The sequence below is a fragment of the Eubalaena glacialis genome, chromosome 17, assembly GCF_028564815.1.
Source record: "Eubalaena glacialis isolate mEubGla1 chromosome 17, mEubGla1.1.hap2.+ XY, whole genome shotgun sequence".
In the NCBI taxonomy this organism is placed as follows: Eukaryota; Metazoa; Chordata; class Mammalia; order Artiodactyla; family Balaenidae; genus Eubalaena; species Eubalaena glacialis.
The window spans coordinates 60949265-61093443 of record NC_083732.1 but is presented as its reverse complement, the minus strand read 5'-3'; the positions used below and the strand labels follow the sequence as shown (position 1 = coordinate 61093443).

The following is a 144179-nucleotide window of genomic DNA, read 5'->3' as shown; positions in this document are numbered from 1 at the left end:
CCGCATGCAGGCTCATACTGAGGGTGTGTTCTTCTCTCAGCCAACCGGCCTGGATATGCCCAGGCCCCGGTTCTGCCACCGTGGTGGCCAGGTGGGAGCCTGAGCCTTTGCCTATAAACCCCTCATCACTGCTAGAAAAATAAGTGTGAATGAAGGTGAGCCAACACATCATCTTCTTTGTCTGACTTGGAGAATGTATCCTCATTTCCAGAGGAAGAGCGAGCCCTCTTCCTAAGGCAAAGTCTTGGAGCCCAGCAGCCACATGTGTTTGGGTTTTGAGTCCACAGATACCTTCTCCCCCAGACCCAGATGCAAAGAAACTGCATAAGAATAGTCATCTCTCTTTTCTCATATATTATTGAGCAATCTATGCCCTTTTGCACACACACACAAAAATAATCATATTAGTCCAATTGGATTAGTTCAATGCATATCATTTGTAAACCTCCTGGGAAAAGATGGGGAATACTTTCCTTTGTTTTCAGAAAATCTGATTGAAGCAGATGATACATATGTTTACAAAGGATAAAGAGCCAGATTAATTTAAATAGGTGAAGCTACAGGGAGCATTAGTCACAGACATCATTCATTAACAAAAGCCATCTGAAAAAATTAGAATAAAAAATCATCAATGGGTAGTTGAAATTCATTAAAATACACACACTAATCTACAGTTCTTACATAGTAAATCCCAAAGTAAACTTATTTATAAAATCAAATCCTATTGTACTATCCTTTTATACTAAATCCCAGGGTAAATTTAGTTATAAAAATCAAACTCTAGTGTGAGAAAAATTATTAAATATATTAAAAATTAAGTATAAATTTAGAAAATATGGAATGGCATGAGTAACAGAAATGAAATCAAATATTCTGACCATTCTTTTACCTATTTTCTGTTCTTGAAAATAAAAACCAAATTTTTATGAATCCCACATTCAGTATTTGCTGTTAAATTAAGTAATACCTCAAAACAAAAATGTTAGCGTTAGAACCACTGGGTCTATATATAGTCTCTTTTAATGAATTCCAGCAAAACCATAACTATGGAATCTTGAATTTGCTGGGTCATTGGATAGGACTCTGAAATCTTTCAGTACCAGGGATGTTTGTTGTAATGCTCTTAATTATAACTGTACTTAATGTGTTTCAATTCTTCCTGAAAGTTAAGATTATTCTTTATTTAGGAACATACTGAAATTCCATGCTCAATTATACAGTTTTTTTTTCTCAGAATACAGATATAGAATATCTTTAACCCTTTTAAACCAAGAAAATGCAATATTGCTAAATTTCAAGACGGGAAGACAATGGACTTCCACCCATGATGGATGACATTTAAAATCTCTGTGTCCTTTCGGCCTTCCAAATACATGCAGCTCACAACATGAAAGAAAGGAATCAGAAAAGAAATAAAGACTAAGGGAAAGAACTGAGGCAGAATGACAGGCTCATTAAAATGTGCAGAAAGCATCTCAGACTCCCTCGAGAAAGCTGTTATCATGAAATAATCACGCTGACGAACATGGAAAGAGTGGACTCCGGCAGGGGCCTTCTATTGCCCCCAAGAAGTTGGTGATTATATCCTGGAAATGTTGACCCCGGGAAAGCCTGGCTGCTTTGTTGCTTAATAGAGTTCACAGAAAATGCCTGTCTCCAAAATGAGATTTCTCCCCTATTCACTGTGCAGCCTGAGCGTCTTGACAGGATGAGCAGGGGGCCATTTCTCCTAATCAAGGGAGGGGTGGGAACCCCCTGGGGGAGGAAATTACAAGCAATCAAGCTCAACTTTTGCAGGAAGAGCTCTTGCCTTCTGCTCAGTTGTCAAGTGGTCATGAAAGAAGGGATAAGGGAAGCTGCTAGAATTTGGTAGACATAGGATAACAGGTCAGACTGACCCATTTTTCTTGGCAGTTATCCCATTTCTATCTCTGAGGCTACGAGAAATATTCCTTTGCTGCTTAAGCAGCCTATCTATGTAGACAGTTTAGCTTTTTAAATTGAAATCTTTGTTAGTCTTTCCATTTTCTCACTCTGTTGGTTCAAATCTTATCAATACTTTAATCTGAAAACACAAACAAGGCTTTCTGAATTGTTGCACTGAATGAAATGTTTTTCCTCTTGATGCAGCTGGACTGGGAGACAATGGAAAGGACAAGGGGGGGGGGCGTGAAATGAAACAGTACAGTCCACGGGTGAGGGGGCCCTTTGGAAAACTCCAATTCTGAGTTTTAAACAGGGACAACAGTCCCAAATCCTAATGGTTTCTGGTTAAACATAATTTAATTTATATTTTAAAATGAAAAAGGAAGTAGCAAAAAAAAAAAAGGCATATTCTATGATTCCTTTAATATTTGCCAAACTATGTATCTGTATGTGTTCATACATATAAATGTCAATGCATTTAAAAGATCATAAAATGCTGCTCTGCTATTAATAGTGACTACTTTTAGGATGGGGTCAGCTGGAGCGGAATTAGAGGCAGGAGTGAAGAGAGACTAACTCTTTAATCCTGATTATAGTTCCTCCTTGCTTGAAATATTCCCACAGTAGTGTATTCATGTATTACCTGTGAAAACTAATCAGTCCTTTTTAAAAGATGGAAAAAATGTGGTTCATCCATGACAGAATCTGGGCATGGCTGTGATATAGAATATTCTCATAGACTCAAGGATTCCCCTATAACCAAGGGGATTTCTAAAATGAATATTCCCACCAGGGAGCTTCTGTCCCCGTCCAAAGTTTCTCTGATGTTAAGTCAAAGATCCCCACGTGCTTAAAGACCACAGGCCTTGGATATTTGTTTATCAAAATAATCATGTTTTCTCTGGAATCTCCCAAAATGTTCCCAAGGCAATATTACAAGAGATCTTCAAATGGTTCCTAACTCTGTAAATAACATGCCAACCCCACCAAGATATGACAATTTAGGACCAGCCTTGACAAGCTGATTGAGTTACTAACAGACTTGGTGCGATTTCCCTGTTGTGGGTATGCACCCTGTGTATCAGAGACCCAAGAAAAGACTAACTTGAAGTGTCATGTTTCTTTATACCAAAAATTTTACAATCTTCGCTACAGGCCCAATATGTTGAACAGTTCAGGACACATCCTGGGAACTGAGACACAGCCCGCTTTCTAACATAAGACTAAAGAAGATGCCTAATGAATCTCATATAACACTTGGAAATGCAAGTTGAGAAGCCAACTGAAAATATTTGTGATTGTGGGTTTTCGGGCTGAGAATTAAGCTCCAGATTTTAACACACCCTGGAGTCAGTAATGTCCCACCAATGTTTTCGCTTGTTACAGGCCTGCCTTACGCCAGCGACGCAGTGTTGGGTAACAAGTGAGTCTAGAAATGTTCATAACTAAAGCCAGGCGTCCAGGGTTTTCACATTGTACTCTCATCAATTTCAAGGGGCAGGTTCATACCACGCTTCATGCGGCTTCTAGAAAAGAGGGCTAAATTGGCCCAAATGTCTAAAACCCTTTTAGCTGAATCCATTACACTAATATCTGACAATTATAAACTAAGTCTCATTTAACATGCTTGGGTGCTCTCACTTAAAGGCAATAATTACTGAAAAGAATGAGTTGTATAAACCTGTTTCCCAGCACGTTGGTTGACAAGACTCCCCACTGGCTATAATGCAACCATCAGGCAGAGCTTTTTATATTTAATGTTGAAAAATGATCCTTCGTAAATGACAGATTGAGGATTTTCACTGTCAATCTTGCTTTCCACTCAGCTATATTTCCATTTCACAGAACATCTTGGATCTAGCTGAGGGAGGTCCCTAAAAATACAGAGCAAGAATAAATCCAAAAGGAGGATGGAAGTCTGTTAAGACCTTGTCTGCTAGATCAATGACAGGAAAATCTCCTTTTGGTGAAAACTTCAAAGGGTGACTTTCAAAACCCTAAGGTGAAGTATGCCCCTGCATCCAGGTCAAGAATATCAAGAGCAACAGGGTTTGGGAGGATTTCACCTCCAGGGGAAGAATTGTGTTTGCATTATATCAGGGGTCACATTGCAAAAATATATAGAGTTTAAAGCTGCAAGGTACTGTTATAGGTCATCTAATCTGACCCACTGTGGAAATTTCCATCCAAATGGAAATTCAAACTCCATGTGATTACTCTTCATAATGGGTCATTCACAGCCTCCTGAAAGGTGTCTGCATTGTTGGGCAGCTGTCACCTCATATTCTTAATCATGAGCCACAACCTGCAGCCCTTTAATTTCTACCCATTTTCCCCTCCAGACCCACATAACCCAGCTGATTTTGAGCTATAAACCTCCTTGGCTAAAAATACAAAATCACATAATCCCCCTTAAAAACGTCTTAAATCATGGCATTGTTTTATGAGGAATAAGTTAAAAGTAATTTTAAATGACTCTTTCATTTTTATATGAGGTATTACTAAATATTCTATTAGAAAGTTTATTTTATTATCCTCATGAATACAGAGTAAACATGTAAAAATAAATTTTTATTTTTCCTTCTTATCAAGTCCTATAAACTGTGTAATTTACTTTAATCACGTGAGAAAATGCATTCAGATTATATTGTGTATATATATATATATATATATGGTTTGGTGAAAGGCTGAATCTTGAACTAAAGATTAAATGTTAAATATCTGGGGATACAATGATGAACAATGTGCAGGGTCAGTCCCCACCCCCAGGGATTCTGATTCATTTGTTCAGGAATAAGGCCCTAGAGCCGGTATCCCATAAAATCCACTCAGGGGATTCAACTGCACACCAGGCTGACACCACCAGTCGTTGGTAACTGTGGGATGGCTTCACACTGAACGGATTGCAGATTTAAATTATTCACACAGAAGATATTTGCAATACCTGTATCTTACAAGGAACCCATACCCAGAATATACAAAGAACACTTACAGAAATTTTAAAGAGACAAACATTAGAAAATGTGCAAAATCCTCCACAGGCACTTCATAAAAGAGAATATCCAAATGTCCAATAAAAAGGGTCGCCACTTCATTAGTCATCATAGGAATGCAAATTAAAACACACTGTAATAACACTTCATACCCATCAGAATGGCTCAAATGAAGAAGCGAGACCATGCCAAGTCCTGTTCTAGGATGAAGAGCAAATAGAACTTTCGTCTGCTGTTGATGGGAATGTAAGGAGGTGTACTTTCTTTGGAAGACTGTTTGGCAGCAGCGGATAAAGCTGACTGTATCTATACCCCACAGCTATTCTTCTTCTATGAGTACATATCTTCAGCGTAAGACATATGGAAGAATATTATTTTACTATTCCTAATAGCCGAAAACTGGAAACAACTCAAAGTCCCTCAGCAGTAGAAAGGATAAATAAACTGAAGTGTATTCATACGTAGGGATACTATGTAGCAATGAGAATGAACAAACTATTACTACTTCCAAAAACATGAGTGAATCTCACAAACTTAATGGTGAGTCGACATAAGACACGGCTTAGGAGTATATTCTGTTATGATTCAATTTTATGAAATGCAGAAACAGGTAAAACACATCTATAGTGTCAGAAGTCAGATAGTGGTTACCCTTGGGGGAGAGAGTGACTGGCAGGGGGCATAAGAGGGGCTTCTGCAATGTTGGGAACGTTTTGTTTTTTGGTTTTCTTTTTTATTTGGGGGCTGGTTATATGGGTTGGCTCACTTTTTGGAAATTCACTTATGATCTTATATTTTTCTGCAGGTAGTCATACTTCAAAAACATTTTTTTAATTACTCCAAATAGTAAAAACAATAGTAATCCCTTATTATTAGACAGCATTTTATAATTTACAGGCTGTTTGCACATATGTTGTCTCATTCAATTCTCTCTTTAATTCACAGATTCACTCATTTTTTCACCAAAACTTAGTATAACTCCTATGTGTGAGGGACTGTGCTAGGTGATGCAGCAACACAAAGGTTACTAAGGCACGGTCAGTGGCCTCTAGGAGCTTACAGAACTGAAAATTTGAAGACAAATCTGTAGTGAAGCAGCACTAGCAGCGATAATTGATTGTCTCCTACCTGCCAGGCACTGAACATTACCAGCTTCCTCTCACATTTAATACCTTCAGGAAAAGAAAGATTCTCATATCATGTTTATTTTCTTCCTTAAACATTTAGTATTATATGAAGGAAAATATAATGAAATTTTCTAGGGAAAAATAAAAAAGGAAATTTGCTTCCAGAGTTGGTGTCTAGAAGGGCGAATGTAAAGTTGTAAAGAACAAGCATGCAGATCTGCTATGGCCAGTGCTTTCACAAACTAGGTCAGAGGACCAGAGGATGAATTAAATTCATTTACAGGCACAGGAATAGAATATCACTACAAATTCCATTTCCATATTTGTTTGATTTGATTATTTCACACGGCAAGAACTAAGAGGGCCTGTGTACTGGTTTAAATGTATCTACTGAAAAATCGATAGCTAGTGGGAAGCAGCCACATAGCACAGGGAGATCAGCTCGGTGCTTTGTGACCACCTAGAGGGGTGGGATAGGGAGGGTGGGAGGGAGACGCAAGAGAGAGGAGATATGGGGATATATGTATATGTATGGCTGATTCACTTTGTTATAAAGCAGAAGCTAACACACCATTGTAGAGCAATTATACTCCAATGAAGATGCTAAAAAATATAAATAAATAAATAAATGTATCTACTGAAACCCAAGAATTTCAACTTTTTAAATAAAATACCAGTCTGAAATAAATATAAGGAAAGCTTTAAAGCTTGACTGTAAGGATGATAAGATGGCATAAGTATTTCCAAGAAAAGTTTAATGCCTCCATTTAATAGAATGTGAGTTTTACAAAGAATCAATCTCCCATGAGTTAAGGTCTAAGAATATATGTGACCATTCACATCAGTTATACAGCATAATAAATAGCATTTTCAAAAGCATATGAATGTGTTTTACAAGATTAATCCTGTACAACCCATGGAATTTTATAGATTCCTAATTCAGTAGCTTTAGCATGACATTAGAATGTTTCTATTTGTTCCATGGTAATATTTGATTGATTTTTAACCATGTTTAGTCTATTCTCAAAATATATATCTTTTACTATTGGTTTAGTCCAACACCCTGAAACAGAATGGCAGCCAATAAATTTCACATGGAATTGTCTGCTGTAACTAAATCATTCACTCAACCTTTACAGTGTGATGATCCAGTGCTGTGTTCCAGGTACTGTGCTAGTCACAGATAGAGCAGCTAAATAACTATAGGCCACCTCTTCAGGAGCAGGGCAGCTTCAAGCTATCATACATTGAAGGAGCACTCCTAGGTCCTGTGAAGAGTGAACACAATTTTCCAGGCACTGTGTTTAGCACTGGGGTGTTACAAGATTGAACGAGACAAGGTCCCTGTCTCAGAGACGCTCACAGTCCTGGGAAGCAAAAGGTGTAAAAATGCATATGCTGTAGCATAACTATATCGTAAAAGAGGTATGAACTGAATGCTATGTGTAGCGCGGGAGCCACAAGCTCTGTGTTATTAAAATCAGAAAGATTTCAAAGAAGCAATGCTTGAGCTGATGATGAACGCATAGAAGGCTATTCAAGGCTGGGAAAACTGCACATGACAAGTGTTGGTGAGGATGTGGAGAAAAGGGAACCCTCGGGCACGGTTAGTGGGTATATAAATTGGGGCAGTCATTATGGAAAACAGTATGAAGCTTCCTCATAAAATTAAAAATATAACTACCATATAATCCAGCAATTCCACTGCTGGATATGTATTCAAAGAAAATGAAAACACTAATTCAAAAAGATATATGCACTCCTATGTTCATTGCAGCATTATTTACAATAGCCAAGATATGGAAGCAACCTAAGTGTCCATCAATACATAAGTGGATAAAGAAGATGTGGTATGGAATACTTCTCAGTGGTAAAAAAAAAAAGAATGAAATCTTGCTGTTTACTATGGATAGACCTAGAGGGTGTTACGTTACGTGAAATAAGTCAGACAGAGAAAGACAAATACCCAAATACCATATGACTTCACTTATATGTGAAATCTAAAAAAAAAAAAAAAAAAAAAAAGTGCAAATATAACAAAGCAGAAACAGTTATAAATACAGAGAACAAACAGCTGGTTACCAGAAGGGAGGGGGATGAAAAGAAAAAAGTAAAAGGTAACCATGTGAGGTAATGAATGCTAATTAGCTTGACTGTGGTGATCATTTCACAATGTATATTTATATGAAACCAGCATGTTGTACACCTTAAGTATATACAATTTTTGTCAATTATACCTCAACAAAGCTGAGAGTCATCCACTCTCTCTTTCCAAGTTTCTATTTCAGACCATAAACAAGGGCTTCAATCCTCTCAGAGCTCTTGGGGCAATTCCTCTGGCTTCTCACTCATTATACCCTATTGCAACCATGGTTGATGGGATTGATGGGATTGGGGAGCATCTCATTAACATGTGAAGCCTCAGTTCACGTGCTCACTTCCTGTAGTCAGCAAGAGTGCTCCTCCACGATATGATGGCCCCAAGCTTCCCCTGCCCAAGTGGGAGGTCTGTAGTTATCTAGCTTCATCTGTGACCAGGTGGGTAAGCTCAGTTCAGGAGGACATTGGATCCAAGGTGCCTCTTCCAATTCCACTTTACTCATAATAAAGTTGACCCTATTGATCCTTACTTCCTATAACTCTTCCTCAATTGCTTCAGAATCTGGAAAGGAGAACGGATGTGCTCTTCATATGACCCTCGAATTCCAATACAAAGGCATTTCATTGTTTCAGAGTTTGTGTGTTACCAAAAAGGTGGGAAATTCAGCATGACTAATGTATAGAGGAAATGATGGGGAAGGCAGAATTGGAGAAGGAGTTAGAAAATGAATTGTGAGGGATATTTTATATCATAACAAGGAAAATTTACTCTTTCTTGATGGCAGTGAGGAGACTGTAGGAACCCTCCAGCAGGGTAATGAGATAATTGGATTTCCTTTGAACATATTAACTCTAGTAGTAAAGTGATGGATTAAATAATAATTATAATATACTGTTTATAAGGACATATGATCAACGGGCTATAGTATGTCATATAGCACAATGTTTAAGCATAAAGAAGACCTGGATTTAAATTCTTACTCTGCAATTAGCTATGTAACCTTGGTCCAGTAACTTAACCTCTCTCAATTTAAGTTTAGTCATCCTCTACATGGATAGTACCTGGCTCATAGTGTTGACTTGAAGGTTAATTAAATGAGAAACTAGACGCAAACAGTTAGCAATGAATAATGTTGGCATTTGTTAGTCCTCTAACATTGGAGATACTCATTGTCATGTCTAATGTATAACATTTAGGGTAATCATTAGTGCAGCAGTGCTGTTCAACTTCCACCCATGCTGTCCAACAAAATGAATCATGAAATTTCTGGAAATACATATGTCAAGGCTCCACCTCAAGATTCTGATTCAGAGGCTCTGTGGGGGGGCCCTAAGCATCTGCATGTACTTTAGGTTCCACAGATAATTCTGATGCACAATTAAGATACTTAATTAGTATGTGGGAGATTAAACACTACTTTCTGATTCATTAGAGATATGTTTTGTTTATATACCATAAATAACATAGTAGTTGACTTAGACTTTATAAATCTCTTTGCCTCAGGTTCCATAGTCACAATGTGAGGAAATAGGAATAGTATTTTTGTTCAAAAGAAATAATATGTCAGAGGCAGACCTGTAGCTAAAGATAATAATGCATGCTTCTAAAACCGGGAAAGCTAAGGCATATTCGGAGGAAGGAATCTAGGCGAGGTGACGAAAACAGCAGCTATATTGGTTAGTCCATAATTCAAAAGCACAAATGAGTCAGAGGTCAAGATGTTGCAGTCAGTCAGAAACCAAGAAGAAAAGGGGAAATCAATGCTGCATGGAAGGTCAGAGCAAACAGCAGGTGAATGAGAGATAAGAAGGCATAAATGAACTGAAGATTCCCAAAGATGGAAGGCAAGGCAGGTGGTCAAAATCCCAGGCAGGTCAGCAGGAACCAGGTGGCCTACAGGTAAGATGAGCCGAACAGAGACCAGGTACCAGCAAAAAGGAGAGCTTGATTTCAGGGCAATCTTCAGTTCCTGGCAGGAAGCTTCTTATATACTTCCTGCTGCAGCAGGAACCAACGCAGGTCTGAATGTGGAAGCAAGTAAATGCATGAACATGGAGGAGGTAAAGCTTATGGAAGCAGGAATAGCACAAAATCTCTGATGAATAATACTAGACAACTAGAAAGATGCAAAAATACTGAGAAATGTTATTAATATTAAATACTACTAAAACAAGTTTATATTCAAGAAACTATGACACATGACAAAAATATGTCAGAGGAAGGTTATTTAAAAAGAAAAATGGAACACAGAGAGTAATTTCATTCATCCATTCATTCATTCAACCAAATAACAATTATTGAAAGCCCTCAATTGTCAAGCCCTGTGCTAAGCACTAGGTATATCAGGACAAAAACAGAGTCTCCAAGGATCTTATTGTCTAGCAGGAGCAACAAAGATGGAATTATCACAATGTGATATATTCAGTCCTATGATACAGTTAATATTAGGGTGCCAGAGAAGATTTCCCAACGTGAAGCTTTGAAGAACTCACAGGCATTAGTTAGGAAAGAATATAATCCACTGTGAATGAAGAGCACATTCAAGAACAAGATGGCGAGGTGGGTGTGGCATGTTTGAGGATTTGGAAGTAATCCAGTATGGCTGCAGCATATGCTGTGAGGTTAGGAGGAATGGAAGGTTGAGGCTGGAGAGACAGACAGGAGACCTCTAATGAAAGGCCATGTTAAAATGTTTGGATTTTCTCCAAAATATAATTTTCTCTGACTTTGCCATTTTAAGTACTATATCCAAGGATCTGCAGCAGACAAGATGAAATGGAAAACCAAATAAAACATAAGAATTCAGCCATGCAATTATTCATGCATGGTCAATTAATAATTCTGGTTAAAAATAAACTAGTTTAGACCCAGTCCTAAAAATACAGAGGAGCCCCTTTTGGGGGGCCAGATACAGCTCCAAATGTTTACATCAAATTAATTTTGTCCATTCCAGAATTTAGTGTTTAAAAACCATCTTAAGAAAGTCTACAAAGATCACACCCAGGGTTCTAGACAGATCTAACTTTATTCTGTATTAATTTTTTAAAATAAATATAAACCTTTACAATATCTTTGAAAATGAAGGATGGAGAAAATAAACAGTTATTACACCAAACAAGAAGAATGTGTTGATTTAACTACAAAATGGTTAGAGGTCAGTGTTTTTTTGACAACCATACTCTCTCAACTACTTGAGGATATGTCAGTTTAAGAAACAGTCTTAGTTAAGACTATAAGGAAATTATTTAGGAATGTTATCCTCTCTTCTAGCCGTATGTCCACCTAATCAATTTTTTTTCTTATTCTTAGGATGCTGGAAAAAAATCTACAACTGCGTGGTTTCAAGACACTGCAAATTTAAGATCTGCATATTCAGCTGGGCTCCATGTCCTGACCAGCTTTTCTTAGTCAGCTCTTTTTCTCGTTTCTCTCAGCAGCTTCGCCAAAAGCTCACCTCTTTCCCAAGTCTTGTGGCAAATTGCCTTGCTCTTACTCACTGGATGTAGGAACTGAGTATGAGAGATTACATACACAGTTGATTGTAAAGATTGTGGATATCCAAGGAAAACTCCCACATTTAAGGGGTAACTGGATGATGGGGAGCCCTTAGAGAAGACTGAAAAGAGGAAAATTAGGAGGCAATCAGAAATTATAGTATTACAAAACCCAAATAGAATCAAATGCCACTGAGAGATCAAATATGTAAGGGCCAAAGGGTCCACTGAATGTGGCAATATAATGATCATGGTAAGTAGTGACTTTATTTCAAATAATTTCAATGGAGTGATGAGAATAGAAACCAAGTTCTAGGTGACTGAACAGCAAATGAGAGAGAAAGGAAAAAGCAAATGCATGCTCCTCTTTCAAGAAGGTTGTCTTTGAAACAGAAAGATGTCACAACTGATTTAAAGGGACAGAGGACTAAAGGAAGGTTTCACTGTGGATAAAGCAAGGGTGGTGATGCTAAGTAGAGGTGGTCAGGAGGTAGGAGAGGTGATGGTGAAGATGGCTGGGTGAAGGGGCAGGGGATATAGTAGTAGTGGTCTTGGAGGTGATGAAAGGGGTGGTGATGAATATGGTGGAGGTGGCAGAGGTAGCAAAAGCGGTGGTGAAGATAGATGCTGTGGCAGTGGAGGTGGTGGTGTAAGTGATGATGGAGGTGGGGATGGTGGTTTTAGTTAAGATGGTGATGGTGGTGGTAGCAGTGATAGTAGAAATGGAAACAGTAGTTTAAAATGTAGAAAACACTTGAGCATGTTTATCTACTAAGGTGAAAGAACCAGGAAGAGAGAGAATAAAGAAAAAAAGGATGGAGTTGGTCCCAAAGAAAAATAGACAAGGAGGTTAGAGCACAGGTAGAGGAACTAAATTGCAATACCATCTTCCAGAGTTAAAATTCCCATAATGAATTACCTGCATGTCTCTGAATGTGTCATAGACCTCCATGCCTCTCAGCCTTTGCACTGGTGCTATTCCCGTAGCATAGAACACGCTTTCCCTCCCTCATCTTCTTCATATTACTTCTATTTTTTTCTTCAAAATAGAATTCTGAATCTATCTCTTTCAGGAAGCCTTTTCTAATCCCCTCCCCCCAGTTTCATAGGATGCCTATTTTCTGTGCTTCCATAACGTGTAGGAATTTTCATACTCTATTGTAATTGTTTTAATCTCCACTAGAATGTAAGATTCATGAAAGCAAATATAATATTTCATTAGATTTTCATTTTTAATTCAATAAAATTAATATACCACTACTATTACTCATAAAAATCTGTTGAGCACTTACCATATGCCAAGCAATAGTGGGCAAATTTCAACACATCCCCTGTTTTTGTAAATAAAGTTCTATTGGAACACAGTCACACCCATTCATTTTCACACTGTCTCTGGCTGCTTTCACACTCCACTGGCAAGTTGAGTAGTTGAAACAGAAGCTGTATGGTCCACAGATCCTAAAATGTTTTACTATCTGATCCTATATAGAAAAAGTTTGACAGCCCCTGCCTGGTAAAGCAACAGAGATGCAGTACTGAATCAGCCCTGTCCTACAGGAATCTATACTTCAGTTAGAGATACAGGCAATTACAGCACAATGTGATAATAAGTATTTTAATAGTGGGAATTAAGGATACTATGGGAGTACAAAAGAGAAACATTTAATCCAAGCTTGGGAGATCAGGGATTCTGCATATCTAACATCTAACACTGGTTAGCATATTAGTAGTGAACCAATTTTTTTGAAGGGGAGAATTCACTTAGGACATGAAATACTCAAGTAAGATACTAAGGGATATGGTTGAGACACCATTCCAAAAGACTACTGTTATTTCCACCACAAGGGAACTAAATTAAGATCTCATTTAATTATTACATCCAGCTCATTGTAAAGTTCAATTATCCAAATCTTTCAGACTCATACCCTGTTCCAAAGAGGTAAGACTCCCACTGGGGTCTCCCCAGCAATAAAATAGAAACTCTGGTTCAGGTTCCCTGGACTGAAAGGCTAACTATAACACTTGCTGTCAGCTGGAAGACCTACGTAATCTTCATATTGTTCTTTCAATTCCTTTCAGAAGATTTTATTGTGATTTTTCAAAGCCTAGCCTACCCACACACACACATACACACACACACTCCTATGTTATACTCAATATTATCTCACATATCATATATACTATATATATATATACACAATATACAATGTATATATGTCTACATCCTTCTCTTATACAATATAATCTCATATCTTTAAGAAATATGTCCATAACTCAAATTTAATAATACAAACTTTTATATAGATTTATCCTACCTCAGAGATGGCGAATATGTTCTACTGAAGGGCTGCCGTGGCACTGTGTTAAGAAAACTTGTGAGGTGCCTTTGAGCACATAAGAACTAGAGAACAATAATCCTTTAGTGATGTTGGCCTTGGATACCGGAGGTGAAATGGTGAATGTGGGTCAACTTATTTGCCATCCTTGTCCCTTAAGAATTTCATACATTCATAAATTTCTTAAATGCAATCTTGCCCAAAGCTTACCACAGGTAAATGGGCAGTGATTGGCTCTCCTAAGAACTGAGGCAGGTAGAAAAGTTCTTAATGGGGACAACCTTGATGGAGAAGATAAGAACAATAACTTACACTTGCAAAGCACTTTATTGATTCTAAAGTATCTCCATGGATATTATCTCACTGAATCTCACAACTTCCTTTACTTTATAGATTTCAAAGTCGAGCTCAGCAGTGGTTCAACCATGGCCCATTTTGGCAGATACTAAATGCAGAGGGTTTGACTCCCAGTTTTGATACTTCCACGGACAAAAGCAGAGTCCTAGGTTATTGGGGGTAGCCCACTGTTCTGAGGTTAAGAGTGATTATGTGTAACCACACATCATTTTACCCATTCATGTAATCAACATTCATCAGGTTCCTACTGTATGCAAGGCACAATCACAGAGATTATGAGAAGTTGTTTGAAAAGTTGTTACAAGATGTTTTGGAGAAACATGTTACAGTATAAGGCAAGAACTTATTACAAGTATTTTTTAAAATGGTCAATGTAGTAAATATATAAATATCACCTCCCATGGGCCAGGCACTATGCTAGGTGCCAGAGATACATATAAGAAAAAAAGAAATCCCTAATGCTAAGGGAACTCCCAGGCATTTTTTTCTCAATTCCTTAAATTAATTCCCTTAATTCCCAATCATTCTAATACTGATTTGATTTCCTGGGAAGTGTGTTAAACTTGAGAATTTGATTTATTTGGTTTAGAATGGGCTCCAGAAATCAAAATTTTTAAAGCCCCAAAATACCTCTGTTGCAGCCGGTACTGGTCTATGAACTTCACTATGAAAAACGTATTATTAACCTTGTCAAAGAGCCACACAGGTTGTATAAAATGTAGGAACCTGGTTTACTGGTTCCCAGTCTGCTAGTCTCCAAAAAAGTGAATACCTAGGGTGTTCTTCCATCCAGGCCTCCCTGATCAGTGCCAGTTTGAAATAGTCTGTAAACTGAAAACATTAATCCCATAAACCTCAACAATTTGGTGATGATGGTCTATATCTATACCTATATCTGTTCCTGTATCTATATCTACGTGTGTATGTGTGTATAACCATATTGTGCAAAATACATGGGTGTTTTAATATTGTTCAATACCTTTTGAATAATCTTTATAACTATAACTGACCTACAATATAATGCCTTGGTCACACCCTTATGCTCACACATGCATAATCAACAATCTTGGGGGCTGCCCTAATCCTTTCATACCTATATCTTAGAAACTTGCTATTTTCCTACTTATTTTCCCCTTAACAATGACCTTGGTAGCCTTATTTTCTTGATTTATTTTGCATAAAATTGTTAAAGAAACTCATTTTAATTTGATGTGAACCTCCCTCTTTGCATGAAAACATGGCACTGTACATGAGTATCTACATTTTAGCAGACAACTGCATAGTGCAGCCATATGATGTAATGTATGAAGTTCTGTGGAAAAATCAAGTTGTAAAGTTTTAACAAAAAATACATATATTATACATATGTATATGTATAACACATACATTCATTAAAAATGCAGGAAAATTTGGGACTTCCTTAGTGGAGCAGTGGTTAAGAACGCATTATTCCCTGCAATGTGGGAACATGGGTTCGAGCCCTGGTCCGGGAAGATCCCACATGCCGCAGAGCAGCTAAGCCCGTGCGCCACAACTACTGAGCCTGTGCTCTAGAGCCCGCCAGCCACAACTACTGAGCCCGTGCGCCTAGAGCCTGTGCTCGGCAACAAGAGAAACAACCGCAACAAAGAGTAGCCCCCGCTCGCTGCAACTAGAGAAAGCCTGTGCGCAGCAACGAAGACCCAACACAGCCAAAAAATAAATAAATTAATTAATTTTTTAAAAAAAGAATAATTTTTAAAAAATGCAGGAAATTTTGTAATAATGATTACCTCAGAGAATGGGATAGACGTAATTTTATTTTTCTGGGTTTTTTGCACTTACGTATTTTCTAAATTTTCTATAATGTATTTGTGATCAGAAAAAGGTACTATTTTAAAAGATAGTATATTCAGTATTTTTCATTTTATTTTAAAAGTTATATAAGAAGAATATACACATGAATGTTATTAGTATTTATCTTTGAGAGATTATGAATGATCTTTTTTTCTTCTTGGTGCTTTTCCATATTTTTAAATTTTCTATAATATGCTTGTGCATTTTTACTATAAAAAATAAAACAGAACTACAAGGAAAATCCAATGTTGAACTAATAGAAATTATTCTCCAAAGGTAGAACAGTAAGTCATTGTGAAACCTGGGTATTTGGGGGCATTAGAGAGCCTTTTAGGTCACAGACTTCACTCTGAATACCTTAAGTCATTCAGGCCTAACCTCTGGCCTCATTATTTCCTCCTCTAAATTAAAAGAATTTTTATCTAAGAACAAATTCCTTTGGGCAAGATATAGCAACTGCTCCCAGAGTACTAAATAAAGATTATTGTGAAAACAGTGAAAAATAAATCTTTTAAAACACACAAAAATTAAAAGATACACAAAAACAGGCTCTCAAGATAATTTTGATAAGAAAATCTAAATTGAATGATGGCTTTACACAACTTTCTTAAATACAGAATTATGTCACCTAAGTTCAACTCAGAAGTTGGGGGTATAATGCATTAATGAAAACCCATTTCTGCAGAGAGGTCAATAGTCCCTTCTCATCACAACAGTTATTGAATGGATTTGAGGTACACATTTGGGCCTTAATAAAAGGAATAACAGTGTGGTCATGAACAACTTCATTTTAAAATGGCGGACATGACTGAACCTCAAAATGAGAAAAGATTCCCCATCCCCTTTGAGAAGACACTGTTGCTATGGTGATGGTCTGCTAGCCTATAGCTGAACATCTTCAGGTGGCTTTGGTTTGTGGGGACAAGTTAAGACATGTTCGAACTACCCCACTTACACAGCAACCTGACCAAAGAAAACCCTTTCTTAACCCTTTGTTAAGAACAAATTACCCACTTTTTAAAAAACTCCGTGGCTTGGAAGCTGTCTATGTGATGAAAACTCTCAAATGTTTATCTCCAACCTTTGAGCTTCAGACTTCCATAGCTTCCATAGCTCCATTTGGATGCCTGATTATTATTTGACATTTCACATGACCAAAACAGAACTAATCATTTCTCCCATTCTCATCCCAACCATCACAATCACATCTTGCCCCATCAAAGTAAATCGCACCCCCATTCACTCAGTTGACCAAAAACCTTGGCCTCATAACCACATTGTCCATTTTAACTTCTCTAAAACACTTATCAATGCCTGAAACGATTTGTTTGTTCATATATCTTTTATCTGACTCCATTAGAATATCAGACTTTGCACAGCAGAAATGAAAACTGTTTTGTTCACCACTACATTTGCAGCATCTAAAACAGTGCCTGATATATAGTAGGTACTCAAAAAATAGTTATTGACTGATTCTGCCTCGTCCGATGGTATCACTTTCTTATTTTAGAATTTTCAACAATATTCTTAAGAATGTGATGTGACTGTAGACTATTTATTTCCACTGAGCATTTGTTTCTTCATTTACAAGATGGAAGATATTAAATAACCTACACATAAACCTACATTTATGCTAAAACTTCATAACTGTGATCAAAGCTTACGTGAATTATAAAATATTCCTTTTCCACTCAGCTCACTATGTGATTTCCATTTAGCTCCTTTCTTGTTGTCATATACAAGAATGTATATGTAGTCATAGTTCTCAAAGCATTTTTGTTTCCATTATTTCCTTTGGCACCTCAAACTCCTGAAGCATTATACTTCCTACTTCCATTTAACAGATGAAGAACTATAGGCACAGAGAGGGTATACAGTTTGTTTAAACTCACCATGCATCTCCTTTCACTAACACAATCTGTTATGAATAAAAGTTGTTGGCTTGGCTAATACTTTAAATATTTTATAGTCACAGTGTAGATCTAGGAATTATAATACATAATTTTTCTTCCAAATATTTTAAATAAATATTCATCATCATATGTGTGGTTTAAGGGAGTCTAACACAGTTTTCCAATCTTCCGAAGGATTTTGATTAGACTTTCTAAAAGAAAAGACAAAGCTACTTGTCTTTTGTTTGAGTTGAGTGACATAAGTTGACCAAATCCACTCCCTGTCCATCCTTCAGTAGCATCTAATATTTCTCCCATTTGACTATTCCTTTGAATAAAGGCATTGCCTCCAGAAAGCCCCAGCAGTGAACAGGAATACAGAATAATCAGAAAGATTTGGGTTCAAATCCTCACTCCAACATTTACTAGCTTTATTATTGTAAACAAGTCATCGACCTCCTTTTCTTCATCAGTAAAGTGTGACAACTTCTTAAGGAAAATGTAATAATTAAATTAGATGATATGAATTGGTGCCTGGTACATAGTACATACTCAGCAAATATGAGTTTTTCCCCATTCTGGTAACTTAGAGGAGTAACATATCAATCTAATAAAACTTAAATAAGCTTTATGGACATGTAAAGAGGATGAGGAAAAACAAAATAGGTCTGGAATACGGTACTGAGTAAATATTGCTGAATGAATAAATAAATTATAGACAGGTACTAGATCTATATATTTTGATAAAAGCTATGAAGAACTAAACTTCAAATATTCTTAGCACAAGACAATTACAGTTCAGCCCCAGAAAAGAAAAGTTGGTATTTCTTTGCAATCACTTTAACTGAATGTGTTTTCCTTTAACTCTGGGTTTCTGAAAGGACCATGTGGCTTCTGTGCATCATTTGAACCTTCCCAACTTGTGAGCTGGTTATTTAACATTATTCTCAAGTCTAGAGAAACCAAACAAGAATCTTCTCTAGTCTAATTCAAATCTAGTATCTAGGAAGAAACAAGTAGGTAAGAGAGAAAGACTTTTTTAACCCAAGAACTGAGGAAGCATGATTGACACAACATGTCAAAGGCTGGACTAGTTAACCTTTTAAAGTCCCTTCTATCGCCAAGATTCTATAAACCCCCTGGTTTAACCCTTTCTTCTAAAATGAATTCTACAACAGTTTCTATAATTACACTGTATTTTTGTAATATGTCCAGGTAAGTTTGAATTCAGTGGCTTATGCTTTGATATTCATCTAGAGATATTTATTGTAACCTTAATTGCAGAAGGTCATCTTACAGAAGATGCATTGTGGAGGATTTATATTGACCATGAGTAAGAAAGTAAGCTCCTTGGGACAACTCCCCCACCCCATTTGTTCCACAGCAGTCAGCACTGCAGCCACTCTGATGAAAACCATTCCTATCAGGACGTTCCCCTCTACTCTTCCCATCTTCTGGTCCACGTGACACTTCGCACTCAGAAAATCAACATCAGTGCCATACCACCCTTCCCTCTCCCCCGCTTTACCACCCCATACCCACCCGATCCCACCCCACCTCGAATGCACACACACTCCCAGTGTTCTGAAGGCTTCAGAATAAAAATATGATGACATTTCCTTCCAAAAAGGTGGGAATCCCTCCTTTAAAGGAACCTGTAAACTTGCAAGGGCATGAGACTCGTTATCATTATCTTACATTTCCATGGCACTCTAATATTAACTTTCCTTTTTTAGCTTCACAACAATCTTCTAAGAAACTAGGAGGGATTCAAAGGAAATAACCCAGGAATATGTGATGCAGAAGGCCTGGAATCCTGGATTATGGAGAGAAGAAAGAGAGAAAACCAAATTCCCAGGACATAGTCCCAAGAGACCATGAGCTTGTGAAGAAAATGCTGATGCAGACAGCAGTTCTGACGAGGAGCCAAAGGGATGGATTGATCTCTGCTACAAAAAAGTCAAGGAAGGCTTCAACTCACTGGTGACCTTGAATGCAGGTGAAGAGAGAGGCGCAGTACAAGGTATATACTAAGATCTAGTAATGTCAAGATTTGTCAAAAGAAGAATTTTTGTTGTGAGGGAGTTCCATTATATTATGAATCTGCATTTTTCATGGAGGAAGGGGTTTCCAAGACTTAGAAAACACCAGAGAGAAGAAATCTTAGAGTCTAAGCCTTTACGATCAGAGAGAAGTAGAAGGGATCACCAGAGGAAAAGGAGCTGAAACGACAGAATAAAATGTTTCATACATTTAACATGTGCCAAATTAAGTAATGTGAGACTGATGGGTTTCAATTGTATAAACTCTGCACTGCCAAGTTCTCACACACAGAAATAGAAGTCTGTTGTAAGTTGCCTGTGTGGGCTAAGCTCTCCTGAATATGGTGAGAAGGGGAGCCAGGGAAAGGGGGGGGGTGGGAGTCAGGGTAAGGACGCGGATGCTATTTTCCAGAAGCAGTCTTCTGTACAGAAAGCTCCCCTTAGGGGTAAAAACTAAGATTAATCTAAGAGTAAACAACTTACATAACAAGAAACTTACCTGGAAGAGCCTTTAGCCTGAAGGTGGTGACTGCCCTTTGACCCTTAGTTATGGCTGGCCAGAAGGACGCAACCAGTTCCATCGTGAAGCTCTTTAGTAAAGCTGAATGTTCTTGATGGGGCGACCGAGGGCTCTTGGCAAGTCTGAGAGAAGAGAGTACCTTCCCACCAATCTCTTCAAAAACCTACCTTCCCAGGAAAGCAGGCAGTGGGGCTAGTTTTGCATTTGGACTCACAAATTCGAACCCTTTTCTTCCCAGTGCCGAGGTTCCCCTCAGCCTTGCCTAAAATGAATGCAAATTATATCTATATTAAAGAAGTCCAGGGTATTTTACTTTGTTTTTTAAGCGCAATTGCTATTTATGTCCTGAGAGTTAGATAGTGAATGGTCACGTTTATCCCCAGGACCAGAAAATTCGGACAGAGACACTTTGTTTAGACGAGGCGCCCAAGGTCATTGGAGAAGTCGGAAAGAGCTTGTGGCTAAGTGTTCGCCCTGAGTTTTGGGCAGTGTTTCCTTCGCTGCCTCACACAGGCTGCGGTCCCCAGAGGAATTTTCCCGGGGAGAAAAAACACCTCAGGTCCACGCTGCGGTTTTCAGTGGTTTGCACCTCCTGCGCGGGGACAGGGCATTGGTTAACTGGGGTGAGTGAAGACCGCGAGGCGCACTCCAGCCGCAGAGACCCGGGGGATCCGGGCGGGCGTGAGAGGGAGGTCACGCAACGCACACCTTCCCGCCCTTAGCCCGGCATCCTTCCGCTGGCTGGAGCCCGGAGCCTCTGCAGTGCGCCGCCCGCACCCGAGAGGCTTCGGGAAACCGAGCCTGCAGCGCAGGCGGCCGGGGCCCTGGCGACTGAGACTGAGCCTGCGGGTCGGGAATCTCCCGGAGCAGGAGCGCGTCGCCGCGCCGCCGCGCCGCCCTGACCGGTGCCGGCCCTTTGGTCCCCGCCCTTCTCCCCCCTCGGTTCGCAGCCCCGGCCGCGGCCCAGCGGCTGCAGAGGCCGAGGGGCCGCCACCCGGATCCCAGCGCTCGGGCGGCGAAGGCACCACGTGTCCGGCCCGGGCTGGCGCGGGCGGAGCGGGCCGTGCCCGGCTCCCCGAGCCCGAGCGCACACCCGCGGAGGCGCCGGGTCCCATCCATACCCGACGCCGGCCCAGCCGGGCCCCGGCCTCCCTGGCGCGCGTGGACGACTCTTCCTGGACGGCGCGATGGGGCCCTTCTGGGAGAGAAAGGGTAAGAGCAGGCGTCTGTGCGGGCTCTGCGGACAGTGCCCACGGGCGCGGGAGGGCCACTGATCCTCTGTGGTCCAATGAGGGCCGAGATGGATGCTCCGGACCCCGGGACCGCTGCTTCCAGTGGTGGTGGCGGGGCGGGGGCGGTATCCAGGGTGCTGGGGACACACAGAAGAAGGTTGTGGAAAACGGGGACTCTCAGCAGAGGGAGGCCGAGGGGACAGTGTTCCTGTCTGGTTATTGAGATGGTCGAGCGGGACTCCTCGTTGCAGCAGGCACGGTGGACCAGGCCGTCGGTTGGTGGGGGGATGTCTCCCTTTAGTAATTGTCCGCGGGAGTGAGAGTGGGGCTTGGAAATGGTGCCTTTTGATAATGAAGGTTCGGTAAAGAATTGATGGTATCCAGAAAGAAAGCTTTGGTAGATCTCTCCAACGACGTGGCTGGTCCAGAGTCCCCAGAGGACACTTTTCAAGTTTCTGCTTCCTTGGGAATTTTTCACCAGATTATTTGAGGTGAGGAGGGAGGACCCATTTTTCATCAATATGTTAGAAGGGCTCAGCTGATGAGCTCAAAACATTCTCATGCTGGGTGAATTTAAAATAGGAGTGAATTGTAGAGAGGAAGCGATCTGTAAGGTTAAATTGTTGCGTGGGAAGAGATCCTTAAAGCTTTAAATGGAAGGCGCCACTTGGAGTAAACTGCTTTCCTGTTGTTTTTCTCTTGTTCTCCGGTGTTGAGCAAGTAGTGACATCAAGGAAGGCAGGAAACTCCACTGCTAGGTTCCTGGCAGGTCCTCTGGTCCTGACCCCCGACCCTGGGCGGCAGAAGCAAAGAGCAGCTTCAGCGTCTGAATCTCCCTTCTCAGAAAAGGGCCAAATTAGAACCCCACAGTTCAAAATCTTCAACTTAAAGTTTCTACTGCAGCACTGCCAGCTCAGGCACTTGGCTGGGCACATATTAGAGATGTTTGCTTTTTCTTCCTCCAAAGGTGTTTTTGGGGCAAAGGAAGTCAGGTAATCACAGTGCCAAGTTTTCTCCACCTGTACATTTGGGAGAACAGCAGCACTTGTCCCCTTGAGAGATGGTTGAAATGATGTTTTTTACTTGCTTCAGATTTTAGAGCAGCAATATATTATCATAATGCAGCTCTTGGTTTCTTGAGTTATGTGATAATGACACTATTTTAATGCAGAATACATTTACAGCACACTGCTCAATCCTGGTTGATCTCCACATATTTAAATCAAATTTTATTAACTTGGTTTGCATGCAGTAGTCTTTAAACTGGTATCATAATTGAGACCAAATAATCATATGAGCTCTTAAATGCTGGTGCCCTAAAAAAAAAAGTGCAAATCTTCATTTTTATAGACGGGCTACTGAGGCTGGCAGAGAGTAAGTAGCCCAAGAACATGAATTAGCCAGTGGCAAACTTAGAACTAGTCATCGCCTAACACCCAGTCCTGTGGTTTTCTCACATTTTAGTAAAAGTGTGTAGGAGATAAGCATAAAAGAGTAATCTTACAATTGCCCTGATTGTCAGGGCTTAGAGATGGGGTTGAAAGGGTCTGTGACTATAAAAATATAGCATGAGGGAGATCTTTGTCATGATGGAAAGGCTGTGTATCTTGATTATGATGATGGTTATATGAATCTACATATGGGGTAAAGTGTCATAGAGCTATACACACACATTGCACTAATGTCAGTCTCCTACTTTTGACATTGTACTGTAGCTATGTAAGATATAATCATTGGGGGGACGTCTCTGTACTCTCTTTACAACTTCCTGTGAATCTATCATTATTTCAAAATAAAAACTTTTTTCAAAATTCATTTTGTAAGTACATCAAATTCCAAAGCATTTTTCTCCGTGGGAGAAGGCACTATTTCCAGAACTTCAGGTACTCTAGTATCCTTGTCAATGTTTATCATTTCTAAATACAAATTATAATACTCTTTACTTAATACTCTCATTTAAATTGGCACACATTTTTTTTTACTTAGCCTTCATCTAAGGAATAATATCCATGAAATACCAGGTTTAGAGGTTAGTTACATCTCCAAATATGTAAAAATAAAGATGTAACTTTGAAAGAGACTTATTCACCTACAATTATCCCAACACTGGGTGTGCTGTATAATGGCAAGGCTTTGGGAGGTGCTCCAGGAAGTGGTGAGGAAGGCAAGCCCAGCTCTGCAGAACAGCTTGTGACCAGTGGTACAACGGGAGAGAGAACTAGGTCACCGCACATCCCAGTTGCCATCTGAGAAATGACCTATCATTCCTTCTAGAAAAAGACAATTTTCATTAAGCTTTTTAAATTATAAAATATTCCTAAAATTACTTCAAGTCTTTATCAGAGTGGAGCATCTCAGCAGTATATTTATCTCTGTAGAAGCTAGAAGCTATATTTGGCTTTTTATTCTATAATTTATGATAATGATTATTCAAGTTGTCTCCCAGGCTTAATCACCAAGTCATCCACATGTGGGCTTTTTCTGTCTCTCTTTTCAGAGCACATTAACTAATTTTGCTTAAACTATATGGCCTTTGGTTTGCTGTAGAGATCCCTTTGGGAAAAAAAGGGATGAGAAAACCTTGGCATTCTCAAAGTGAATTTTTAAAAACTGTATGAAAAAAAGATAGGTAGAGAAGTATAGAAGGACCATAACAACATTATTAAAATGCATTCCTAAAAAAATGCTTTTAAGAAACTTTAACTCATTGTGCCTCTGCTAGTTCTAAAATGAACTTTGATGACCAACAAACTTCAGTGAGAATGTTCACTCATCAGAAAGGGAAAAAAAAAAAAAGAAAACATTTTCCTATAACAATATATGGCTTACAAAGGCATTCTTCAGGGCCATGAGTTTTTTTCTTTAATCTATTTTCAAGCATAAAAATTATCTATTGCCTTGTTTTTAACTTTGCTTCTCAAGAAACGTAGGCATGTCTCTTGGACAACTGGGAAACATCTTCCTAAACCTTCCAGCCAGCAAGATCCAGATTTGAGGGAAAAGAATATTGATTCTTTGACTGTGACTGAATCAATACAAGGAGAAATAAACTCAGTCACAACCTAACTCCCCCAGTTATTTCTGACCCTTCGGTATTTTTTTAATTTAAATTATCTACAAAATCAGATGGGATTATTTTGAATACATGGTAATTTTTTTAAATCATTTTTCTTATCCCTTCACCAATATGGATAGAAAAGCCCGAAATTGTACTAGAATAGATTCTTTCATGGGTCTGTACTAGACTTCAGCATGTTTGACACCTCGTTTTGGAATTAGTTTGCCACAGCATGATGGGATTTAAAAACAAAGGCAAGGTATTTTTCCTTCTATACTGATGTTGGAACAACCACTGCCAGTGTCAGATGATTTCATCCTCTTTTCTAATTTGTTTAGTTTGTGGAAAGCTGATCAAAGATAAGGTAGGGCATTTGGGCTGCTGAGTTACCAAAGTATTCAAAATGTTGGTGCCTGTGGAGTGTGACCACGTATCCCAGCCTATACTAGTTGACTCTATCCCATCTAGTTTAGTATGTTGCCCTAGCAGAATGGCAGGTGCATAATAAACATTTTAGAAAGAAAATTTAAATGAATAAATAAAAGTACTAGCTAACAACACCCATTTATCACAGTGTCATGTGCTTTTCACCCAGAGTAACTTCATATCTTATGCTCAATACAGAGCAAAACTCCAGAATGAAGTTAGCACACAAAAATACACATTTGTTAAGTGCTCATATAACTTAATGTCCAAACAGGGCAAACATAGTATGTAAACTCCATAAGAGCAAAGATTTTTGTTCCTATGGCACTCTCAGCACCTAGAACAGTGCTTGGCAATAGTAGGTTTTTAATAAATGTTTTCAAATAAATGAGTGAATGAAAGAAGGCATGTGTATACACAATAGTGTATTCACATTTATGAGAAAATATTAACATTAATTTCAAAATTCAGTTCCAGGTTATTTTCCCATATGGTCTTTTGAATTGCCAAATGGTGGTTAAGGTGAGTACTTCTAGCGTCATGCCCATGCCATCACTGGGAAGATCCAGTTTTCCTTATATTGAGATTAAATTTGAACTCATCTAATTGTAATGTCTGTACTGCCCCCTAGCCAGAAATTCTCAGTAATGATATGTGAAACCTTGTCACATGCCTCACCAAGGTCCATATGCTTTGCCACGTGTCCCAAGCTGGCAGCCTATGGGCCAGGTTCATTCTACAGATGTATTTTGTTTTGTTTTAAAATCAGGAGCATATTCATTAATAGAAAGTTGCAGTTAAATTTTTAAAAATCACAATGATTCACATAAAAATCCCAGATTTCTGGCTTCCCTGGGAAAATAACATCATTTAGGCCACTCAGCTCCTTTGTGTTAATTGTCTCGTCTAAGTAAACTTGTGCTTTTGTGACTTCTGTCCTGACCATTTCTCAGATTTACTAGTCTTTACCCTATCTGTAAAAAAAAAAAAAAAAAATGCTATGCTTGCTAAGTTATTCTTTGAAGACCAAGCTGATTTCTGAATATCATTTGTTTCTTTTTCAAGTACTCAGAAGCCATCTTTTTATTAATCTGTTTCAGAATATTGCCTAATATTTTATGTTGGTCTCACCAAACACTGTTTTAGAGACTCTTCCTTCTAATTTGTGAAAATCAAAACTATATACTTCATTTCTAGATTTCTGTCCCCTTAGCATCTCTCCTTATCTCCAGGTTCTTCAATGACATTAACAATCTTATAATCCTATTTGTAAAAGGTGAGATTATAAAGCCCAGGACATAAATTGTCAAATGAACTAAATGCCTTAAGAGAAGACAGTAGCATTAATTAGCCTGAGCTTTAGTATTCTCTACAAAGTTTTATTCTATGCTCTTTGGTTTGGAGATCATTTTACTTGATAGAGAAGCAAAAGAGTAGCTACAAACTTCTATCTTCTCTTAGCCATCCATCCATCAATATTAAATGAACCGCAACAAGTAGTGAGTGTATACTTTTCTTTCTCCTCTCCCTTCAAGCAAAATTAAAGTGAATGGTTTTCTCATCCTTAATATTTTTGCAAGTCATAGTTCAAAACTGGATTCCAGTTTTCCTGACACTATGAACCAAAGTTTTGCTGTATCAAGTGTTCTTGGGAGCAGAATGTTGGGTTTTTCAATTTTTCACATAGTAATAATAGTATGTATTATCATAATATTTAGCTCAGATTTTAAATTGATTAAACACCATTATTTTGTCTGATACCTGGTGATGATGTGAGGGAGAGATTACAAAATAATATCCTGAGTGACCCTCTGAATTGAATCTGTAAGATGAATACAGGAAGGAAAGGAAGTGACAAGTTATCTAATTCTCTGAAACTGTGGAATAAAATATGAACTTACTCTCAGAAGTGCACATATTTTCTTATTCCCTGAAGGAAACTGCAAACCTTTGGTGACCCAACCACAGACAGTTACCTGAATTTAAAACCACAAAAATCAATTTAAGTTCAACTTACTAACACTGAGCATTTCCTTCCCAAGGGCAGAACTGACATCTTTTGTAGGACAAATGAAGAATGGGGTGGAGGGTAATATTAACCTGTCCTCTCCCTTCTTCCTTGGTTTAACCTGTGCCCAGGGAAACTCAGTTCATAATTTCATCAATTTCACACCATTAGTACCCATTAAATTAACTTTAAAAGGTACGGTATAATAGTCTGAGTGAGTAGGAGCCATTAAACCTAATGACACTTAAATGCATTTATCACAGTGATGCATGTCTTTAAAAGGGCCATTATGTTTTTCCGTAAGATAGAAGGGGTTTGAAAGTGTCAACTTTATATTATCCATCCACTGAACATTCTTTAGTATTTATTTTGCCCTTAAAACATATTAAAATGGAAGATGGTTACCATAAAGTTATTTCTTACATTTCAACCTAAGGGGAATGTTTCCTGTATCTCTCATAAGGCTGAGCGCGCTCAATGCTTTGTCCATGGTGCTGAAACTGGCTCTACCTCAGTGACCCCACCACATGAACAGACAGAAAGGAAAAAAAAAAAAGGATTGATATTTCTTCCAGTTAACAACTTACAAGAATACAAATATTGACTTAGAAATGAATGCATTGTTCAACTTTATAATCAGCATAGCAAGAAAATTTGCACATATTATAAGTTTGTGTATTTGAGTAGTGTGCAAAATGGAGGCTAAATTGGCAAATATTTGTTTTTAACCTATTTGAAGTACAGCTTGGGAATTTTTATCATTTTGCTCCTACACTTCTTTTATTCGTTAAAGTACACCAATAGCAATGATATTTAACTTTTGTCAATTTCTGTTTGTTTTTCAAAAACTCTTCATTTTGGATTTTCTTAAGCCCATAATAATGCTTTCTCTCTGATTTTTATTAGAATAAACACTTTGGGCATTCTTCATACAATTTCAAACCACAGGAAAAAGCTATATATCTTCGAATAATGGACCAATATTTGAATTACCTGTTATAAGTATAAAGAACATTTATTACCAGTTACAATTTAAGTCAATGAATAATTAATACATATAACTATACGGATTACAGAGACTTTTGATATATGGCTCTTACCCCTGAAAAGCCTAAAACTGAATAATTATTACATGTACATGTAAAATAACACAAGCAGTATATATCATTAAAATTTAAGCTAATTGAGGGACTGGATCTGCTTGCCATTTTCACTGCTTTGTCTCTAGTACGTAACACAGTTCCTAACACATAGTTGGCACTCAATAAATATTTGTTAAATGAATTAGAATATGAATGAATAAGTACAAAAGGAGCTAGAATTGGTGGCACCAATCAGATGTCACTGATTTACAGTTACTTTCTTTAGAGGAGGCATGCATGCTCCAGTTATCAAGTTATAGAAACTGATATACATTCATCTATTTTTCTCAATGCATTAAATTACCAAGAGCAAAAGTAATGGCTAACATCATTTTAGTATGCATTAAATGTGAGGCATTTTTAAAGTGCTTATCTATGTCACTCCACTACAACTATTATAATTCCCTTTTTATAAATGAGGAGAGTTAAATGACTTTCTTAAGTAACCTAGTCAATAGTAATGCAGAACCAAAACTCAGAACTAAGTCTGAGCTCTTAGCCATTACTTTACCAAAATCCCAACCTATTTTTGAGCATTCAAGGGCCTTTGTAAATTCCATATCATCATATAAATTCTAGATCTTTGGAAATCTTTCTCTTGACCTGTTTATGAAAGGTTTCTTACCTTCACAACCTTCCTTTTCCAGCTTGTAGTGAAGAAGTCACTTTTCTCCCTCTTTATAGTGGCAAAAAGGAAAGGTTATTCACAGGGTAAAGCACAAAAGCCAAGATGCAGAGGAATCCTTTGGGTTTATGTGGAAGTAGAGAAAGAAAGGATGCAGTTGAAAAAGAATAGTTAGGCCTCTCTACCCTCTGCTTCCAGTTGAGACTGCTTTTTTGGGGGGAGGGGGGAGCTACAGAACAGTGATAATTTTCTGGCTGTTGGTCTGTTCTCTTTTACTTCTTTTTGTAGTGAAGTAGCTGTGGCATGCGGTTCAGCCAAAGTCTTGAGGAAAAATGTTCCAGGCAAAGAGACTTATTTTTTTTTCCCAGAAAGACCAATATCAAACAAATTGGGGGTGTAGACCAATTCTTTTTTATACAATTATATTAAACTTATTTACTGGTTTCATTAAGAAATCTATTAGGTCATTTTCTCACACTACTTCCCAATCTGATATTTATGTTGCATTTTTGAGATCAAAACTTTTCAATCCAGCATTTATTGTTTAGCTGTCACCACTTATCATCACTGAAGTTTGTCCAGAAAATTCATCAACCATCTTGAACTCAACTCAAAAGTCATAGTATTGGTCACATGCCATAAAAGAGTACTAGGAAAATAGATGTAGTAGAGTAGTTGTATTAAATACATACAATTCTTACCATTCATAAATTTGCATTCTGATATACAGCTAAGAAACTTAAAAATGAAAAGTAAATGAAACCCAGTAGTGCTAAAAACATTCCATGTCCTGGCAATACCTAAACATTCATTTTCCTCCTTGGAAAAGGCAAAAACAATCTGATTTTCCTTGCTGAAGTAATGATAAAGTTACGCAACAGATGAAGTGACTGATATATTATTGATGTGCTCATCGGTAAATATCTACAGAGACTTGAAAATTAAATATATGATGGCTTGATCACTTGCTCTAAAGAGTTTGGCCCCAGTTATTGAACTATGTAACCTGTTATCTAATTTTCACATATAAAGGGAGGAAAACAAACGTCATCAACTGTGTAGACAGTGACGAGATAACACAAGACATTTTAAAATTATTTTAAAAAAATTAAGATTAAATAGTAATCATCTGCTTTATATTCCTCCTGTATAATGAAAAACAGCATTAAAAATGATTTGATATTAAACTCCTCCTATACTTTAAAACATATGTTAACACATGAATAAATTACACTGTTAGGTTTTTTTTTTCTCTTCATGGCCTTAACTTTTTCATTGCATTTTTCTTCCCATTATGCTATGCCTTGATCTATATTTCACTGCCCTAAGGAATTTCTTTTTCTTTTTACCTCCTGCTTTTATCTGCCAATGAAAATTTTGCACACTAGGGAGAAGAAAGAGGTGGGAAAAAAATTCAAAGACACATTCTTGACTTCCTTAATGGGCATTCACAAGAAGTGGAAATTTTCTTTTCTCAGTGTCTCTAATATATCTTTCAAAGAAGATGAGATAGCATTAATGTGACCACAAATTTCCAACTGTTCAGATTGACACAGTCACTGTGTGGCTTGTTTTACTGGTACACAAGGGAGGTCCCATCTCTGGAACTTATTTTTTTCCCCATAAGGTATTTAAGCTGGAAGCTTTGTCAGACTGCATCCGTGTTTCCAGAGCTAGCAGGAATGCAAACTGTGCTTTTAGCATTAGCATTCTACTTAGAACAAAGGGAGGCGCCCAGAAGCACTACACACCAATGCAGATTCCTCTGGTTTCCCCATGGAGGGTAGCCACAGCCATCTGACTCTTGAGTTCATTTAAACGCATCTCCAAACCTTGGCTCGAGAACTGAAGCCTCAGATAGCTCTTTATATTTGCCTGAGCCAGTGCTTTTTGATTACTTCTCCTTCCCAATAGGTAAGTTTGCTTGTGGTGATGAGGGAGGAATATTTGTTTTGCTAGGGAGTTCTATTTTGGGTCAAGGATTTGTCATAAAAATATTAAGGAAGGTGTGGTTAGCTAAACCACATTTTATAAAATGTTGCTTATTTTTCCAGAGAAGCCTAGTTGTTTTAGAGTTGTAAGAAATCTGTAGAAAATTTGTTTCCAAGTGAGAATTTAACCAATGAAGAATTTACACTGCTTGATTAATGATTCTTGCAAAGAAATTGCAAATCATGTCTTATGAAAATTAACCCTTATTCGTCACTTCGGTGACAGGCAGCTTTCTTTTTATCAAGTCATATAAAATTACTTCCTGTGTTCTTCACCGTGAGTATCTCTGATCTGGTTGACAAGGAGAGAACTGCTAACGAGAGTGGCATATAGCCATTCCTACAATTGCCAACTAGATAGCAGTTGAGTGAGTCATTGAGTTTCAATGAATTTCTATCCAGAGTTTATTACAGACTTGATAATTTCATACTGCAGGCTTTGCTTTAGAACGTAACTGAGAAATAATGCTCTTGATCTAGAAGCATTTTTTTTTTTTTTTTGAATTTTTGGCTGTGTTGGGTCTTCGTTGCTGCGTGCAGGCTTTCTCTAGTTGTGGTGAGCGGAAGCTACTCTTCAGTGCGGTGCGCGGGCTTCTCATTGTGGTGGCTTCTCTTGTTGCGGAGCACAGGCTCTAGGCGCGCAGGCTTCTGTAGTTGTGGCGCGTGGGCTCAGTAGTTGTGGCTTGCGGACTCTAGAGTGCAGGCTCAGTAGTTGTGGCGCACGGGCTTAGTTGCTCCATGGCATGTGGGATCTTCCCGGACCAGGGCTCGAACCCGTGTCCCCTGCATTGGCAGGCAGAGTCTTAACCACTGCGCCACCAGGGATGCCCTAGAAGCATTTTAATTAAGTTAATTTGAGTGTGATATGTTAGTTGTTTTGAGATTGTACAAATTGAATGCTTCTGTAGCATATGAGAGTTTATACATGCTGTCCTGGTTGGGAGCTGTCAGATATTAGGGTTAAAGTGTCTTTCTGCTGTTAAGTAGAAGTGCTGTATTATTTGTTGCTAAACTATGTAGTATGCAAATTTTCAAAAATAACTACCATGAATTTAGTAATCTGATTTACAAGTTGATGGAGACTCTTGCAAGCGAAACTGGATTTAAATATAGCTGTTTTCCTACAGGCTCCAATACCAGTTGCCATTAAGTGGATGTCAACTGAGCTCCCACCCCTGCAAGGGGGGAAGGGTTATTTCCGGCTGCCCTAAGGCAGCTTTCTCTCCAATAAGGCTTATACTGTTTTTGCAGAAGTTCAGAAATCTATCCCAAAGGGATGGTGATTATTGTTACTATTCAAGTTATCTCATTGCTTGTAACATAAAGAGCTGTCACACTTGTGCTGTCCCTAATTCTTCACACCCACTTGGTACCCCAAACCTCATCTTATTTGAAGTCACGTGGGTGCAATCGCAAAGCAACTGCAAAAGAATAGTGCCCGTGTTGTGGATGGAAACTAAGAGCCATGTTTTCCAACCTTAGCTGCATATTAGAATCACATGGTGGCCCCTGGGCATTAATTTTTTTTAAGTTTCCCAGGTAATTCTAAGATTTAGTCAAGGTTGAGAACCACTGCTTTATTACCTGCATAATTTTTTAAAGTCCTTTGAAAATGGTCTCCCATCTACCCCAGACAGCAATATCGGATACTAAAGTGATTTATCTATTTTTGAGGAGTTGCGGAGGGGGTTATCAAGTTTAACCCAACAATCTTCAGTTACAAGGCATGACAAATAAAATTCATAAGGCTGAAAATGTGTTTAGCTTTGAGAATGCAAAGTAAGATGTTTTATCTAAATGCTGGTGTTTCCAGAGTCAGATATGGAAAAGTAAAATAAAAAAGTGTTCAATTTTACTTTTCCGTGTCTCATATCTATAACTAAATATACAAAGTAGTGTTTTCAGTTATTCAGCAATGCTTATCACACTTCTATCCCCGAGACCCATTTCAGTCTGTAGTTTGGGAAACACCCAAACCACTTTCCTCATGTAGAACTAGTACTTTACTTAGAGGGCTACTGAAATAATTAAAGAGGTAATAAGTATTAAAATGTCTAGTATGGTGCCTGACACACAGCAGATGATTAATCTAAATTAGTTTTCCCCTTCCTTTTTCTGATTATTTATTTTAACATTAAAATATACCAGATTAACCTTCAGGCAATAGGTATGGAAAAACTATTATGTCCCATATAGTATGTTAATTCCTCTTTTTTTTTTTTTTTAAGTGGATTAATTCAGAGCTTTGCCTGGAATATGGTGTGTATTTCTTTTAATTCATTTCAGAATAATTAAAGGAATTCAGAGTAACTAAGAAATCATGCAGAAAATGCAAGGTTTATTAATTTGCCTAAATGTTATTAAAAGCAGGAAAAGGAAATGACTAAAATGCATCCTTCTTTTGGTAATAATGGCAAATATACTGCAGAAAGCATGTACAATTATGTGAGTGCTCTCATATTTTTTTTATTGAAAAGTTTCCAGGGATTAATGTGTATATTTTGTTTTTAAAGTGTCTTCAGTTTTCTTAGTTTTGTGAACAACCCTTATTATTTATTGAGACAAGTTCTTTAAAAGGCTTCCAACTCAAATCTTAACTCATAGGTACACCACTTGCCTCTGTCCAACCGAGTACATATTTCTAGCACCATTTTCCTTTATCTTCCTTAATAAAGAGGGGGAAAGAGAGAGAGGGAGAGAGAGAGAGAGGGATTTTTCTACAACGCGTATTCTGAGATCTTGGCCAGTGTAAATGTTGGTAACAACTGGCTGCTCCCAAAGCAATCCACTAAATGCCACACTGACACGCTCTTAATTGTACAGAAAATCTCATTCCCTCTTGGGTACCATGTACACAGCTCAATTTATTAAGAAACTATTTAAGTCATTTTTAATCATACAACTTCTGAACATCAGGCTATAAATCTTAATACAGAAATTACCTTACCTTTTCTATTTCAGTTGAATTCTCGAATTCATGTATCAAAAACCTGACCCTGTATTGTGAAATTGGAGTTAGACCACTGCTACCGATACTGAGACCCCAGAATCTAAGTTGCTCAACTGCAGTTTATTAAATGCACAGCAACCTTGAACTGACAGACGTGCTCGACATCCTTTCTCATTATAATAACCAACTACATGAGAACTTAATTTATTATGTCAGTAATTGTTATCCTGAGATAACAGCTAACTGAATCTATCTCAGATATAGACAGAAGTGCATACGAGAAGAGGTTACTTCTAAAATGTATTTTTGTTTCTTTGTTTTATTTTTCATATTTCATTCATGACTGATATTAAATAGATGGTTCAGGAGAAAAATACACTCTGATATTAAGGAAAAAAGTTTTCATTCCTATTCTTAAATTACATAGTACATTTTTAGCACTCAATTTATAAGTTTATTTTGACTTCATCAATGAGTTTGTCAAAAAGGTTGACACTAATAGGGGAGGAACACACTATTCTCATTTTAAAAATTAAATATTAATAAAGTACTCACAGCATCTTCAATGCATATTAACTCATAAGCCTAAATCAGCTTCTTTATGCAAGAAACATAAATCCAGTTTATATAAGTAAATAAATAAGTGACATGAACCCTCCCTAAATTGAATTAGAGAAGCTTTTATTTTCGTATTTCAGAAAATAATATTTCTGAAACACATAAACAAAACTAGTTTGAAACTTTTCAAATGCTGTAATTACTGTTCAGTTGTTCTAGGGTGAAGTGCTATTGGAATAGTGGTAAAGTAAACCACTTTTTACCAAGGTAAAGTGGAACTTGGTACCCTCTGGAGCATTACTATAAGAATATGTCTGAGGAAGGCCATCTGCCATCTTCATCGAGCTTCCCTCCAGCCCCCAGTGAAAGAGATTCTTTGAGGTTTAGGCTGAGTGTACTTCTCAGAGGACACATCTGAGAGAATGCTCTGTGTGTATGTATTCCTTCTATCTCTAATGGTATGAATAATAAATAAGAAGCTTATGAAATATGCACTCACATAGCTTTCCTCTCTTTTTAAGAAAACACTATGCCACCCAAAAGGAATTATTATGAGGAGAAAAACCAGCATTATATTTGAAGTCAGGATTTTCATACTTAATTACTATGCTATAAGTTGCAAAGAGCCAGTAGCATCATCTAGGAAATTTATAATTTGGGAGGTGTTATCTCAATCAGTTCTTTTAAAAGAACCTGTAGATTCTGTTATCCCTTACAGCACAAATAGGAGAAATTCTATATTACGATTCCTTTTGATAGCTACATAAAGTAAATTCTCTCTCGCTCGCTCTCTCTTTTTAGAGAAAAATAGAAAATAATTGCTTTATACCCAAAATTATATTATATATGGAAGAAAAGGAGGGAGGGAGGCAAAGGTAGAAAAGAAAGGAAGGAATCAGGGTTGTTTGCTATAAACTGATATCCTGGCAGAGATAAAGCAAATGTTCTTTAACTTAAAATTTTATTTAAAGATAGTCTATTTAAACACCAATGATAGAAGTGAACCACCATTTACATCTTCATTCAATAGTAGTCACAAAACCAAAAAATAATTATATAATAGGCTCATTAAAAATAGTATTATAGGAACTTCCCTGGCAGTCCAGTGGTTAAGACTCTGTGCTTCCACTGCAGGGGGCGCGGGTTCGATCCCTGGTCAGGGAACTAAGATCCCACAAGCCATATACGGTGTGGCCAACAAATAAAAATAAATAAATAAGTAAATAAAATTAAATTAAAATGGACATGTAAAAAATTTTTTTAAAATAGTTTTATAGGAAAAACGTTATAGTAAGTGTTGAGGCATTTAGAAATTAAATGAGCTAGTATACGTGAAAATGATTTGTAAAACTAAAATATATAAGGTAATATTATTAAAGTTGTATTTTTCTGGAATTTTCGTTTTGTAAATATGAAAAGTCTGATTTTTAAAATTTCTTTAAAGTAGAATTTTACCTTTTTAATGTTCAGTTTTGATATTTTTATTGGTATATTGATGCATACATATAGATGTTGGTAATAGCCAATAAGAGAAGTTAATTTCTACATCATGGAAATTTATTTATTTATTAGAGTTCTGTTCATAATTCTGTTACTATTACTAAGTTTTCTTTCATTTGGCCTAAACTCACTAATCCCCTACATTATACTGAAAATAAATGTACCTATGATGAGCATTCATCAGCTATTAAGTGATTAATTAAAGTGCTTTGACTGCATAAGCATGTATGGATTTCCCATGTTTTACATATGTAGCTAGGATCCAGGCTCACTCAACAGAACTTACACAAAGACAGTTGTAATCAAGGCATAAGCAACTTATTTAAGCTAACAAATAAATGTTCTTCATATAGAAACTGTAAGATCAACGGATGTGCTCTTCTCTCATCAGTAATAGCCTCTGGCTGCCTTGCATTTTCTAGGACAGGTTGGGGAAGAGAACTGGGAAAAGGAAAGAATCAACCCAAAGAAGCTTTTCATTGGAAGAATCTCTAACTTGCACTCCAGAAATTAAAATATATGGTGTTTGAATAAAACCTCAAATAGTATTAAATCAGAAATGACAATGTTTTCACTTAGAATTCAACACATTGATGTTTTATATAATAATACTGCATAAATGTAATCTACTCAATCAGATTTTATGCCAGGGCCAATAAATATCTTCAATCTCATAGAACAGTTGCTTCATAGAGTAATTAAACAAGTCAAGGAAATAAGCCTGCATTTCCACTAACTGATAAAAATTTTGCTCCTTTCATAGGCAGTCAAATATTTGTCATGTGGATGAATTTCAGTCCATTTGTACCTAAAATCTAATGTAATTAAATTAAATACACATACTGACTATTTTTCACAAAATACACATAATAAAAATTAAGGGGAATTTCAAGTTATAAATTACTGAGCTTGAGTTATCAGCACAGTCTTCTTCACTGTGACTTTTTTGAAGGACTATCCAATTTGAAAATAAAACATTTACCATTCAGTGTTGCCCTAGCTCAGTCTGGGCTGGGCAATGAATTGCGTACATCTTGAGACTCTCTAAAATATATTCATTTTTGCCAGCAATGGTCCTAAAGAGCAGGATGCCCTTGCTATTTTAAATGATTCATGAAGTCTGTGTTTTTTGGCTTCACTTTTCTTGTTGGAAAATTGTGGAGTGACATCCCCCTCAAAACCATGCCTTACCCCCTATTCTCCTAGCACATATACACAGGTACAAAGGTAGTAGAATCACACTATATGCTGGGTTGAGGTTTTGAAGAAAGCATGCAAAGTAAATAACAACAACAACAACAATAATAATAAAGTTCAAATTATCTTGGAAAATTCTTTAAAATGGCCGTAAGTTCACCATTTAGCCAGTCTCCTAACATCACAACAGGTAATTTTTTGTTAGTTAAATAACAGATGGACTTATTGGTTTATAATTAGAACCCTTGTATAAAAATATTTGTGTCTTTAAATACTAGAAACACACATGATTCAGTGAGATGTGAGAACTAAAGAAATAGCAAATTCACATCTCCCATTTCACTTCAACTCCCAGGCCTAAGCTGGAAAATGCCTACCCTATTAAAAATCTCTCTCTCTCTTTCTCTCTCTCTGTCTCAAATTGAATAGTTGACTTTGATTGATTTAAATGAGAATATGAAAAGACTCCGGAGTTTTGCGAAAAAGTCCATTAGCCTCCTCGAATAACAGGACTCCTGGTGTCAGGCCAGCTCTCTTTTTTTTTTTTTTTTGAATTTTTGAATTTTATTTTGTTTATTTTTTTATACAGCAGGTTCTTATTAGTCATCAATTTTATACACATCAGTGTATACATGTCAATCCCAATCGTCCAATTCATCACACCACCACCCCCACCCCCCCAGCCGCTTTCCCCCCTTGGTGTCCATATGTTTGTCCTCTACATCTGTGTCTCAATTTCTGCCCTGCAAACCGGTTCATCTGTACCATTTTTCTAGGTTCCACATATATGCGTTAATATATGATATTTGTTTTTCTCTTTCTGACTTACTTCACTGTGTATGACAGTCTCTAGATCCATCCACGTCTCAACAAATGACCCAATTTCGTTCCTTTTTATGGCTGAGTAATATTCCATTGTATATATGTACCACATCTTCTTTGTCCATCAGTCTATCAATGGGCATTTAGGTTGCTTCCATGACCTGGCTATTGTAAATAGTGCTGCAATAAACATTGGGGTGCATGTGTCTTTTTGAATTATGATTTTCTCTGGGTATATGCCCAGTAGTGGGATTGCTAGATCATATGGTAATTCTATTTTTAGTTTTTTAAGAAACCTCCATACTGTTCTCCATAGTGCCTGTATCAATTTATATTCCCACCAACAGTGCAAGAGGGTTCCCTTTTCTCCACACCCCCTCCAGCATTTGTTGTTTGTAGATTTTCTGATGATGCCCATTCTAACTGGGGTGAGGTGCTACCTCATTGTAGTTTTGATTTGCATTTCTCTAATAATTAGTGATGTTGAGCAGCTTTTCATGTGCTTCTTGGCCATCTATATGTCTTCTTTGGAGAAATGTCTATTTAGGTCTTCTGCCCATTTTTGGATTGGGTTGTGTGTTTTTTAATATTGAGCTGCATGAGCTGTTTATATATTTTGGAGATTAATCCTTTGTCCGTTGATTCGTTTGCAAATATTTTCTCCCAGTCTGAGGGTTGTCTTTTCGTCTTGTTTATGGTTTCCTTTACTGGCCAAGAGCTTTGAAGTTTCATTAAGTCCCATTTGTTTATTTTTGTTTCTATTTCCATTACTCTAGAAGGTGGATCAAAAAAGACCTTGCTGTGATTTATGTCAAAGAGTGTTCTTCCTATGTTTTCCTCTAAGAGTTTCATAGTGTCTGGTCTTACATTTAGGTCTCTAGTCCATTTTGAGTTTATTTTTGTGTATGGTGTTAGGGAGTGTTCTAATTTCATTCTTTTACATGTAGCTGTCCAATTTTCCCAGCACCACTTATTGAAGAGACTGTCTTGTCTCCATTGTATATCCTTGCCTCCTTTGTCATAGATTAGTTGACCATAGGTGCGTGGGTTTATCTCTGGGCTTTCTACCTTGTTCCATTGATCTATGTTTCTGTTTTTGTGCCAGTACCATATTGTCTTGATTACTATAGCTTTGTAGTATAGTCTGAAGTCAGGGAGTCTGATTCCTCCAGCTCCATTTTTTTCCGTCAAGACTGCTTTGGCTATTCGGTGTCTTTTGTGTCTCCATACAAATTTTAAGATTTTTTGTTCTAGTTCTGTAAAAAATGCCATTGGTAATTTGATAGGGATTGCATTGAATCTGTGGATTGCTTTGGGTAGTATAGTCATTTTCACAATATTGATTCTTCCAATCCAAGAACATGGTATATCTCTCCATCTGTCGGTATCATCTTTAATTTCTTTCATCAGTGCCTTATAGCTTTCTGCATACAGGTCTTTTGTCTCCCTAGGTAGGTTTATTCCTAGGTATTTTATTCTTTTTGTTGCAATGGTAAATGGGAGTGTTTCCTTAATTTCTCTTTCAGATTTTTCATCATTAGTGTATAGGAATGCAAGAGATTTCTGTGCCTTAATTTTGTATCCTGCAACTTTACCAAATTCATTGATTAGCTCTAGCCATTTTCTGGTGGCATCTTTAGGATTCTCTATGTATAGTATCATGTCATCTGCAAAGAGTGACAGTTTTACTTCTTCTTTTCCAATTTGGATTCCTTTTATTTCTTTCTCTTCTCTGATTGCTGCGGCTAGGACTTCCAAAACTAAGTTGAATAATAGTGGTGAGAGTGGACATCCTTGTCTTGTTCCTGATCTTAGAGGAAACGCTTTCAGTTTTTCACCATTGAGAATGATGTTTGCTGTGGATTAGTCGTATATGGCCTTTATTATGTTGAGGTAGGTTCTTCTATGCCCACTTTCTGGAGAGTTTTTATCATAAATGGGTGTTGAATTTTGTCAAAAGCTTTTTCTGCATCTATTGAGACGATCATATGGTTTTTATTCTTCAATTTGTTAATATGGTGTATCACATTGATTGATTTGCGTATATTGAAGAATCCTTGCATTCCTGGGATAAATCCCACTTGATCATGGTGTATGATCCTTTTAATGTGTTGTTGGATTCTGTTTGCTAGTATTTTGTTGAGGATTGTTGCATCTATATTCATCAGTGATACTGATCTGTAATTTTCTTTTTTTGTAGTATCTTTGTCTGCTTTTGGTATCAGGGTGATGGTGGCCTCATAGAATGAGTTTGGGAGTGTTCCTTCCTCCGCAATTTTTTGGAAGGCTTTGAGAAGGATGAGTGTTAGCTCTTCTCTAAATGTTTGATAGAATTCACCTGTGAAGCCATCTGGTCCTGGACTTTTGTTTGTTGGAAGATTTTTAATCACAGTTAGCATTTCATTACTTGTGATTGGTCTGTTCATATTTTCTATTTCTTCCTGGTTCAGTCTTGGAAGGTTATACCTTTCTAAGAATTTGTCCATTTCTTCCAGGTTGTCCATTTTATTGGCATAGAGTTGCTTTTAGTAGTCTCTTAGGATGCTTTGTATTTCTGTGGTGTCTGTTGTAACTTCTCCTTTTTCATTTCTAATTTTACTGATTTGAGTCCTCTCCCTCTTTTTCTTGATGAGTCTGGCTAATGGTTTATCAATTTTGTTTATCGTCTCAAAGAACCAGCTTTTAGTTTTATTGGTCTTTACTAGTTTCTATTTCATTTATTTATGCTCTGATCTTTATGATTCCTTTCCTTCTGCTAACTTTGGATTTTGTTTCTTCTTCTTTCTGTAGTTCCTTTAGGTGTAAGGTTAGATTGTTTATTTGAGATTTTTCTTGTTTCTTTTTTTTTTTTTTCACACACACACACACACACACTGTATTTTATTTTTACAAGAGATAAATAGACTGACACCAAGCATTGTAAATGGATGACCACAACAAAAGCAACAATGATTGCAATTACCAAACACGAAACACACTCATACTATGTCATAATATTGACATTCAGTCCAGTAATCCTCCACTGTAACAGCTCCTTTACTTTGCAGTGAAAATTGACTTGTATATTCTTTGCCTCTGAGTCCTTGTGGGATTTTTTTTTTTTTAATTCAAACAGAAAGTCACAAAAATTATAATCATCCTCATCAGTTCACTCAGTCCCATGTAATTAATTTTTTTTCATCTTGATCTTTTGTTAGCACTTTTATGAGTTCATCAGTTTTTCATTAGAGTTCTGAAAATGCTTATTCATTCAGTTCAGCAGTACAGTTACCAGAAACCTGTACTTGTCAGAGTCTTTTCTCTGAATTCCTTGAAGATGAAACCCTTTTATAGGAACATATTTGCAAAAGCATCAGAGTACACCCAGAACTGTCTGTAAATGACAAAAGAGTTAAAAATGACCATGGTTAAAGATTTGATGAAAGTTCATAATAGTGCAATTGACAAGGAAATTTAGTTTTTTCTGAGATATACATTTTAAAGTAATAACTAGAATTATGACTTATAACATTATACCAGAACATATAAGATTTTTAGAAATTTCACATAATGTCTGAAACATTTATATTAACATATTTCCATACAGATAACCCAATGAGAGTTTAGTATTAGTTGTTTTGTTTGTTTGATTTTTTTATACTGCAGATTCTTATTAGTCATCAATTTTATACACATCAGTGTATACATGTCAATCCCAATCGCCCAATTCAGCACACCACCATCCCCACCCCACCACAGTTTTCCCCCCTTGGTGTCCGTATGTCTGTTCTCTACATCTATGTCTCAACTTCTGCCCTGCAAACCGGCTCATCTGTACCATTTTTCTAGGTTCCACATACATGCATTAATACACGATATTTGTTTTTCTCTTTCTGACTTACTTCACTCTGTATTTTTCTTGTTTCTTGAGGTAGGCTTGTATAGCTGTAAACTTCCCTCTTAGAAGTGCTTTTGCTGCATCCCATAGGTTTTGGATCGTCGTGTTTTCATTGTCATTTGTCTCTAGGTATTTTTTGATTTCCTCTTTGATTTCTTCAGTGATCTCTTGGTTATTTAGTGACGTATTGTTTAGCTTCCATGTGTTTGTGTTCTTTACATTTTTTTCCCTGTAATTCATTTCTAATCTCATAGCATTGTGGTCAGAAAACATGCTTGATATGATTTCAATTTTCTTAAATTTACTGAGGCTTGATTTGTGACTCAAGATGTGATCTATCCTGGAGAATGTTCCGTGCACACTTGAAAAGAAAGTGTAATCTGCTGTTTTTGGATGGAATGTCCTATAAATATCAATTAAGTCTGTCTGGTGTATTGTGTCATTTAAAGCTTGTGCTTCCTTATTAAATTTCTGTTTGGATGATCTGTCGATTGGTGTACATGCAGTGTTAAAGTCCCCCACTATTATTGTGTTACTGTCGATTTCCTCTTTTATAGCTGTTAGCAGTTGCCTTATGTATTGAGGTGCTTCTGTGTTGGGTGCATATATATTTATAATTGTTATATCTTCTTCTTGGATTGATCCCTTGATCATTATGTAGTGTCCTTCCTTGTCTCTTGTAACATTCTTTATTTTAAAGTCTATTTTACCTGAAATGAGTATTGCTACTCCAGCTTTCTTTTGAGTTCCATTTGCATGGAATATCTTTTTCCATCCCCTCCCTTTCAGTCTGTATGTGTCCCTAGGTCTGAAGTGGGTCTCTTGTAGACAGCATATATATGGGTCTTGTTTTTGTATCCATTCAGCAAGCCTGTGTCTTTTGGTTGGAGCATTTAATCCATTCACGTTTAAGGTAATTATCGATATGTATGTTCCTCTGACCATTTTCTTAATTGTTTTGGGTTTGTTTTTGTAGGTCCTTTTCTTCTCTTGTGTTTCCCACTTAGAGAAGTTCCTTTAGCATTTGTTGTAGAGCTGGTTTGGTGGTACTGAATTCTCTTAGCTTTTGCTTGTCTGTAAAGCTTTTGATTTCTCCATCGAATCTGAATGAGATCCTTGCCGCGTAGAATAATCTTGGTTGTAGTTCTTACCTTTCATCACTTTAAGTATATCATGCCACTCCCTTCTGGCTTGTAGAGTTTCTGCTGAGAAATCAGCTGTTAACCTTATGGGAGTTCCCTGTAGGTTATTTGTCATTTTTCCCTTGCTGCTTTCAATAATTTTTCTTTGTCTTTACTTTTTGCCAATTTGATTACTACGTGTCTTGGTGTGTTTCTCCTTGGGTTTATCCTGTATGGGACTCTCTGCGCTTCGTGGACTTGGGTGGCTATTTCCTTTCCCATGTTAGGGAAGTTTTTGACTATAATCTCTTCAAATATTTTCTCTGGTCCTTTCTCTCTCTCTTCTCCTTCTGGGACCCCTATAATGTGAATGTTGTTTCATTTAATGTTGTCCCAGAGGTCTCTTAGGCTGTCTTCATTTCTTTTCATCCTTTTTTCTTTATTCTGTTCCGAAGCAGTGAATTCCACCATTCTGTCTTCCAGGTCACTTATCCGTTCTTCTGCCTCAGTTACTCTGCTCTTGATTCCTTCTAGTGTAATTTTCATTTCAGTTATTGTATTGTTCATCTCTGTTTGTTTGTTCTTTAATTCTTCGAATTCTTTGTTAAACATTTCTTGCATCGTCTCGATCTTTGCCTCCATTCTTTTTCCAAGGTCCTGGATCATCTTCACTATCATTATTCTGAATTCTTTTTCTGGAAGGTTGCCTATCTCCACTTCATTTAGTTGTTTTTCTGGGGTTTTATCTTGTTCCTTCATCTGGTACATAGCCCTCTGCCTTTCCATCTTGTCTGTCTTTCTGTGAATGTGGTTTTTGTTCCACAGGCTGCAGGATTGTAGTTCTTCTTGCTTCTGCTGTCTGCCTTTGAGGCCAGCTCTCTTTAAGAGTTGCTCAGGAAGCGGTAACACATGCAATGAACTTGAGCCTTGGCATAAAAAAGATATGAATTTGAGTGCCATTTCTACCAGATAAATCAATTTGGACAAAATCCGTCAACACTTTGAGCTTCAGTTTTCTTAATTTTCAGGTATGAGTTATAATACCCACCTCAAGCAACTGTTTAGGGTTAAATGAGAGAATTTTCATTAAGTGTACTATAGTGTTTACCAACAAATATTAGGTATTGATATTACCAGTGATAAGAATAATGGTTCTTTAAGGCTTTTTTTCTTTTTTAAACTGTTACTTTTTTTTTTAAACAAACCACCAGAGGGTAGTAGAGAACAAATAGTTTGTATACATTGTTCCAGGTGCTGCCTCTGTGACATTACCATGTTCTTGTCCTCATAATACATCTATCTACCTCTTTTGTCATTTCAGAATAAACATATAAGCTTAAAAACATGGAATAAGCTTTCACTGTTCTTAAATATCCAAATTTTACATATGGCAGGGAATAGGCTCTACTAAGTATAAAATGCTTTATTACTGAACTGTCTTAAAGGAGAAAAAGAAATATAAATCTTGCTTTGAAGCATTTTATTCATACACAGTGTTTTATGTGGTTGAAAATGTTTCAGGTTCTATTTAAAACATGAATTACTGAGTCTTCTTTGTGGTTCTACCAAAAGATACCAAGTTGATGGTAGTGAAGTTTTAGTCCCTTTCCTGTTTATTTAGTGAGTGCAGGTCATTACAAAAACAATTCAATAAATACCCTGAAATATATCTAAGGGGTTTCAAGCTGCTACATCTTTCCACTCTCTATTGCATATAATGGTTGTGTATGAAAGTCTACATTATTGTTATGATATATCAGTTCCCGGTAAAAATGATTTGGGATATTTAACTTTAAATTAGAGAGCAAGCTAAAACAAGATCATTGAGATTGAAGAGGTGGGACACGAGAGATTATTATGTAATTTCTAATCTATTTTCCAAAGGTTACACGCTCTTAGGAAAAGCAGAGATAGATAATAATATTAATGGATTTGTACTCTGAAACTAGAGCTCATACTAATACTTGTAAATATATAATTTTCAGACTTTGAATAGAGTAGTAGTTCTCAATCAGGGGCAATTTTGTGCCCCAGGGGACATTTGGCAATGTCTGGAGATGTTTTTGATTTTTCAAGACCTGTTTGAGGACAGATGGGGGGGTGATGCTACTGGAATCTAGTGAATAGAAGCTGGAGATGCTGCTCAATGTCGTACAATGACAGAACATCCCTCCCACCGACAACAAAGAATTATCAGGCCAAGTATATTAATAGCACTGCTGCTCAGAAACCCTGGAATAAAGCCGTGAACTTTCAAAGACTATGTTGTGTCGTTGGATATTTTCCTGTTTCTATTCCTAGCCCACATTGGTGGTTTAGAGAAGAGCTGTCTACTAAGAAGCACAGCAGTTGCCTTGGCGTTCATCTTCCATTTTTAAAACAGCAGATTTTCCAGGGCTTCCATTTAAAGAATGTGCCATATTCAGTCAGTTTCTGATGGGTATGAAATGTGCTTTGGAAACTTACAAGCTCTCAGTAAAGACAATTTGTAGAAAACAAAAACAGGAGAGCAGGTGTCTAGCTTTTCCTCCCCCCCCCCCCCACAAATGGCTTTAATGCAATCAAAAATGGGAAGTGTGAATAAAACTGCTTTGTGTTTTAAGTAGGAACATTTGGAAGTATTGGTATAATGCCTTCGGGACATGAAATCTTCAGTTACACGATCACTTATTTAGAAATGTGATGAAGTGTGAAGAAACTGCACCAGCAGGAGGAATCATTTAAAATTTTTAAAAATCTGAAAAATAGTTTCATAGAGCATGTATGTGGCTACAAATCAACTGGCATATGTAGCAGAGCCTTCGTGTTTAACTTTCACAAACCTACTGACTTCTCTTAACTTATTAGTAGCTAAAAGAGAGCCATAAGAGAGCTAGAAGGTAATTTATTTCCATTAATAAGCTGATTTGGAGGGAAAATGGAAATTTTCGTTTTTAATCTATAATTACACCTAATTTGCCTATTTCAAATCCAGCCAAAAAATAAAAACATAAATTTCAAAAACTGGTAAAGCAAATATGTCTTACCGATTTAATCTTCAAGAGTTTAAAACTTTCAATCATAATTAAAGTTACTGAAAAGCTATCCAAATTAACTGCTTTATCCAGCTAATTTATGCTAGTGTATAAACCTGTCCTGTCCAATATGGTAGTACTAGCCATGTGGTTATGATGGAGCCCTTGAAATGTCGCTAGGCTGAATTGAAATCTGTTACAATTGTAAAATACAAACTGGATTTTGAGGACTTGGCCAAAAGAGAAAAATTCCATTAACAATTTTTATATTGATGACATGTTTTTTGGTTTTTATTGGCTGGGCCACATGGCTTGCTGGATCTTGGTTCCCCCACCAGGGGTTGAACCCAGGCCCCCTCTGCAGTGAAAGCACAGAGTCTTAACCACTGGACCGCCAGGGAATTCCGACATGTTGATGTGATAACATTTTGGATATGTTGAGTTGAATAAAATATATTTTAAAATTAAGTTAATCTGTTTCTTTTTATTATTTAAATGTTGCTGCTAGAAGGTTTAAAAGTACATTTGTAGCTGATTATTTTTATTGGATAGTGCTGGCCTAGACCATTCACGTTTTCATTAAGTAATCACTTTCATGATCAAATGAGCATGTAAGAAATTATGATAATATGAGGGGAAAATGCATAAGAATACATAGTTTGCTAACCATTCTACTATGTAGTATCATTTTCCTAGTGTTAATGCCCATTTCTACCCTATAGGAACCTTCTGCTTCCCCCAGACAAGTTCTTCCAAACCTTCCTTACTACGCCTAGTGCTCTTTCCTCTGTATTTTTCTGCTCACAGTGTTCCCTTTGCCTGATATGCCTCCCCTGCCTCATCTTCACCACAGTCTTCAAGATCTAACTCAGAAACATTCCTTCTTCATAGTGGTTTTCCCCAACTGCAAGTGGCCTCTTCCACTTCTGAACTCTTTAGCACCTAATCTGTACCGGCCTTTCTCGAAGTGTGCTTCTTCGACACTGGGACTGCCAGAGTTACGTTTTCTAAGAAGAAAAGTTCCATGGTTAAATGAATTAGGGAAATACTGACTTAAACGAAGTCAAATTGGTCTGTTTATTGCAGGACTTCTCAGGGCCCTTAATAGCTTAATCTGTATTGGGAATTTTTAAAGAGCCACTTGGTATATAGCATTTCCCAGTCCTTTTTGACAATGGAGTATATTTATTTTTCACCAAGCATTTTATAGGACTGAGTTACTGAGTAACACACTTTGAAAAATAATGCATATAACACTAATCAGCACATATTCTATTGGGGCTTTTTTTTCCTCTTGATTCCAGCCATTATATAAATCATATGCCTTTACTTAAATTTTCAAAATTTAGTTGTTGTTTTCTAACATATACTGTATGTGATTCATCGAAGCCAGAAATAATCTTAGTTAGTGCTTTGTAAAATTACTAAATTACCTGTTGATTTAGTTTAATGTATCAAGTGATCATACCTCATTTGTATTAATTAGTCCTGTTAATGGTAAGAGCGATACTAATTGGACATTCCGGTGAACTAAACCTTATAGTTCTTACTTGGCACAATACTTTCAAATTTAAACTCTAATTAGTGGTAGAAGTGCAGGACATTCTAACCTGCTCAGTGTGGAAAAGCATTGGCAACACTAAACAAAGCCAATAAATACCTCTGGTATTTCTTTGAGGTCAAAAGGGGTAAAATTTCTGGAGAATATGAGCTGGGAGTCAAATCGAAGACTAGAAAATGAGAGTAAAAAAGAGAACTGTAAGTAAAAAATGAACTAGGGAGAAGGAAAGCCAAAGATGAATAATAAAGTACCACCAGAAATATTTTAATTGTGATGTAAAAAGCACCTCCATCAGACACCAGTTTGCCATGTGTTAACAATAACTCATTTTTTTTTCAAAAATATGCACTCAGTGGCCAAATTCAAAAGCCTAATTGATTCGTTACTATTATACACACATGCATTGACTAATCAAAATTAGAATATTTAAGCCAGTCATAAGGGTTAAACAGGATACTTAAGAAATGTCACGTTAGGTGTGATCCAGAGACTATTCTATCCCATTCTATCTTTTATTGTCCCTATCTCTGCCCTTTATGTCCTTGTTTTATTCATATATATTTATGAACTTGATCTCCCCACCCCCAGGTAGAATATGAATGAAGGAGACTGAGAAAAGACTCTGTTTTCTGCCTGTTTATATTTCTAGTGCCTGGCATAATTCATTTATATTTGTGGACTCCCAGACAGTGGTGTTAAATATCATATTGAAGAAGAGAGTAGCTGTTTTCTTGATTTCCACCTAAAAAATCAAGAGTGTATCTCAGTATCCAAGTTTTCATTAATAACCCATGATAAATGTCATCCATGACTTTTCTATACTGCATATGTTGTTTTTTTAAATTTATTTATTTATTTTTGGCTGCGTTGCTGCGCATGGGCTTTCTCTATTTGCAGCGAGCGGGGGCTACTCTTTGTTGCAGTGCGCAGGCTTCTCATTGCGGTGGCTTCTCTTGTTGGAGCACGGGCTCTAGGTGCACGGGCTTCAGTAGTTGTGGCCTGTGGGCTCAGTAGTTGTGGCATGTGGGCTCAGTAGTTGTGGCTCGCGGGCTCTAGAGTGCAGGCTCAGTAGTTGTGGCGCATGGGCTTAAGTTGCTCCGTGGCATGTGGGATCTTCCCGGACCAGGGCTCAAACCCGTGTCCCCTGCATTGGCAGGCGGAATCTTAACCACTGCCGCCACCAGGGAAGTCCCGATATTGCATATGTTTTAATCAACTGATCAATAAGTGTGTATTTACAATCTGTTTACTATGTTTGGGACCAGGTACTTTGGGAGGGTAAAAAGAAAGTAAAATACATACTTCTTTTGCCTTCAGGATTGAGAAGGAAAGACAAACAGATAATCAGAAAACAAATGGAGAATTGGTGCTAAATTCTGTGAAACACATACTTCAGAAAATGGGAAATGAAAGCAGGCTGGGATACAAAGGAAGTTTGCAAAGTAAAGCCAACTTTGAAGGCTATTAAAGCCAAGGGCATGGTTTACACAATGTCTGGTAGAGACCAGAGGGCCCAAGAAGATTTTTGAGGAGAGGATCTACAAGATGAATCCTATGCTAATGTGCTAATGAATCCTGTTCTAGAGTTGTATATAGATTAGATTCATATATAGATAGAGTTGGGGAGAGGCTGCGTAAGGAATACCACACCAGAGACTGTTGGTTTTAACCTAAATTGGAAGGGTGAGTGTCTCTCTAAGGCAGTGGCCATGGGATTAGACCAGGAACAGCTTTTAAGAGGAGGACAGACAGGACTTGGTGACTGATGGGAAACAGGAGATTAAAAAATGTGGGTGGGATGGTCCAAAATGACCCTAGGGTTTTGAGCACAGATTAAAAAATAATAATGGCTAATGTTTTTGAACATTTGCTCTGTGCCAGACAGTGTTTTGTGTGGATTTTCCAGAGTTTCATGATGTGGGTATTGATGTAAGTACTAATGCTTCTCCCATTTTATAAATGAGGAAACAAAAATTCATTGAAAGAATGTAATTTGTCGAAAGTCACAGCTGAGCGGAAATTTTAATCCAGGCAGCCTAGATCCAAACACCATGCTCTTAACTTCTATGCTCTTTTCTATCTCACACCCTAAAGAAATGAGGGTGACAATGGTAAACTTGGGATGAGAAGCTAATTTGGGTTTGGGACAACAGTATTTCCAAGTAGACATCTCCAGGTGAGATTTGGAGATGAAAGACCTCAGCTTGGACAAACTGGAGATCTAAATTTTACAGTAAGGATTACAGAGAAATCAAAAGTTCTCAGGAGAAGAGCATACAGCCGAGGTACCAAAGATTGCAATTATTCCGTAGGTATTACTTCTTGGAGGTAATGACTTTTTAAGCAAGCATATTGGTATTTCATGTTATATGACCCTAGACCAGTGGTCTGTCACACACCTCTATTATAACAAAACTTCTGAGCATATACCCTTGGTATGTGTAACTTATTCAGCATTGTTTTCGCTTAGTAAGGTAGCTGATGAAGAGTTCATACTGGAGGAAGAGGCAACTGTATGATTTTCTGGTTTGCTTCTCCTTGCACTACCAGCATGAACTTCAGGCTGCAGTTCTTTGGCAGAGGACTTTTAAAAGCCATTTCTCCATTCTGTTGAGTTAAAACTATTCTATATTATCCGGGCTCATGTAAAACACACTCTGTTACAATGCACTGTGCATGAAAGAAGGGCACCACGGTCTAAACCCACATTATGGATCTCTCATTCTCACTGCATTTACATCGGTGGTACCAGACATCTGATTTAGGAGCTAAATTATGACACTGGTTTCATTCCATATATTAAATATATTTTTATTTGCAAATAATAAATATTTGTAAATAATTTTTATTTACAAATAAATATTTGTAAATATTTTTTTTTCAGAGGCTTGGCTTTATTTTTTTAAATTTATATTTATTTTTATTTATTTATTTATGGCTGTGTTGGGTCTTCGTTGCTGTGCGAGGGCTTTCTCTAGTTGCGGCAAGCGGAGGCCACTCTTCATCGCGGTGCGCGGGCCTCTCACTATCGCGGCCTCTCTTGTTGCGGAGCACAGGCTCCAGACGCGCAGGCTCAGTAGTTGTGGCTCACGGGCCTAGTTGCTCCGCGGCCTGTGGGATCTTCCTAGACCAGGGCTCGAACCCTTGTCCCCTGCATTAGCAGGCAGACTCTCAACCACTGCGCCACCAGGAAAGCCCTTGTAAATATTTTTTAATGTACAAATTGTCACTTAACCATTTCCTTTCCACACTCAGTAGTTTAACTGTTCTCTACCCCAACCAGGGAACTTCTCGGCCCTTCAAAGACAACTGACTTTGTCTTGACTTTCTCAGGACTCAGGAGGTGCTTCCTCAATACTCATATTCCAGTATGTGCTGAGTGGACAAGTCTGAGATCACTGTGTCTGTACACTAGATGGTGTACACACTTCTGTCCAAAACCCACTCAGCCATTCCCTCTCTGGATTTGAATCCTTGTAGATTTAGTTTCCTCATGCAATGTCTTCACCCCTGTTGTACCATTTTAGGTTTCCTTTTTTTTTTTTTTACTTTAGCTTCAACCTTCTCCTGTTTTTCTTATGGTTCTTGGGTTATGATATGGAGAATTTCATAGCATTTACAGAGTAAGCTACTTTCGATTTGTACGTGGACAGGTCTGTGTTCTCTGTATGTTTCCAGAATTTCCTTTCTGTATATTTCTTAACAAAGGAGTTCATATCTTTCCAACCTCCACCCACTATGGAATGAGGACCTCCCTTTTATATGTCAAAAGTAAAAGTAGTATCTGAGTCAGAATATATACCCAATAAATATTTGCTTAGTGAGAAATAATTTGGAGATTAGAGTCAAATGGTAATGTCAAAAATATTTATGAATCCTTGTCAAGTGAGTAGAAAATAGTGGTAATTAATGTGTGTTATTTATATTTATTTAGGTTATTAATTAATTAATAACCTATATTAATTCCTATATTTTCCTGTTATTAATTCCTATATTTTCATGTTAAATCACTTTATTGTTTTCTTTAACCTTGAATTAGAGGTTTTCTTCTGTTTGAACAGATAATACTCTTACAAACAAACAAACTGGCCACACTAGACTTGGAAATATATTCTCATTTGAGCCATAGAAAATAAACCTTAACACTGAAAAATGGTGAGTGTGAATATTAAAATATCAGACAACAGCTGGGAGCCCCAATTGGATTTTTTGAGATAAGACACGATACTAACAGAGTCAAGTACACAGTCCAGAAAGTTGGTGATACACTCATCTTTCCAACAGATATAAATAATGAGGTAGATGTTAAAATAACTTGTAACTTCTCACTATCATGCTGATGGAACCGATTCATTATAAATGTAAATGGGGGAAAAATATGAAAGAATTTACAGATAACTGTGGACCAACTTCCTTCCTAGCCTAACAAGAAAAAGGGCTTTTACGTTTGGATTTGGAAACAAAAAATATGGTTCTGGTTTTATTTTAAACTTCAAATCAATGTGGAAAAATGTCTTTCTCTATATTTCTTATTAAATAAATGAAGCCAAATGGATACTGCCAGAAGATGGTCCAGAATTCGGTATATTTTAGAGTCATTTCATGAGAACTGTTTGGCTAATTGACTAATTAGCTGCTTGATTCATAAACATTCAGGCTGATATAGAAGCAAAATTATTTTTTTGTCCTTTTTACCATGTAGCACTTATATTTTCACATGAAAAATGTACTTAGATCTTACCAATATAATTTTTAAAAAACTGACTTTGAGAAACAGCTTTGCTAAAACACCCACCTCTGTTTCTAAAGCTAATTAATAGTAAGTATATATGTTCCCTTTCTCATACTGACAGGTCACGAGTAGGACCCACAGAAGATCTATAAGAGTTAGAAGAGAGGGTAACTACTAAGTGAAAAACAGGAGTAGAAGGAAGAGCAGAATGGCTCTTAGTGTGGGGAGGTTAAAAAATGGCAGGCAGAGGTGAAGAGCTCTTTGCATCTGGCAATGGGGTTGTGGTTGGTAAAACTTATTGTTATCTGTGTACAAAGGAACAAATTCAAAATAGGCCACTGTGAGACACACTGCTGCCTTTGTTGACATTGTGGGCTCCTCATTGAAAAAGGACAATGTAAATAAACACGTAGGCAGTGAAATGCATCAAAGAGCTATCAGTTTTTAAAGTCTCTACCCCGTTACACTGGAGAACCTCAAACTGGCAATCATGACTAGAAGTCATGTCAGTGTCGGGACAAACAAAAGGCAGCAGATTGTCAAGTTGTTTGTTATTGCCTACACAACGGCCAAACTGGAAATTCCCTTGGCTAATTTTCTCTCATTGCCCAAATGGAAGTCCATCATGGAGTAGACTTGGGCAAGACTACTTTGCTGAAAGTACACATAAGGCTCACCCACATCATTGAGAAAGTTGTCAGGCATGATCTAATGTTCACTGTTTGGCAAACCCAGTACTTTTCCATCCTTATTAACAGGTCTGAAAACACAAGTGCTTGGTGACCATGAAATGATGTATACATTCTATGTGGGTAAGACTCCTTTGCCAAATGTTAAGTTATTGAGTTTAAAAGAGACCAAGCAGGTGAATACAGGGTTTGAAGAAAATATAATTCTTAACACAGGCTCAGAGCTTGGAGTGGAGATGTAAATAACAAGCATATTGGTTTAATGGGTATTAACTCTACTCTCCAAATGGAGAAGTCCCTGACCTGCTGAAGCAGGAAATGCCCTTCTGAGTTTCAATACCTTCGTCTTAGTCACCATTTAGAGAGCTAGCAGCTTTGAACACCTGTAAAACACTGGCTTTGCTGACCTTTTTGCCACACTTACCTCTCTTTATAACTTATATCAAACAGCCCCCATTTGTCTTCGTGAATTAAAAACTTTAGCAGAGTGCTCGCTTCAGCAGCACATATACTAAAATCGGAACGATACAGAGAAGATTAGCATGGCCCCTGCACAAGGATGACACGCAAATTCGGGAAGCGTTCCATATTTTTGAGGCGATATGGGGATATATGCATATGTATAGCTGATTCACTTTGTTATAAAGCAGAAACTAATACACCATTGTAAAGCAATTATACCCCAATAAAGATGTTAAAAAAAAAAAAACTTTAGCAGATTTTGTGGAAGACTGCTTAACAACACTGAAGAAAGCAGATGGAATGCACTGGTTAGAGCATAAAAACAGGGCAGACACAGCCCTCCTTCATAGATTCCCTGTGTGAGAGCCTCTGTTTAAAAGCTTGGTCACTGAGAAAATCATAAGTTCAGGCCTACAAGTGAGAATCCAGTGCTACCTGAAGATGTTAACTAGCAAAATTTGTCCTACACCTCTACTCATCATTGAGATGTTAGACCTACTCTCCAAATGGCATTGTCTTCCACTCAGTGATTTACTGGTGAATGCAGAAAGAAACCCCAAGCTAGTATCCTTCAGTAGGATCAGACAAAATGGGGGATAGTGTTGTGATGAAAAATTTTAGGGAAAGAGTCCTCATTTATAACAATGTTATTTAAAACTGTGTGTGTCACATTTTGGGGATATTCATAAAGAAGATGCATCCCAGTGTTTAAAATTATTGGATATAAATATAGGCCCAACCATGAGCATGCCTTAAAAGCATATGCAGTCAAAGAACTTGAAATGTTTATTAATCCTTTCACAGGGCTGCTGCAATAAAATCATGTGGCTGCTTCCCAGTTGGCCAGAGAATGGGACTGCTCACAGGTTTCAGGTTGAAAAGCCTCCCACAGCTCCCTAGGCAAGAAGTTTGGCAGTGGTGCTGAAAAACTACAAAGACATATTCTCCAATATTTATCATGTGATTTGTATTCCGCAGTCATTTCCAGTTTCAATGGCAACAGTGGAAGGGAACGGATGAAGTCAGGTTACAGGAATAGAATGCTTGAGACAGGGCTTGAATATCTAATGCACATTTCTATGGAAGGCCCAATGCCAGGAGCATATAACTGCAGACGTGCTGTCTAACTTTTCTTATTAAAACTCACCAGAACAAACAAATTACCCTTTGGCAAAAGACCATCAGAAAACCTCAGTTTTGAAGGAGAACCATCTTCCTTCTGATAAAAAAGAAACAGCATTTTGTGCTCAAACCCCCTCTGTAAATCACCATTATCTCTGCCTATGTTTATAAAGTATGGACAAGTGACTAGTCTGCAGTAAAGTGTAATAATAGAGCAAAATAAAATGAAGTGAGTATATTTCCTACCATTAAGCGTTGTTGTGTGTCCATTTAGTTTGTAATGTTTATAGAAATAGCAGCACTCTGTAGAAAAGGAATTCAAGGGATTCAACCAAGGGGAAAAAAAAGACTTGCTTGATTTTCACTTGAACATATTTCTTAATTATAAAGAAAAAAATACAGCATATGTCATATATTAATAAGTAGCATTCTTTTGTCATGTTTATTTTTCTGTGTTTTCATTCTTGCTTTCTTAAAATATAGCTTAAAGATAGAAATTGAAGTATTAATATTAAACAGATCATGTCATTATCCTGTAAGTGTTAAAATGATAATATTTTATTTTGTTATTTAAAAGTTGCCCAAAAGGATGCAGCATGGCTTAAATATTTGGGTGGAGTTCTTCATTCTACCTTTATTCTCCATGGCCATATAACAGTCTAAACCTTACTTAGGACCCCGTGCAAGGGCACAGAATGAAATTAAAAATCACACCTATTACTGCTACCAAGGCAAACTATTTAAATTTCTCCTAGTATTTACTGGAGTTCTTGGTACATAGCGAAGAAAGGCTCAGTGAATATTTGTTGAATAAATAAAATCACTTATTTATAAAACGTGTGGAATTCACAGGATAAGATTTACAGCCGTTATTGCATAATTAAAGGCCAAAAATGAAAACTAGAAGGTTCTTAGGTCTATGTTTATTCTCCATTTGCAATATTTCAATATAGTCCTTTTCTATGGAAATACTTCTGAATTTAGAACTCTGTGGAGAGAAATACTGACATCAGCAAAGGCAGGAAAAAAATAGTAATTTATTTATTTATTTTTTTTTTTTAAAGGGACGTGGTTATTTTAATTAATTAATTTATTTATTTTTGGCTGTGTTGGGTCTTCGTATCTGTGCGAGGGCTTTCTCTAGTTGCGGCAAGCGGAGGCCACTCTTCATCACGGTGTGCGGGCCTCTCACTATCGTGGCCTCTCTTGTTGCGGAGCACAGGCTCCAGACACGCACGCTCAGTAGTTGTGGCTCACGGGCCTAGTTGCTCCGTGGCATGTGGGATCTTCCCAAACCAGGGCTCGAAACTGTGTCCCCTGCATTAGCAGGCAGATTCTCAACCACTACGCCACCAGGGAAGCCCAAAAATAGTAATTTATATACAAAAAAAAACAGTTGTTTACCATGGGAGACATAAGCACACTGGTTTTAACAAATTCACACTTCTATATTTAATAACTGAAGCATTAGGAAATCAGCTGCTCTCAAGTGTATTTTAAAAGCATTTGTAATGTGGAGTTTTCTAATATTCTCTTCCCAAGTAACTATTATATTAAAAATCTTGCCGAGTTTCAAAATAGATCTGCTAAAATCTTATATTTATTTGAAAAGATTGCATTTTACCGAGTTTATTATAACAATAAAAATATAGCAATGCAACCATATGAATATTTAAAAATATAAACGCCACTGTCTTTTTAAAAAAATAAATCCTAATCTAGAATTGTTTTCTGTTTTAATAATAAAAGTCAAATAAGTGGTAGGGGAAAACAAGAGGTAAAACTATAAGAAAGAATCATGGGAGTACATTTGCAAAGAGAATTCTTTGAATTCTCACTTAAGAGAAGTGAGTTCATTAAAATAATGAAGCTAAGCCTAATATTTTATAATAAATAAGATGAAATGTATTTTCTATGGCAGAAGCTTTTCAAGTTATACCAGTTTGGAAGTCATTATTTCACTTGATCACTAAAAAATTCTTTTGAATTGCTCTTCAATTCATATAACAAACCCAAAAGCTAACACAGCTTCTATGTTTACCATATCTTTAATATGGCTTTATCTTGCCATAATACTATACACCCATATAGTTCCAGCAGAAAGCATTTCAAAACCAGAAATCATTCTCTTCTATTTCACACTCAAGGCTGGAGTAAATTGCATGCCTCTAACAAATCAGATTTTCCAGTGAATACATCTGGAGGGCAATAGAAACAGGATGGTGGTGATGGGAGGTAGAGGTTTGAGATTGGGAAGTGTTGTAAACAGAAGGAAAACCATTGGTGAAAGTCAAAGTTAGAATGCAACGATTAGATCATGCGAGATCTTGTAAGCCATAAGTTAGCGTATGAACTTTCTTGTAAGCCATAGGTTAGCGTATGAACTTTATCTTGAGGGCAATAGTGAGCATAGAAGGGTTTCAACTGGGGCCAGGGTAGGGGATGATCAGATTTGCACTTTAAAGACATCATTCTGGCTATGGTTTAAAAATGTACCAAAGGGACAAGTCTGTGCACAGGGTTAGAAATCCAGGCAGCAAGAAATTGTAGAAAAATGAACACATTTTAAAGATAATTAAGAGGTAGAACAGATGTGAGTTAGGTTCCAATTTGCTGTAAAGGTGACAGAGAGAGAAGAGTTGACAGTGTCCTGAGTCCGCACGAGGATGGCATTTATTAACTTAAGGAACACAAGAAAAAGATCAGCTTTTAGAGGAAGTATGATGAATTCAATTGGAATATAGTGAGTTTTGGACCCTGAGATATCCAGTTGGATTATGGGATACTTATGGAATAAAGATTTATAGAATTTATGGAAGATCTGCATATAAACAGTAATTGAAACAATTGAAAAGATATTACCCAGGGAGGGAAGGTAGGATGAAAACATAAGAAGGTCAGGGCTAGGCTGAGGAACACCAACATTTAAGAAATGGCCTAAAAGGATACTGGGTCAGTGGGAAAACACAGGAGGGCTGTGTTACAGAAGGAAATTTGGTTTCAAAAATGTGGGAGTGTTTATCATGCCAAAGACTGATGAGAGATCAAGCTTAAGATAAAAACTAGCCATTAGATTTAACCACATGGAAGTAATTTTTACTTTGGGAAAGAGCTGTTTGGTAGAATGGTGGGTACAGGTGCATGAGTGGAGTGGGTTGGGTGAAGGAGCAGGGAATGTGAGACCCAGGAATACAGACTGTTTTTTAGAAGTTCTATGAGGAATGGGGAGAAGCAACTGGGTAGTACTAGAAAGACAGAAGAGTTCAGAGAGTAACTTATTTCCTTGGGAAAGGTTTCAGCATGTTTAAATGCTGATGTGAAGTGTCTGATAGAAAAGTAGGTTAAAGTTATCTGAAAAAAGTATAATAGCTAATAATAACAGCTAACACTCACTGAATGCTCAATATATACTAGGCACTCTTCCAAGTTCTTCATGCTTAGTAACTCCTTTGATGCTCACAGGTAGGTACTGTGATTATTCCATTTTTCAGATAAGGAAATAGAAACCTGGGGAGTTCGAAGGACTAACTGATGGGATAACTTTGCTTAAGAGGTGGAAAAAAGTGGGATCCAAAGCCCAGATAAAGGAATTACCCTTGTACAGAAGAGGGACAACTTCCATTCTACAGGACCGGACATGGAAAGGATGGGATGGAGGTAGGTGAATTTATAGGTTTGGAGGCAGGAGACTGAGAGAATTCTCTTAATAGCTTCCATTTTGTCAGTCAGTCAGGAGAGAAGGGCATCTGCACAGCCTGAGATGAGGTGGTAGGCTGGTAGGTTTGAAATACAAAGAAAGTGTCAAATAGACCCTATAAAGAATAAGAGAGAATTTATGTTAACTAGGGAGCATAAAATGATTGCAGGCAGCCCTGAGACCCCACTGCAGTTAGAGGGCCAGTGCTAGCCATGTCATTCATTTTCAGGGTTGTGTGGTTTCCCCATGCTCAGTTTCAGGCCAGAGGAGAGGTAGTGCTGTTAAGACTATCCAAGAAGGATCCAGAAGTCTTGGTGTTTAGTCAACCATGGAGATCTAGAAGACCTCGGAGGTAAACCAAATGGGTCAGGGGTATGGGTAGGGCAGGGGAAGAGTAAGGCATATGGATCCGTTTGATAGGCACTTACTTGAACCTTCTTTAGAAGTAGAGTATAATCATACTTAATTAATCAGGTAGACAGGGAATGGATGGTGCCCAAAGATAAAAAGTAAAAAAAGTAGATCTTGGTGAAGGGGTATATGGGAACTCTGTACCCTCTGCTTAGTTTTTCTGTAAAGCTAAAACTGCTCAAAAAAATAATAATAAAGTCTATTAATTTCAAAAAATACACCTTGGAATATATAAGGTAGGGACTATCTGAATATGACTTTATCATATGACTGCATATGACTTATCTTGCTTGTCTACAGTGGCTTGGCAGGTAAAAAGAAGAAAGGAGCTTTGGACTATTGTCTTTCGGACCACAAAGCACATGCACATTATCCTATACCCACTGAATATTGATGCTATTCATTGGTATTCAGTTCTGTGTAACCTTAAACTATGAAAGTTTTCTGAAAGTGCTGAAAGTTTCAATAAAGGCACTACTAAGGTTTGTTATGAAAACTTTGTTGCAAACCAAAGAAACTACCTGTCAGAAGAGAAATTTACTAATGAGCCAACAGGTGGCAGTATAACATGGTGTTCTTGAATTTTTTAATAATAGAGCTAATTAACAATTAGGGCAGCAGAAGTCTCTCAAAGTGGAAAGAAGGTGGAGGGGGAAGGAGGACAAGGTGAGGCAGGGGAAGGGAGCAGAAAGGAGAAGAGAGGAGAGATCAAGAGAAAGGGATTCTGAAGGAGCCAAAATTATAATAGTATCTATTCATCCCTCAACATTTATCTCAAAACTCATCCCTGGAAATCTCAGACTCCAGTCTGATTCGGATGCTGGCAAGTCATGGTGTTAACACAATGAATAGTGTAACAGCTGATGGCCATACCCATATCTCTATTAGACTGTGAGATTCTTGAGGACAGGAAACAGTGTTCATCTTTGAATGCTCTCAAACCAGTGTCTAAGCCAGTGTCTGACTCAGAATAGGAACAAAACAAACATCGATGGATGAACGAATGTATGAATGAATGAATGATAGGTATCTGGCCATTTTTCATGCCATCTACTGTAACCTTTTCCATCTACCTTTGGGAAGAAAAGTCCTGTCAACTTCTTTTCTAATGAGAAATCATTTCTCACATTATATCATAAGTCATCTGGGGAAAATTTATTGTTTCCCTTTAATGACAGTTAAAATAAAAATCTTGGGACTTCCCTGGTGGCGCAGTGGTTGAGAATCTGCCTGCTAATGCAGGGGACACGGGTTCGAGCCCTGGTCTGGAAAGATCCCACATGCCGCGGAGCAACTAGGCCTGTGAGCCACAACTACTGAGCCTGCGCGTCTGGAGCCTGTGCTCCGCAACAAGAGAGGCCGTGGTAGTGAGAGGCCCGCGCACTGCGATGAAGAGTGGCCCCCGCCCGCCGCAACTGGAGAAAGCCCTCGCACAGAAACGAAGACCCAACACAGCCAGAAATAAATTAATTAATTAAAAATAAATAAATAAATAAAAAATAAAAATCTTTAGGATGAGGAGAATGCAAAACAAGCAAGCAGGTAGCAACAGTAGTGGTTGGAATGGTTTGGTCCTGAGGGAGAGAGGATATCTATTAAGCTCCAACCATGTGCCAGACATAAATGATAGACTTTGCATGTATTCTGTCTGATCTTAACAACAGTAGTATGAACTGATTACTGTTATTGGGCCCATTTTATGTGTGAGAAAATGAGGATCAGAGAAGTTAATTTGCCCAGAGACATTAACTGGTGCAACCTGACCTTTCTTCGTTCCTTCCTTCCTCCCTTCCTTCTTTTTTTTAACTAACATGTACTTATCACCTGCTGAGTCCTAGAGGGGCTAAACAACTTTTCTTCTAAGGTCACGCAGTCAGAAAGAGGCAAAGAAGGAGACAAATCTGGGCCTTCAGGACTTGAGAATCCATGTCCTTTATTAAACTACATTTTTCCATCACAGATCTCTTTGCAAACTTTGGGAACTTCATCTCACTTTCCTGCTCTCCCTTGAATTAACATCACATTATGGCGAGCCGGAAGCTGGGATTTTGAATAGAAAGGGACACAGTTGTTTTTCTATCAACTTCTGAATTGAGGTCATTTCTCCAGTCTGGAATTTGCTAATTCTCCCCCACCGGCAGCTCTTCCTGAAACTTTTGGCCAGTGCAGTTGACACCAGAGACCTGGGAAGCCATCCTTGTGCTCTGAGCTTCCAGCAGCAGCCCGAGCTGTTTGTCAACGAGCTGAGAGCCTCGTATCTCAGATTAGTGCCCAATCAGAAGACAAACAGAAGGTGAGTAACTTCATGGGAGAACAGTGGCTATGTATGCTAGCCATCCAGAAACAGCCAGATGAGATGGCATCAAAGGCCTAAAATGCCATATGTCACTTAGAATTGTATTCTCATTTTAATAGTGCTATTTTGATGCACAGTAGATAAGCCTGAAAGTAAATACACGAAAATGCTAACAGAAGGAATATGGATAATTGATGTTAGGGCAATGAGATGATGAGTAATATTTTTCTTCTAATTGCCAAAATTTTGACGATGTGGTTTTAGTACCTTTAAAAAGAAAATATTAAAGTTATCTTTTTTTAAAGCATTTTTTCTCTTTGATGAAACAGCGTTCTAGAAATAACTAGAAAGGACACATGGGCAGATGAAACAACATAAGCCAGATTCCCAAATTCTGGATTTATCTTCCTACAGATTTTTCTGCTCTGGATTTGAGAGGAGCTACAACTACATAGCAAGGGCTAAGCTTAATCAGTAGGTCACAAGATTTCTGGTAATAAAGGAAAATGGTTCATAGGAATGGCCTAGGAGGTGTAAATAAAGCAGAAATCAATAGTCTCCTCAGCTCCACAACTGCAGAGGTAATACCTCCACCCGCCACCAGCAGTGCAGCTGTCTAGTGCTTCCAGGTTTCCCCTGGGCTTCTGTAGCTGCCATCATAGTAGTTGGCCCCTAGGGGCGCTCTGCCCCATTTTTCAATAGTGCTCTTGTCCTTCCAGTAGACAATCTCAAAATCCTCCTTTCCCCCCAATCTAAAAGCAAAAATAAAGGCAGAATTATTGTTAAAAATTTGAAAGCATGTTTACTAGAAAATTGAATGGAAAATAAATGCAAATTCTTGGAAATAAATCATATAATGGAGAACAGATTCTTTTATCTTTATGTAACTCAAATCTTGCCGCAGATCTGCCTCCTGAGAACCCAGATTATAAATTTTGATCTGAGCCTAGACTGTGGGATGCTGAATGAATCCCTCAGAGCCTCTAACCTGAGGTACCAGTTCTACCCCTGCCAAGTCTGAGGAGAATCTCAGCCTTCACTCCTCATCCCTCTAGGAGGCTAGCTACCCCACTGGGTTCAGGTAGCTTTCAGAGGCCCTGTCCTTCTCATACCTTATGGTCTCTTGGTCTCCTGGGAAAGGAAGGTGCTTTTCTCTCAGGTCCAGAATTCAGCCTCTGGATTTAGGCCTTCCTATGTTGACCTTACAGATAACTAACTTCCTTTGCCTTTTCTGTAAGTCTGTAGATCCACACATCTCCCTGTCTTGTCCCATCATTTGAATCATCTCATTAGATAAATGTCAAGGCTTGGTTTCTCCTATCTGGATGGCAACCTTTACACTCATACTTTTCAGAGCATCTTGATTTAATCATTCCAATCTACTGTCCCAAGAAGTAAACACTGACTTGTCCATCCATGTTTCCCCAGTTTGCTCAATACAATCACCATACCTGTGTCTTTGGCTAATATCTTCCCCTATTCTCACAAATGGACAAAAGGCCACAAACAGCAGACGGCTTTGGGGAAGATTACCTCATGTCTCCTCCCCATTAGGCAAGCAGAAGACTGTATCCTTACCATCCTTCAGAGACCCCAACCCCCAACCTCTATCTCCTCACCTGGTCTCTCCCTTCATTCCTGTTCTTCGTCTGAGAGATATCTCTGACTGAAAACTCATTGGCAGAGCAGAGATAATTGACATACTCTGAACCCAACAAAGGTTCAAGCTAGCCTTGCCTCAGTTACCCACTCTCCTGTCTGCCTCAGGTACTCTCTGGACCTCCTCCTGAGGGAGTGATCCTGCAGAATTCTACCCATTACAGTTTTACAACGTCAAAATCCCTTAACCATATAGTAACAACAACACATACAATGAGAGGAGAGTGGATCACTCACACTTGCTCTTACGGGAAAACGGGCAGCTCTCTCCCTGGTAAGAAAAATATGGGTCTCCACCCCACCACAAAAAAAAAAAAAAAAAATCCCAGGATGCCCCAGAATGCAGCTTCTTTTCTTCATGACGTGTTGTAAAGCACGTCAGCTGCTGCTTGTTGCTGTGAGGATCACCCAACATCGGGTCACTGAGACAGACGGCAGCCCTGGCTCGCACGGCTGATAGGATTAGGAGCTGGGGCTTTGTCAGCCCTGACTGAGTCTGGGAGAGACCCCAGCATACACAGGTGAGCTGAGAGGAAGAGCGGATATGGGGGATGGGGAGGTATCTTGGTTAAATGGTGCAGACCTTTTCTCTTCGGCAGTGCGTGTGTATTGTCTTTTCTGTGAAGTTTGCAGTCTGGGGGGTTCCTATCAAGAAAAACGTGTCCTTTATGACTTATCTGGTTTCAGGGATTGACAGCATACGCCTCACAAGATTTTTGTGAGGCTCAAATAAGATTATACATGTGAAAGGGCTCTGAAAATATAAAGTTGTGTGCAAACGAAAGGTATGAATCACTTAATTACAAATTTCACATAGGCAAAGAATCAAATAATTTATCCCAAATTCGGGGCCATAATTACATAAAAACATCCCTTTTCTCCCAGCCTACAATACCCTATCTCCCCTGTTCTTCCCAGGTCTGGGCAGGGATATTATTTATAATCTTGAAGGGTTCCAGCCTTCTGAATTAGTTATTTTCTAAAAAAAGAAGCATTACATTCATTTCTAGAGGAAAAGCCACAAAATTACAAGACCAGAGAATATTTTAAAGCAGATAAAAGATGACTATAATATACTGTATTAGATTATATCTCTTTGATGGTATAATGCAAACGTAATAAGACACTTAATGACGTGAGAAACACTTGAATGAAATTAAAGGCAAGATAGATATTAGCATTTGTAAAACTTGCCTTTTAGAACAGCATAAAAACAGGCTTGGGTTCCAAAAGTACAGAGCTAAAAGGCATTTGAACACTAAATCATCAGCCTTTCCCTCAGCAGGTTGCTATGGTGACAACAGGGCTACATACAGCACGGCCTCTCACTGCCTGCACTTCTGCAGTAAAGGCTTTCACTTAACACATGTTGGATTTTTTTAAGGCACACACCCCATCATCAAATACAAAGAAATACTGGAGGCAGCTTTATCTGAGTCATTTTCTAAACAGAAGTTGTGTCTGTGTTCTTTATCCTGTACTGATGGGCCCTTTAGGGTGTTAGAAAATTCACTCATTCATGCATTCATTCATTTGACTGTCATATATTGAGTGTCTACTGTGTCAGGACCTGTACTAGGCACTCCCTACATCCCTGGTGAAGATAGACAAATAAGTAGGGGATTCTGATACAAGATCATAACAGCTCTCCTGGGGTGAATTAAATACAGGTGTCCTGGAAGTATGTAAGGACTGATCTTCTTGGGGGATCAGGGGACATTTCCTGGAGGAAGCTGTTTCTAAAATGAAACTTAATGTATCTTTAGGAGTTGAGGAGGATGCGTGGGTGGGGTGCAAGAAACGCTCTAGACAAAGGGACCAGAGTGTGCAACAGTCTAGAGGAAAAAGAGAACACGGTACTTCCTGAGAACTGCAATTGCTAGAGTTCAAGGGGTATCCATTTGTATGTGGAGGGAGAGTGGCGGGGGCGATGGATTGGGGGTGGGTAGGGGTGGTGAGGGAGGGAGGATCAGAGAAGGGCAGTGTCAAGAAATGAGATGGGAGAGATACACAAAGCCAGATCATGAAAGGCATTTGTGCCACATTAAGGAGTTTGAATATTACTTGGAGGACAACCGAGAAATCATTAATGAGTTTTAATGAAGAAGCATGGCTAGATTTGGCCTCGTGGAAAAATTGCAAAACTGGCGAGAAAGGAATAAGAGGCAAGATTGGAAGCAAGACAACTTTAGTTAGACCGCTCTTGCAATAATCCAGGATGTTTGTGGTTTAGGCTCTAAGTGAAGATAATGCAGTCAAACAGAGGCCAGAAGTAATCCGATTCAAGACATTATTTCTAGGGTAGGGTGGAGATCATTCACGCTTTCTGCTATGCGGGGCCACATGAGGGAGAAGAAGTCAAGAATGACTCTGAGGTTCTGACTTGGACAGCGCCGTGGAGGGTGTTTCTGCTGTTAGGTCCCCAGATTTAATTCTCAGGAGGGACCTCAGAAGCACCTTAACAGTTTGACGTTAACAGTTCGAGCCTATCTCACAGTCTATGTCCTCAGGCTCATAATTTTGGAAATATTAGACTGTAGGAATCATCCTGGAACATCACTTTCCTGAAGTCCGTATCTGAGACAGCTGTAGGTGTACAAGTATGAATTAATCAGCTCTTCCCACAAAATAAAGGATCCTAAGATTATCAACTTCACTTAACAAATCTAAGTAGATTGAAAAGACATGAAGATGTGTGGAATAAAACTTCTTTACGGGTATACAGGAGGCAAATTGCTTTCACTAATCCTCTGATTTCAGGCGCTTTCTAGACTCACACTGTACATTCCTAGATTTGAAAGTTGAGGACTCAGAAAAATGCTTTTCGGAGGGCAGACAAATGAGATGGTGGAGGTTCAGATATCATTTTCAAGGTTCATAGTCCTTCCCTGTGGAACACTGGGTGTAACGATCAGGCCGTTCCCCCTCCACATTGCTACTTAGAATGTTCTCCAATTCTGAAATAAAGGGCATCTAAATTATTATACATGTAGAGTTGCATTATCAGATGAAACTTCAGTAATAAGTGTAATAAATCAAGGCCCATGACCCAAATGATGGATGATCCCTATTCCACGTCCTCAGCTGAACAGGTTTTTGAGCTATTTTGAACAAATCTGTCTGCCTCAAATGCTTTTTCTGTCTGTCACGTAAGAGGATTCAGCAAATATTGAACGGAAGAGCTGGACGTGACTTGACTGCCCTTTGGAAAGTTCTCTTCAATCAGCTGGGTATAGCTGTTTTTTTGTTTTCCTCATCTAATCCTCCTAGCTATCCTTGACGTAGGTATTATTATTATTATCTCTCAAATTTAACGAGGATAAACTTGAAGTTCAGAGAGGTCAAGAACTTTAGGCACATAGGCACTTCGCTAGAAGGGAGTGGAGTGCTTGCCTTGAACGGGTTTTCTGAGTTCAAGTGCGGTGTCCCCAAAGCAGCGTGCCTCGTACTCATTCCCGGGCGTCTGTGGGCCAGAGCTGGAGAAAAAGGCTTTCTCGCCCTAAGCAGCCTGGCTTCCCAAGCCCGCGGGAACTGGCCTCTTCGTTCTGTCCCTGCGGTGCTGCGCTGCCATCGCCAGGCCCTTCGGATGCAAATCCCCCAAGGAGAATCGCAGCCTTTGAGATTCCGGAGCCCAGACGCTGTGTCAGTCGTGCAGCTTTCGCTTGGCTGGGGTCCGGGTGGAGGGGGACCGCCCCGTCTCTCTCCTGCGAGGTAATTGTGTGGGGAGCTGTAAGTTGACTTAAAACCGAGAAGGCAGGGAGCAGCCGCGAGGCAAAAACTTTCCCTTTCTACAGTTTGGCTCTCAGTGATGTCACAGCTTTTCTGGGTTCTCCTCTGCGACGTGCACCCCCTTCGAACCCGATACCAGGTGCCAAAAAGGGGGTGTTGGGCGTCACCCTGCTGGAGATGCTCCAAGCCTCCGCAAGCCCTCCCCGGGTCGGGCTCGGCAGACAAGGAGGGTCGCGCGGAACTGGTGGGCAGGGCCCGCGGCAAAGTCGGGCGGGCGGGGCGCGCCGAGGCGCCTCCCAGGGGGCAGGCAGGTGAGGGAGGTCGGGGGAGGGGGCGGGAGCCGCGGTGGCACCACGTGTCCGGCTGGGGCGGGGCGGCCGGGCGTGCCCTCGGGGCCCTGCGCGAACTGCCGCAGCGGTGGCGGCGCGTCGGCCCCGCAGCAGCCGCGGGCCGCAGAGCGCGCCGGCTCAGCGCAGTCTCCTCGCCCTGGAGCCCGCAGGTGCCTCCTCCTGGACGGCGGCAGAGGCGGCGCGAGGAGCCGGCGGGCGGCAGCGCGATGGGACCCCTTCGGGAGACCAAGGTAAGGAGGGCACGTCTTGCGGGCGCGGATGGCAGTGTCCGCGAGCGCCGGAGGGACAGGAGTGGTGGCCACTGCGGGGAAGGAAGTCAGGTGAGAGCTGGAAGGGTGACGTTTAGAGTTGTGGTAAACGGGGGCAAGGAGGTGGTGGGCACGATGAGCAGGCAGGAGACAGTTGCTCAGGTGATGAGACCTGGGAGATGGGGAGGTGACACTGTGTTTGGAGGGTTGACCCGAGGATTAAAAAGATTGACTCTGAATGGTTAATCCCATCCCCTGAAATTGGAGATTTGGGATCTAGCTCTCAGTCGATGTCCTCTGTGCGTGATGCGGATAAAAAAGGATTTGATGTATTGGGGACTGAGAAATAAGGACGCCAGCATTGGTTCAGGGTCTGCCTTGTGCCGAGCGGAGTGGCTGACGGGTGATACCTGCTGGGTGACTGATGTGCAGAACAAACCCCGAGGCTGGGTGCGGCTTTCTCCCCTGGATAGGGTGGATGCCTGAGCGACCGCGGGACTTACCCGCGGCTGGGGCTTTCCCTTCAATTCCTGCACTGTGAGGGCCTCCCAGAGGTGTTTGCTTTGGCAGCGACCCTTCCTGGTAAGCCGCGTGGAAATAAGCAGGAGGTCGTGTTTCCAAATAGTGTCTGTTACCTAATCCAAAGCCCTTTTTCAATTGCAGAGGTTGGAGTGAGCAGTGGGCTTTTTTGCAAAGAGCTCCTCCTAGGAGTCCGTTTTAATAAGGAAGGGTGGTGGTGACCCCGAAAAGCACTGGACTGACTGCAGGCCCGTTCTGCTTCTAGATGATGTGCAGCAGTTTGGCTAAGCGTCTTTGCCTCTTTTAGTCTCAGTTTCCTCATCTGTAAATAGGGACACAAATTAGTGTCCTCCCTATGGCCTCGGTTGTAAAGATTAAACAAGATAATGGTTGGGAAAGCACTTTAAAAATTGAAAAATATTGCTAAAATACTGCTTTTTAGGCATTTTTAACGCCAAGGAAGGCACGGCCCTCTGCATTTAATTCTGTGTTTTGAAGGAGAGAGAGAGAAAAATCACTTCATATGGGTGACCTGTAAGGAAAACAAAAGCTAAACATGATGTAAAAGGTGGAGCCATCTTACCGGGTATTGGATTTTTGTTTGCTTTTCTGTTGGCAACAAGCCTTGTGTACCAGGATATTAATGAATAATTAAAATCCTGGCCGGAAGAGAGGGGATTTGAAAGATCAGGCTGCATGATCTATCAGGAAAGAATTGTTTCAGGTATAGGGGTCTACTTTGTGAGGAGACAGGAAAACAGAAGTGAAAGTATCACAGCTAATTCAGGGAAAGCAAGATGGAAGTCTGGAGGAAATCAAGTAATAAGCCAGAGTGTGCTGTGAGTTATAAAGAGCCTTTGAGAGAGCAGAAAGCTTAAATGTGATAGGAAAAGCCAGAATGGGAAGGTGAGTTAGGAACTGCATGAGAGAATGGAATAGCCTTTCTACTAGCAGCTGGAAGTGTGCCCGTGTGTGTGTGTGTGTGTGTATGTACATCCGTGCTGGAGTGTGTGCACTTAAGTAAATTAGAAGGCTTAGCTGAGTAGAAGAGTTCTGGAGCTCATTTTAGCTACTGAAACAAGGACTACTCTGTGAAGATTCAATATTCAGAAATGTGGCTTCTTAGAAACTGAGCCCAGAAGCAGACTGGAGTTCAGAGGGGGCAACAAATGTTCTTTTGTTTTATTTCTGATGTCCAATTTGGAGAAGGAGCAGAGAGTGCAGCATCATGAGAAGGAGATTTCCCGAAGCCGGATCCCCCGTTTGATTCTTCGGCCCCATCTGCCTCGGCAACAGCACCAAGTGTCCCCAGCCTCTGAGTCTCCCTTCTCGGAGGAAGAGAGCAGAGAGTTCAACCCCAGCGGCTCTGGGCGCTCAGCGAGGACCATTAGCAGCAACAGCTTCTGCTCAGGTACAGTACCCGCGGGAATGAAGGCAGGAAGTGTGTACATTGCCCGGCATTGTAAATGCGTCTGGAGCGGGCCCCTTAGAGTCTAGGACGGGACGTTAGTTATTAGGATGAATGATACGAGGTTGCATCTTTTTGGCTGTTTTGACCTACGAACACAGCAGTTTCAAGTGGTTCAACCTAATGAAATGTCATACCTGTTTTTATATGTTATTCTAGTTGATAATTTACTATGTGAAATCTAACTCCTTGCTTCTATGACTGTTTGTAAAATGTATTCCTTCGTTACATCTGGAAAAAGTAGCTTACATTTTATACTAGCAATCTTTGTAAGCCTGTGTACTTCTGCTAATGGAATCCTCAAAGATAAAGCAAGTCCTAATGAATGAGGTCAGGATCAAGGTGGTTTATTTCCCAGGACCAGCCTGACCTTGTATATTAGAGGGAAAGAGCACAGGCTTTGTAACCTTACAGGCCTGGGCTGGAATCCCTGGCCTTTCTACCCCTTACAAGCTGTGTGACCTTGGGCAAGTCGCTTAATCTCCTTAAGCCTCAGTAGTTACATCCATAAAATGGGATGATAATACCTACCTTGTAGAGTAGCCGAGAGGTTGAGAGAGACCACGTACCTAAGTATATTCCTAGTGCAGGTCCTGGCCTGTAGAGGTGCTTAATAAATGATGTTTCTTAATACAAAGAACATATGTCAGTTTCGATACATGTTTGAGGAAGTTTCCTTAGAGTTGTGAGTATATTTGGTAAAGGCATAAATCTCTTCCTGGAGGTGCCACCGTTACCTCTTGACAAAGCCTATTATACAAATTGAAGCACATGACTTAGAAGGACTTGTATTCTTTGAGAAGTATTAGGAATTTGGGTAAAATTTAAAGGAGTGACTGTCTTATGATTCATGAAGAATGTTTCACAGAGGATAATTTTTAGAATTTATCTAGGGAAAATGTAATTTGAAGGTTAACACATGCATGAAAAGGAACATGAATCAAGGTGCTATGATTAATGCCCTAATTTAGCAGGATACAATATTCCATTGTATTTAGTATTGGTGATTACATTTTCAGGGATTTTAAAAGTGTAGCTTTAGATTTATTATATATTTTCACAAAATAATTCCACCCAATGCATAAGTTGTATATTAGAAATACTGTGCTGCTTATTTTTATATTTTTTTCTCTACAATGCTTCAGATTCTCTACTTGGTTTTAAAAAAATTCTATCGAAGTATTATATTTTAAAACATGTTGCTGAATCCAGTGTAAAATGGAAACCCACTGATGGTTTGCTTGACACTCTCCCAGGAAGAAAAAAAAAGGAAAACTGCTGGAGCAGTTAAGATTCCTAGAACCTAGAGTCGTTTTTGCAGAATGTAATGCTGTTTACTTTCACTCCATTTTGGAGTTCAGGAATCACTCTGGTTGAATGTGGATGAACCCAGGGGAATATCATTTCACACTGACACGGCTTTGTTTACATAACTCAATTCCACATTTATTCCTGAAATTCTCTCCACATAATCATTCCCTCTCTGACTGACTTCACGGTGAGCAGTGTTACCAGCAAAAAAGAAAAAGTTGGTCAAAACAAAAGAAAAATCCCCAAATAGATCTTAGAAAATATATTTGGCAAACAAATAAAATTGTTAATTTTGGCCATGAATCATTCTTTCCAAGACCTATTTCCTGGATCAACCCTCCTTCCCAGGAGACCTGTCTCCCACTAAGGCCATAATGCTGTACATGAAAACTGAAAGTAGATATTGATCCTTCTGCCATTAACTAGTTGAGAATGGAGTGGGAGAAGCATCAATGATGGGTGTCTATAAACCTACCTTTCGATCTTTAGCCTTGAATGCTGCCTCCAGATAGGACTCCCTCTGTTCCTGGGTCTCATCTTCCTGCTTGGCTATTCCCCAAGGTTTGGGTTGATGCCTTTTCGTTCTTTGCTTTCCTTTCCTAAGAGCCCTGGTAAAGCCCCGTGACGGCTTTTGCGTGCTGTGCTGACTAAAATTGACAGGAGCAAGGTCTTTTGGGGGCATGTTAATGATGCTTTAGGAGGTCAGTTGGTGGATGGGAAATAAATGGTTTTAGTACTACGGGGAGTATTAAAGCTGCAGGCAGTGAGGTAGAGACTGTAAAACATGTCCAACCAGCAGGGGGAAATAGCTCGTTTTAGTCCAGCCACTTCAACACTGAAGCTGCAATACATGTTGGTTATCATGGCAGTTAGGTCAGAGACCAAGGTACATGCAAATCTTAAAACTACCATCCTCTGCTAGAATGAAACTCAGATAATTTAGAGATGTCTGTTGCTGCTGTAACTTCATAACCTTACTGTGATTGTTGTGCATTATTTTGTTTTCTTTATAAATCATCACATTCACTAATGTGAAAGAGGGCATGAAGAGTTAGAGGGGTTCTTACAGTCTGATAGTGAAATTAGAGGCAAAGATGTTACTCAAACACAGTGCAATTTAATTTGAAAATTACAGTTTTAAAACTGCAAACTGGAGTCTTTCCCTAAATCTGTATCAAAGGCTGCATTAATTGTGAAGAGCATCAAATGTCCTAAGATATTCAGTTTTTAAAAGAAGGATAATTCATTGAGTTTACATAAAGTTAACTTTACTTATCATAAAGGACTATCCTTCATTTTGAGAGACTGGCTTTCCTATCATTTGTATTATAACAAAAAAATCCAAATAGTGGTTGGAGTTGTACTTCAGCAAAATAAATGACAACTCTATGTTGAAATGTCCTCCACCCTCACCCTCATGTTTTTCCTTTAATTTTTACTGGTCTGTGAAATTAAAAGCCCGGATGCTATTTTCAGAGTGACCTGTCCGTTTTTTTACCTCCTTTTCCTTCCCTCCCTCCACTGCCTTCTCCCTTTCCTTCCCCCGGGAGCCTTGAGAGGAACATTTAATGATTTGATATTCTATGTGCTAATTTGTATGTTGTCTCTATCTCATTTCAGAGGGAAGAAGCTGTATGTGACCTTTTGCAATTCGTTGAGGGCGTGTCCCCAGAGCTTTTCTTTTAATAGCTTCTTATTAGCAGAATTTCTCTGAAGAGTTGCATGTGTTTTGTGCATTTCATCAGCATGTGTCATTTTGCACTTGGACGTCATTCTCCTGTTAAAAGAGTCTATTCCTTACAACTTGTACTGCTCTTAGTCACTATGACCTCAGGTGGGCACAGTTAAGCTTATATTGTATTGGAGACCAAGCCCTATTTTGTGTGCATGGCAAGGAGAACATTGTACGTTCTTAATGAATGTTAACTAATGCTTTCTTAGAAAAAGAAAAAGAATACATAAGGAAGTACAGTTAATAGTAAGTTAATAGAAAAAAACAGACAAACCCTGCTTTCATGTCCTCTCTTTCATTTTTAGTCAGTTTTTTTTTTAACCAATATTTTGGCATCAAATCACCCTATCTTCCTTCCCTCTCACTCCCCCTCCCCGTGTTTCCTGTTTTAACATGCCCACGAGAAGTGATAAAACCCCTATTTGTGATTTGTGTTCTGGGTGTGGCCCATTGAATCTAGGCCTCTGTGCATTTTTCTCCCCGTTTTTTGTTGGTAGTGAATTGTGTTTACGTGTTTGTCATTGTGCCACAACTCCAGCCTCTATTAGAAAAGCTAATGACCTGGGCAAGTCAGTCACATACAGCGGTCACCTGAAGTGGTTAGCAGCATGACATACATTTCTCTTTGCTCAGATGAGGCAATAATTACCCCTTAGAACTAAGAGGCAGATGGATCGCTGGGTTTTAGGCTAGTTCTCCTTGGGGTGCCTTGTAAACATGGCAGGTGGGGGAAATGATGCATATAGCGCACTGATGGTTTTATGGGAGACCAGTGATTTCCCTGAGTTATATCCATGTTTCTAATGTGCACGCACATGCACAGTCAAGTTTATGACTTAACCCATTAAGAAACATGTACCAGATCAATCAACTGAACAGACAGAATCCAAGATTCTTCGCAGTCTAATCCTGAGTAGGGTGTTTGCAGAAAGTACTTTGGTGGTTACAGTGGCCGAGGAGGAATCCTTCTTTGAGTGCCAGTGACCTAGAGGTAATCATTGTTGCTGTTTGTGGGAAGAACAATTAATGGCAAATTATAACCTGACTAGTGCCCTGCCGCGGCATGACAATGCCTCCAAAAATTTGCCTGGCCTTGCCAAACAGAAATATTTCTGCTATGCTTTTGTCCAGTTGAGGAAACTTGGCATCTGGATAGAGTAAGCCTTTGAACATAATGATCAGAATTGAGATGAACTGATTGGAGTGAGCTGCAATACTGAATTACACTATAAGGGAATGACTGCCAACATGCTGTGAAGAAAAAAAACAAAAACCCTAAGAATTTAGTATCATTTTAATGAGCATGGGACCTAGGCACTGTTGCATAATATATATTTCAAGTGCTTAGCTGCCTCAGTGTCAGAAATAAGTACCCAATGACACAGGTTACAAATGAAGGGCACACGGACAATGTTTCTTTGAGGATGTGGTAACTGCAATCAGGGGGACAAGAGCAAAATTTTTGACATTTAATGAAAAAATTACTTAGCAATGGGAACAGTAAAAGATAATCATGTTGGCATTGGACCATGCCTCAGAGCAAATCATGGTACTTAACGTGAAAATCTTTTATGTTGTACAATACTCATGTTTATGACATTGTTTCTCAATTTCCGAGAAATTTTGTTTGTCTGCTTTTGAATCCCCAGGAAAACGTGTTTAAAATGCAGATGCCTTGGCACCACCCGAGCCTATTATCTCAGGATGGGAGGGCCCAGGAATCCGTATCTTATAGGCTTTCTGGATGACTCTTATGCCTGCTGAAGTCTGAGCCTCATGCTTTGTGTTCTGTATGTGTTTGGGGATTTTTGTATGAGGGATGGAAGGGGTATGCCCCAGTGGCATCCCAAGATGAACAAGGATCAAAGATGGCAGAAGTGGTGGCCAGCCAAGCTGTTTAAACCCATAGCCTGAGGCAAGGAAAATGCTTCCACATTCCCTGGAAATTATAGCTTCTCACTCTATATTTACAATTCCCATGTCATTAGTCTTAGCAATAATATTATTTATGTCTACATAATGGGTTTAACTTGTGTTCAAGTGGTAGAAAAGCAAAAGGGAGGAGAAAGCATTTCCTTCCTTTATTTTCCTATGGAATCCTCTCTCTGGATTTACTATCTCTAGCCATACTTCTAATTCTTTTTCATTTAGTTACTTTGGTATGAGGATTATCTGGGGTACACTGAAAGCAGGTGTCCTGGGTACAACATGAATGTACCTGAACACCCAGTAGGTATACTGAGAGAGATGGAAAAAAGAGAAACTGAGGCCTGGGAGTAGCAGGACATTCAGCTTCTTGCAAATGTCCACAAAAATGTATTACCCAATAAGCATCTATTCAGTGCCTGCTAAGGATCAGGCTAAGGCTACAAAGATGAATAAAACACAGGGATTGGAAAAATCATTTATTTTACTGCCTTAACCCTGACACCAAAATAAATGGGATGACACATTTTTGGATGTGTTTCCCACACAACTGACTTTATCTCACTGATTTTGTGTCTGGTCCCTTTTACCCACGCCCACTCCACACATACTCCTTCCTTGTCATTTGAGTTTGTTGCTCCGTTTATTATCTGCATTGGCCTCTCACATTTCATAAGCCCAAGGGTTGAAAGAAGTAGCATTCATTAGTGTGGTGTAGTAGATAAACATGAGCCTTGGCATCAGCAGACCTGAGTTAAAAGCATGAAATGAGATCAGAAAGGTGGGCAGGGCCAGGTCAGGAACGGCTTTGTTTGCTGTGTGAAAAACTTGACCCCTGAGATCCAGGGTCTATACAGGAACTGGACCAGTAATGTAAAGAGTGAGGCCACCTGGATAGATGACAATAGAATTGGAGTCTAGAACTGGACAGTGTGTGCCCCTTCTAACAATATTCAGAATTTTTAAAATTCAGCTTTTTTTTTTTCTTACTATCTGGGCCAAATAGCACGCATAAGTAGTTGGATATGGCTCACGGGCTGCCATTTTGCAATTGCTAAACATCTTCCAGAACCAGTGAAGGGTTTTCAGCAGGGAAGCGTTGTCTGGTTTATGACTAGGTTTATAATTTAGAAAAATCTTTCTAATTACATGTTGGAGAGCGGATAGGAGGAAACAGGGAATGACGGGGAGGAGCCTGCCTGGTCTGAAGGCCATTGTGGTGACAGTCTAAGTGAAAAATGATAAAATAATATGTGTGAGGGTTGGCCCCAGAACATACGTGTCTGAATCACCAATTACAAGTGGAATGGTATCTAAATTTCCACTGGATGAACCCAAATGGAGGAGCAGGACTGGGGAGAAGGATGAGTCTGGTGAATGAGCTCAGATTAGGCTTTGTTGCATTTGAGATAAAGGTCTGGAGCTGTGAAGAGAAGTCAGAGATGTTGGTAGCTGAAGTGAAGGGACTTGATGATACAGGTTGCCCCACTATCTTAACGTAGAACATCCTGGGAAACCTTTTGTAAGCAGAAATGGCACAGAGCGAAGAAGCAGTCACCTTAGGACACGTCTTGCTAACGGATGCCCAAAATAAGGTAAAGCAGAGACGCAACAGACACAGTTCAAAGCTCTGGCAGCTTGATGCTGAGATGCAGAGTGTAGTTCCTGGAGGACCAGCTCTGCGGCCATGCTCACTGCTCGGGCTGCACGCTACCTCTACAACAGATCAATACAAAACAGATGCTGAATGCTATTTTCGATATTTGCGTTTTTTCATAAAAGCAAACGTTCTCTTCAGATTTCTTTCGGTTATCGAAAACAATGTGAATGTAGGTCTTTCCTGAAAGTGAAAAGCAAACTTTTTTTGTAAAGCAAACTTTCTAAATATGGGGGATGGCTGTTATTACCAAAGGGGAGAACACGGAGGAAGAAGGTTAGAGGACCCTGGCTAGAACTCTGAGATAAAACGAGAGGACGCAGAAAAAGGACACCGAGGCATCTGAGAACAAGCAATAGAGGGGGAGGAGGTGAGCCAGGAGTGACCGTGTCTCCAATCCCAAAGGACAAGCGCGTTCCCAGAAGAAAGCAGCCAACAGGTTCAGATGTCGGTCGCAGCAAGAGTAAGTAAGGTGTGTATGTAAAAGTGCTCAAGGATGAGACCACTAGGTTATCAGGGATCTTAGGCAGAAACAGTCCCAGAAAACTGTGGGGATGGACTCCAGATTGCACCAGGCTGAGATGTGAATGGGAGGTACAAAATAGGGTGTAGACAACCTTTTTTAAAAGCTTAACAGGGATGGGAAAGAGAAAATAGAATAAAAACAAGTGTTGCATTTAAAGCAAAGATAGGGTGTTTATCAAAGCACAGACATTTTGATAAAGTTTTTAGGCTGAGGGAAAATAGACAAGAAAAAAGAGAGAGAGAGATTGAAAATAGTAGAGAAGTGATAACTTTGTAATAAGACCAAGGTAGACCAAGAAAGACACATATGGGAAGAAAAGAAAGGCCTGAGGTGAATATAGGTAAGTTTCTTCATAGGTCAGGGTAGGTAGCTGAAGGGTACATTTCACAGTCTAGGTTAGGTGCTGCTTCTTTATGCTTCCTCTATCAGACCACATGACCTGGTTTGAAATTTTCATATTTAGTTACCTGACTCTCCAGTAGACTGTAAGCTCCATGAAGGCAGGAACACTATAGTTCCTTGCACTATACCTGACACACAGCGGTTTTTAATGAGTATTTATTGGAATTTGGTAGAAGGTATAATTAGGAGAACAGGACAAGTGAAATATTTTCATTCAGTTAATGCATCGAGAGCAGGATACTTAGTTGCTGGGGAAGTAAAACAACTAGAAAGGTACCCAGTACTCAATGTAATAGGTTTATTCAGTGAAGGAAACATTCCTATCCAGAGGAGTTCAGCGTCTCTAAATGTCAAAAAGAGTCATTTGCGTAACAGGACCACACCTCCAGTGCTGTGGTAGCTAGAAGAGAGCTCTCTTGCTAAGAAAATCAGAAAATGCCCCACTCAAGAGCTGGTACTCGGAAGCCAGGAGAAAAACAGAAGCCCGGTTTATTTTTTATTTGTTTACTTTTTTGTGTGTATATGTAAGTGTGAGATGTGTGTGTGAGGTGCATGTGTGTGTGTGATTGGGGTGTGTGTGTGTGGATATGTCATGAGTGATATACATGTGTATGAGTGTATATGAGTGTGTGAGGTGTGCACACGCTTTGTGTGTCTGTTGGTGGGAGAACTGGAAGGTTTGGGTATCAGCAAAGCTTTCTGGAGGAAGTGATGCCTGAGCTCTGTTTATTCAACTGCAATCAGGCTTTCCTCCTCCTATTCCACTGAAGTGCCCTCCACCAAATCTTACGGTGGATTCTTTGTCTTCACCTCTTCATCCCCCCCGAATTCCCATCTCAGTAAATGGCACCCACTTCATCTAGATAACAGCAGCCCAGTTTAGAGTCAAGAAGGAATTCAGCACAAAGCCACATACCCACGTTTCCCAGGACTCAACTTGACCCTGGCCACCACCCCGCCCCACCGCCCAGTTGGATTTTACTCCGAGAACCCCCAGGGGAGATGCGTGCACTTGGGGTCCACAAGTCTGCTGGGCGTCCCTGTATTGTAAGGTGGCTTTGCTGGTGCCTGCTCACAGTAACCGCCCTAAACCTCCGCTGCTGTCGGGCTTGGACTGTGGCATCTCCTGCTTTGGAGACCCAGTCCAGCCCCTCGTCTGCCAGAGCCGAGATCCTGCCCAGCTGCTCTGCGCATTGCTGGATGGTCGTGGCGCCCGCCCTCCACTCGCTGCCCAGGTTACCCTCCTCTGGCTCCAGGAAGCCAGTCGTGTTGGGCTGACTGCTCCCTCTTTTGAGGGAACACAAACCAAACTTCCCAGTGCCCATCATGGGGGCTTGCCCAGCACTCACCCCCATCCCCTAGAAACCCATCCTTCAACTTTTCCCTGCTCCGTGTGAATTTTCACAGGACGCCTCCTCTTTCCTGGCTGGCTCCGTCTTATTCTCTCCTCTTTAGTGTGGGGGTCCCTGAAGGTAGGATTCATCTTAGACGCCGACCCAATTCTCAGAATTCTTGAGACCCTGTGGACCTTAACCTGCCCTTCTATTTATTCTGAGGTGTTTGTGAGGATTATCTTTTCCTTAATGCTAATTATTATATGTTTTCAACTCAAAACTAATAACCATGTGCAAACACATATGTCAGAGTGGATGTAATCACATTTATAGGATTTATCTTGTTTTGCTTTTTGCCGAAGTGAGATCATGCTGTACTGACCTGTGACCCTTTCTGTTTATTTAAGCAAATATTTACTGAACGCCTGTTGTGGGCAAGGTGCTATCCTAGGAGCTGAACTAGACGGATGAAGAGCCCTGACAGGACTCCTGACCTCCAGGAATGTGCATTCCAGGCAGTCCCTCCACCTGTCACTGCTTGTCAGTACATAGAAGTGCCCCCATTGATTGTAATGACAGCTCGTATTCCACTGTTTGGAGGGCCTTCATTTATTCAGCCATTCTTCTGTGGATGGACCTTTCATCTCTGAGGCTAACTTTCAAAATTCAGAATTTCATTTTGCGAATGTCACTGGAACTAACTTGTTCCTGAGCGTATTTCTTTCTCTCTCTCTTTTCTTTCTTTGTACCTTTTCTTTAAAGTGAAGTAAATACCGTGCTTCATATATATTCCCTAAAACAATTTCTTTTTCTCCAAATAGAAAAAAAATGACATGTAGCAATTACACAAACTGTATAATAAGCATTGTTTTTTCCTTAATGTTCTTTAACATTTTCCATTTTTATGCCTTACTCCATCTTGACAAGCACTATCTTTAAATTCTCAATGTGAGAAAAAATAGAAGGAAGGGGGAAAGGATTTACATTGCTGCAAAAGAGCTCACTGTAATTCAGGTGTCCTAAGAGTGGTTTGCAGTTTCCTTCTTACAAGGTTCTCAAGAGATCAAGAGATAGCTTCTTAGTGTCTGTCTCTGTGTCCCTATTCTTTCCTTCCTACCTTCCAGCTCGCCTCCCTCCCTCTCCCCTTCTCCCTCTCTGCTATCTTCTCCCAACGAGGAACCTTAAAAAAAAACAAATCTTTATAAAGGTATGGCTTAGAAACTGCAAATAAACTCATATTACTAAGAAGAGGGAAGATCAGAAGTATTAGTAACATCCCTGTTTTGGAAAGATTATAACCCTGTGAAAGAAAGAACAGGAGAAATAAAAGCTTGCGAGACAGAAGAATTCCCCACCCCCCTGCTGGGGCTCACCTGTCTCCTGGCAGTGACTGAGCCACCCTGGTTCCCAATTCAGCATCGGCTGCTCCCTCACCAAAACTCCTAGATAATGTGTCATTATACTACATTGACTATTTGGACCAAGATATTTTCCCCTCCAAATTCCTCCTGTGGTTGCTCATACAAATCAGACAACTTGGCGCTTGGTAGAAAACCAAGTAGAGGCCCTTGTTTGAGAGAAAGCACGAGTCCTGTGAAGAAATGGACTTGCCTCACCTCTTCACTTCACGTGCTCCTTTGCTGCTGAGTGCTGCACCAGAATGACTTTTATGGGAGCACTCAAGGCTCCAAAATAGCTCAGAAATCCCGGGAATGTTTATATGGGAAATGATTATTTTGTCTCCAAGAAACCAGGGAAACGTTCATTAAATAATTTCTCAGTTCTCCACTTGGTTTTTATAGACGTAGGTTGTTGCATATCTTCGTGGAGGTGCTTCGTTCCAATTACTTTAACAAGCTCACCTCCATCGGCACACACATACGCTCGCGTTTACACATCCTTCAGAGAAATTAAGTTCCCTTTGGAACCTGCCATCTTATTTCCCCGCTCCTCTTCACAAGCAAAACTTCTCCAAAATCCTATCTCCGTAATTTGCCCTTGTCAAGCACGTGAGTGACCACGTTGGCGAATCTGACATCCTCTTGTCTGTCCTCATTTTCCTTGATTTCCCAGCAGCACTCAACATGGTTGAACAAGCTTCTTTCTTAGGAAAGATTTTCCTCCTTGGCTCCTGAGGTCCCACCCCCTGAGAGTCTTTGTTAGCTCCAGCGCATCCCTTCTCCCCTTACAGGGTCAGGTGCCTCAGTCTTCAGCCCTCCTCTCTTCCTGCCCTCCCCAAGGGCTCAAATCTTTAAATTCCTCACATGTAGGATGGTGATGCTCCCCGACCCGACCTCTCCTCTGAGCTTTAGGCTCACATATCCAACTGCCTACTTGATATCTCCAGCGTCCTGGTTAATTTGTGTCTCAGATTTAACGTATCAAAACCAGAATTCTTAATTTCACCCCCCACAAACTCATAAACCCATTTTTCTCCAAACTCAGAAGTGACCACCATATTCTCCATTGCTTAAGCAAAGAACCTAGAAGGTATTCTTGACCCCTTCCTACTTTTCATTGTCATATCTTAATGCTTCCAATTATGTTTCCAAAATGTATCCCAAATCCATCTCCTTTTCTCAATTTTTACTACTACCACCCCAAACCACTGTCATCTCTCATTTCTACTATGACAGAGGTCTCCACGTGGGTTTATTGCTTCTAAGCCTTCATTCCTAAAGGGGCCACACAGCATAGGGGTTAAGAAGGAGCCTCTGCAGTTAGCCTCTTTGGATTCATATCCACGGCTTACTGTAGCCTCAGGGAGGTGGCTTAAACTCTAGTGCTGGTTTTGTATGCCTATCTTATTAGTGCCTGTCTCAAAGACATTAAGTTAATTAAATGCGTTGTGTTTAGTATTCTAAACATACCTGGTACTTAGTAGGCACTCAATAAATATTAGCAAGACATAACATCACTAATTCAGTCTGTTCTCCACAGACCAATCATGGTCATCTCCTGCTTAATGCACACGATGGCTTCCATTGCACTGGAGATTAATGTAGGTTTCCTGCCTATAATCCTGCACATGCTCGGACTTCCACCTGCCTTCAGCCTCATCATCAATTCTTCTCTGCCCTCAGCTTTCCGGGCCTCTTCTCAGTTTCCTCAGTGCACCAAACTCCTTGTTCCCTCTTCCTGGACTTTTCTCTTCCCTGCCTTTTCCAGGATTGGTTCTTTCTCATTCTTTTGGTCTCAATTCAAATTACCTCTTCAGGACCTTCCATGACAACCTGCCTAATGAAGTACCTTCCGACCTCCCACCCAGCTAGTCTCTATAATATCACCCAGTTTGTTTCATTAACAGTACATCACAATCAAAATTTCTTCTCTCTGTGTTTTTTTACTTCTTCATTAACTGTCTCCACCACTAGAATGTGAACTCCTTGAGGACAAGGATCTTAGAGTCTTGGTCATCATTACATTTCTAATATCTTGAAGACTATCTGGCACACAATAGGAAATCAGTAATCATTTGTGGGAAGAAAGGATGGATGGATGGATGAATGAGATTCTTACACTTCAACATTGGCAATTGTGTAGTGTCACATTGTATAATACTGAAGCAAAATTAGTGTGGAGACTTGTAGACTTGTGAATTCTCACTCCGAAAAGATGCTAAAATTAGGTGAAGGAATAGAAGTTCAAATTTTGCTACTGAAAGCCTAGAATGCAAAATTATCTGAATGGCATGCATTAAATGGTTACTGTGTTGAAGCAAAAACTGGAAACAACTAGAGTTTTTTGCCTCAAATTTTGTGGTCTGTTTATGATGGGATGGCTTCTTTTTAACAGCTTCCTTTGTCTGTTTTTAATTTGAGCATTCCCAGAATTTCTGCTGTTTCCTCTTGGAGCAAACATAGGTAGGAAAATTTAGAAAACAGTTAGCTTGTGGTGGTGGGAAAAACAAGGACTTTACAGTCAGACAAACCTGAATTTGAATCTTTGGGTCCATACCTTAGTAGCTGTGTGGCTGGATTTGTTAACCTCTCTGAGCCTCAGTTTTTCCACCTATAAAAATGAGATATTATTAAAATTATATGATAAAAATTAGTATCCTTGCCACATGATAGCTACTTAATAAATGTTACTTTTCTTACCTACCTACATCCTTTCAGAACATTGAATGGTTTGTAGTAAGAATTTCACAGGGTTCAGATTAACCATGAGTTTAAGCTATGACATTTTATCTGTCTCCATTGGACTATCTTAAAAAATGTCAGTGTCTGGAGCAGTAAGACTAGTAACACCTATAACAGTGTCTGGCACGTAGTAGATACTCAGTAAATATTTGTTGAATGGATGAATAAATAGTCTGTAAACACTTTTGTCATTCATGAGAATCAACTAGATTTCTATATAGTTTAAAGTAATGTTTCCTTAAAATAGAAATGATTCTTCCTCCAAATTATGCAACTGAACATTGAACAGCATCAAACCGTAACTGAATGTTTCAAGACATTATGGCACAAAACCATGTTTTCTTCCGCCTGATGTTATTTTTAAGTATGTCTTTTGGAATTGTTTAGTTCAGCATTTTGGAAAACAAATGAGCTCTGAGATCTAAATTCAGAAGTGAACCAGAAGTTCTAGAGATGTTTCTTGGACTTTGAAGAAATATTTTATATGTACTCTTTAGGTTACAAGGAAGTTGAAGTAGGAACTTGGTCATCATAATTGCCACCAAATGTGTTGGATAGCACTGGTTGTTAGACACTTTAGTTAAATATCAGGAAATTATATGACACACACACACACTTTGGGCAATCCTAATATTTTAAAATGTGGATTAAAAATATATATATATACAAATGTATATGTGTGTGTGTATATATATATTCACTTTGCAAAAAATATTCATTGCTTTCAAAATTTTATCAGAAAAGCATTTCAAAGTAATATGGAAAGGATAAATTTCCTAAAAATTAAGAAAATAATAATAATAGTACAGTTAACATCTAACCTTACACTGCATTTTAAAATGAATTCCAGATGGATTTGATATAATAAAAATTATAAAAATCTAGAAGAAAGTGTAGGTAATAGTTAATTGATCTTGGAGTTAATAAGAAGGACATTCTAAGCATTAAAGCATTGGAAGAAATCACAAAGGAAAATATGGAGAGATTTGACAACTAGAAATTAGAAAAGGTTGGTTGTCAAAAACATTATAAACTGAAAGCAAACAAACTTGGTGAAATATGCCAAAGGGCTATGCCTTTCATATATAAGGATTTCTTACAGATCAATAAGAATTCCTTAACACCTGAATAGAAAAGTTGTCAGAGGACATGAACAATACATAGGATAAGTGTAAAAATAAAAGGCCAGCAAACATATGAAGGACATTAAGCCTCACTGATAATTAAATACATGCAAGCTAAAACATCAGAAATACACTTTGCATTATTAACTTGGCAAAAATGCAAACAAACTAGTATTCATTATTGGCAGGAATTTAATAAGTGGGATACTCTCATACAATATAATAGGAATATAAATTGCCTCAGATTTCTCGGAAGTCTTAGTAATCCATTTTTAGAGATATGTTCTATGAGATAATAAAAATTTTGACAAGAGATTTATCTGTAAAATGTGGTGTTAAAGCAATTTCAATAATAATGAGAAAATTGGAAACATCCTAAAATACCCTACAAGAAGGAATTGATTTTTAGAAACACTGTGTTCCTATTTTAAATAGTTACTTATTTAAAATAATGTTTTTGAGAAATTAAATAAAACATTTTGACACTTTTAAAAACATACCCAAAGAAGAGAGAATACTACAATGAACACCAATAAGCTGTTTGCCCACTTTATCCAGATTAATAGCAAGATGCTGTCATATTTGCTACATCTCTCCCGTTTTCTCTTTTCTCTTTTACTTTGCTGAAGCACTGTAAAGCATATATCCAGACATCATGTTATTTCATGTCTACCTACATACCTCAGCATGCTTTCTTAGAAAAAATGGACATTTTCTTACTTAATCACAGTGCCATTTTCATTACTAACATAACTTAACAAGGAATTTAACATAATTCCTTGGTACGCTAGAGAACACTGAAACTACTAGCCCTAGTTGTCTCAAAAGTGCCTGTTTGCTTCCTCATGGTGTCATTTAACCCAGAGGCCAGCAAACTTTTTCTGAAAAGGACCAGATGGGAAATATTTTCAGCTTTGCTGGCCAGATGATCTCTGTTGTAATTATTCACCTTTGTGCTTGAAAGCCACAGTTGACACTATGTAAAGTATTGGGCTGTATTCCAATAACATTTGATTTACAAAAGCAGGCAGCTGACAGGATTTGGCCTGCAGGCTGCAGTTTGCCAACCCCTGATTTAACCCATTACTGTTCTCCATCTATTTTATAAGGTGGACATTAGCTTTAAAGCTTGGTTAGATTCAGGGACAGTTTTTTTGTGGCAAGAATGTGGAGAATGCTGTGTGCTTCATCTCACATCCCATCAGAAGGTATATAATGTCTGTTACCCCACTGTCAGCGATGCTAAGAATACTCATTTGGTACAAATGGGTAAGGCTTGATCCCTCTACTGCAGACTCTCCATCAGCCTTTTGTCTGATGGTTTCATCCATTACGTTTGTTGCCTAAATCAAGTATTTCATTATAAATAATTGCAAAATACAGTTGACCCTTGAACAACATGCGTTTGAAGTGTGTGGGCCCATTTATACTCAGATTTTTTAAAATCGAGATATACCACAGCCCTACATGATCCACTGTTGAATCCTTGGGTATAGAACCACATATGTGGTGGGCCACTGCCAAGTTACACGTGGGTTTTCGACTGCATGGAGGTTAGCACCCCTAACCCGCATGTTGTTCAAGGGTCAACTGTAGTAATTTTCTGCTATTCCATCTACTTTCATTAACCAGAATGCTTCTGTAAGGGAGAACTTTCCAATATCAATGAGCGATTTAAGTTATCCTGAAATACAGTTTGTCCAGTAACATTTTCTACAATCAGGATATATGTTAATTCTTTCTTTCCTTTTAATTGCCAAATTTCAATATAAAGAATTGGCCCCTGGGTCACTTCCAAAGATTTCCAGTGGGTTGGGATTTTGGGGGAGTTGAAAGGGCCTTTCTTTTTTTAGTTTTATTTTGTATTACTATGAACTAACTCATAGATCTTTAAAGTATATCCAATGATTATCAGTCATTTGCATTTATTATTCTTTTTGATGCTCAAATTATTCCATCTTTGGCCAGTGGGGCCCCTTTGTGTTGGCTACTGTTAGTCTCAATAGCTTCTTTCTTTCTAGCCTGACAAATTCCAGGGAGAAATTTTCGATAACAGAGTGATGAAACTATAATGTATGTTGAAATTTTAACAAAACAAAGAGCAAGCAAGCAAGTAAATCATATGTATAAAAAATCAGTAAGAAGTATGCCAAATAGTTACATATTTTTTCTGGGCAGTACAATTATAGGAAAATATTATCCTCCCCCCCTCCTTTTTTTTTTTTTTTTACTTCTTTGTACTTTTCTGTACTCTACATCTTCTGCATTAAAGATTATTACTTTTATAATTTAAAAATCTGTTAAAATTTTAACAACCCAACAGAAGATTTTCTTTAATTTAGCAAGTTTCTTTAGTCATTTAAAATAAGATACAAATTATTTTAAAAGATACTTATACACACTTTTTTCAGAATTATAAGTAGAGTCATTTTACAATTATGAACTATATCCTATATTCTCAAAAAGCTTGTAATGTAAAGGGAGAGGAAAATAGATTAAAAATCATTTTTTAACAACCTCCAGACTACAAAATTATATTAGATGTCTGCTTCTCTCATATGTCTTTATAGACCTTAAAATTTTTTTCCCTTAAAACCAATTTGGAAACTAGTTAGTAGTATATTTCTTACAGCACTTGAGGTGGGCCACAACTTCTGGAGGTTCCTGGATCTGTAAATATTCTTCACTTATCCTTAATCCTGTGGGTTGATGTATTCAAAGCAAACAAACAGGAACAAATCAGCGAAAGAACTTATTCCTCAGTATAAATAAAACAGGGCATGTAAATTAGTCTCCTTCAGTGCAGATGGTGATCATTTAGATGTGGCTTCGATGTGGGTCACTTTTACCTGAGATCCACCAGGGGCCATCCCAGACCCAAGTAAATGGGGTTTTAAGTTGTTGACCCTGGAAGGAAATCATCTCATATGGATCCATCCCAAATGGATCACACTGTGTAAAACATGGAAAGTGGTCCTATTGCATGTATATTTTTTTTAATGAAGTTATACTTACCATGAATAGTAGAGAAAGAAATGTAAAAACTCAACTATGTAAGAGCTGGTGTGGGTGTGTTTTTAAGTGTGTTTTAAAAGAAAAACTCATTTCTCTCCAGTAGAACTGACAGTCTCCTACACTCTCTTCCTAAAGCCTTGGAGGAAAGCTTCCCTTATGCTAAAACCAGGCTGAAATGTTCTTACTTTTCTCCATTCTGGAAATCTGAAACAACCCACACTTTTCTGGGTAAATCATTCAGGATTTCTGCCATTTCCTGCCCAGAAACAGTTTCTTCATGGTGTCATATTAGAAATTTTTCTCATTGATAATTTCTTTATACTAACATAACTAATAAAAGCTATAATTCTACAAGACAAATTCAACAGTCAAGGTAGCAGCAAGGAACAGAAGGCACACACAAAGTGTTTAACTGAAGCAGGTTTAATAAACAAATCTCTTTAATATGTGCTGGATCCACATGTAGTTTGGCACATGGTAAGATTAGACATGAACAAGCAAAGAACATCAACTTGGCTCCCTATTCTTAGAATCTTGGAGTAAATGTGAACTAAGAATATTTTGCATTGCATTTTGGAAAGGAATATTATCCTCATCTGGACTGGTGGTCTGCTTCCAGCTCTGATCATGAAGTTAAAAAGGAGGAGGAAGAGGAAGAGGAGGGAAGGGGAGGGGGAGGGAGGGAAGGGGCCCTAAACAAGACTTGTAGAAAAAATAACCACTTCTTCAGTGCTGCACAGAGGAAAATACCTCAGGTGCCACAGGTGACCAGATGACTCTCTGGTACTGAAGCTCTGTTGCTTTTGCTCTGGGCTTACTTTGCATAACTTAAAGTGTGGTCTCTGTAGTAGGAAAATTAATGGCCCTGCCCTTTCCAAAACCAGATTCCTTTGTTAGTGTTGGTCGCATTAGACAAAACAGGCAAATGCCCCAAGCTTCTCTGATAACTCAGTTTTTCTTGGGTATGGATTTGCCTTAACAGATTTAGCAGTTTACAGGAACTATGCGCTGGAAGTGATATTTACCAACCCCTTTTACTTACTTATAAGCTCCATCAGTATGGGGGCTGGGTACAGTGCCTGTGGCTGGTTCAGTGCCAGGACTTGATACATATTTGTTTAATGAAAGACGATGTCTCATATCCCTCTCGTTTCCCCCTCAATGTGAAGTGCAATACCAGACAGTTAAGAGGTGATAAATGAACAGTTGTTTACTAGGTAATGATTCAAATGCTGTACGAGGTACCTGAAGTTAAAGATTTATTTAGGTATTCATCTTCTCAATCCTTGCCCCTGGAGTTATTGGCTGTAAATATTGATGACAGGTGAGGCATACATGCCAGGTGAAAAATTGCTACTGCCTTCCCTAAACTGCCACCATCCTGAATAACTTCAGTCCCCAATTTTTAATCAGACCCTAGTACTTAATCCTTGAAATGACTAGTACTGAAAACATGGCATATCCACATTCCTTCTTATTTAACTCTGGCAAAATGATAGTAGAACCAAACAAAACACATTCGTTTTCTGTTTACTTAAATTACAATTTCGACAGTGTTTCTCAATACTGGAAATTGTTTAATTTTGTCGCTTTGAGTCTGAGAGTTCTCAAGAAAAATTACCTTTTAGGGTAGAGAATCTGAAGCATGGATTTTTGTTAATTTGGGCCATCTCTCTTTTAAAAGAAGTAATTTATGGAACTGACTCATAGGGAAATACTTTTTAAAGACAATAGGTAATTTTGGATGATTAGACCTCAATCATTTGAGCTTCTCTGCTTTGGGATAGGAATCAGGAACCAGGCTCTCCCAAGCCCATGTGCAGACCTGTTGAACCTTGTAAAAGTGCTGGAATCTGTCTGAGTAATTAGCAACTTTGCACTCAGATTTCTTTGGATTGAAAGGAGCTCAGATTTCTTTGGATTGAAGCATGGGACATGCAAATGTAGGAGAAAGCCAGGGACAATAGCGAAGCAGTACCAGCCAAGAGGATTCTCATCACAGTGATTCAGGGCCAAAGTTTCTTCAATTCAGGAAGAACATAGCACGTTTAAAAGAGCAACAAAGACAGAAGGTATGAACCGTGCACTAAAAACCATTTACTTCCAGAAACAGACCATTGAGGTCCTATATAGACTAATATGTCCAAAAGTCAAAAAAGATACAAGGGAAATACATCATTTTACTAGTGCCAAGTTCACTTTGTTCTAGGAACTTAGATATTTCATAATAAAAATTGAAGTAAAGGCCAAAAATGAAGCAAAGGCAATTACTTTTTAGATGGATTCTAGTCATCTTAATTCAGGCAACCAGTATATTTTATTCAGAACTACTTCTGTTTCTGTCTTCATTCAAGCTATGAAATTTTAAGATAGCCTTTGATAGATGGCAAATTATTTTAGTTCCTTTAATATTTATAAAAGTGTAATAGCCCTAAAAGTTATTAGTACTAAATGTCCTTATTCATTTTTTGCCCACTTAGTTACTAAAATAACTCTGACATCAAAATATTTCCATATAATAAAAAATTATTTAGCAGTGAAGATTTACCACTAATTGATTAGTTTGAGTAGACATACTGTTAAGTAATGTTGATTGGCTTTAAATTCCCATACAGTTCTCACCACAGTATAAATGAATTAACCAACCATTATAAATATTTAATAGATATGGAAAGCATTTATAGGAGTCAGCAATGCGACTTTCCTGTTTGCTTAATAAGCATCTACACAGGTCACTTCATATCATGCATATTAACTTATAGTAATGACCATGGTAGTAATATATAACTTGAAAGTTAAGGGAATATTTTTAATTTGAATATCATTTTTATTTTACCCATTTACCCCAGGCAGCAAGATATCTGACTGATGTATTTTTGGTTGAGTGCATTTGATAATAAAACAGGATCACTGCCTTCTGCTTCCTTGAACTCCTAAAGCCAGCTCTCGCCTCTATAAAACTCTGTTAACCACTTGATAGGCCCAGTAATCAAAAACTGGGTGTGGTCAATAATATTCAAGTAACTTTTTCCTAACACTGACAACCCCGAAGACTTCATATTAATAATCCTGAATTGCTCTGGCAAACGTTTTATTACCTACCCCATCAAAAATTTATGGACGATTATGACCCAAAAGTATACTACCTCAAGTGTCAAAACAAACTAATTTAGGTTTTGACAATAAGAATGTTACAGAAATATTTGTGATGCAAAATCTTGTCAGGTTTTGCCTTAAAATATGTTTTATAATAGCTGTTATTTCCTTTGTTAACATGATTGGCCAGAATATGGAAAATAAAAGGCAAGTCACCCACAGGAGTCAACCCGGGCCTCTTGAGCAGAGTACGTGTGTGAGCGCGCATGGGCATGGCGCTCTGAGCTGGGGGGAGGGCATGCCTGCCCTCCCTTTGGCATCATTGATTTCCTCCCTCCTCATTAAACACTCATCGATTCTTGTCTTCCAGATGACACAGGCTGTCCTAGTAGTCAGTCAGTATCTCCCGTGAAAACGCCCTCGGATGCTGGCAGCAGCCCTGTTGGCTTTTGCCCTGGAAGTGATGAAGACTTTACCAGAAAGAAATGCACAGTTGGAATGGTTGGTGAGGGAAGCATCCAGTCAGCTCGACATAAGAAGGAACCAAAGTCAGGCCTTGTAAAGCCAGGTGAGTGTACGTAAACTCTTCATGTTCTTATTGGAGCAATATGACTAGAGGGATTTCAAATGAAATTTGAAATGAAACACCTGGATATCAAGGTAGGGAACACTAATGCTGTACCTAGCACCCAGAAACATCTTTTTTTTTTTTTAGTAAAGGAGGTAGAGCATAGAGTGGAATATTTTCTGTACTAGTTTTTAATCACTGAGAATGCATCGTGACATATGTGTCCATTATAAAGACATGTAAAAAAGGGAGGAAATTTGAAGAAATGTTAACTGAATGGTCTAACAGACATTTAAACTATATAATTAAGTCTAGCATAAATTATACTAGGAAATTACTTGGTACCATTTAAAGTGTGCACAAATTGTGAAAAGAACAGGTTATCTTGATGCACATCTATCTGTAGGGCTGGGCATACTTGCTGACCTAGTTATTTTATTTGCTTTTAAAGATTTAAATATGAATATGATGCTATATATTCAATATGTATATACATAGAATGTTCAATAATTACAAAATAGTAAAAGCTATGAGATGAAATGGAGATTGTTATTACAGTGAATGAGATGCCATGAACCTCAGAAAAGGTCAGTTCTCAGAATTTGCAATATATAAATAAATATTTTCCATCTCAGAAATATATACAGTATATGAACAAATATAGTTTTAGTGAAATTAAAGTTATAACTTGAAAATAAAAGGACCTGAGTATTGGCATTGAGAGACAACCCCTATATTGCATGATTTTCTTCAGTATCATCAGTTGTACTGTACATATTAATGAGCCTGAAAAGACAGATTAATGGCTTGCATGAGTCCCATTCCTTACATTTGTCTTCTAATTTTTGTTTGGTGATATCATTTTTGTTCAAGGAGCTATAGACGGCTTTATTTCAATGGAGCCAAAGCTTGGTCCTGTGTACGCTTCCATTGGAAGGTCCTGTGTCCTCTTCCATCTCTCTCTGCTTTTGTTCTTCCTGAATAATTGACATGCATAGCATATCGTAATGGATTAGTCTTCGTCTTGCTTTTGGTCAACCAAAGAGAATGTTGTTTAGTCTGAGAGCAAAACTTAAACTGTGTGAAGAAGAAATCCCCTGTTTCCTAATAGTTCCTGGTAAATGTTAGTCATGATGAATTTGTTAACAGTCCTTTGCTTTGGAAAAATATAAAAAAGAAAGAGAATGATACACAATGGAGAAGACAGCATATAAAAGAGAAAGATGGACATTGTAAAAAAGGTGTTGGGTACCCCCGATATTTAAGACAGAGACAATGAATTAAAGAGTGTCCTGTAATTATAGCCAAGAAATAAACCATTACCTTGTGTACTCAAGAACCAGAACTGCCTTCCTCCCAGCCCCAGCTCAGTTCTCCTTTTTTTAAATGAAGAAATAATTCATGTACCATAAAATTCACCCTCTTAAAGTGTACCTTTCAGTGGTATTTAGTATATTCAAAAGATCATACAAACATCACTACTGTCCAATTTCAGGACATTTTTATCTCCCCCAAGAGAAACCTCATACCCATGGGCAGTCACCGTCCTCTTTTCCTTTCTTCCAGCCCTTGGCAGCCACCAACCTACCCTCTGTCTGATTTGCCTGTTCTGGACATCTCGTATAAAGGAATCATACAATATGTGGCCTTTTGTGTTCGGCTTCTTTCACTTAGCATAATGTTTTCAAGATTCACGTATTAGTACTTCATTCTTTTTATGGCTCAATAATATTCTATTGTATGGATATACCACATTTTGAAATAGACTTTTTTTTGAGCAATTTTGGGTTTACAGAAAACTTGAGCAGACAGTAACAGAGTTCTTATATTCCCCCCCCCCACTACCACTACTTCCGGTTTCCCCTATTATTAACATCTTGCCTTAGTGTGGTGACAGACCACATTTTGCTTATCCATTCACAGTTGATGGACATTTGGATTGTTTCCACTTTGGGGCTATCATGAATAATGGTGCCATGAACATCCATATACAGGTTTTTGTGCATGCTTTCAGTTCTCTTGGGTGTATACCTAGGAATGAAATTGCTGAATCATATGACAACTCTGTGTTTAACCCTTTGAGGAATTGCCAAACTGTATTCCCAAATGGCTGCACCACTTTACAAACCAGCAGCAATGTATAAGGGTTTCAATTTCTCCACATCCTTACCAACAGTTGTTATTGTCTATCTTTTTGATTATACCCACTCTAGTGAGTGTGAAGTGGTATTTCATTGTGCTTTTGATTTACATTTCCCTGGTGGCTAAAGATGATGAGCATCTTTTCATGTGCTTATTGGCTATTTGTATATCTTCCTTTGAGAAATGTTCTCAGTTTTCTTTTAACCTGGGAGCAGTCACCAATGGAGTCTGCTTCTGTAGCATACAGGATGTGAGTTTAAGAGCAGAAGCCCTGTCATCCTCTTTTTGTATTCCTAGCACACAGGGTCCGGTGTGTATCGAGGGCACAATCAACATTGGTTGACCTCAACAGCAAAGGTAGGCTATGGGATTGAGAATATGAAATGCTGCAGGAAAGAATGTCCGCTTCATGGATTGTGAAGAAAAAGTAGATTTTTATTGTGAAGGTATTGTAGGACTTGAATGCAACCTGAAATTATTTCATTTTTGTTATTCACCACCCCTCCACCCCCTGGCCCCATTCCAAAAACATTTTACAGTGGTGACAATACAATGAAACAGTGAAAAAAGAGAAAAGTGTGGTGCAGCAAGAACAACCTAAGTTTAAATGGCAGTTAAGATTATCCTTGCCCTTCCTTGTTTCAATGATCATAATAAGAATAATCATATCTTAACGAAAGATTTAAAACCCTATGTGTATGTACAGAACCCACCCGGAGCAAGTCTGGTTCCTACAGAAGATACTCACTTGCTAAAGATCAGCTACTTGTCTTGCCGAGAATGTTTAAGCCTTATGCTTTCATGAAGAAAATGCAGACAAAAAGAATAAAAAGGAGGGGGGAGGGAGGGAAGAAGGGAGGAAAGAAAACAAGGGTTGTTCTTCATGCTGTTTTGATAATGGATCATTTGAGAACAGTGAAGGCCACAGACCCATACTCCAGAAAAAGACGCACAAAATATCACATACTATTTCTGAGGTTTCATGGGTCTCCTTTATTAGGATTTATGACTCCTAGTTGAATGACCCTTGCCCAGAGGCAGAGCCTGAAACAGCGCCTTTGTCAACTGCTTCTGATTTAATTGCTCAGACGCAAATATATCACCTGCGCAGTGCTGACCTCATGATTTTTTGATTTATTTGCATTTTATCAAGGTCACAGGGGTCCCTAAAGGTTATTTCTTAGTTGCCTGAAATTCCTAATGTCATCACTAAAAACCATTGCTCGAGCTTTTGACTGGGCCCCAATTCTGGACAGTAAGCTCTTTGTATTTAGAACAATCTGCACCGTGACCTATAGTTCTCTGAACTTTCAGCAGAATAAATCTGTCATTCTCATAAATAGGAAGAGAGGAAATCCTGGAACCAAGGCCCCTGGGTGACTCCAAAATTTATAAAATGCAGAGACATAATCTGTTAAACCACAAGAAGATACTGCTCTCCGGTTAAAATGTTCCACCTCCTCCGTCCCCAGGTGACCATCTCCCCTCAGCCTAAACTCATCTTCCGCTCTTGATGTGTGCTCTACTTTTTTAAAATAAATCGACTCATTAGAACCAATACCAGTTTATTAAAATAGCAAGCAATTAGTGTCTCTTATACAGATGCTCAAGGGCCCTTTAACATTAACCTGGGCCCATTTTATTTTAGGTCCGTTGTTCTAGATTCTGGAAACTGCTGTTCATCTCAGAAAGGAGTTATTGAAATGCCCCTTTGGTCATTCAGATAAAGAGCTAATAATATTTACTGAGTATCTAATGCAGAAGGAGAAGAGAACTGTGTCACAGGATGCCAGGAAGGGCTGTGAAAGGTGAGCTGAGCACGCCAGCCCCTCTCCAGCAGGGTACTGTGGCATGCGCACAGCATGAAAGCCCTGCCTTCCTCCAGGCAGGACTCGTGTTGGAACTTCTTGGAGGCAGTGAGCCTTCTGTCATTTTGGCTTCTATCACTTAATGCCTATGCAGATTTAATTAAAAATTACCACCAAAGAGCGAAAGAAAACATCCCTGCAGTTCAGTTGAATAATGGCTTTGCCTTTTTCATGTCAACTCAGCACACATTTAAGACTGAATCTCCAGAGTGTAATACAATGTCTGTCATCAGGTAGGTGTTGAGTAAGTACTTCTTTGAGAACAGAGTGTACGAGGAATCATGTGTAGTGTGGGAGGAGCATGGGAAAGATAAGCAAAGATGACCTCAACATCACCCCTGCTCTTAGGGACCTTATCATTTAAGGCAGAAAACTACAATAAATCTGGGCTGCAGTACAGATTAAAAGGAAGGGAATGAAGGCATTCTGATTGGGAACTTTTTTTTTTAATAATTAAGTTTTACTGGAGTATAGTTGATTTACAATGTTGTGTTAGTTTCCGCTGTACAGCAAAGTGAATCAGTTATACATACACATATATGCACTCTTTTTTAGATTCTTTTCCCATATAGGTCATTACAAATTATTGAGTAGAGTTCCCTGTGTTATACAGTAGGTCCTTATTAGTTATCTATTTTATATATAGTAGTGTGTATACGTTAATCCCAATACTTTTTGAGGGATCTGCGGTGGTACCATTCCTTCTCCCAGGTGCCTTTCCTATATGTAGTTCACAGTCAGTTTTCCTGATGAGATTTTTCTCACCTAGAAAGGAAAGGCCTAATTGGATTTCTGTGCTAGGACATTAAATGACATTCCTGGGCCTCCTTTAATGCTTGATTTTCTACTTGGGGAGCTTCTTAACCCAAAGGAGAAAAAGACCCAGTGTCATTGTTTTACAAATGCAAGTACTAAATCCTTCCTACACAAGGCTTGTGGGAGAGCTGGGGAAAGAATTACACAATTTAAACAAATATGTAGAAAATGTGAAAGGGAGAAAAAACACCTCTAGGTTAAGGAGATAGGTCAAGAGCAAATAGTTAGGGTCACTATAATTGAAAAGAAACCCACATTTAGAAACTGAAATGTTGAAATCTGCATTTGAAAGATGTCACCTCTGCCATCAGCATTCAGACTAAGTTAGTATTCCCTTGTCATCAGACACCACCCAGGCTATTGAAATCAGAGACCTGGCCAGATGAACTGTAATAACCTCACAACAATAACAGAGGATGGGTTACTTTAAGAAGATGATTTCCCACATTCAGAGGCATTTGCTGGAAAACTCTGAAGGCACCAACTGGGTTAATGATTAATCAACACTGGTTCCCTTAGTAGATTGAGGCTCTTTCACACACAGCCGATCGCCTGCAGCTGTTCCCGTGCTTATCACAAGCATTGTCCCTTTCACTTCAAAGTTAGTTCTGTGAAATAAAAGAGACAATTTACAGGATGGGGTGCGGGTGGGACATACATTCTTATAATAACTTGAGCTACAAAGAGGAGACTCACAGCTTACCCAGTTTGTTTCTTCAGAAAAAAAGTGGGGAGAGGGCAGGGCTAGGGGGACACTTTCTAACCACCAGACTCAGGAGCCCAATATACTAGGTTCACAGTTCCCTACCACCTCTTTATAACTGTGCACTCTTCAGCTACTTGTTACCTTCCGGAAACTTGGTATTCGGCATCTGTAAAATGGGTTATTGTGACAATTAAACAGATTAAAGAATGTAAAATGCCCAACATTGGACCTAGCACAAAGTAATTCCTTAGTAAATGTTAAGAATGGTCATTTGTTGCTCTTAAAATAGATATCAGAAATTCCTTGCACTTTGTTTACAGGAAAACCCTTAAAACTATCCCACAGAACTTATATGTTTATTTAAAACAAAATTCTAGCAGGTCATGTCTCCCAATTCACATAACATGGGGCGGAGTGTTTGCTATAGGAGGGCACTGAAAAGAGCATTAATTGACAGCTGATGGCTTGACAATGAAGAAAGAGATGGGAAAATATGAAAAAGCAGACAAAAGACCACTGAAAAGCATAGTAACCTTCTAAGTGTTTCAGGCTTTAAATGTTTTGTAGCACTTAATGCAATAATTAATGTTCCAGAAACAGACTGAGTCAGTGTGATGGTGGAGTTGGCAGAAAATAATGTGTATGAGGGCAGGAAAATGTCTTGAACATTTTAGAAATATTTTCATAGAGTGGAAAAATTAAAATTTTAGTGCTAAAAGAGATTTTGGTTAAATGGAAACGTGCTGCATTCTTTGGCAAGGGGCAGTACTTTTCTAATAGCTTACAGTTTCAATCAAAGTTCTGCCAGCAGCAAAGCCCAGCCTCAAATAAAGGCTTAAGTCTATTTCAGATACTGAAGGTATCTGGAAGAATATATTAAATGTAATTGTGGGCTTGCATGACTCTGAAGTTTGATTAAAGATTGTTTTAGCTAATATTTATTGAGCCCTGACTGTCCCAGGCAAAATTCCAAGGACTTTACTCATTTAATCCTAGTATCAGTGTGAGAAAGTGATATCATTGTGCCCTATTTTACAGATGGAGAAACTGTGGCATAGAGAGGTTAATTCATGCAAGGTCACACAGTTTGTAAATGGATTTTACAAACTGTGTAAAGGTAGTCTTGCTTCTAACTCTTAACTACTGCACTGCGTCTAAGGTCTGACTTCAAAGGAATAATTTTAATTATTCCTAATAGGAGAGTGTGACAATTGAGAAAGATGTATTGACATAAGACAGGGATTTTAAAAAAATATCTGTAGAGCCCTATAGATTAGCTGATACAGTCCATATATAGATCATGCTGGCTGTTGCTGATAACGGAATCAATGAACCTCAGTGTAACTTCAGTGAAATACAGAAAGTTAAACACAGGAGGCTGTTTGGATGCAGATCAGTAAAATAAACCCTGAGGATGTCAACATCAAAGAAATGTTAAGGTCTTCAGGATTTTCTACTTAATCATGAACTAGCCCTTTCTGCATTTGTCACAATGTTTTATGTGGTGCCCTGCATGTCGTTAATACTTTCGCAAACAAAGATCATTAGGCTTTCTCAACTTAAACAAGAGCTTTTGCACTGATACCGAAAATCGATCTCTGAAACTTTCTTTCACTCTGAGAGAAACAACATTCCCCCAGGATACAGCAGCGAATGTTTTATGGAGAACTATTGTATAGTCTATCCCTTCCCCCCAGCAGACACCAGACCAGTGAAAAAAAGCTTAAATGTGATGAGGAGACCTGAGTATTTATCTTTATGGCAGGATTACTTACATATTTACTCTCATGCCTTTCTCCCATCTGTGCTTTTGATGATGCACCCAATCAATGTAACGGTGCCAAATGGTCTGCTAATGGTTTTTCCCTAAGAATTAGTGAATTATAATCTTCTTCTTCCCAGAGGCCCTGCCATCCAGATCCCAGGTCTACTAGGATTTATTGCATGTACAGTGTTCTAGCTACCGATGTGAGAGCCTGCCAGATGCTAAGTGCTCTAATGTGTTGAGAACGAAGCACTATGGGTCTCTCATATGTAGCAGACACTCCAGCAGACCACACACCCACCATTAAAGATATTTATCAACTACCAGCATAAGAGAAATAAACCTGGAAACTTCTTTTACACAGAAACCTATAAACTAAGAGTTATAAATCATGCAGATACATGCTTTAGGTTGGGCTTTTTTTTTTTTTGTCCTAATTGAGAAGAGTTTATTGAAGAGACTGCATACGCAGGAATGGGCCTGATTAAGGAAATCCAACAAGTATGGCGATGGCAATGGCTTGGAGCCCTTCCCCCATCCTGAAGAGGCCAGAGGCCAGAGGAAGGTCGAGATACCCAAGACCCAGAGGGAGAGAATTCCCAGGCTACATGTGAGGGAACCATGTACTTTGGTAGAGGAACAAAGCACCTGACAAGAAAGGAGGCAGAGGGATAAGTACTCTGACCTCTCTGTCTTCTTCGCCAGTATAATTTGTTGTGTGGCATTTGGGTGGACTGTAGGGTTATTGACAAAAGTTACGTGTTGAGCAAAAGTCGTGTAAGTTCATTTGGGTAATTCAATGAATGAAGGTCTTCTACCACCTGAACCTGTATCTGAGAGCAGCCAAGGGACAGCAGCAAGCTACGTGAATGCAGCCCATGGTTAAGTGAGGTAAGCTCCAGGAAGCTGGCTGCGGTGGGCTTACATTCCAAGATGCATAGACTAGAATGTGGCATTGCAGGAAGGTGATCGCTGTGTAGGAGCCTGAAGGACGGCAACCCTCACTTCACCACGTGTAAGGTTTCTGCTAAACCTCAGTTTGTATCCGGGCTGTACATTGATTGACCAGCTTTCATTCATTCACTCAGCAAGTGTTTATTAAGCATTTACTCTGTGCTGACACCACTGTTCCAGGCATTCGGGATAGAGGAGTGGAAGAAACAGAAAAGATGCCTGTTCTCTTGGAGCCTGCCTTTAACATGGGGAGATGGCTGATACACACACAAGCAGACAAACAAGATAAGTTCAGATAGTGACAAGTAAAACAAGGTAATGCTATAGACAGTCATGGGCATGGGGCAGGGAGTGTCTGGGGAGATGACAGTTGAGCTGAGAACTTAGTCATATTCCTTCACATTTGGGGAGGGTTTGGGGGGCAGTGGGCAGAGCAGTGACCTAGGAAGGGAGAAGAGTTGTCGCAGGTGAGGTCTGTGTCGTTAGAGCAATGGGAACCTCTGGCCGGTTTTAAGAGAGACGATTTAATGTATATGTTCAAGATCCTTTTGGCTGCTCTGTGGAACTTGGATTATCAAGAGATGAAACTGGAAGCAGGTACATTAATGAGAAGGCAGTGAAGATAGCAAAGTGTAGGGAAACAGTTATATGACAGAATATAAGGCCCTGCATTTTCCTAATGAGATTAAAAATGTTTTATTTTATTTGCGAACTCGAGTAAACCTTTAGAGATGGATGAAATAGTCAATATCCGATAGATTTTTAAAATTTATTGTTCTAGTTAAACATACCAATTTATACTCTTATTAATTTAGTAACATTGATCTTGTTATTCATAGTTAATATAAAAAATGTATTGTCTCGTTCATTGTTCGAGCTACCTTTCAACTCAGCCGTCTTTTCCAGAGCAAATTATCTTCACTTCTGCCCAATTTGTTTAATATAAAGCAGTTTCGAAGTCATGTCTGGTGCTTTTATTGAGTATTGTTTTCAAGCCTACAAGTACTGTATAAGTATGAGTTAAGTTAATGTAAAAAGAAGGCCCCAAATCCAGAGGTTAAAATTAGACAGAAGTTGATCTGTCTCATAAAACAGTACATAAGTGTTTGGTTGACCGAGGCTTGCAGGCAGCTGTGTCAGGTCAGCTGTCCTATACCAGGCAGAAGGAAGGGGGAGAGGGACCAGGGGACACTCACCCAGTCATTTTAAGGTCAGGGCACAGAAGTGACACATGTCATTTCCAATTATATCCGAGGACATCTTAGTCACCTGGGCACCTATTATTATGGAAGAAGGGGAGAATGAGGTGAACATTGGAGGGCAGCGAGCAGGCTGTCACAACATCCATGGATAGCACAGGACAGCTGGTTTTTCTGTTTTCCTGTAGATGCAACGTAAGTATCCGTCACTACCCAAAGCTATTCAGTTAATATAACTGAATATAACTGAGTTCAGTTAGCAAAGAATATGTTTTTCAGTCTCTACAACTTAACCATTGACTATTGCTATTTAAATTGATCTTTAAAAGGTCGGAGGAGTCATATGACAGGAATAATTACAAAATCTGGTTTTGAATTTCTTGGCCTTCTTCATTTTAAACAATCCCATCAGTTGATCTCTGAAGGCAGCCCAAACTAGCACCGATTGAGGTCAATTCAGACTGATGTATCTTTTTCAGATGATACTTTTTGTTCAAAGAAGGTAATTATAAGAGAGAGCTCTGTAATAAGAGGCTTTGGAACAACTTTAATATAAGGAGGAAGGTACCTCACCTTGTATTTAGACATTGAATAGGGTGGACCAGGTCACCTGCCGAGCAGTGAGGGGAGGGGGAGTCAGTGGGCAGGAGAGTTTCTTTTGTAAACATAAGGAAATGTTTTCTCTTTTTTTTTATAATATGGAGGAACAATTAATACTTATCTTTCTCAGGTGGCTGTGAGAATCGTAAAATATATAAGTATATTAAGTTAAGTATGTTAAGTATACTTACAAGTATGTATAAGTAAGTTAAGTATGTTAAGTATATAACAGAGTACAGGCCTACCTGAGAGATATTGTGGGTTGGTTCCAGACCACTGCAATAAGGTGAATATTGTGATAAAGTGAGTCACATGAATTTTTTGGTTTCCCGGAGTATATAAAAGTTATATTTACACTATACTGTAGTCTAGTAAATGTGCAATAGCATTATGTCTAGAAAATATACTTATCTTAATTTAAAAATACTTTATGCTATCAGATGCAAATCATCATCTGACAACTCAGGGTTACCATATGCCTTCAGTTTGTAAAAAAACACAATGTCTGCAAAGTGCAATAAAGCAAAGCGCAATAAAATGAGATATGCCGGTATATGCATGGAGTAAATACTGCACAGCACTAAGAAGTAAACATGCACATCCTGTATCTTTGCAAAGATCAGAGTCTGCATCTGGTAAGAAGTTGTGTTTCTAGTTACAGTATTTGCCTAGTCTACAGTATGTGCTCAATAAATGATCATTACCATTATTAAATGAGAAATGAAGAGAGTTTACAAATAGCACAACTTTAAGGCATTTGAATGTTCACTCACCATCTTGTCTGCATTGGCCCTACTTTATCATGGATGCCTTCTTAGTTAGAATTATTCTGATACAATGGAGGGCTTTGCTGGAAGCTTGATAAACGTGCTTACTCTAAGCAAACTCCTGTTTGGAAGCACTATGCCAACAGTTGTCCTAGGGAGCCCTCGACTCCATTCTCCCCCATCAGAACAATGGATGTCTCCTGTTCCTCTCTCCTGGGAAGCACTGTGAAGTGCCTTGCATATTTAAATAGCTGGAATTCATGAAGTACACCAAGTATTTTCCTCAAAGTATCACATGCTTGCCGTTAAATTTAGGACTGTGTGGGGTTTTGATGTAATTTCTTCCTTGATCTTTGGGATATAATCATTGTAGAAAGACTCACCGCGTTGCTCCGTAATTGTCAGAGGATTAGCCTTGACTGTTGTGTACACATTTACTTCTGTTTGACAATTTGATGTTTCCTTAAATGCTTTGTGTTCATTCATGAGGGCCATGGTTTCATTTGAAATGCTGCAGTCACCAGGGAGAAGCTCCTGTGCTCTTCCCTGATTGGCCAACCTCCCCTCTGCCTCCTGTTGCTATGGTGCCCAGCGGAGTAACTTCCTTGCCCTGCACAAGTAGGAGGCTCGGTCTCCATGGATACCCCACTCTGAGACTGTACTCCACGGAGAGATGAGCTGAGCTGCACACACTGTATTTCTGCACAAGACATAGCCCAGCCTGTGGTGGGAGGCTGTTTGCAGAGGCAGTGTTTGCCATGAAAGTCTACGGAGCTTACCTTCTAAGTAAGTCATATTAGTCACAGTAAGTAAATAATTATATTGGATCCCAGAGCATATGCTCTTTGTGTATATGTGTGTGTCAAGTTAGTTGTGGTAGGCTAAAAGTGTAGTCTAAAAACAAATTTTCCACTCGCCTTTCGGATATTCTGAATGCAGAATCTGGAACTAAACTTTTAAAAATACACACATATATTGTTTTAAATACCCCTTGTCATTTGTGAGTCTGCCATTCGAAGCCAAAGGGAAAAAGATTGACCATGGACGATTACATTTTAGAATGCTCTTCTAACTCTGAGCATTGCATGCCCCATTTGTAAATGCAGAGCTTGGCCTTACCCAGCGACGTGCTGTGGGAATAGATGAGCACAGCCACAGTTAATGCTAATTGGCACTGCACAGAGTTTGCAGTGGGCCTCTGTGTAGACTGAAACTCGATGTGTTTATTTTCAAGAGAGATCTTGCTCATGGGCTCATATCTGCCAGTTCACTGTGGAAATTATTCAGAGACCACCTCTCTAACCAGTTTTAGTTTACTTTTCTCATGTAGCATCCAGTAGAAATTCTAAAACTCTTCATGTCCGTGGAATTGGGATGTGGAAGAATTTTCTTTTCATTAACTGATTTGCTCTAATACTTCCTCTTTACTGTACATTCCAAGAGCATAAGGGTTGGGTTTGCAATGTTGTAAAACACATGAGTCATCTTAAAGCAATTTTCATGTGCTGGGCAAATGATTAATGCCTGTGGTGTTAAAATTAATTAGTAGAAACAAAAGACTGTGTGTATGGTAACACCAAGTCTAGTTCAATAACTTTAAAATTGTGTAAAATTAGATTTTCAGGCTGTCCACAGAAGATAGCTGGCATCTAGCAGCTCTAAACAAAAAGCAGAACATGTAGTGTATTGGTATAAAGAGAGATTCATTTTTAATCGTATAAAAGAGGGAGCACAGAGTATTACACTAGATTGTAAATGTCTCTTGTTTTCTGTACTCATGACTGACCATTCATGCAAAGGACAACCAGTGTAATGTCATCTCTTCCAACTGTTAGTCATGGCTCAATTTTAATTGCCCCAAATGGTGAAAAGGTACCACCCTTTGTGGATGTGAACGTATTGGTGGCTCCTCTGGCTCTGACTTTGTCACTGAGGTCGAGCTTTAGGTCATTGCCTTAATATTTTATACATATAATTTCCACCCATCAAAGGGGCAGCAGACAAATAAAGGTGCATGATGAACTCTGTAGTGATCATGGTTTTGGAGACCTGGAAACAATGTCAATGACACTTTCTCTAAAGTTTTTCACCTCATGAGTATTATAAGGCTCCATTTCCCTTTTTCAATGTGTCTGTGATAAATTCTCCTGCCCATCTCTGAAAACCAGCATTGTATGGGATTTTTTTCAACCTCAAAATATCGGAATTTCCTCTCTGTTTCCTAACCTGTATAATGGAATAATAATAGTACCTATGACACAAGGCTGCTTTGAAAATTCAATGACATCATCAATGGCACATGACATATACTAAATAGTCACTGCTGTTGTATTATGATTACTGTAAGCATCATCATCATCATTTTCACAATGCCTTGTAGTTAAGGGAGGCTGTAGCGAATAACTTGAACAATTCTTTGGTTTGATTCCATTCAGCCTATCAAATTTCCTAGCAAATACTTACTAAGAACCTAACTGTGTGCTTGGTTTTCTGATGGGAATTATGACATTCAATGTACCTGAAAATGTAGACAACAGAACAAAACGTGAAATATGCAGTAGGTTTCTCTTTTCAAGTGTGTGGCTTTCTGTTTTCGTTAAATGGCTATATCTATATCTACATAATAAAATGTTTGCCAATTCGTTTTGCTGCCACTGATAGATATGTAGGATTCCACAATGGCTATGTAAGCTAAAAGGGGCTGGGCCATAGCATAAGTCTAGTTAATATTTATAACTTGAATTAAAAATGTGACATTTAAAAACCTAGGTTCAAATTCTAAGCCCACTTCCTTTCCTGAAAGGATTTCCGTTCAGAGTGCAGTAAATGACATATTTTGAATGAGAGCAGTTTCATTAAGTTGAAAGTTTGGGGGATGATGGGAAAGGAAGAGATGCGAAATGATTGATTAATCTGTATAAAAATAGGTTCCATGCTGGGATTTTTCCTTTTGCACTAATCCTGTGTGACATCTGAACCAAAAAAATATAAAACCAATGCCATATGTGCAGAGCCTGCTGGTGCTGATTGTAAAACGTATGAAGAGTTGACCCAGATAATATTTTGCAGCTTTATTTTCATTGTAATGTCATTTTCAGTTTCCATTTCTTCTTTCTGGCATGTTCTCTTCCTTCCATCTGTTTGCCCTGGAAAGAATGTGGCAAGTGGAACAAGGGCTATACCAATTTGCTTGAATGGAAAAAAAGGGGAGGACATTTGTAGGATGCAATTTAAAATGAGGTCTCTAGAGGCTGGGAACTTGGGACTCACTGTATGTCCAAACATAGAGCTAAATATATTTTGCTAAACACGATTTCAGCTGCAATATCACTCAGATAATCAAGCTAGAATAAGCCTTCTCTTGCAATGTTTCAAGGCAAAAATTAAATCCATAGCAATAGCCCCACTAGCACGGTGACCTTTTACCTATATGATACTGGTCTGTGACCAAAATAATGACCCACTTCCTTTTCCATTGTTATTAATCAGACAGGCACATGCTCTGACGGTGCACAATTTGTCAAGTGTTTGTTAGGTGCTTGGTGCTGCTGTCATGAGCTGGGGACCACATCCTTTTGTTGACATCTGAGGAGCATTCTGAGGTCTCAGTTGACAGTTCTATTTGCCGAGTCCTTTTGCATCTGAGGGAGTTTGTGGCAGTTTCAGAGGGAAGGATGTTCCCTTGTCTTGTGTGGCAGCAACATTATTCAGAGAAACTGGATCTTCCCGCATCTTTGGCTTCTTGTGCTCACCCCTGTGGCTGAGATATGCAGGCTCTGCAAGCCTCTGCCAGGAAGATCTCATTTCTGCCCAGGCGACTGGCAGGCCTGACTGTTCTTGAGAGATGGAGGCTGTGCCTGAACCTGATACTGGGTTACTGCCTGACATCCAATGTTTTTCCCCTTCGTGTTTGTGGAAGAAGCGAAGGATCCAAGCTGAGAAACCTTAGTGCGTAGAGAGCAATGGTTCAGGATCTGCGGGCGGTGCTGTGGTCTTCTACACTGCCGAGCCCAGCTCATCAGGGACGATGAAGGGGTTTTGTCTGTGCAAAGCTGGGGCATTCTTGAGCCTTGGATGGGATTCTCCAGCTTAGCATTTCCACCCTTCCTTTTCTCTTCAGTCTCAGCCACCACTTAACAGACCTGAACCCAGTAATGCTACTCATTTGTTTTGTCTTGTTTTTTAACTTCTTTATTGGAGTATAATTGCTTTACATTGTTGTGTTAGTTGCTGCTGTATAACAAAGTGAATCAGCTATACGTATACATATATCCCCATATCCCCTCCCTCTGTGTCTCACTCCCACCCTCCCTATCCCACCCCTCTAGGTGGTCACAAAGCACTGAGCTGATCTCCCTGTGCCATGTAGCTGCTTCCCACTAGCTATCTATTTTACATTTGGTAGTGTATATATGTCAATGCTACTCTCTCACTTTGTCCCAGCTTACCCTTCCCGCTCCCCACGTCCTCAAGTCCATTCTCTACATCTGCGTCTTTATTCCTGTCCTGCCCCTAGGTTCTTCAGAACCTTTTTTTTTAGATTCCATATATATGTGTTAGCATACGGTATTTGTTTTTGTCTTTCTGACTTACTTCACTCTGTATGACAGACTCTAGGTCCATCCACCTCACTACAAATAACTCAATTTCGTTTCTTTTTATGGCTGAGTAATATTCCATTGTATATATGTGCCACATCTTCTTTATCCATTCATCTGTCGATGGACACTTAGGTTGCTTCCATGTCCTGGCTATTGTAAATAGTGCTGCAATGAACATTGGGGTGCATGTGTCTTTTTGAATTATGGTTTTCTCAGGGTACATGCCCAGTAGTGGGATTGCTGGGTCATATGGTAGTTCTATTTTTAGTTTTTTAAGGAACCTCCATACTGTTCTCCATAGTGGCTGTATCAATCTACATTCCCACCAACAGTGCAAGAGGGTTCCCTTTTCTCCACACCCTCTCCAGCGTTTATTGTTTGTAGATTTTTTGATGATGGCCATTCTGACCGGTGTGAGGTGATACCTCATTTTAGTTTTGATTTGCATTTCTCTAATGATTAGCAATGTTGAGCATCTTTTCATGTGTTTGTTGGCAATCTGTGTATCTTCTTTGGAGAATTGTCTGTTTAGGTCTTCTGCCCATTTTTGGATTGGGTTGTTTGTTTTTTTGATATTGAGCTGCATGAGTTGCTTGTATGTTTTGGAGATTAATCCTTTGTCAGTTGCTTCTACTCATTTGTTTTTTCAGCAACTATTGATGTGCCAGCCAGTGAGCCAGGCACCGAAATACAACAGTAAACCAAGGGCTCCTTGTACATGTGTGATGCGACATGTTTCTGGGGGAAGTACCAGGTCCCATGAGTACACAGAGGAGGGCCATGGAACCCAGACTTTGGAGTTCTGAAAAGAGTCCCAGGGGAAGTAATGCTATATTGACGCTTATAAAGGGTAAAACTGGGTTTTAAGTGCAAAGACACTTGGGGATCTGAATTTTACATGCCATTGCTGTTAACTTTAGTACTGTGTACTTCCTTAGAGTTTTTTAAAAATTCTATTTTCATGGTTACCATGTTGTATTTAATATTTATTTTTTAGATGGCTCTTTCCTCTACTAGGATGTGAGCCTCTTTAGGACATGGACCATGTTTGTTTCCGTTCTTCCTTCCTTCCCTCTTCCCTTCCTTCCTTCCTTCCTCCCTTCCTTCCTTCTTCCACCCCCCATTTTATTTTTTATTTAAAGTTTATTTATGCTGCATTATTTCTTTTAAAATATTATGTATATAATATGACGTAGATAAAGAACAGATATAACATACATGTAAGCTATGCAGTATAGCAATAAAGCAAACACTGTGACCCACCTTTCACTTCAAGAATTACCACCACCGAAGCTGCCTGCGTGCTCTCCCAGATCCCATTCTGTGCCTTTCCCCAGAGGTAGCTACTGTCTTCAAATGTGTGTTTTATCAATTCCTTGCATTTTAAAAATAATTTCTACCACCTTAGGTATGTGTCCCTAAAAATATGTTGGAGCACAGGGGTAAAATTTAAACATGGAGCCATTTGCCTTTGTGCTCTCCATAATTAGCACAGTGCCTAAAACTTAGTAAGTCCTTACTAGATATTTGTGAACAGAAGGATATGCCCTGCTAGAGCCTAGAAGATATTTTTGTGATGCTATACACCAAGGAGATATTGGAATTCACTTTTAGTGGGTTTGTTCCTTTTGAGCCTTGTTGGTTTTGTCTCTTTGGGGTGCTTATAGAAGCAGGCCACAGGAATGAGTTACATACTGTTTAATTGTTTGGGGATACTTCCAAACTACCATTTCCTACTTACCCTCCTCATTTTATCACCATGCAAACACTCTCCAGTGGTCCTAAAGAGAGTGGCCTTAATATTTTTGTAATAATCAGCTTTGCTTTTCCATTCCATTTTGGCTTTTCTTAGAACATTGTGGGGTGGGGAGGAGAGAGGTGGAGAGACTAGAGAACACTGAGTACACTTGAATTAAAAGTTGACTTGTGTCGGGGGTGTGGGGCAGAGGACCTGGGCCAGCCAAGGGTTGGCCGGGGAACGCGTGCTCCGTGCCAGACGTCATTTTGAGTTGAGATCCTAGGGAAGGTTCCATTAAACAAATCCATGGAAATGCAGAGCATAATTTGTGTGCAGAGTACAATCTGATCACGAGAGAGCTTCATTCTTTTTAAATGCTACGCAGCACACAAAAATCAGCAGAGAATGTTTTCAGAGGGACCTTCCAAAACATTTCGTTCAGAAGCTCAAGAGTTTAAATAGTTTTCATTGGGTTAAACAATGGGGTGAGGTGACCGTTGGAGCTTGCTGCTGGAAGCTCAGCTGGTTCGCAGAATGCCTTGCCTCTGCCCAGCGAGCACCCAGCTCTGAAGGCACAGTGGGAGCGCGGCGTCTGGGTGAAGTCCCCTCCCTGGGAGGTGCCAGGCTCCGCTGGCCTTGCTTAGGTGTCCCAGGGCAAGAGTGCGGGAGCTGGTCCACCTGCCTCGCACCTGCTTTCTTCCGAGCCCGTCCCTCCCCTCATCCAGAAATCCTCTCTGTTGTTGCCAGGCCTTCTTCTGGAAACATTTCCAGGTGACTTCATTTTTCCCTGCCTCCCCAGTTCTCACTTTAGTTTCTTGAACACACGTCTGAATTAAAACAAACCCCATGAGGCCTTCCATTGCTCCGTTCGCTTTTGTTCTAACACTGTACAGATGCCAGAAATTGCCAGAATTTACCCAGCTTGTTTATTTTTATTTTATTGACATTTGTGCTTGCAAATAAAAAATATTTGCGTTAAAGATTGATTACACAATGGTAAATGTAGCATTGATCTTGGAGCCGCTCAATCCATTCTGATTAGATTATCCAGTTTTTCACATAGTCCTCGGGCCATACAAGAGACATTTTTTCCTTTCATTTGACTGAGATAATTCCTGTTTTGTGTTTTGGCTCTTTGGTTGTACAGAAAATATACATATCGCCCTTCAATTGTTCTTTTATGTGGGTAGAACTGCAGTCAAGTGTGTAACATAAGATGAGGTATCTCTTAATGTTTAACTTGCTTTATGCTTTTCCTGTTTTAAATCCTTTAGTTCACCTGGGGTTTTAAATGATTCTGAACCTATGTGGTTAATTTTGTGAACCTAAGAGCTATGTGGAGAGGGACCCTGTAGTCAGGACTCTTTCCGCCTTCCCTTACGGCCCAGTTTCTAACTGTGATAGTCACCTGCCTTGCCTTCCGGCCTGCAGTCGCTCCTCCAGATATTACTGCTGCAAGATCTCCATAAAGCATCACTCTGTTCATGTGAACGCGCTGTTCAAAACTCGCCATGGCTCCCTCTTGCCTTCAGAGTAAAGGCCCTAGCATAGCTTTACATTCTTCAGCTCTCTACAACTCACCCTTTTGGCCGCGTTTTCTCATCTGATCACTGTACTCCAGCCAAAGAGGGGGTTCAGTATATTCTAAATATGCCCTGTGTTTTCCTTCCTCTGGGTTTCAGTTCATGCCACCCCCGTTCACCAAAGGTCTGCTCCCTTCTGCACCCCCAACACTTGGTCGTGTTCCCCGGGCTGCTCAAGGCCCATCTCAAGTGGTATCTCTTCCCTGACATAGTCCCTGCCCTCTTCCACTCACCCTGTCTGAGAATATTTCTCCCTCCTCTGTGGTGCCTTAGTGCCCTCTCTCTGTACTGCACTCAGCATGTATCCTAGTTGCTTGTCTCTATAGCTTGTCTCCTCCTGAAAGGAGCCTTGAGCCCTGGGACTGTACTTCTCCATGTTGCCCCCTCCCAGTGCCTTAGCCCGTGCACAGCTCAACACGTATTTGAAATGGACTGAATTGAATGCTATCGTCTTGGTTTCCAGTGCTTAGATCTTTGTGAATTCTGATGACGAGGTCCCATGCAGAGTGGACAAAGAAGAAAGCCAGCTCTGGAGTCAGAAGGGCTAGCTCTGCTGTTACTAGCTTTGTGACCTGGGCAAGGCTCATCACCACTCAGCACCTCAGTTTCCTCTTCTACACCCTGTATGTCTTTAGAACATACGTTTTTAGATTCAAGAAAATAGCAGAGATAAGAGCTCTTGATGAAGTAGGCTTTTAGTACACAACGGCTAGCAGTGTTACTGTCTGCCTCTGTCATCTGTTGTTTTAGTTATCCCTTCAAGGTTTGTGTAATCTCTAGTCTGCCGTCAGCACCAGGCCGTCCGTGTTTTCATTCGTGTCATTAATAAAGCATGCTAAAGTAGGATAAGGACAAGGACGGAGCCAGGTGACACGTTACTGGAGATTTCCCTTGAGGCTGGCAGACAGTCCATTAGTCAACATCCTCTGGGTCCTGAACTGTGCTGTCATCCAGTGCATATGTCACCCTTGTTCATAAGACTTTCCTAAGTGTTGTGACTAAATGCCTACTGAATTCCAGGTAGCTGATTTATGTGGCAGCCCCAAAGCATAACTCTTGTCAGGAAAGGAAGTGAGAATTGTTTTTTTATATCTATAGGTTCTTGGTGAACTTTTGCTGGCTTCTACTTGCCTTATTAAGGGATGGACCTTTTCTACAATTTTACTGGAGATAAACACCAAACTAAGCAGTTTATGATTTCCAGAATTTGTTTTTTCCTCTGCTTTGATAATCTGTGTACTTTTTGTCTATCTCCAACTGGCTATCTCTCTTGCTTTGTGATTTCTCAAAAACTGGTAGTATTTCCACAACTATTTCTGTAAGTTCTTTTAGTACCTTTCTTCCTTCATTCAATAAATATTCTTCTGAGTCTGTTCTATACCAGGCACTGTGCTTGGTATGGGCGATACAATGATGGACAAGACAGAGGTCTTCCCAGACTGCATGGTTTTTGCATGCTAAATTTTGGGCTGAAAACTTGAATTTTAAGGGATTTGGGCATATGGGATGTAGGTAGGATTGGAGGGAATATTTATCCTAACTGTAAATAACACCAGGCTGTCAACCCAACCTAAAAGGAGAGAAAGAGGAAGGTAACTCAGTAGAGAGCCTTTCCAGGAGCCATTGCTAAATACTGAGTATGGAGGAACTTTTGATGTTGTGAAATCTTTCAAGGCCACAGCAGCTACTGTGTGTTAAATGCTGCATTAGACACTGGGATGCAGTAATGGACGAGTCCTCAAGGAGCTGACAGTGTGCTGGGAAATTGCAGACGGTTGCAGTACAATGAGATAAATGCTCGTTAAAATTCTGGGTGGGGTGAGAGCATAAAGGAAGGGCTTCTAATCTCTTTCCCGAAGGAGTTAAAGATCAAGGCTAACCTGAGACCTGAAGAACAGGTAGTAGTTAGCCAGTCCCAGAGGGACAGGAAAATAATCCAGGTATGGGGGACTTGTATGGACACTCCATGCTATGGAGTTTGGACTTTGTCTTAAAGGACACGGGCACCATTAAAGGGTTTCAACAGGGGAAATCACCTAATGAGATTTATGCTCTGGAGCAGCGTGGAAGATGGAATGCTTGGAGCCACACAGAGCAGCTGGGACACAGTGTGTGGCTGTGTCATGATTCCAGCAAGAAATGATCATGGCCTGGGGTGGAGCGTTCAGGATGCAAAGAAGCAGACGGATCACGGAGTTACTACAGACCGATTTGAGTAGGTGGCTGCAATCTATAATTAAATATTGAAAACCAGGGCCATTTACTGTAGTGGTTCTCAAACTTTAGTGTCGTAAAAGATCACCTGGGCATTTGTAAAAATGTGTATTGCAGGAATGACTTGAGGAAATGTCAGTGGGCAGATCTGGGATATGAGTCAAGAATCTATTTTCAGCAAGTATCCAGGTGACACTGATGCAGATGGGCCTCAGACCACACCATCAAAACCCCCTATCTATTCGATGTTTTAAAATGGCAATCTTTTAAGTGTGTTCACAATATATTAACTTCTCATTTAAGAATGAAGACTCAATCCTATTATTTTTGTTGAAAATAGGTGAATGGCTCAGCCCCATGGGTTCATGTGCTAAAAAAAAAAAAAAAGAGCTGTGCCCTGGCTAGTGCGGTCTGTGTTCGCTAATTGTTTGCTCTCTGGTAAGGGATGCAGAGCAGAGGGTGATAATCTTATTAAGACCCCTGCTGCAGATGGTTTGTAAATGAATTTTCAAAGGTTTCAACAAGCCCTTTACAAAAGCAAGCAAACAAGCACTTACAGGGAAGATAAAATTTCCCCAACTCTTGAAGTTTTGTGCAGATGTGCATTCTTAGTGTTCAGGGCATATTTTGATGCATTTACTATTGTGGTATTTCTCAAGCCTAAATGCCCACCTTCAAATCCCAGCTTCACTATATACAAGCTGTTTAACCTTGAGCAAATTACCTGTTCTCTTCTTCTGTCATCTGTAAAATGGGAATAAAACTGTACCTGTTTCATAGGCTTGATGTGAGGATTAAATGAGAATACATGTAAAGCACATTGAATAGTGTGTGAACATAATAAGCCATTTCTGACCATTACTGAGAGAAGCCAGGTGACCTGTAATAAACTCATCACTTGTATTAAGAGTTTAGTCATGTAATAAAGTCTTCACCTTCTTATTTAAGTCATGGTACATCAAGTCCTGTACATACGAACCTTCAAGTTGTGAACTTTCAAAGATGCGAACGTGCGTTCCATCAACATCAGGCTTGATTGAAATTGCAGGTTGCCCTCCATCTCCTATTGCTGAGGATCCTTCAGCTCTACCATCTCCCACCTCCTCTCCCTCCTCCAGTCAGTAACTCTTCCTGCCTGTTCACTCAATGCCAGCCCCTGTATGCCAGCTGTTGTACTGTACTACTGTACTTTTCAAGGTACCGTACTGTTAGATTAAAAATGTTTTCTTTATTTTTTGTTGCTTTGTTTTTTATGTATTATTTGTGTGAAGAGTATTATAAACCTGTTACAGTACAGTACTATATAGCCAATTGTGTTAGTTGGGTACTTAGGCTAACTTTGTTGGACTTACGAACAAATTGGACTTACGAACTCACTCTTGGAATGGAAGTTGTTCGTATGTAGGGGACTTACTGTACTTAAAAAAAAAAAAATTTATGGTGCCCATATGCAGGAATGCTTAGAGAAACTTAGTGTTTAGCAACACACACCAAACATAGGGGTAAGTAGGCCAATAATAATAATGCGGAATATTAATGTGCACTTACAGCGGTCCCCATTATGTCACTGAATCCTCACAATGGTCCCATGCGATAGGCATGGAATCCCTTTTTAGAGTGAGTAAACTGAGGGGTAGAGAGGTTAATCGATTGCCAAGGCTACACTGTCATTAACTGAAAGATCAGATATTTTCTCTTGGAACCCACCAATGCTAGAATCTGCTTTTAACCACAGCTGTTAAATACGTATTGTCAGTTTCATGAAACATGGTTAGTAACACTCAGTATTGTGCCAAGCAAAGTAAGAAACTGGCTCATTTTGAATGTGAAATATGTAAAAATGATTCCCAAAATGTATGCTGTGGTGCGCAGCTATATTTTATTTTATTTTATTTATTTATTTTTACTATTCTTTTTTAAAATAAATTTATTTATTTAATTTTTGGCTGCATTGGGTCTTCGCTGCTGCACACGGGTTTTCTCTAGTTGCTGAGAGCGGGGACTACTCTTCGTTGCGGTGCGCGGGCTTCTCATTGTGGTGGCTTCTCTTGTTGCAGAGCACGGGCTCTAGGCATGCGGGCTTCAGTAGTTGTGGCACGCGGGCTCAGTAGTTGTGGTGCACGGGCTTAGTTGCTCCGCGGCATGTGGGATCTTCCTGGACCAGGGCTCGAACCCGTGTCCCCTGCATTGGCAGGCGGATTCTTAACCACTGTGCCACCAGGGAAGTCCCCGCAGCTATATTTTAAATCACAGTCAAGCCAGCTGCTCTATTTCTCAGAGGGAGCCATTCAGGAAGCCAATAGATGAGTAATCTGAGTCAGAGGGTGTGTTAGAATAGGGGTTCTCAAACTTTAATGTTCAGATACCTGAACACTAAAGAGCTTCTTAAAACACAGATGACTGAGCCCCACACCTACCTCTGAGTTGCTGACTCTGTAGGTCTGGGGTGGGATCTGAGAATCTGCATTTCTGATAAGTTCCCAGGTGATACTGATGCTGTTTGGGACCACACTTTGAGAACCACTGTCTTAGAGGAATGGGAGGATGATTGGTGACTATAGGGCAGAGGATGGTTTAAAGTCTACCCTGTAATTACCAGACCTGCTCCACAGACCTAGTTATTTAAATTCACAAAGATGTTTTGAAGCGACAAAACATCAGCTCTACCATGTAGAGGCTTAGATGCAAAAGAAGATGGATATCTTTGCTTTGCCTTTAACATTTCTAAACCAAGCCAGTTGCTTTCTAACAGAGACGTTTATACAGTAGCTCCCCCTTGTCTAAAACAGTGGGGCCTGGTTTAAGACTCAGAAACGTCCCTCACCTGTGACTCAAACCCAGCCATTTGGTCTTAGAACTAGGTACGTAACTAACTTCTGGGCTGCGTTAAGCCGTCACGTGTCCCCCTTCCTCCACCCTATGAGGGACAAGGGTTTTCTCCCTCAGTGTGGTTATATGCATGGTCCAGTAACTCTGGGTCAGCTTCTCATGTTCATGGGCTGGTCTCATTGCCAAAGCTAAGGGGCTAGGTCATGGAGTGACCTAAGCCAAACCCAACAGGACATCAGGTAATTCTTGAAATTATAGGGTTTCCAGGTCAGAAAGACGCTAGGACAAAGGGTCACCTTGGGCATGTTGGGTCCTAAAATTGGGTTAGGGTAATGCAGAGTCTAGTTTTACATTTAACTCTTGATTCTCCGTAACAATGAGAGGGAAAGGGATATAAAGACAAATGTGTAAAAACAAATGATCCCCACAGAGCATTTCTTTTTGTCCATGGAATATATTACATAAAAGTAGATTTACTCTTTTGATTTTTTTTCTTTGGAAGACTTGAGCCTCTGGAAATGCAAGTAGATGTTTATCAGAATGAAAAATCTAGCTAGATGAGTAGTTGGAATTAACCCAACTCATCTTATCATCATCAGAAGAATTAAGACATGAATTACAGTGTAGGTCATAGAGTGAACTATTATATAGCAGTCAAATGAATGTACCACAACTATATGGAGAATTTTAGCAACATAATTTTGAGTGAAAATCATCCCCAATATTATTCATATCATGATAACCTGTTTATTAAAAAGTAAAAAATAGACAAAACACGAAAAAAATCTGCCTTGTAGGAATACAAATAGATGTGATTGTTCTTTGTAAAAATGAAAGCAGGAAGTGGTGAACAGGCAATAGGATGAGGAAGTAGATGTAAGTTGGTGTCGACATTCTAGTTTTTATCATGGGGCTGGTTCCTTCATTTATTATAATATTAAGTGTGAAGAAATAAACAAAAACAAAAATAGATAAACAAACCAGTCAGTAAGTAAAAATATAGTCTCACATGAGCTAATGAGTGTGTGTCAAGAACCGAGGAATTTGATTAATCCAGTTCTGTGCTTCTGAAACGAATATTTAAACATGGGGGGCAAGTGGGAAAATAGCTCTCTGGGTGGCAGAGAAAATAATGCAATGCTGCTCTCTAGGTCCATGCTTGGGCTCCACACAGCACTATGTGACCTGAAGTCTTGGCCACTTCCTCCACTCTCTTGTCTCAGTTGGTACAGCTTACAAATGGAAATCACTAAGGAGGGGGGGTGGGTATCAGTAGATCATCAAAGGTTGTCAGTAGAGTGACTTCAGACAAAACTAAGGTTTTAGTATCCCTGGAGTAGGAAAGACATGTATGCTTCCTTTTCTTTTATATCCACCTGTTTGAGAAAGGTCACATGTTTACATGTTTTCTCAGAGAAGCAAAGGTAGGAATTTTAGAAATTAAAAAGATCTATGTGTCCAATAAAACTTTGGGGCCTGTGTCTTAGAAGGATTTTAAACTAGCCTGCTTCTAAATTGCGTTTATCCCCTCGTTCCCGCTGTAGCTTCACCTCCCTCCAGGGCTGTCTCCACGTGCTGTTGCCTTCACCCCGGACGCCCATCTCTGTGACTTCTCCTGCTACAGTCTCGGATTGTCGTGAATAGTTTCAAAAGCTAGCTAGTTCACTGAGCATCTCCATGGAATCTTAATCCTTCCAATAGGGAATAGTATTTTCCTTTGTTGGCCTCTTTTAGCACCTAATTTATATCCCTCCTAAGACGTTTGCCTCTTTCTGAAGACAGGGTCAGCATCGCAACTTGACATTTGCTAGGTGTGCAAAGAGCTGTGGGATGTACAGATATGAACTGATGAAATCTTGCCCTCGTGGAGATGTTGTCTCCTGAGTGCATTATTTGTGACCCCTCAGACCCTACGAGAAGGTTTGATGATTAACTCTCTATTGTTTAGTGTGCTTGAGGCTTTCCTGTGAAATTGGAGAGTTTAGTCAATACAGCCCAAGTCTGAGGATTTACTCATTGATTTATAATCTAAAGGGATGAGGAAGAATCTTTACCACACTCCTGTCAGAATGTTTTTCTGTTTGTTTCTTTTCTTGTTTGGTTTGAATCCTTGCTCACCACTCACGCCCCACACCAGCCTCACCTCACTCCTGGCCTCTGCTCCAAGTCCTCCCTGATTTTGGCCTTTCATGTGTTGGGACCCAGACGTGATTCAGAGAGGGAGATCGTGAGAAGAAAAATAAAAATAATAGCAATATTTTAAAATGCTTACCGAGTGCTAGGCACTACTTTTTACATGCTTTTACATATATTAGTTTACATAATCCTTACAACAACTCTGTAAGAAGGATACTGTTATCATTCTCCTTCCATAGAAGGTGAGGCACAGAGAGGCTAAGTGCCTTTCCCAAGGTCACACAGCTAGTAACGGAGGCTACTAAACTATATTACCTCATAAAAAGTGAAGAGAAACAACTTCATGGGGATTGAAAATGTGAGAGAGAAAGAGAAAGGATAGATTATTTAGGAACCAAGGTGAAAGGATGTCAAGATATTAGAAGTGGAGCACGGCCAAGTGCTGACAAGGTCCAGTGATGTAACTCCACTGGTGGACTGTTTAAATGGAGCAAAGGGCAAGGTCAGTGCTGCTGCGAAAGTCAAGGGAGTGAGGCCTTGTGAGATGCGGCTTCAGTGTGGGAGGTGGGTGGTGGCCCCCCAGGAGCCTGTGAGCGGAGAGCAGACCTTGAATGGTGTGCCCTGCAGGCCGTCACATAGCCGTGACGGTGACGAGGATGAGGGGAGGCCGTCAAGGCTGTTAGGTCTTGGAGTCAATTTTAAACACTGTGCTTAAGGACAAAGTGAGGTTTAAAAAAAAAAAAAGAAAGAAATGCTGTTTTAGAACCCTGTTGCATGTCTCTGCAGCAAATTATAAATTATGTCATCTTCTTCCTAGCAAGTGGGTGATTCTGTTCCATTCATGGTCTCAAACTGCTTTCAGACAGCACTGTCTCAGCCTTACTAAGGGTGGAAAATGAGGGGACTTGGAAAAAGATCCATCCTTTCCTTCTCCGTTATACCCTGGACTTAGAGTCCCAGACACAAATCCCAGCCCTGCTCTGACTTTGTAGTGCTGGTGGCATGTCAGTCCCCAGTTCTCTCTCCCACCCCTTCACCACCTGCTTCCTCCCCTGTCAACTGTCCCCACGATGACACCCCTGCTCCGAACCCACCACTGCCACCTTGAGTGCTCCTTTTCCCTGATTTAGGTTTTGCTGCCAGATGCGGAGGGCAGGCACCTCATTTTGGTAAACACTGGATAAACACTTCTCCTTAAATAGAAGCGGCAGGCTCACCAGCTGGCTTTTTTTTAAGTGGGAGAAATTCAGTTGAGTAAATTCGACAAATCAAAGATGAGGAAAATGTAAGAGTGAAAACTTCTTCAAGGAGGATTTGCTCTTGCTATTACCAGGCCCCCCAGGATAATCAGTATAGATGAAGTTCATGGCCACTGTGGATGCAACCCTTCCCAGAACCGTTTAGTGGGGGAGAGGGTTGCCCCTCAAGCCCACCTTCTTAAGGGCATGTGCCCAATGCTTGTTCAGTGCGGGAGGCTCCGCATGCCTGTGTGGTTCCTTTGGTGCCACTCAGCCTGTCAGCCAGGGACGCCTCGACCACACCAGAGGCAGCAGGTTAGGGCTGATGGGATGACCCAGAGGAGAGCTGGCTGGATTGTGAGGTGTTTCTCTCTGCTGAATGATGTTTGACACCCCCAAGTCCAAACTGTTCGGTCCTTCCTCTTTAAAACAGGATTATGAGGACTTCAAACCATGGACCAACTGCTACGTATCCTACTAGCTTTACAAACGAACATGTGTGCACTTGAGTTTGGCTGGAACCGCATACCTTCTGTATGTCCCCCCTTCCCTTCCAATCCTCTGAAAACGCATTTAGCCCAGGAAGGTGCTTCTGGAGAGCTGTGAGGGAACAGATCACTCTGCAAGTTGAACGCTTCTCTCCTGTGTACCTTGCCCTTGAATGAATGAACTCGTGTTGGCAGCCTGGCCACCTTAACTTCTGCTCACTCACCTTCCACTTCCCATCGAAGAAAGCTCTTGCAGTTTGGCTGGACTGGAGAGAGATTCCCTGTGCTCTTTATCTTCGGAGCGCCCCTCCTCACAGTATGTCCATGACCATCTGCTGCAAAATCATCTGTCGTAATTATGTAAAATGCAGATTCCTGGGTTCCCCCGACCTTCTGAAGTGGAATTTCTGTGAGTGTTGCCCAGAAATCTGCACTATTATTCAACTTCCCAGGTGACCATTATGCATAGTAAGGTTTAGAAATCATTGCATTATTAATAATAATTATAAGATTAATATTTATGAGCATGTCAAGCACTTTCCATGCATTTCACTTCCCATTCATTTCAACTTCACAACAAATCAACAAGGTAGGACTCACCCACCTAGAGCAGGGCCTGACACATGGCACATGGCAGATGCTCAATAAATTTTTGTTAAACAATAAATTAACCTTAATATATATATATATATATACGTATATACATAAATAAGGAAACTAAGGGTTAGAGAGGTTAAAAACACTTGGCCAAGAACACATGGCTAGTGAGAGGTGTAGCCAGGCTTTGTAGAGCCTTCTTTGGGTAGAGCTTGTTGGTGTGTGAACTTGCAGGCTGGCGCCCCCTTCTGGTGATGCTGGGTTGTGCCTGGCAGCAGTGCTGGAGGACCCCAGAAGCATCTGATTGGCCTTGGGTTGAATTGATTGATCTCTTCTCTAGCGTTCCCCTCTTGGCCATCTCTGGTGAATTGACACGGTCGCTTATTTGTTTATTACTAATGACGAGTGCAGGCCCAGGGAAGCTGGGTGGTCATTCATGAAGCCAAACAGCACCCATTCTCCTTTCCTGTACTCTACTGAGGTTGGCCAGTGCAGTCTTAATTTTCCTGGAGAGTGAGGCAGAAGGAGACTAGTTAGATCCTGAGTCCCTGAGAGAGATTAATAGGCTTTTTGCCTTGCTCAGAAACATTTGCTTCCTTCCCTCTTGAAGTTTCTTTACACCCTCTTTGCTTATCAGTTCTTTCATCTACTTTTCTTGGTCAGCAGGTAGACTGTCTGTATTTCTGCCAGGGACAGGTGGCTGAGCCAGGCCAAGATAAAGGAGTGACCGTGATGGAGCTGTCTTTGACCTTTCGGCCCTTGTGTGCCTCCTCTTGCATGCTCCCTCCCTCCCTTTCTCCGGGGACTGGCCTCTGTCAAGACTTGAGCTGCAAACCTGTGTGCATTAACCCAGGGGAAACTCTAGAGATATTTGGAGGCGTCCATGGGGAGTTTGTTTTAGGACCATGGATCTTTATACATACTCTATTGTGTACACACACACACACACACACACACGGTTAAAAATAGAAACATGCTCTCCACTGAGGGAAGACCACTTTTGTAAAGAGTGACTATAAAAATGCCTGACTTGAGTGAGATAAGGCATTTCCTATTGTGGGGCTTTTTAAGGGAAAGATGTTTGAAAAGCCCTCTTCTGGACCTCAAGCCACTATACCAGTAATTCTAGTTAGAAATAATAAAAGCTAACATATATTGAGTGCTTGCTATGTGCCAGACACTGTTCTAATTTCTTTGTATGTTTCGCCTAATCCCCACAATCCCTTAGCAATACCCACTATTAATATCTTCATCCCTATTTTACAGATGAAGAAACTGAGGCAGGGAGAGGGTAAACAACTTGCTCAAAGCTCCAGAGAGTTAGTAGAAGAGCCATGATTCAAACTCAAGTGGCTTGACTGCAAAGCCCTCTTAATACCGCACTATATGATGTGATTACTTTTATTTTTATTTTTTTAATTTATTCATTTTTGGCTGCGTTGGGTCTTCGTTGCTGCACATGGGCTTTCTCTAGTTGTGGCGAGCAGGGGCTACTCTTCATTGTGGCACACAGCTTCTCATTGCGATGGCTTCTTTTGTTGCGGAGCACGGGCTCTAGGCACACAGGCTTCAGTAGTTGTGGCGCACGGGCTTAGTTGCTCCACGGCAAGTGGGATCTTCCCAGACCAAGGATCAAACCTGTGTCCCCTGCATTGGCAGGCGGATTCTTTTTTTTTTTTTTTTTTTTTTTAAACATCTTTATTGGAGTATAATTGCTTTACAATGGTGTGTTAGTTTCTGCTTTATAACAAAGTGAATCAGTTATACATATACATATGTTCCCATATCTCTTCCCTCTTGCATCTCCCTCCCTCCCACCCTCCCTATCCCACCCCTCTAGGTGGTCACAAAGCACCGAGCTGATCTCCCCGTGCTATGCGACTGCTTCCCAGTAGCTATCTATTTTACATTTGGTAGTGTATATATGTCCATGACACTCTCTCACCCTGTCACATCTCACCCCTCCCCCTCCCCATATCCTCAAGTCCATTCTCTAGTAGGTCTGTGTCTTTATTGCCGTCTTGCCACTAGGTTCTTCATGACCTTTTTTTTTTCCCTTAGATTCCATATATATGTGTTAGCATACTGTATTTCTTTTTCTCTTTCTGACTTACTTCACTCTGCATGACAGACTCTAACTCCATCCACCTCATTACAAATACCTCCATTTCATTTCTTTTCATGGCTGAGTAATATTCCATTGTACATATGTGCCGCATCTTCTTTATCCATTCATCCAATGATGGACACCTAGGTTGCTTCCATGTTCTGGCTATTGTAAACAGAGCTGCAATGAATATTTTGGTACATGACTCTTTCTGAATTATGGTTTTCTCAGGGTATATGCCCAGTAGTGGGATTGCTGGGTCATATGGTAGTTCTATTTTTAGTTTTTTAAGGAACCTCCATACTGTTCTCCATAGTGGCTGTATCAATTTACATTCCCACCAACAGTGCAAGAGTGTTCCCTTTTCTCCACACCCTCTCCAGCATTTATTGTTTCTAGATTTTTTGATGATGGCCATTCTGACTGGTGTGAGATGATACCTCATTGTAGTTTTGATTTGCATTTCTCTAATGATTAATGATGTTGAGCATTCTTTCATGTGTCTGTTGGCAATCTGGCAGGCGGATTCTTAACCACTGCACCACCAGGGAAGTCCATGATTACTTTTATTATATAATGATTTTCCTTTAAAAATTTTAGATTTTTTTAAGGAAAAAAGAAAAAAAATCAATTGTCCATAATTGCACTGTACCCCTATTTATAATTTTTATAACAAGGGTAATATAAGCACATGGTTAGAAAAGCCAAATGGCTCAGGAAGTTATAAAATGAAAATAAGAGTCTCTTTATAGCCTCACTGTCCTATTTTCAAGGGAAACCATTATTAACAAATCTCTATTTTGTCCCTCAAGAAAAATGTTCTATGCATGTAGCAAGTTATATATTATTTAAAGAATTGTTTACACAGAAGAAAGCATGCCACACCCACTCTTATGCATCTCGTTTTTCTTGTCTAATAACAGGTCTTCCGGATCTTTTCACTTCAGCACACACAGGTTCATGTCACCCCTTTTCATGATTGCAGAGTATCCTCTTAGGTTGCTGTACCACCTGACTTAACCAGTCAGTATTGAAGGACAATTTACTTGTCTTTTTGAATGCTTATGTGCAGGATAAGTTCCTAGCAGTATAGTTGTCTTTTTTATGTACATTGCACCAATTCACACTCTCGTTAAATCTTATCAGTGTTTTGCCCCAAACCCTTAACAGACCAGTGTTATCAAACTTTAATTTTCTTTTTTTGCCAATCTGACGAAAAAAATCTTTTTTTCATTTACATTTTTAATTTTATAAGTGAGATTGTATGGCTTTTCAGGTATATTGGTTGTTTATTTTTCTTTCTTTGCCATCTGCCTGTTCATGTCCTTTGCCCATTTTTCTGTGGTTTTTTTTTTTTTTTTTTTTTTTTTTGCTGATTTAATATGATTTCGGGTGGCCTGGGCCTGCAGCGGCTTGAAGCAGGGTTTCAGTTTCCAGCCAGTGATTGAGGTCGGGTCACAATGGTGAGAGCACCAAATCCTAGCCACTAGAGCAGTGGTCAGTGACAAGGCCCTGGCCCTACGGCTTTGCAGAAAAAGAATTCCCACAAAGACAGAAAGTAGTGAAACAAGTATTTATTAGGAGAAAAAAGAAGTACAGTATGTGTGGATAGACACACAGGCGGGCTCAGAGAGAGAGTCGTGCCCTCATGGCAGTTTGAATTACTTTTATGGGGCATTTCTTCTGGGTTTCCTTTGGCCAATCATTTTGATCTGCCTGGTTCAAAGTCCGTATTTGGTATATCTCAGGATTTTCCCATGTGTGTGCGCACATCTCTTAGCCAAGATGGATTCTACCGAAGAGGTCTATGGGTAGGTTGGCATCCCTCCCCTTTTGACCTCCAAGGAGCCTTTCTGCACATGTGTAGTCGGGGAGGTCTCCTGACTTTGAAAATGAGGACTGTGTGGTCTCTTATCTTCTATCTGGGCAGGGACCAGTCTCCTCTCGCAATTGTCCTCTTATTCCCATCTCGGAGTATCGGTCCACAAGAAACGAACTCAAACCGTTTGTCCTGGGGGCCCATCTGTCTCCTGCCTCAGTTTGAGCTTTTGGTAAATTAAGGAAATTAGCCCTTTGTCTATAAATATGTTATAAATATTTTCTTTCAGTTTGTTATTTGTCTTTGACTTTGACTGCTATTTTATTTTTATGTGGTTAGATTTATGTTTATAGTTATATAGTTAGATTTATTAGTACAAAATTATTCACTTCTACATACTTTAAATTTGAACTTCTGTTTTTATTTATTTACTTATTTACTTATTTAAACAACCACCACCACCTGGTGAGGGCTGAACTTTTTTTTTTTTTTTAATATTTATTTATTTACTTGGCTGCTCCAGGTCTTAGTTGCAGCTCGTGGGATCTTCGTTGCAGCATGCGGGATCTTTAGTTACGGCATGTGGGATCTAGTTCCCTGACCAGGGATGGAACCCAGGCCCCCCTGCATTGGGAGTGTGGAGTCTTAACCACTGGACCACCAGGGAAGTCCCTGAACGTCTGTTTTTAAGTGTTTACATATATGCTTTTAACTGTATGGCAGCTCCATATGAACATCAATCAGAATGAAGATAAATCTTTTCTGAAATTATGATAAAATGGAAATGGTATTTACAATTTTTCAGGAAGACGTGTTCTGATATGCAAGAAAACATATATATATATATGTTTTTTTCTGAGATAAACACCTATGGGGGTTCTGGGAATAGTTTGCAAAAGCTAAAACAAAAATCCTCTTTAGGCTGTGAAGCATTTTTTGGATTCCTTGGCTGGGCCCCCAAAGCTCTGCAGCTAAGAGTCGGTGCTACTGAATACACTTGGAGTAGCTTCTTCTGTAATTACATGTGTCCACTGCTCTAGCTGCTCCTGAATAGTGCTGCTTGGTTTCAGTGAAAATGGCTTCTCTCTCCTCCTAGAGCCCTTTAAATAAAAGATCTGTGTATCTGTGTGGGGGGATGGGGGATGGGAGGATGAATTGATGGGGGACTGTTTTTTGTTTTTTTTTTAATTTTCTGCTTCTATTTGAGGTGGGGATATAGGTGGCCAACCTGAATTAATTTGATAGCTTTGTGGTGACAAAGGATAAAGGAAGGTTTGGGGCTGCTTAAAGCAGTGGTTTAGGATGGCTTAATACAGCTTCGTAGACGTCAGGATGGCTCTGTTCTCAGAGGCCTGTGATGTTCTGATGTATGAGGAATCCACAGTCTCCTGAAAGGAGGCAAAAATAATAACGTCCTAAGAGACTGAATCACAGGCAGTGTTTTAAAAAAATGCATCTAGTTATCAGTTTTTGCCCATAGTCTTTTTGTTTCCATTTACCCTTCCTTCTCTAATTCCCGGACTTACCATCACATGCACAGAATGCTTATTACCCTAAGGTTATGAATAAAAGTAAAGCCTCTCAAGAGGATCCAGCAGTACTACTGAACAAAAAACGTAGCTCCCTGATAGTTGGAAAGCCCGCTGCAGGGTGTGTAATCACCAGGACATCGGCATCACAACTATCTTAAAGGTCATCAAGTGCATCCTCCCTGTTTAGTCCTGGAACCCTGCTCTGCCAACCCCAGCAGCTGATCGGAGACAGTATCGATGAGGACGACTTGGATATGCATATTTCTAAATTCCCTTCAGCTTTTCAAGCACAGCTCTTCAAGGGCCAAATACTGTTTCCTGTTCTTTGTCGAAGTATTCCCTGTGGCATCAGAGATTTACCAATCAGGTGTCTACACACGGGCAGATGGGGGCAAACACTTCCTTGTCCACCAAAACTGCTTTCGGCTAATGCCATCCAAAAAATCCCTATGGAATATATACTAAAAGTCTTAAAATGAGTATATACTATGGCTTAAATATTCTACTTTAGGAATTTATTCTAAGGAAATAGTCAAACAAGGATGTAAATTTGTATGCCCAAGGATAGCCATTAAGCCCGTGTTTAAGAGCATGGACCCTGGGCTTCCCTGGTGGCGCAGTGGTTAAGAATCCGCCTGCCAATCAGGGGAAACGGGTTCGAGCCCTGGTCCGGGAAGATCCCACATGCCGCGGAGCAACTAAGCCTGCGAGCCACAACTACTGAGCCCGCACGCTGCAACTACTGAAGCCCGTGCACCTAGAGCCCATGCTCCACAACAAGAGAAGCCACTGCAATGAGAAGCCCGCGCACCGCAATGAAGAGTAGCCCCCACTCGCCGCAAGTAGAGAAAGCCCGCGTGCAGCAACGAAGACCCAACGCAGCCAAAAATAAATTAATTAATTAACTTTTAAAAAAAGATATAGTTAAAAAAAAAAAAAACAGAGCATGGACCCTGGGGTCAGACGGCCTGGTTTCCCTCTTGGCTCTACTTCTTATTAGTTGTGCCACCTGGTGAGCATCACAACTTCTCTGCCTTAGCTGTCCCTACCTCATAGGGTCTGTCCTGTCATGAGAAATAAATGAATTAATATGTAAAAGATGCTCAGGATGGTTTCTGGCACATAGTTTTTGCTTCTAATGATAGAAAAATTGGACATAGCCTACATATTCATTGATTTAATAAAACAAAATGTGCCATGTTTTAAAGATATTCACATATTAAAAGAAAAACAATTAGGTTACATAATAATGTATTAAGTATGAATGCTGAATAGTTACATGCCAAAAGGTTATTTTTTGGTAATGGAATTATAGACTATATTTTTCCCTGTGCATCGTTGCTATTTTCTAAATTTTCCACAGAGGAGATGTATAGTATAATAAAAGTTGTCTTTTTAACCCCTGCAGAATAATAATAACAGCTAACATTTATTGAGAGCTTACAACAGATCAGGTGTTTTTCTAAGATGGCAGATAGATATTCATTGCTTACAATAACCCTACAAGGCAGGTGCTATGATCATCGATCTCCATTTCACAGATTAAGAAATTGAGGCAGAGAGAGGTGAAGTAATGTGCCTACATCTTCCATCTAGCAAGCAGTAGAGGTGGGATTTGAACCTGGGCTGTCTGACTCAGGGCCTATGTTTTTAGGTTAGGAACTCTCTTTGCATGATTCTAGTAACCCGAAAGAGCACTGAACTACATGCAGCACCCATGACAATCACCTAGTTGCATACACTGTTTAAAGGAAATGCATTAAGGAGTGCCTCTCCTTCCCTGTGTCTTTGTTGCCAGATAATAGATAAATAAGAGGTTTTCAGGCCTCCAGCCTTCTTCTGAGTTTTCTTAGTACATGGGGAGAATATATTCAGATCACACAGTAAAATTGACTTTTCTGTGTATCCCTTAAAAAGAGTGCATGGACTTTACATGGCAATAAGCAAACTGGAAATAGTTTATATTTTTAAAAATCATAAACAGAAATAGTTAAGTAGCATATACATTTTTCACTATCACAGTACTCAAACAGTAAAGAGTCAATGTATTGAGTGCCAGGAGCAATAAAGTTTAGAACAAAGTTGTCCCTTCAGTTCAGGGTACATAATTACTGCAGATCAGAGGCATCCTGAGGTAACAATGGATTTTCAGCAATTGTCTGTTTCTGTTCTAGAATTTCCGTTTTTATGCAGGCAGTTAAATTGTAATTGATGGATTTTTGCATACCTTTTAAAGAGTGAAAATTGGGTGTTTCGGAGTAATAATTTTACATTAGAAAATAGTATCTTACACCTGGTGGCTGCAACCATAGGATCTATTTTTGAAAACTGTCCACCTTTATCATTTAATAACCAACCTGGTAATGTACTAGCAGACAAGGCTGGTTGAATTAGGCTGTCAGGACTAGTGTGTTCCTGGATAGCACTACCAATCATGAGTCCTTGAGACTGTTAAATACTACAGGTTAGCCAACACATTACTCAGAGGCAACTAATTAGGTTCAGGGAGCTTCTGGGAGTTCATTACATCATTAGACAAAGTCTCTGAAATCCAGAAGGAATAGCCAGTCCCAGTTCTGATAAATTGCTACCTTAATCCTCCCAGAATTCTGCGGGAGTTGGGATTCACTGCTGTCATCTGCACTAAGGGGTCCTTCTTGATCTATTTCCCCGAAGAGGCTGACCTTCCTGATAGGTCCTAGAAACCAGGGAAGGGATTTTTCTCTCTCTTTGCCTTGCTGTCATTGACGTTCCCCTCCAGCAACACTAAAACACCCCATTAGTGACAGCACCTGTCCACCAGTGGGCTGGTCTGGCTGCATCTTGTCTCTGTGGCTCATCTTGACTGTGGGGGAGATGGCAGTTTATGGAGGAAGCTCTCCTGCCCCTGCTTCTAACCACTGCCTTCCTGAGGACATGTTATCACAGGGGTATTATGGGATTTGGTCCTGGACAGGATTCGTCACCCGCAAGTCTTGGACAAATAGATCAGCTTTGGTTTCCTCAATAGTAGAAGAGTGAGATTAATATCTGCCTTACAAAGCTGTCAAGATGAACAGATACAAAGTATAGAAAGAATTTTGAACAGGGCCTGGAACCTAGTATGCTCTCAATAAAGACTTGTGATCATCAATAAATGATGATTACTGATCACTGCTTGTTAGAAATGCAAGGGATTTAGATTATTCCTATTTTCCTCAACTCAGAAATGTGATCTGGCTCTGGGTTTTAGACCAGAAGAGTCTCAAATTGTGGCATAGGAGTTGAGAAACAAGGTCAAATAAAATTGTGTACCTATCAGATTGATTTTTCCAAAAACATCTGGAATTTCTTCTTTAAAAAAAAAAAATCCTGGTTCTCTTCTTCCTGTTGTTCTGTTACCTCTTCCATGCCCCTGCACTTCCCCAGGCAATCCATGGAATGTTTTCATTATTACTGTTTCAGAACTATGTATTTTTTTTGTTAAAAATGAATTTATATTAGTTATTCTACCACACAGCATGTTTCCAATTACACACTGAACTCTAGTCTGTGCTCAAATGTAACGTGATCTTTGTAAACTAATAAACCCCTCCACTCACCCCCAAAACTATTCAAATTTCAATTTCATTCACAGCTTCCGTCACTGTCACTGTGAACTTTTTTCACTCTCTTTGGAAATGTTCAGTTCCTGCTATTTGTTAAGGTTCTGTTCTTCATAGAAAAACTGCAACTGCAGCCAGAGAAGGTGGATAATCAGATAGTGCCGGTTGGAGCAGTTATCTGGAGCCCAGGCTTTCCCCATGACAGCTTCTAGACGGTTGCTTATCTCCAGACCCTAACGTGCCAAAGTCAAGTACGGCTAGACGACTACAAGGCCTAAAGATAAACTCTCTGGGAAAAACTTCTTTGGGGGTGACGAGCAGGCTTTTCATTCTGCTGAACTTTGGGGCCGGCACGTTGATGTTCCCGGGGGTGCTGGCGCACAGGGAGAGGCGGGCACTGGGGCCGGACCCGGGTCACCGCTGCTCCTCTGCAGGAAGCCGGCATCTATGAAACCTGCCTCACTGTGCTCCCAAGCTGTGCTTATGAAACGACGCCCTCATGCCTGCGCCTTCTCTTGTCTGCTTTGCGGAAAACGCTGGGAGCGCTGGAACCCGGCCACTTGCTGAGTCCGTGTGCAAACGCGGGGAGCCAGGGACATCGGAGGGCAGGGAACTGGCCAGCGTGTTCTCGGGTTTCATTTCCTTCATACTTCTCTCCCCCTTTGTTTTGCAGGTAGCGAAGCCGATTTTAGCTCCTCGAGCAGCACGGGCAGCATCTCGGCTCCTGAGGTCCACATGTCTGCTGCGGGAAGCAAGCGGTCCTCTTTCTCACGCAAGTAGGCCCGCCTCCTGCCTCCTGCTCTGTAATTGTTAAGACGCGTTACACGGGCGACTTACCTGTACTTTATGTTTCTCTAGAACCACCTGGATTACTGTGCGTTCCGATTTTATGCTTATTCAGTGAGTGCTTTCTGTTTGGTTGGTTTTTACAGTGATTCACAGTTGGTACTTTTCCCAACCTCACCTACCTTGGTCACGTGGTTGCCCTGTGTTCCTCCGCCCGCGACGCCCTCTCATGCAGCCCTGGCGCCTTCCCTCCCTGCTCTCTCCTTCCCTCACCCACCTGTGTGCTCACCTGAGGCTCAGGCTAGTCGTCTCCCACTTCCCACCCTGCCGCCCCTTCATGAATCTGTCCTCTTAGCTATAAAGCCTCTGACTTCATCCTTTCTTTCCTCTAGCTGAGCTTCCTTTTTTGTCTTTGTGAAAGAAGCATAGTGACCCTCTGGCCACCTCCAACGTTCACTTGGGGAAGGGGTGAAGAAAGTATGGAGTTCATAGGCCTGGGTGCCCCCTACTCACCAAAAGAGGCAGTAGAACAGAATAGCTAAGTGTGAGGGCTCTGGAGCCAGGCTACCTTGGTTTGAATGCCAGCTCCACCATCTACAGGCTGTGTGGCCCTGAGCAAGTTGCTCAACTTCTCTACGCCTCAGTTTTCTCACCTAGAAAATAGGGCTACAGTCATACCCACCTGGTAGGGTTTATTGGTAGGGTTAAATTAGTTAATTCAGGTAAAGTGTGAGGTCACTGCTTGAAGCATAGTAAACATCAGCAGGTGTTCGCCATTGGTGCTGTTTGGACTGGGGGAGAGAAGGACTTTGAGGGAAATGGGAGCCACTGTTCACGTTTGGCGACAGCTTGTCCGCCCCAGGATTCTCTGCTGCTGTCAGTGGCTTTATTTATTCATTCAATACGTATTTATTGAGCATCTGCTGTGAGGCAGTTTCTAGAGATATGGCAGTAAACAAAACTTATGAAAAACTATTTTCATTCTAGTAGAGAAAGAAGGATAATAAATGCATATAAAAAATATATATTTTTTTAAATACAGGGAAAGGATATAGAGGGTAATAGGATGTTTGGTACATTCTAGATAGGCTGGTTGCTGGAGACTCTGTGATGAGGTGAGCTCTGGGCAGGGACCTGAACAAAGTGTGATGGAGTGAGCCACATGACACCAGGGGTGACTGTCACTTGACTGTCCTGGGCCTCAGTGTCCAAATGTGTAAAAAGGAGATTGGACCACATGATTTTTAAGGTTCCTTGCTGAAGAAAAACTGTTTAGTTTCTAAAAGCTTGCATTTCCAGGACTGAGCAAGCAAACGTTTCCCACTTCTCTTAGGTGAGCAGAAGATATGGCTGATATTTATAAAGGGACCTGAGATCCCCAGTGCAGAGTTTTATTGTTAAAGCTGAAGCCAAACAAACTTGTAACTAAAGAGTGAAGTCCACAGTGAAGAAGCACAATTGTTCTTCAAAATAGATAAATACCATTTATTTTGGAAATAAAGTGCCTCTGGGATCACAGGGTGTAACTATAAACATTCTCTGTACAAATCAGACGTGGCTTGCTCTGAGAATAAGCCATTTATCTCACCCATTCAAGAAATTAGCACATACCCATGGTACAAGGCATCAAAGAACAGAGAGGCAAAAGAAAAAAGAAATGGCCTGAAGAGCAAGCCAATCCAATTTTGTTAAGCATTTCAAAGGAATTTGTGTTTGTGGTTAAATTCCAAGGTAACGTCAGTTATACTGAATGACTTAGAGAAAATATTCTAGTCTGGAATCCATGAATTCTCTCAGTGATGAAAAATTGATGTGTTAAACATAAAGTAGTTAAATATAATTATGTGCAAATCAGATATATGCTTAATAGACAGGAAATTGAAATAGGCAAATGTTCTATCCATTATGTTCACTTTTTTTATCTGACCCAGGCACAGAGCACCATCAGTAGATATCTGGGATGGAACATCTCAGGTGTTTCATGTAATCTCTGTGTTCTACAGGGCCATGCATTGAGGATAGCTCCTCTAGATGGGCCGGGTATCCATGCACAACTTTAAAATAGCTTATGATCCTTTTAATTGCTGGTTCCTCCTGTAATAAATGAATTTTCTTTGTGGAGAATTAGATCCTGGGAGGAAGGCTAGCAGGAACATTTGGTGGAGGGGTGGGGGAAATGAAGGACAGGGGTAGTTGGAAAGAATGTTTTTGACAGGCAATTTTAAAAACAAAACTTAAAAGATTTACAAACCATCTCTTCTTAGAGAAGGCCAACTCTGCTGATATTTCTGGGGAATTCTCTTTCTTAAACTAGAACCCTAGGGCTTCCCTGGTGGCGCAGTGGTTAAAATCCACCTGCCAATGCAGGGGACGCGGGTTCGAGCCCTGGTCCAGGAAGATCCCACATGCCGCAGAGCAACTAAGCCCATGTGCCATAACTACTGAGCCTGCGCTCTAGAGTCCACGTGCCACAACTACTGAAACCTGCACACCTAGAGCCCATGCTCTGCAACAAGACAAGCCACTGCAATGAGAGGCCCACGCACCACAACAAAGAGTAGCCCCCGCTCGCCGCAACTAGAGAAAGCCCGTGCACAGCAACGAAGACCCAATGCAGCCAAAAATAAATTAATTTAAAAAAAACAACAACAAAGCTAAAACTCTAATCTTAATCAGAGGCAGAGAGAAGTAAGAAGAATAAAAAAAAAAAGCTCAGGATTTGGAGTCAGATGGACCTGGGCTTGAGTTCAGCGTCCATTGCTTATTAGGTGCAAGACCCAGGGCCCCGAGCCTCAGTTTCCTGTTCTGGAAAATGGGGTAATAATGGCATCTACCTCACTGATTTAAATGAACTGATAGATAATGAGTGCTTAACACGGTGCCCAGAACTCAGGAAAAGAGTCATTACATGCTTGTTTTAGTCAACAGTGATAAAAATACTACTAATGGGCAAGATGCTGCCGCTGTTGCCGCTGATGGTGGTGGTGGTGGTGAATATGATCGTATTAGTTTGCTCGGGCTGTTATAACAAAATACCATAGACTGGGGGGCTTAAACAACAGAAATGTACTTTCTCACAATTCTGGAAGCTAGAGATCAAGGTGTCAGCAGGACTGGCTTCTGTGGAGGCCTTGCTCCTTGGCTTGTAGATGGCTGTCTTGTCCCTGTTTCCTCACCTAGTCTTTTCTCTGTGCCTGTCTGTGTCCAAATTTCCTCTTCCTATAAGGGCACTAGTCAAATTGGGATTAGGGCCCATCCTCAGGGCCTCATTTTAGCATAAATACCTTTTTTAAAGCTCTGTTTCCAAGTACAGTCACATTCTTAGGTACTGGGGGTTAGGGCTTCAACCTGCGAATTTGGGGAGGACACCATTCAGCCCATAACAATGACGATGAGCATGGTGATGGTGATGGTGGTGGTGACGGTGACGGTGAGGGTGAGGATGTTACCTGAAGGAAAGGGCAATGCCTGGAGAATAGAGAGTCACCTGGGCGCCTTCTGAGGATCCCTTCTTCACTTCTCCCTTTCTCTCACTTTCAAGTTACTGGTTCAGATTTGCAGGAAGGGGGTGGGGTACCAGAATTCTATCTCCTCTCTGTGGGCTGCATTCTTTTTGTCCATCAGACCAAGGGACTTGGGGAGGGCTAGGAAGGTAGCGTCAGATTTGCCTGTGAACGACCTTGACAAACATGGAATCCTGTCCTCTCCATTGCAAATGTTTTTTATTATCATCCACAATGAGTTTGTACCCACATATGTTAGCATTTGAACTAAACTAAATGTAAGGAACAGAACTGATCATTTAAAGCATGTAGTTTCTTTTTTAAAAGTTACCTATTACAAACAGCCTAATACCTCATTTCCTGAAATATATTTCAAGACTCAATTATACCTTAGTAATGTTTGACAGTTTGAAGAGTTTTTGCTCTATTCTGTATAGCAGATGAGTTCTTACAAAATCCTCATCTCATTTAATTTGTACGTCACTAATCGTGCATCTTAGTGCATACATCAAACTAAAGAAGTCAGTGGTAAATTTTTCAGGTAATAACCACATACCTAGCCAGTACCTGATGTACCTGTTTACAAGACCCAAACAACATATTCCATTTGTATAAAGCTGGAGACATTTCTGTAGACTTGAGACCTGTACTTAAATCCCAGTTGAGCTATGAGTTCTTGAACCAGTTTTTTTTTTCCCCTGAGCCTGTTATTTCACATAACTGAGTACTGCCTGTACTTCACATAATATAAAAGGGAAATGATCATTGTACCAGTCTTATTGCCATAAGCCTTATTGCCATGATGGTCAAAATTAAGTGAAACAATGTTCATAGAGCACCTGCAACAAGACTTGGGTCACAGAAGGTTCTCAGCAAAGGTTAACTCAGAATAGAATTCCCCAGGTCCACATGAGGGATAGCTCTTTACTCTTTCTCCTAACTTGTAATGGTTGACTCTCCATGTTTCTCATAGCCACATTAAGAAATAGTCAGGCCAACAGAAGTGAAGCATAGAGAGGCACATCCAAGCCAGAGTACATATTCTTTTCTGCCCCACGCCCACCAAAGAACTGCTGAAGTTGGTTTGTCACAAAGCCACCGGCCCACCTGTTCCATATAAAATGTCCTCTTCTCACAAAAAAGGAGGCAGAGTCCATGTGGATGATTTCAAAAGGAAAGAACTTTTTAACTTTAGAACTTGGTGATGTTTCATTTATATGTGATTTACTGAGTTGACCGCTAGTTCAAATTGTATTCGATCTTAAGTAAGTAATTGTGATTTTGGAGCCAAGTAGACCCACACACACACACTCATACTCACATTCACTCATGTTTCTCAGTGAGATGTGTCCGTTGGATACAGTTGTAATCAAAATTGCAAAGAGGGATTGACAAAATTAAGTCCTGCTATATGAAAAGTATCTTGTTCCCTTTTGTTTCCTTGTAATATCAGCAAGATATATTCCTGACATAGACGTGCTACCCTATTTAAGTAATTTCAACATTCTCTAGATACTTCCTTACACTCTGGGGTATCAAATTTAATGGAACTAGATTAACAGGGAAGTTCAAACAGTTTATCCAGAAACAGTACCCTGCAGTTGAATTGCCCTTAACAGCTTGTCCAATGTACTCAACATCCATTCTTTGATTTATTTGCACATCAACTCTGTGAAAGTTATCATATATCCCCAATATTAAGTGGCTTACTTGCCTAAGTTCCTAGTAAGTGGCAGTGCCAGGACTTCAACCCGGTTTATTCACTTAGCAGTCATTTAGGAAGAACCTAGCATGTGCCAGGAGGTAGTGGGGATGTAAAAGCACAGGCTATGTTTCTGCCCTCAGGATGCCCTGGTCTAGTGGAAAAGACAGACAGACGTGCGGTGGTGATGCACTGTGATAAGTTCCCCGGTGAAGTCTGCACAGGGTGTTGGGAAGCACCAGCGAACAGCACCTACACTGGCCTCGGGAATGAAGGGTCCAGAGAAGGCTGCTTGGAGTAGGTTCCCATCAGTCTTGAAGTAGGAGGTACCCAGAGGCTCAGGGTAGGAGCAGAAGAACATTCTAGGCAGAGAAAATAATAAGTTCAAAACTAAAAAGATGATGGAGAGCATGGACCATCAGGAAACTGTACATCGTCTGGAATGCAGGGGGAGGAAGAGCAGAGGATGGGTTGGATGGGGTGGTGGGATCAGACCTTGTGAGCCGTATTAAGGGGTCTGGCCTTTATTCTGGAGGCTGTGGGGAATCATTGAATGGCTTTGAGGAGGCCAGTGATACTCAAATTCCATATTGGAAAAGTCACTCTCACCACAGGGACAGCCTCCTTGCTGGAGGGGCAAGACAAGAGGCAGGGGAAAAAAGGGCTAACATTTAAGCAGTTAAATGATAAAGGTTGTGCTATGTCATTGGGGATGGAAAGAAAAAGAAAAAAAATAGATGGTTAAAATTATAGGCGAGGGCTTCCCTGGTGGCGCAGTGGTTAGGAATCCGCCTGCCAATGCAGGGGATACGGGTTCGTGCCCCGGTCCAGGAAGATCCCGCATGCCGCAGAGCGGCTAGGCCCGTGAGCCACAACTGCTGAGCCTGCGCGTCTGGAGCCTGTGCTCCCCAACGGGAGAGGCCGCGATAGTGAGAGGCCCCCGCACCGCGATGAAGAGTGGCCCCCGCTCGCCGCAACTGGAGAAAGCCCTCGCACAGAAACGAAGACCCAACACAGCCAAAAATAAATAAATAAATAAATAAATTTACTAAAAAAAAAAATTACAGGCGATACATTTATGTGGGTTATATTTATCCTGTTTTTTCCTTCTTCTTTACGGGCAAACCCCTTCTCCCCCATCCTCCAAATGAAGCACCCTAATTTTCTTACCCAACATGAGCCAAACCTGGATATTTTAAAGCAGAAACAGGTATACTGGAACAAAAGCCACATCTTCAAAATGGCCTCTGGAACGAAACTAAACCAAATCGATATTTTACATGGTTTGTGTTCTCAGCAGGCAGCTGGGTTTAATCTATGGTCAGAAACTATTTGAAAGAATAGAAGAGGGAGAGGTTGCCTGTGCTGGTGACACAGGAGAGAAAATATCGGGCAGGTGGGAAGAAGGCCATTCACGAAGCCAAATTGCTGGAATAATTATGTTGCCCTTTTCAACCCTATAGATTGGATTTCCTCAGTGGTGACTAGCTTTAAGAAGGAACAAAGCGTTCGCATTTGGGTATCTACAGCCCCAAGGATTCTAACATTCTTCATGCTTCTCTCCCAGTCGAGGTCCCCACGGGCGGAGCAATGGAGCTTCATCGTACAAGTCTGGCAACAGCCCACCCTCCCCACGGGAGAAGGACCTTCTGTCCATGCTGTGCAGGAATCAGCTGAGTCCCGTTAACATCCATCCCAGTTATGCGCCTTCTTCACCCAGTAGCAGCAACTCCGGCTCCTACAAGGGAAGTGACTGCAGCCCCGTCATGAGGTGAGTGCCGTCTATCTCCCAATTCATGACTCTTAGTTTGTCCTACTTGGTAAGCTTCTCTTTAAAAAAAAATTTTTTTAAATGATACAACTCTTGATCCCCTGCCTTATTCTGTAATACGACACTTCTCCTTCCTTTCCCACACTCAGCTAACCCTTCAAGGGCTGCTGCAGAAAGGACACGAGCCACAATTTCATTTCTAATAAGGTTCCGCAGTCCCAGGAGTTCCTGGCTAGACAGAAAAAATGGCACAGCGGCAGTAGGAGGGTCCTATGCATTTCCCTCAGAACAGAGAAGAGCCATTCGTGTGTTTGCTCATTCATTCAAACACCAGATGTTTATTGAGTACCACGTTGTGCCCAGTACTGTGTAAAGCACTGGGAATAGAGCAGTAAACAACCGAGATGGTCCCTCTGCTGACTGCCCAGAGGAGAAGAAAAATATTAGCTATCTAATGACAGAAACACATTAGGATTATTCTGCAAGTACCTGTTGTTATATGTGTATGTAAAAGGTGGGGACGAGCTCCAACTCGGGCCGGAGGGGTCAGAGGAGGCGTCTGAAAAAGTGAAATTGAAATGAGATCTGAAGGTCAAGCAAGGAATGAATTAGTCCCTGGGAGGCATGAGGGTGCAGAAAAAAAGGAACTGCACATCCAAACAGGCCCCAACAGGAGAGTTGGGAACTGGACGCTGGACTCGGGCCACCTTGGATGGAGCACAGGCTCAGGGGGAACAGGGCTAGTGCAGCGGCTTGGATGCGGTCCCGAGTCGGGGAAGAAGCTGCCAGCCCTCCTCCTTCGGTCTTCCTCCTCCTGGGCATCCCGGTCTCATTAGTCAGCTCTTACAGCAGGGATACCCAACTCTTGGCCAGGCCAAGATTCCAGCGAGGGAAGTTTTGTAGAGCACTGGGTGCCTCTCTTACAAAACCTATCTGGTGAGACTGGACTAGCCTTTTTCCCTGCAGAAGAAGGAAAGTTTCCACCAAGTCAGCACACTCACACCAGGGACTGATGTCAGAACAATCTGAATTCAACTAACAACAATCAGGATCTTTAGGCAAGTGGCACATTGTGTGGAAGCGAGGTCATCTCGCTCCCTTCCTGCCCTCCCACCTGCCCCTACTCATTGTCCTTTAACAAAATAGCCTGTTACTCTGAAGTGCCAGGCAGGCCTGTGGACAATTGTGCATTATTTTATATGAGATCAACCCTAGGCCACAGAAAATCTCCCTCTCCCCTGTCCCCGCCCCCTCCACAAACACCCCGTCCCCAATCTTCCCAGTTTGAACAGTCCTAAGATTGGCAGGTGGATTATTGTCCCCCTTCTGAAGTGAGGTCACACGCTGCTGGGGTTTAAGGTCCCAGCAAACGGCTGCCATTTCTTCTCAACCTGTTTTAGCTGTGCCTTAACTTTTCTTTTTATAGAAAAAGTAACATTTCGTTACTTTGATTGTTTCAGGCGATCTGGAAGGTACATGTCCTGTGGTGAAAATCATGGTGTCAAACCCCCAAATCCAGAGCAGTACTTGACTCCTCTGCAGCAGAAAGAGGTTACAGTGAGACACCTGAAGACCAGGCTCAAGGAGTCTGAGCGCCGACTGCATGAGAGGTGAATCCACGTTCCTTGCACGCTGTGGTTTAGGACATTTTCTTTTTCCATAAAATGAAATATGAACCCACACAAGAAAAGAAGACAAATGACTTCATTTAATTTTTGTCAGATTTCTTAAATCAGTCTCTCAAAAGAGCTATTTTATAATCCTGCGTGATTTGGCTGTTTCAGGGGTCCAGGGAACCCTCCTGGGTTGGAAGGGATCCTCTGCTTTTTCTGGGTGTGTCCAGCTTTGATGTGAAAAATCAGGTGTGTGTGTGACTATTTTTAAATGGTGGGAACACTTGGAGGAACAATCCCATACTTCCAGCAGAATGGGTCACACACAGTTGGCCCCTGTGAAGCCCTGTTTATCTCTGTGAGAGAGTGGATGGCCTTGTCCATTGTGATTCCTACAAGCTATTTCTGTGCTGAAGGAAGAGGTTCATTATTCTAGGCCAAGTGTTATGGTAGTTAAAAAAAAAAAAAATACAGCCCCAGCTTAAGAGATCTTATCCCAGAGAGAAGAGACTGACATCTTGGGACAGGCCAGATTTTCTGCTTGATGGTTTTTCCCTGTCATTTTGCAGTTGACAAGCCGAGCTCTGACCAGAGTGGCTGTGAACTCAGGGTAAGGGTGACATGAGTCAGACCCTACTTTCTGGAAGTCTTTGGTTTATGATTTGAGGAATCTATGGGAGGGTTTGAATAGTCATGGGAGGGAGGTATGGGAAGGCAGTGAAACTGGAGAAGAGTCAAGCCTAAACTTAAAGAAGCAATACTTACAGCATCTGTTCAAATATGTCAGGATCCTGACTACCTGGTCTTCATAAACACTGAGAATATGAGAACATATATTTACACGGACTATGAAGAAATTATATGTAAGGAAGAATTTTTTGACAAATACCTGGAAATAGGGTCCTGTGAAGGATCTAAAAAGAAATAGAATAGATTCCCTTCAGTGTAGGATGGATCCAGTGTCATCTTGCCTGAGAGGAGAGAGAATGATCAACATTTCACAAAGTCCTTGCAACATGTAGCTTTTTATGATTTAAATAAATTTTTAAGAAATTATCATTGGTATACGATCAGAACTGTTTTGCACTGCTAAAGCTTATCAGTCTGCCTTCTGCCTTTGATAGGTAATTAAAAGTGATATGGACTTTCCTTCCACAAATTGTTTTGTGGACATAGGAAAGAGTAGACTATGGAGATAAAAGTAAGCTAAGAGACGCTAATGTGTTCTAATAAAACAATTTCCAATATTAAATACAGGACTACCTCAGAGATATTGCAGGTTCGGTTCCAGACCACTGCAATAAAGCAAATATTGCAATAAAGTGAGTCATATGAATTTTTTCACTTCTCAGCACATATAAAAGTTATTTCACTACACTGGAGTCTACTAAGGGTGCAATAGCATTATATCTAAAAACAATGCACAAACCTTAATTTTAAAATACCTTAATTGCTAAAAAATGCTAACCAGTGTCTGACAAAGCAGGGTTGCCACAAACCTTCAATTTGTAATAAAAAGACACAATATCTGCGAAGCACCATAAAGCAAAGTGCAGTAAAACGAGGTCTGTCTATATTGAATAGAGGATAATGCCTGAAAAGTACTTAGTGAAATATCAGACATATGGTGGGCACTCAAAAAGAAAAAAAAAACCAATAATAGCATTTTTTATTCTGATTCTAGTTACTGTTATTATTTTAGCTATTTTACAGTTAAGGGGGCAGTTCAGGGCTAATACCTGCGAAAGAAAAAAATTTCAAAACTGATTTAATCTGTATGTTTCCGGTGGGAGAGCGTGGGCTGGGCTGGGTGCCAGAATTGCTTGCTGCCTGCTTCACAGTTGGCCTTTTTCTGAGCAGGGCTTGTCTCCTCTGGCTCTAGGGAGAGTGAGATCGTGGAGCTGAAGTCCCAGCTGGCCCGAATGCGGGAGGACTGGATTGAGGAAGAGTGCCACCGGGTGGAGGCCCAGCTGGCCCTCAAGGAAGCCAGGAAGGAGATTCAGCAGCTCAAACAGGTCATCGAAACGATGAGGTGCAGCTTGGCCGATAAGGACAAAGGCATTCAGAAATATTTTGTGGACATAAACATTCAAAACAAGAAGCTGGAGTCTCTACTTCAGAGCATGGAGATGGCGCACAATGGCTCTCTGAGGGACGAGCTGTGTCTCGACTTTCCGTGTGATTCCCCGGAGAAGGGCTTAGCCCTCAGCGCGGCTTTCGGCCCGACGGCCGATGCGCTGACCCCGGAGGAGCCGGCCATGGAGGCGGGGGCCAGCAGCGAGCTGCTGGGGGAACACAGCACGGGCCACGGCACAGATGTGTTCGATGAGCTGGTGACAGCCACCACCGTGGAGGCCGGCGACCTGGAGCTGCTTCGTGCCAGCCCTGGAGCAAAGGCCCTCGAGTTGGAGGGTCAGGAAGAGGGCAGCGCGGTGGCGGAGCAGGCCGTGCAGACCGACGTGGTGCCCTACAGCCCTGCCGTCTCCGAGCTCATCCGGCACGTGCTCAAGCTCCAGGACCCCTGTCCCTCCAGCTCCACGTCCCCTGAGGATGAGTCCGGGGCCGACTCGATGGAAAGCTTCCTGGAGTCCATCTCTGCCATCGTGGTCGATTTAACTCCAAGGAATCCAAACTCTGCCATCCTTTTGTCTCCCGTGGAGACCCCGTCCGCCGAGGTGGGTCCGGAGGCACGTGGGAACCGCCTCATGAGAGAGCTGGATTTTGCAGGCTCCGCGGAGGAAAGGCTGGATGGCCTGGTCCCGCTGTCCGGCGGGGGCGTCGTGGGGCGGTACTGGAGCAGCAGTTTCCTGGTGGATCTCCTGGCCGTGGCGGCCCCCGTGGTCCCCACCGTGCTGTGGGCGTTCAGTACTCAGAGGGGGGGAACGGATCCCATCTACAACATCGGGGCCTTGCTGCGGGGCTGCTGCATGGTGGCCCTGCACTCGCTCCGCCGCACCACCTGTCATATCAAACCCTAAAGAGAAGATGTCACTTCCGTGTGCCAGTCTGTCCCGTGTGGCCTGCTGCCAGGTGGAGAAGCAGCGGATCGACCTGTGGCGGACTCTGTTCTGTCGTTTTTGCTCCTCGGTGTTTGATTTGCACTATACTTAGTTGAAGCCTGTTCACTGTTTAAAACGGGAGGTATCTTCGAAGGCATGGAGACCTGGTTCCAGTACATGTCCCACCAGTGTGATACAGAAAGCGTGCTCATGATCCTGCCGTGTCGTCTGAGGTACCTGTACTTATCCTAGTGGTTCAGGTAGAGAAAATGCAAAGTTTGCACTTTCAAGACAGCTTCTATAAGGCTGGCATGTTATCTCCTTGCTTTGCTTTTTGCCGTTTTAAATTGTGTAATTGTTACAGCATTCCAGTGGTCTTGTGCATAGCAGGGGACCGTAACCAAAAAGAAAAATGTATTTGTGTCGTTGGTTTGAAGAAGCCTTGATAGCTCTTTAGTGTCTTACTTGGGGTTGATAAGGTTTGAGTGTTTGCAGTTTTCTACTAGATGTAGCTCCAAAGTCTTAAATGGCTCGTCTGTTCTTAAACCTGTTAATTGATGAAACTATATGTAAGGTTTACATTGTATTAACTTATTTTTTGCTTATTATATATAGTGTTTTATTGAAAATCGTTTGTAACCACACACTTCAGCATGATGAAAATAAAGATTAGTGTTTCCATTTAAATAAACGTTCTATCCTCCTATAAAATAATTCTCTCTGTGATTTTACTTTTACATATGATAAGAAAGACTAAATGGATAGCAGATCCTTCCGTCTTTAACAGTAGGGATCTGTAAAAATGGAATTAAATGATAAAGAGGGAAAAATAATTATTAAAGAAAGGTGAGGACCTCCTACTCTGTCTTTTAAAAAGCATTGTTTCTGAAGACAAGTAGCTTTGTTTGTTTGCTCTGAAATTATCCATACACTTGTTAGTCCACACATTTGTTCAGTAAGGATATATTGAGTATTTTCAGGAAAGTTGGGCTGATTTTGTTTTAAAGCATGCTAGGGGTTCAGAGAGGGAGAAAATGCTGCACCGTATGTCTCCTCCCCTTGGAATAATAGGGTGAGAGTGGGTGGCTGGGAAGGGAGAGACAGTATTAAATCTGTATTACTTTATTCCTCACACCAATCTTGTGATATGGGTATTACTCTACTTTACAGATAAGGGAGCTGAGCCTTAAAGAGGTAGATTGCTCAGGATCTCATCTTTCATCTCTAGAAGCCAAGATTTCAAGGGTCTGCAAAGCAAATGACTTTTCCACTTTACACACAAATGGAAGAGACTGAAGAGTATCCTAAGTTTTCACCCAGAAACTCTTCTTCCACAGCACTTATCACCTTTAAACGTACTGTATTGTCACTTACTATGTCTTGCTTATTGCCCATCTCCCCCACTAAAATACTAGGTCTCTGAGGGCAGAGACGACCTGTGTTCTGTTTCATTCACAGAAAAATGTCAAGAACTTAGAACAGTAGGTGGCATTTTGTAGGTTCTAAAAATAGCTGTTGAATGAGTTCATCCAACAAATACTTATTGGGTGCTCACGCCTTAGGCACTTCGCTAGGCCTGTCATCAATAGCGAAGGAGACAGACAAGGCTTCTGCCTTCAGGGAACTTACATTCTGTCTGTGAAAGACACAGAACATGCCAACAAATGAACAAATTAATTCTGGATAGTGGTAAGTGCTTCCAAGGGAATAAGGTGTTTTGACCAAGACTGATGGGGACAAAGGCAAGGAACACCTGTCTGAAGAAATAACATTAGTGCTAATGGATGATAAAGAGCCAGCTGTGGGAAGATATGGGAGGTAAAATTTTGCAGAAAGAACAGAGGCAAAGGCCCTGAGGCAGAAAAGGGCTTGACATGTTAGAGGGGCATCAAGGAGACCAGTGTAGCTAGAGCAGAGTGAGGGGTAAGGGGGGTGGTTGGAGAAGTGGAAGAGAAGCTAGTTCATATGGGGCCATGTAAACCATGGTAGGGTTGGTTTGAATTTATTCCCAGTGCAATGAGAAATATTAACAGACTTTATACAGGACAATGATACAATCTGTTTTTTTTTTTTCCTTTCTTTTTTTTTTTTTTTTCTTTTTTTGACTCTGTGGCTGCTATGTGCAGGATGTATTGTACGGAGGCAGGAGTGGCAGCAGGAAGACCATTGTAATAGTCCAGATGAGTGACGACAATTTGGAGGTAGAAGTGGATATAGAGATTAAGTTGAATAATTAAAGATAGATCTTGAAAATAGTACTGATGCAATTTGCTGATAGATGGGATGTGGGGAGGAGATGAGGTAGGGTTTAAGGAAGAGAGAAATTTAGGATCACTCAGGTTTTTGACTTGAGCATCTGGGTCAATAGTGGTGTCATTTACTGAGAATGGAAAAGTTCAAGAGAAACTAGTTTGGGACAATAAATTTGAGAAGTCTGTTAAATATGTGGAAATGTCAGGTGAGTAATTGAATGTATGAATGTGAAAATCACGGGAGTCATCAGGGCTAGGGTTATAAAATAGGGGTTCTTCAGCATTTACATACTGTTTAAAACCATGGGACGGATGAAATCATCCAGGGAGAGTGTAAAGAGGAAAAGAAGGCCAGGGACTGAGTCCAAGGGCACTTCTACATCTAGATAGAGGTAGAGGATGTAGAACCAACAAAACAGCCTGAGAGAGGCAGCCCAAAGGCAGGAGGAAAACTAGGTAACTGCAATATTCTGAAAACCAAGAGCAGAGAATGGTCAATTGTGTTGAAATCCTATTAGGAAGTTGAGTAACATGAGAACAGATAGCTGTCCACTGGCTTTGACAACAAAGTCTTAGTGACTGTCAAGATCATTTTATTTGCAAAAATGGGGATGGAAGCCAGATTGGAGTGGGTTGGAGAGTGAATGGAAGAGAGAAAGCAGAAATCAATGTGTGCAGCTACTTTTTTTTGAAGTTTTACCGTGAATGGGGAGTAGGGCAGTGGGTAGTAGTTACAAGGGAATATGCGTTGCAAGGATCTGCTTTATTTTTCAATATTGAGAGGAGATAATGTTTGTAGGCTTTTGTGATTGAGCCAATGAAGAGAAAGAAACTGATGATCTAGGAGAGAAAGAAACTGATGATCTAGGAGAGAAAGAATTAATTGAAGGAGGGAAGTCCTTGAGAAGACAAGAAGGGATAGGATGGAGTTGTGGAGCGAGGTGGGCTGTCTCAGGTAGGCTGTTTCTTCCGTGGGATACACACGTGCCTCAGGCACACACATGGGCTCTTACACAGCACACGCTCAGTAGCAGAGGGACTTGGCTGAAATGGAAGGGAAGCTGTTTCTGGAAGTGAATAATCAGAAGCTTCCCAAACTAATGAGCCATGCTGACATAGGTCCCTTCCTGTAGTCTAGCCCAGACCAACACCTAGATACTGCTATCTTCCTTACAATCCCTCCTTGTGTTTATTTTTCATCATTGCTAAATTAAGGATTTTTAAGAAAAATTACAAGCGTGTTTTTGGTATCCGTTTGTTGCTACAGAAACGAATAGAATCACATAAACTCAGAACTGTTCTTCATCAGTTCAAGATGGATGGCAAGATGGGCTCTGGTGAAGAAGAATTCTCTGTGAACTGCAAATGATTATGTTGATTATCACACTGGAGGCAGCTGATCCCAAACAGCAACTTGCTTTGTTGTCTTAATGACCTGTATCTTTTCTTTTATGCAAACCAGAAGACTCAAAGAAAGTTAACTCATTTGAAACAGTGGACACAGTGTAACTTGTTATACACATGGAAACAAATCTGTGCAAAGGTAAAACAGGAGACCCTGGCAGTGGTTATTCTGTTTTTCTTTTTCTCCCTGCCTCCTTCCCCCACCTTTTCCTCCTCCTCCTTTCCCAGGGTTTCAATATGTATAGTGTCTGTGGAAAATTACTGCTTTTATTTAGAACAAAGTCTGTCACAAATGAATCCCTCAGAGTAAATAAAAGATGGATCATAGCTTGCATTTCGGAAGCCCAAGGCGTTGGCTGGTTTTGTGGACAGGATGATCTGATCCCATAGAAAGAACTGCCTCAAAGTTGCTTTCCGTAATTTGGGTGCCTGTGATGTACAAACAGGCAGGAAAATGGAAAAAGAAGAACAATTCTACTCTGTTGAACAAATTGCTGTCCCATCAAAGCAAATGTTGAACATTTCCTACAGTTATGTGTGCAAACATTCCAATTTACAAGAAAAGATTTTTCCCAAAGGGATATGCTGACCTTTCCAAGTTGAGCTATTCAGAAAGGGGAAAAAATGCAATACACTCAGATGCCAAGTGTTTCAGACATTTGTGGCAGGAGAAGAAGGAAGTCTGTGATTTGCATTTGTCATAGGCCCTGCCTAAGTAGTGGTTGGGTCCAATATGTTTTTCTCTTGAGGATTTTTCATTTTAAAAGTTTGGGGGTAGTTTCCAACTTCCATTTTGGCTCAGTGAGCACTTTTACAAAATTCACTTGTTCCCAGTCTTACCAGGCAAAATGTGTACAATGAAGCAGTAACCTAGGCAATTAAAAATAGCAGTTTACACAAATCAAATCTTGAAAGAATGTCAACAAACTCCCAATGGTCCTGGGG

At 40.0% G+C, this 144179-nt stretch overlaps 1 protein-coding gene and 1 non-coding gene across 6 annotated transcripts; both read left to right on the top strand.

Annotated features, from left to right (window-relative positions):
* Nucleotides 1–53614: 53614 nt before the first annotated feature.
* LOC133077470 (U6 spliceosomal RNA) lies at nucleotides 53615–53721 on the top strand. Its single transcript, XR_009697745.1, has one exon. It is a non-coding gene; the product is annotated as a U6 spliceosomal RNA (small nuclear RNA).
* A 13210-nt stretch (nucleotides 53722–66931) lies between these two features.
* SYBU (syntabulin) lies at nucleotides 66932–140078 on the top strand. Of its 5 annotated transcripts, none has more exons than XM_061171333.1 (8): nucleotides 66932–67083; nucleotides 68827–69031; nucleotides 89724–89921; nucleotides 92361–92420; nucleotides 127878–127980; nucleotides 134763–134966; nucleotides 136427–136576; nucleotides 138462–140078. In XM_061171333.1, the coding sequence occupies exons 1-8, from the start codon at nucleotides 67060–67062 to the stop codon at nucleotides 139555–139557; spliced, it is 2040 nt and encodes a 679-aa protein (XP_061027316.1). In that variant the 5' UTR covers nucleotides 66932–67059; the 3' UTR covers nucleotides 139558–140078. The 5 variants fall into 5 exon arrangements, with proteins under 5 accessions (XP_061027316.1, XP_061027317.1, XP_061027313.1 ...); XM_061171330.1 differs by having other exon boundaries at nucleotides 66963–67083; nucleotides 68830–69031; XM_061171334.1 differs by lacking the exon at nucleotides 92361–92420.
* The last annotated feature ends 4101 nt before the right edge of the window (nucleotides 140079–144179 follow it).

What these genes read in the sequence shown, in the direction of transcription:
- SYBU (XM_061171333.1), top strand. Translation starts at nt 67,060, where the DNA reads ATGGGACCCCTTCGGGAGACCAAG. An exon ending in GGTTGACCTCAACAGCAAAG is followed by an intron (nt 92,421 to 127,877) that starts GTAGGCTATGGG and finishes TTTGTTTTGCAG; the next exon opens with GTAGCGAAGCCGATTTTAGC. An exon ending in CGGTCCTCTTTCTCACGCAA is followed by an intron (nt 127,981 to 134,762) that starts GTAGGCCCGCCT and finishes CTTCTCTCCCAG; the next exon opens with TCGAGGTCCCCACGGGCGGA.